This window comes from Alligator mississippiensis, chromosome 4 (genome assembly GCF_030867095.1).
Source record: "Alligator mississippiensis isolate rAllMis1 chromosome 4, rAllMis1, whole genome shotgun sequence".
NCBI lineage: Eukaryota > Metazoa > Chordata > Crocodylia > Alligatoridae > Alligator > Alligator mississippiensis.
Window position 1 is genome coordinate 100,266,353 of NC_081827.1, and position 142,531 is coordinate 100,408,883.

General features: G+C 49.6%; 2 protein-coding genes and 1 long non-coding RNA gene across 5 annotated transcripts in view; 2 read left to right on the top strand and 1 right to left on the bottom strand.

Annotated features, from left to right (window-relative positions):
- The window catches only part of MFNG (MFNG O-fucosylpeptide 3-beta-N-acetylglucosaminyltransferase), a 15,339-nt gene extending 4,015 nt beyond the window's left edge, over window positions 1-11,324 (top strand). Inside the window, exons 2-9 of one of the 3 annotated variants that reach the window (XR_009461720.1) lie at window positions 3,914-3,962; window positions 4,920-5,022; window positions 5,249-5,402; window positions 5,549-5,634; window positions 6,270-6,435; window positions 7,030-7,115; window positions 7,987-8,116; window positions 10,717-11,324. Coding sequence is in view for 2 of the 3 variants with exons in the window: in XM_006270239.4 (XP_006270301.1) it covers window positions 3,914-3,962; window positions 4,920-5,022; window positions 5,249-5,402; window positions 5,549-5,634; window positions 6,270-6,435; window positions 7,030-7,115; window positions 7,987-8,053 (711 nt within the window). In the remaining variant the exon portion in view is untranslated. Of the gene's footprint in view, window positions 1-3,913; window positions 3,963-4,919; window positions 5,023-5,248; window positions 5,403-5,548; window positions 5,635-6,269; window positions 6,436-7,029; window positions 7,116-7,986 lie in introns of all 3 variants that reach the window. The other 2 variants (XM_006270239.4, XM_059726416.1) reach the window with 2 other exon arrangements.
- A 17,926-nt stretch (window positions 11,325-29,250) lies between these two features.
- Window positions 29,251-34,789, bottom strand: LOC109283641 (uncharacterized). The gene is made up of 3 exons (XR_002090891.2): window positions 34,645-34,789; window positions 33,070-33,175; window positions 29,251-29,444 (listed from the first exon to the last, which is right to left on the bottom strand). It is a non-coding gene; the product is annotated as an uncharacterized LOC109283641 (long non-coding RNA).
- A 4,429-nt stretch (window positions 34,790-39,218) lies between these two features.
- Window positions 39,219-108,356, top strand: ELFN2 (extracellular leucine rich repeat and fibronectin type III domain containing 2). Its single transcript, XM_006270240.4, has 3 exons — window positions 39,219-39,447; window positions 58,167-58,313; window positions 98,375-108,356. Exon 3 carries the CDS (start codon window positions 98,905-98,907, stop codon window positions 101,308-101,310), a length of 2,406 nt encoding a protein of 801 aa, XP_006270302.1. The 5' UTR covers window positions 39,219-39,447; window positions 58,167-58,313; window positions 98,375-98,904; the 3' UTR covers window positions 101,311-108,356.
- The last annotated feature ends 34,175 nt before the right edge of the window (window positions 108,357-142,531 follow it).

Here is a 142,531-nt window from a genome sequence, read left to right on the forward strand (position 1 = left end):
ACTGCTTAGAGACCCCAGCTGAGGTCTGGACACTGTCACGGGCTCGGTGCAGACACATTGCGAAAGATTATCATAAAGAGCTTCCTGCCTAAATAGACAGAACAGAAAAAAGGTGGGAAGGGAAATGGAAGCACAGGGAAGGTTGAAGTGACTTGACCAAGGTCATTTACTGGGTCAGTGGCAGAGTCCAGGGCTCTTGCATTCCAGTTCTCTGTAGGATCATGCTGCCTCTCTTGGGGAATTACCTCTGACAAACTTTCAGCTACAGCTGGCTGGGAACTTTTGGGGGAAAAAAAAGTCTTTAGAAAATGCTGATTTGCTGAAACTGGCACTTTTTCTCATGAGAAGGTCGGTTTGGATGAATGTTTTGACTTGAAAGTATCTTGGAAAAACTTTTTTTTTTTTTTTTTGAAATTGTCAGGCTGCTTTGTGCAACATTTTCAAAGCAAAACTGTCTGGTTTGAAGTAAGATTGAATTGAGAAATCTCAGTGAATTATAGTGAAAAAGAAACATGATTGGATCGAAACATTTCAGTTGACCTAAACGAACATTATTTTTCCCAGGCTTTCAGCTTGTGAAAATATGAGAGGTCCAAAATCTCAGCTGTCTTCTTCACAGGTCAGAGAAACTGTTTCCTTCTCCAGGTTTGCTTTCAGCCCCTGCAATGGGTTTACACTTTCAGGGTGGTGTTTCTCCTAGACTGTAAACAAGGGTGAAATGCAATCCTTTAGAGATGGAAGCTAAGTTTGGCCCTGATCTTTTCAGCTTATGCCCTGTTCCTTCAGTGGTGCCTGTCAGGACATTCCTCTAACAGGGGCTGTGCAGGCCAGAAGCTCTTGCTCTGATGCATTACTGCAGCATATATACTCCAGTGGTAGCTGGCTGGTCATACAAGGCTGTTGGAAATAAAGAGGGCTCTAGAGTTTCCTTAGTATCTGTGCCCCAAGAGAAGTCTCTCTTCCTACACACCCTACCATTTCCTTTTCAGATCCTAAGGACACACTCCAGACCCCATTATCCATGTCCCTGACCTGACATCACGTTAACTGAAGTAATAAAACAATTTCTACAAGCTCCAGGTATTGGACAGTAGATGTGAGAACAAGACTTTATGACAAATCCTCCCCCCAGAGCCAGTAACTGTCTGTTGCAGGAGGGGAAGGGGGAGTAGTGGCTAAATTCCAGCTCCACTACTTCTGTACTTGTGGTTTGCCGAAATGGGCCCTAAACCCCTTGAGAAGTCAATAGGTGTTGGGATGGTGCAGCAGTGGGCATAGGGGAGAACCTAGTAGGCTAAGGAATCAAAGGAGGGGAGGGGGCTACTCCTGCCCACTCCTCTGCCTCAGCCGGTAGATGGGACACCACGTTTGTCTCAGGTGAAATGGTCTGTGTTGTTCTCTGCAGGGACAGTGGCCATGGGAGATGTTGCAGTTTGAGGCCCTGTTTATACAGGGCACCATTGCCACCCAGCAGATCTAGGCACCATTAGTATGGGTGACAGAAGCTGTCTCATTGAGAAAGGAACCTCCATACTGCAGCCGGTGACTCACGCAGCTTTCTAGCAGGGTCCTTTCCCTCTTCCTCCTGCCTGGGCTCTGGGTGGGGACAGAGGGAAGTTGCTCAGATGAAGAGGATAGTTTTTACTCCAGTGGCTCCATGCTCCCAAGTGTTGGGGACAGAGAAGAAAAGAAACTGTCAGCTGGCAAGCTGGCTGTGCTGAGCAGCCATCTTCAGCACAGAAGTGGAAAGGAAAGCTAGGGGAGAGCATATAACAGTTTTCTTGCTAATTAGGGGCCTGTATGAATAGGAGGGGGCATAATGTGTTTCTACAAGGCTGTGCAGAATGGGACATTTTTGTGCAGAGAGTTTAAGAGTTGGGAGGGAGATGGATGTGTGGACTATCTACTGCTGCCCTAGGAATAATATATCCTGGCCAATGTTGAATATGCGCCTCAGGGCTGTTTTTCTCATGGCCTCTTTTGGGGGAAGGATCCCCCTTTCCTGTCCTGGCATCTCTTCACTCCTCCAGTGTTCCCAGTCCCCTGCTTTCTCTCTTCGCTTCTGGTCACGTCTTCTTGTTTCAGAGCCTGGTGCTCTCTTGGGTACAGGCTTGGGTGAGAAATGTTTCCTGTCCTGCTTAAACTTGCCAACTATCTCAGCTTTCCCCTCCTCAACATTTGACAAGCTGGAATCTTAAATTTCACAAAAATGAAAATCTGGAAGACAAAACACGGTTTGGGTCAGTAAAAATATGGTGTTTCTGTCAGAACTATTAAAAGCGATCTTTTTCCTATTGTTAACTCAAATGTCTAACTGAGGAGCTGTTTCATGCTGACAAACTGAAGCCTTTTAGCTTTGAAACATGCAGAAATTTAGTTTTTGACAAAGTGCTTGCAAGTTGCGGTCCTGCCCCTGGGAGGAGTTGGTTTTGACAAAGTGGGGAGTTTTTTTTAGTGAAGAAAAGGTTCAGTTGAAACCTCCAGAGCAGGTCTGCTCAAGCTGCTCCTTGCTACCTGCCCTTCACAGAACCCATCAGAATCAGGTGGTCTCTAGAAACCCCTTACCCCAGAGCTGCCCTTGCTAATGACTGCAATCCTGGTTTTTCCTGTTGGTGGATATGGCCCTTTCATTTTCCTTTTCCTCCCTGAGGGGGATGAGGTGGGTGTGGGGAGGGCCTTGACAGCTTTCTAGATCGAGCATGGGATGTGCTGGGGTCTTTCCCTTCTCCTCCCCCTAAGACTTAACTGGGTGCTGTGTTTAACCAGCCTGTGGGCAGCTGGTGGGGAGATTGTTTAAGACTTGTGTCTCTCTTTTTCAGCCCCTTTGATTCCCTGAAAGCGCATTTTCTGCTTGAGGGAAGTTTTTCTCAGCTGGCTGCAATCCCTGCTCTGCTTGTGGGCCGGGGGGAGATGTCACACAATGGCAGCACAGGGAATTAGGTGGGGGCCAGGGCAGAGGAAGGGGCTGGGAGGCAGCAGGGGTCTATAGAAGCTTAACACACAAACAGATGTTCCTCCCTTAACCCAAGTTTTGTTTGACCACAAAGCTTCTGTTTTCTCTTACAAACACTGAAGCTAAGCTGGCTGGGGACTCTGGAGCTGTGCAAGTTCTCCTTTCACCAGGTGGTGGGACTGGGGTGGGGGTGTGGGGAAGCTCAGATAAAACTGCACATTTCTGAGGTACAGAGGCATGAGTGAGGCCCTTGGCTGCAGTGAGCAAATGTTCGGTAACTCCCAGAAGCAAAAGAGGGTCCTGGAAGTTGCTTCACTTAAGAGCACTTGTACAGACTTGCACCACCTGAGAGTCTGAGCCTAGGACTCCAGAGTCCCTCATTGATCTGGGAGTCTCCCTTGGCTGAATGAAGAGCTGGTTGTGGGGTGAGCTAGCTGACAGAGGAGCATGGAGGGGAACAGTCTTCCCTCAGTCCTCTGACAGAAAGGAGACTGCTCTCCTGACTGAGGCTGGCCACTTTCTCTGCCCAGACTGGGCATTCAAAGGGGTGGATGGAGTGGGCACTCTCTCAGGGGCATGGAGGAGGAGTGAGCTGTGGGCTTGTAATGAGCAGAGCACTAGGCTCAGGGAGAGATTAATTATCTGCAAACCAGCTCCAAAAGAGAAAGAGGAGTTGGGAGCACGAGGGGGAGAAGGGCTGATCAATGCAGGGCAACAGCTTCCCATGCACGGGGGTCCCAGGTGCTTCACGGAGTCCAGGAGGAGGAAGCAGCAGAATTTTAAAGCACAAGCGAGGCTTATTAACAAATGCTTGACTCCCCTTCCACCATGTGTGTGTGTGTGTGTGTGAGATGAAGCCACATGGCTAGCTTGGCTTTCAGCAACAGATTAGGAGGCCAGGAATGGACTGAGCTCCAGGCCTTGGAGTAAACTCTCCTCCACTCTCTCTTATTTCCTTAGACATATGTCTTTACTGATGAAGAGGATGAAGCCCTGCAGAAGAGAATGGGTAATCAACCTTTTCCACATCGTGGTCCCTGCTACCACTAACTGGCTCTGGATCAGGCTCTGAGTTGTGGGCTCTTCCCCTCCCACTCTATATGACAGGGCGTTTCTCTGGATCTTGGGGTGGGGAGAGTGGGAATGAGGTTTCCCATTTGAAAGGAGGGAGAGAGTCTGCCCTAAACACCTGCAAGGAGAATCTGAGGGTCCAGGTGGTCGTAAGGAACAGTCATATAGTGACAGCGGGGCTGGGTCCCTATTTCTTCCATCCTTGCCACTGGTGGAAAGCTTGACCTTGTAGCTAAAGCACTGGATGGGCATTCAGAAAACTGGGTTAAATTCCAGGCTCTGCCACAGACATCCAGTGTGACCTTTGGCGAGTTACTTAACTGTTCTATGCCTCAACTCCCTGTGGGGAGGGGATAGCATTTCCTTGTACTGTAGGGACATTGAGCTAAAGTCATTAGTGTTTGTAAGGGATGAGGTCTTACACTGATGGGAATAAGCCCAGGCCTAGGTAGACTGTTGCTGCCAAGCAAATGAATAGTAACCATCAGTGTCCCCTTCCTCCTGGTGATCTGCTTATGGGACGAAATCCTAGACTCAAAGGAAAAAACCATGGCAAATAGTTTCCCTTTCCAGATTCTCAGGATAGTAGTGGAGTGGGTGGGTGTCCTGTTTGGCAATCAGCGTGTGGGTCACGAAGCAAAGAACTGAGTTAATAGGAAGGCAGAGCACAGAGCCCCAGAGACTGAGAGTGCATAAGTGGGTGGGAGCAGGGTTGCTGTCCTTACCAGGGGGAGCAGTGTATAAATGCAAGAAGGGCAGCACTGAATTAATTCAGAGGCCAGTTTCTGTGCTGGCTCCTCTGAGGGGTTTCTTTTACAGAAGGGCCCAGGCAGGGGGTGATCTGGGTGGGACAGGCATGCATTATCTCAAGCTTTGTCTCCTTTCCCCTCGCCAGGTGACCATGTAGTATTCACCAACTGCTCTGCAGAGCATAGCCACCCAGCACTATCCTGCAAGATGGCTGCAGAGTTTGATGCATTCTTGGCCAGTGGCCTGAGGTGAGTTCAGGAGGGCTGCTTGTCCAGTGCTCAGAGTGGGAGGCTCTGTGGGGGGTTCTTTGGGAAAGGATGAAGTACTAATTCATGGAAGAGCTGAGCAGCCACAGCCCCTACCAAAGTTGATCCATGTGCGGGAGCTCCCCACCTCTGTGTAGAAGGCCCTTGAGATTCAGACTCCAACATCATCCTGACTTAACCTCTTGTCTCCCTTCCTTTTCATGGTCAGCTGGTTTTGCCACCTGGATGATGATAATTACCTCAACCCACATGCCCTGTTGACGCTCCTATCCTCTTACTCTCCAGCATGGGATGTTTACATTGGGAAGCCCAGCCTGAACCGGCCCATCCAGGCTTCTGAAACGCTACCCAACAACCAGACGGTAAATCCCACGCTGCAGCCTTGTAGCTCAGGAGGAAGTGGGTTGTAGCCTGGGTCTGTATGTTTAATGGCCACTGTTTTGATACAGAGACTCACAGGTAGCGGGGTGGTGGCCCCATTTGAAACCTTGCTTGCCTTTCTCTGCAGAAATCTGTATGTTTCTGGTTTGCTACGGGAGGGGCTGGATTCTGCATCAGCCGCAAGCTGGCAACCAAGATGGCACCTTGGGCCAGGTGAGGGGTGGAGCTGTGTTGATGTGAGTTCCCGGGTGGAACATGGGCATGGATATGACTTACCTGAGGGCAGGGAGCTCAGTTTTGCAGCTGAGGCCTAGCCACTCCCCACATGTCAGTCCTGGAAGTGACCCCATCACTGTGCTCAGGAGCTGGTTTTTTTGATGGGCAGCAGCTTCCAGGGTTGTCTGGGTGGAATGGGGGCTGGTTGCCAGAGCTTAATTCCTCAGTGGTGAGGCTGGGTTCTGTGCTGCTGCGATGTAGACATATCCTAAGCATACATGTGGTGGTGTGTACACATGAGTCGTGACACAGTACACGTGTGCCTACCCCATTACAAGGGACAGGGGCAGATACATAAGTGCACTTACTGCTATGTATTGTATCAGTACTTTGAAGCCCCAGGTGGGTCCCTGGGCCCTGTTGTACTCAATACTGTGCACATGCAGAGTTGGGCTGGTGCTGTAGATGGGCAGAGCTGGGCAGTCACCGACCTCCTTGCAGCCAGGGCTGACTGACTCCCTGAGTTACTCCACTGGGGATTCTAGCCTGGGATGTCCTGCCCTCTTGCCCAGCTCCATGGTGGGGGTCCCCCTTGGATGTCTCACTGATCTCTGCAACTGGTTCCCTTCCAGTGGGCATAACTTCGTGAGCACCTCAGAGCTCATCCGCCTGCCTGATGACTGCACTGTGGGCTACATTGTGGAGTGCAAGTTGGGTGGGCATCTGCTCCCCAATGCACTCTTTCACTCCCACCTGGAGAACCTGCAACTGATCTCCAGGCCCCAGCTCCAGGAGCAGGTGAATGGGCACCCAGGGGGGGCGTGAGATGTAGCACAGTGAAGGAGAAGTGGAGGAGGCAAGCAGGGGGTTGGGGGAAGGGAAGCCAGCTGGTTTTGATTCGCATCACCCTGGTGGTAACTGTGACATTGATTGAATCAATTGCACATTATTTCGATGAGGTTTTTCTGACAAATTCTTCCCCAGATGCCTCCCTGCCGTAATGGGTGGAGAATGAAAAGGCAATTAACTAACCAATAAAACTGCTGCCAGTCAAAGCTCATGGTGGCGGTGCTGTCTCTTCAAGCAGCAGCACAGCCAAAAGAAAGGCCTTTTGTCCACCAGTGGGGCTATGCCCATGTCACACAGCCCTGACTCGGGGGAGGGATGGTAAGGCAGGATAGGGAAGGCAGGGGAGGAAATGGAGGGTAGGAGCAGTCCAGAGCCAGCAGGCTGCCTTGGGCATTAGATATGGAAGGAATATGGGAGGGATGTGGCGGGGGGCATGGGCCAGAACTGATGGGAGTGTCTGCTGCCCACTGAAAGCTGTGTCACCAGTGCTGCCTACTTGCTCCCTAACCCTTTCCTTCCCTTCCCCCTGCTCTGTCTCTGCAGGTCACCCTCAGCTATGGTGTCTTTGAGAACAAGCTCAATGTTATTGAGCTGAGTGGCCCCTTCTCCCAGGAGGAAGACCCCTCCAGGTGCGTTCCTGTGTGTTTGCTTCTCTGTGCACACTCCCGCCTCTGTGAAAACAGGCCAGGAAAAGTGCAGGGCAGGATCGAGAGGCATCAGCAGAGCCAAGCAAATTTTTGGGCGTGAATAGTTTGTTTGCTCTCAACATGTAGTTTGGGGTTGCCTGAAAGCATTTGCTGAACTCTGCACAAAAATTGCAAATCTTTTTGGCTGGGAAAAGGTGGTTAAAGGTCCCAATGTTTTGTGTGGACATTTTCAGAACAGAAACCTTTCCATTTCCCATTTCAAAATGATGCTTTGAGACCACACTGACCTCAGTTTAGCCTCCCCTCACCCCCATCCAAAAAGTAGAAGCATTTCATTCCACCCAAAGTAAACCTCTATCCCCTTTTATTTTTTATTTCACTGAGAAAGCTGAAAAATGTTCATTTTGGGTTGATCCAAAACCAACATTTGCTGTCTTCCCCCTCCCCCCTTCACTTAGTGAAACAAAACAACCTGCAGCTCTTTGCGCTGCTCTGGTAGGGAGATCATAGCTTGGAGAGCAGGGGATGGGACAGGGCAGGAGTAAGGAGGTGGAGGTAAAGTAGTACCCCTTGTGCTGCTTGTGGCTTTAGCATAAATGCTGGCTGGAGCTGGTCTGATGCTGCATTGTTTGGGTGTAGACCAAGGAGTTTTGGGTGAGACTTATCTCTGATCATCTTTACACCCTTCTGCACTGTTTAGGAAGTTGGAGATGGATGCCTTGCCCACTAACTGCAGTGCAGTGAGAGCATCTGGTGTGGGATGGGGCACTGGGGAGATGTGCTCCTCCCACGCAGCCCTGCTTTATTCTGCAGCGAGAGCTGTCTCTTTACATTCCTCCTGTGTCTCCTGCAGGTTCCGATCTCTTCACTGCCTTCTCTTCCCTGACACTTCTTGGTGCCAGCAGCCTATTTTCCGGTGATGGCTGACCTCCTGGACTCAAAGAGTCATGATGAGGCCGGCGACCCTCCGTTTGCTCTGTGTGGTAGGGGGCTATTGGTGAATCCTGGCTTTCCCCTCTCCCCTCTTCAGTGCCTGCCCTGAGGCCACATACTGCAGCCAGCCATAGCCTTGTGGGAGTCTGCTCCATAATTGTGGGACAGGGCAAGAGAGGGGAACCCACACCAAGGCTCTTGTATGCAAAAAAAAGGATGGCATGGATGTGATACTCAGCTGCATCCCAATTTCCCCTGGTCTCCAGATCAATTGTGAAGGCTGAGGGATGGGAGCTGGGGGAAGGTGGGGGCCACAGCAGGGTTCTGGCCCCAGCTGCTGGGTATGTATAGGTGAGGACAGGGTGCCCCCTGCTGCCTGGATGGAGCATATATGTGTGTATCCATCCTCTTGAAGCAAAGATCCTGTGATACCAGAATTGGTGTGCTAACAGAGCATAACTTGCCCCACCTCCAGCCCCTACTGTGTAGATTCCCTTCATGTACAGTATCAGATCTTCTTTTTGTAACAAACTGGGAAAGCAGCTTTCCTGTCTCTCTACTGAGCCTACTGGTCAGGATTCCCACAGCCCAGCCCCCCTTGTTGAGCCTGTGGTTAGATAGTTTGGCTAACTCTCAAGCCTGAAATAAAATGAGCTTGTGGTCAAGTCTATGTATTCAATCATCCCCAGAGAAGCTTAGGGTCCGCCCCAGAATCTGCTCTGTGACTGGGACAGAGGGAAAGGCAGGCACAACGCATCTGCTCAGGAGCCTGACGGAGAGGGGGAGTGACATTGGTGGGGGGAGGGTGCAGTGCCTGCATTACTCTAAGGAGCTCTCCCTGTCTCTCCTGGTGTTATTCCTCTCCCTCTTCTCTTCTTAATCTGAGGTCAGGATAATCCTTTCCTTTAATTATCTGTCCTTTGAGATTAAACTCCAACCTCAACCTGGGGGAGGGTGTGAGAGAAGAGACATAAAGAAGGATTTGGAGTGGAATGAAGGGGCAGGGAGCAGGAGGCAGAGAAGGAGCACTAGGGATGTGGCTTTATCATCTTCTTGACCTCCACCCCAGAACCCATTGATTTGCTATGGAGTGAAAAGAGTAAGGCAACTAACTTTTTGCCTTTGTACTTTTTCCCTTCTTCCTCTGTTCTGCTCTCCCACTCAGTGCTGTAGGGAGGAGAGAGAAGAACCAGACCAGTGATTCTCAATCAGCGTGTTGTAGCACCCTCAAGTGCTTTGAGATCCTCTTAAGGGTGCTGCAGGGAGCCATGTAATGCTAGCACGTTTAGGTATGCAAACATGATTCACATGATAAGCCCAAAGGCTGCCTATACATGTGTTTGGAGGTGGTGGGGGGGCGCACTTTAATTAGAGCAGTTTCTGGAGAGCCACTCTAATTAAAATGGCTCACCATCACATGTATAAAGCCCCTCTGTGTTTCAAAATGGCTGTGGGATGATTTAACCAAAGCTCATTGGACAAGCTTTAGTTAAAGCACTGCATGGCCAGTTTGAAACATGGAGGGGCTTAATACATGTGACGCTGAGGCGATGCTAGAGCATTCTAATTAGAACGTGGAGCTGACGTAATTAATCAGTGCTGCAGGGAAGAGAGAGAAGGATTATACCAGTGATTTTCAATCAGCGTGTTGCAGCACCCTGGGGTGCCTTGAGATCCTCTTAAGGGTGCTGTAGGGATCCATGTAATGTTAACACCATTAGGTTTGCAAACATGATTCACAAGATAATCGAGTTTTAATTGAGATACTACTTAACGCACTGGTTGAGACTCACTGCTCTCTCCTCCCTACAGCACTGAGTGGGAGGGCAGAACAGAGAAAAAAGAAGGGAAAAATTAATCAAGTAATCATATTAATCAAGTAGACTCGATTAATCAAGTCTGCTGATTCATGTTCTAATTAGAATAGGGATGAGCACATCTATAGGCAGCCAAAGATTTCAAATAGGAATTCATAGTTTTAAAAACATTGTGACCCATTGTGGTTTTCCCAAGTTCCTTGCAACAGAAGATTTGATCTATTATTTTTCTGTAACCAAAAAAAAAAAGAGCAGAAACTAAGAGCTGGCATTTTCTGTGGGATGTCGTTGGTCTAAAAAGGTTGAGAACTACTGGACTAGACACATGAGGGCACTGACTGACCAAAATGTTTCCCAGCTCTTTGTCCAGGATGCCCAAAATGTCACTGGTCGGGAAATGAGGAGCAGTTATATTTTGTCCTTGTACTTGGTAAATAACTTGAGGGCAAAGAAGCCACTTTCAGTGGGAATGTGCTTTTCAGAAGTCAGAGGGGCACAAGAGAGATCTGTGAGGATTGCATGTGAAAAAGCAAATGCAGTTTCTCCAGAGACCTCCAAATTGGCAGAGGAATCTTTAAAACTAGAGCACACAGCTGTGCCTGCTGCTGACAGCATGGAAGTGACCCATGGAAGGCACAGCTACCTCTTTGCTGTTTCAAAAACCAGGCCGCTCATCGCCATGCAAACAAGGTCCTGTTCTCTTGGAGGATGCTGCACACCTGCAAATTGCTCTTGGGCAGGCTGCCCAAGGGTTAAAAAACCCACCTTTCAAAGGAGCTTTCCACCTTGGTAAAGAGGGTTCAAGAACTGACAGAGTACTTTGATTTTTGTAGAGCAAGAATACAGTGGCCTGGTGTGTCACTTTTCCAATCGAGCTGATTCTTCCAGCCATTATCCACCTTCTGAAGAAGCAGAGAGCTCTCAAGCCCTGCTGTCTGTCACATACAACACAGTCTTTGATCTGGAAACTCCTCTCTGACCAGGAACAAGGACTTGCTGATAAACATTATATGTTCATTGAGAGAGAGGCAATTGTTATCTCGCACAGCTACACGAGCCTAGTAACCGTGGGATTCAAAACACTTGAAAGTGAAGCAACCCGCACTTCTGGAATAAGTGTGTGACAGCACGCTGAGGTTAAGAAGAAGATTGAAGTCTCCAGTCAATGCAATTGAAATGATTTGGTTTTCCAGATAACCAGGACATGAAAAAGATTCTGACCGGAAGTGTCACAGATTCCCAGAAGTTTAGGGCTGGAAGGGACCTTGTGAGATCATCAGGTCCAGCCTCCCTGCTCTGGGCAGGAATGACTGCTGGGGTCAAATAACCCCAGCAAGGTGTCTTCTGAGAGAAGAGAGGTGTTTACAATTCTTTTTTATTAACCATTCAAGATCTTGCTTTTCTTGTGTATTGAGCAATCAGATTAAAAAAGGTAATCCTATTTATCTTTGCTCCTGCCATCCCTTTTTCAATCAAAACAGATCATAGAGTGTGTGGGGGGGAAGCAGCACAACACTTTGTTTCTTGGAAGACAAAGTGCAAAAAATGGAGGCTGGTGTAGGGTCAGATCCATGGGTAAAGTGGTACTGTTCTGTTTATACCAGCTGTGAATCCAGCCTCAACCTTTTCAAACTGGTGGACCATTTCCTAGCTGTACTTGCAAGTGCTGCTGCTGTGGAGAGCGGTTGCTCTTGTGAAAAAAACCTGTGAACTGATTAAAAGGGGGGATGTGGGGTTGAGAAACTGGGGTTGCGTTAAAATTAGAGAAGAGCCTGTTGCAACTGCTACACTACAGTAGTAGAAAGGAAAGATCTTCTCAAAAGCAGACCAAAGGATCTGGGAGTACTCCTATAAGAACAGAAAGACAGCTTAAGGGGCCATTCTCAACTTGAAATCTGATCAGTGTTAAAGACATGAGGTAAAATTAGTTTCAGGAGCTGTGTCTGCCCTTCAGGCCACTTGTCAGATGTGGTGGCTTTGCAATCTCATTTTCTTATTTTATTAAAATGGAGAGCTGCTTGGGGAAAACTGGCAGGGAGAAAACAGCCAACATGAAAGTTTACAAGGGGAATTTTTCCTCACTGCTGTCTATTGAAATAGTTCACACTGTGAAATGGTTCAACAAGCTCCATTAAAATGTTTTTTCCCCTTCCTGGTATTGTGAGAACAGCCCTTGTCACAGAAATGAAACACTGGAGGGTTCATGTGCTTATTTTGATGCACTAAATGGGCCCTGAGTCAAAGGTGTTAATGTGACCCTATCACTGTACAACATTAAACAGTTAACCATGGTTCAGTGTTTCGAGTGCAGAGACGGCGGCCTGCTTATTACCATGGCAACAAGCATCATTAAAATCTTTTAAACCTGGTATTAAAGATACAGAGAAAGAAGGAAAACCCAGTGAAAGCATCTGGAATGTATTCAGCAAGGCTTTTACTGGGACAATATCCCTTACTCAACTTCTTAGCCACAAAGTGTTCTTGTAAGGAAAAACTCCATTTGACCATCTTTCAGATGGTATGAAAACTGATAGTAGGTGTCCTTTTTGGGGAAAGGGAGAAAGAGCAGTTAGTTGAAATCATCTAGACCTGCTGCTGATCTGCTTCCTTGAAGACAAGTGCACAAAAGGGGAGACAGGAATAGCAAAGAGAGCAAATGCTTGTGGCTCTGGTGGTGACTGTTCCTTGTAGTCTCGCTGCTGGAGAAACAGAGGTAGCATGCAGTCTTAAAGTTATCAGCCACTCAAAGCGCTGGCAAACTTCTACCAGACTGTTTAAGGCATTGCTTTTAGGTCCCTCACTGGTGCATGGCTTGTAGCAATGTTGCAAAAGGTGCCATCCCTGGTTGCTCAGACAGAGGCTTGTTAAGTAGAAGCCAAAAGGAGAGAGAGAGAGGAAAGAGAAGTAGGGAGGTGGGGAAGGAAAAGAGCACCAAAGTGGGGATAACAGGAGGAACACAATCTCACTGTCCAGGTGGTGGTCAGGATTCAGTCAAAGCTATAGACATGGTGCTGTCTGCTGGTCCCCTCTCTCCAACCTGGATGCGTTTCAGGTCAGGAAATGAAGTCCCCATGACATCACAGTTGAATCTTGGCTCTCAGGAACTGGAGGGGTCACTGGCCATAATGACTAAGCTCATTCCCTTCAATCTAGTTGCATCCCAGCCCAATTGATCCTTTTCTGTCCTTTAGTTAATCACCTCAGGTTGGTGATAGGAGGAATAGGTCCTCCCTTCATTATTATGTTCACTAATTAGACCTCATTTTGAACATCCCAATTTTGGCCCTTCAGTTTCTAGTTCCATTTTCTTGTTGAACACACCTGTTCTTTGGACTTTATGGGTACATCTACACAAGACGCTTTACTGTGTATTAGACTAAGCTAATGCAGAGTTAAGCATCACTGTCTAGATGTGTAGAGCAATTACTGCACATTAAATTAGTCTAGTGTGCCATTTGATAGTACCAATACAGACAGGTACTAGAAAAATGGTGCTACTGCATGTGTAGATGCTGACTGGGAACAAATTGCTCCCGATCTGCCCAAGCAGCAGAGGGCCATAACTGCTTGGGCAGACCAGTCTCTGCAGGGCAGGGGGTAGCTGTCCCAGCTCTGGGAGTGGGTCCCTTTCAACCATGCAAAGATCAGGCTGGTCCTGGTGGGGAGAAGGGATGGGATGGGACAGGGGAAGCTGTCTCAGCTGGGTGGGCAGCTCCCTCCCAGCTGCATGGATCCTAATCTCCCCATGGCTGAGAGGGAGCTGCCCACCCAGCTGCAACAGGTCCCCCTGCCCCACTGGGGCTTGGGACCAGCCCAATTTCCCCATGGCTGGGAGGAACTGCCCACCGAGCCAGGACAACTCCCTCCACCCTCTGGAATTTAATTGCATGTGTAGCTGTGCCCTCTGTGGATGCCAGAAACAGGCTTTGCTGTTTGGCCTAACCCAGTCTGCTTGTCTATCATCTGCTGACTTTCATAGGAAGTTTTATGCAACAGCTGATTTAGACCTTTGTTCTCTTGGCCAACTCAGAGTACAGGGCTGTGCACAGCAGTCCCTTAACCTGCAACTGCCTGAACAGATTTTGCTTGACTTATGCCCTTGATGTTAGTGGCGCCCTGTGTGGCAGCACTTGCCTGATCAAAACTCAACTGCCAGCTCACAAAAGGTGAAATCTGAGCTCTAGTGACATTGACAGTTTTGCTGTTGATTTCAGGTTTTCATTCACAGAGGGGAAACATTCGGGACAGACTATACATAGAGCTCCATCAAATGCACAGGGAAACAAAGAGGAAGAACTTGAGACATCTTATTACAACCATAAATTAAAGAAACTGCTGAGACTGTGCTGCTGTCTAGGCTGCTATCGCCCCTTTAAGGCTGTTCCTTGACAACATCAATGTTTTGCGTAGAGCAATTAGCTTGAGCTGGAATTCTAGGAAAGCTAGAAACTAATTTCTTCCACTGTTTGAAATTTGTGTTATTAATTATGGGCCTCAAGATAGGGCCGTTTGTCTACTGTTGATGTTTAAATTGCCTTCCAGGATTTCACGAGCCCGACTCAGTTATTCAAACATTTTGGCTGATTGCACCTCAGTGGAGCACACATCATTTTTGGTTGGTGAAACTACAGCTTGCTATTAATGAACTTTGAGAACAAATGAAGTGGAATGTTTTGTACGTGAATTCTTCTAATCTGTTCCTGGAAGAAGAGAACATCCGAGAGCAGCTGGAGGAATACTAGTGAGGTGGATCAGAGGCCAGTGGGGTAGAGACACCAGTGCTGTGAGGCCATTTCCCTAGTATAATCACAAAGTATGCTGGGGTGGAAATGAAGAGGAGCTGGTGTCTGAGGTGTGTGGGGCACAGTGGTTTTTGTAGACATGTGGTTTCATGTCATAGTGCTTAGGAGCACAAAACCTGGACCAAGACCCCAGTGTGCTAGGTATTGTACAAACACAGGACAAAATATGGGGTCTGCTCCGAAGGGGTGATAATTGGAGGCAAGAGACAATAGGTGCATGCAGAGAGACAGAGGAGCATGAGGAAATAGTGAGACAGAACTGACCTGCATCAGGGCCTGTGGTATCTGCACAGCAAATGGTCTGAGAGTGAAAGCAAAACCAAGGAGACTGGGAAGTGCTGGGAAGGAGATCAGGAGATCTGTCTCCTTCCCCTCCCTTAAAATACCAAGCTGGTTTCAGCTGTAAGGGCAACCCAGGAAGATGGGGAGGTAGAGAAAGATACTGCTTGGGAAGAGGGGACAGCCAGGGGCTGGGAGCAAGTTAGGGCCAGATCCTTAGTTGGTGCAAATTAAAGTCACTGCCTCAACTTAATTCATTGCTGATTTGTGCCAGCTGCCATGCTGTTCCCTAGGGAGGAGATAGGGGCACAGGGCTGAGCATAGGATTATGGACACAGAAGCAACTCATGAAGGGCAAAGGGAGAAGGCCCGGTTCCAGACCTTTCTCCCCTCACTGCATTGGCATTTAAGTTGATCCTATGATTGAGAATGGCTTTGATTGTTTGCTGGGCACTGGCAGAATGAGGCCAAGGTTTTCTTCTTGTTCTGGGGAGCTGATCCATCTCCCGCATTGCTATTATTAATGTGCTCCACCTCTGCAATGAGTGTACCCTCACATCAGGGGAGGGAGGGACTGTGCTCAGGAAAACACAGACATCTTTCCTTGTATTGACAACTAGCAGCCACAGTTGGATATTGCTATTGGAGACCTGATAACCACTCTCCAGTCACTGGACTGTTGTGGTTCCAATACCAGTTCATCGCTACAGCAACAAGGGGAAAACCTGAACTCCTGAGATGCCTTCCATTCTCCCTCCCACTCAGTGGGTATGTGGGTGGGGAAGACCTTTGTCCTTGCTGATCTGCTCACCTATGAGAGATTCATTGACGGCCATTATATCTTATGCCCAGAGTCAAAGGACTTTGCATCCTACTGTTCATGGTCCCCTTAGTCCCTATGTTGTCCCAACTGTGCATTCAGATTGGAATTGCTGAGTGAAGGTAAAAGGCTTCATTTCTCATTATCTGTCTCCCACCATCCCCAAGAGCCCCTCAGACACATTCTGGGAGTGGAATCCATGATGGAGAAGTCAAAGATGTTGCACTTCATCTGCAACCTCCAGACACAGCATAGTCTGTTCCACCCCAGTGGCAATACCCTTCCCTGTCCTGTGGGGATCTCAAGACAGGCACATGTATCTGTGAAACCTCATAATGCCCCTGAGGAACAAGATAAGAAGATTAAATAGAGAGTGGACTTGCTTTACACCTACCAAGGAAATGCAGCCACATCTGAGGTGAAGTGCAGCAGCTGAGTAACATATGCACTGACATCCCACACCACGTTTGGATGAAGACATGATTGTATCTACCCCTTATTAGAAATGTGCTTAATGGAATCAGCTTCACATTAGAATCAAAACCCCAAGACCAAATACCAAAAGCCTGGTACAGTGTGCCCTTTTTTTCCCTTGCTTATTAGGATCTTCTTGCTTTATCACTTAAGCCACTTATTAGAATAAAAATCCTCAACCATAATCAATGTGTACAAGCTTTTCCTCCTGCCGGCTGCTAGAATCCAGTCTACTTCAGGTCACACTGCCTGTGTGTGTGCATGTGTTCTCTATGCAGGCAGGTTGAAAGTTAATAGTAATGAATGAGTAAAACACAATGAAGTGCTGAAACTGGACAGAGTTTCTTGATGAAACTCTGTAGGGTGTTTTTCTTTGCTCGCTTTATGGTGCTTGTTAGAATAGCTGCTTATTAGAATCAGAAGTGCTCTGTCTGATGTGATCATAATAAGCAGTGGACTCTGTCCTTTGTCTGAATAAAATTGCACTGGGGCAGACAGTAATTACCCATCCTGGAATTTCACCAGAAAGATTGGTTGAACAGACTCACAAAAATGTTCCTTAATTACCACTCAGCACTCGGGACCTTGTAACGCAGCCCCTACCCCATTACTAAGGAGAAGAGGGCCAGGGAGCAACAGGCTGGCCCCAGGACTCTGTAAAAACTGCCAGGAGTTAAGAAGTTCTGGCAAAAGAAGCAGCAAGCCCCCCACTTTTCTCTCCTCCCCTGCACTGGGGAAAGTTCAGTCAATGCCTGAAATGCAGAGGCTGTGGGAATTAGGCCATGATAGATAGGCCTGGTGGAGAAGTGGCTGGTCCAGTGACTCAAGGGGGGGGGGGGGGGGAGGGCATGACTGTGGGCTTTATAAGGCCAGGACCCTTGCTGAGACTTCAGTGTGGCATTGACTTAGATCAGGGAAGAAGCTCCAGACCATAGTGGCTGAAGGTAGATCAGCAATCCCCCTGCACTGAGGGTAAGTCATTTATATGTTTATCCTTTATCGTTGCATCAGACTGGAGGATTGGGAGTAGTGGAGGGGAGTTTTGGAGGCCACGGGAGAGCACTTGGGGAGGCACTGATGCTGTGTGGAGAAGGGTAAAAAATTGTGAGGTGGCATCCCAGAGGATATGGAGAAAGGGCCTCAAGCCCCAAAATGACTGTGTAGGCAGGCCCAGAGCCCAGGAGGACTCAAGAGCCAGAGGGCTTTCAGCCCAAAGGACTATATAGATGGGGGAATAGAAAAAGGGCCCAAAGTCTGTAGGCCTGAATGAGAGGGCCTGAACTCCACTTGGGTGAGGGCAAAAGCTCAAGGATGACTAGATGATGATCAGCATGGAGCAGGCACCAGAGGTCTAACTCTGGTTTTTGAAGGCAGCCTCCTAAGATACAGAGAAATTTGAACAGTGGAAACATGGCAGGCTAGCAACTAAGGCTAGTTTTAGCAAGCTGGCGTGGGGGTACTGACCTATTTCAGGTTCTAGGAGATGCCACGGACACCCCTGGGAAGTGCTAGGCAGTTACAGTACTTCGTATGACAAGACTTCCAGCCACAAGAACCTCCCACCTCCAAGCTGGAATGTACTGGGCTCATCTTAATCATCAACACCACCTCTTCATAGTGCTTGCCTGCATGGGCAACTGGTGCCTCTTGAGTTGGCGGGGGGGCATGTGCACCCTGATACCAGTCAGTGACTGGGGGGGGGGGGGGGTCCCTCAGTGGCCAATATTGCTCACCAAAAAGTGGCTACACTGCTTCCAGAAGTCCCACGGCTACTTCCAGAAGTGACGTGGCCGCTTTTGCTGGCAGCCCCGCTCCCTGACTGGTGCTTGCGGGGCTGGGTGGGCCACCGGTGCTCCCACCTGCCCCCCTGCCCATTGCCTAAACAGGGAGTGTGGCCTGACAGGGGGTGCACCAGTGCTCTCAGGGGGTGCACGTGCACCCCCATGTACCCCCTACATGTCACCACTGCTTGCCTGGTCATGGAAGGCCAAGTAGTGACTTGGTAAGATGCTACCTGCATGAAGAACAGACGTGTTGCCAGCAACAGTTTTAATGTCTCTCCTTTTGAGACTGGGATAAGGCCTAGAGGTCCTACTGTGCTGAGCAAAAGCCAGGTCTAGCCTCAGAGCCCTGTGCCAAGATGGTAATAGTAATGTCCTGCTCTGTATGTGGATAAAGTCCTAGCAGCATAACTGTGCTTTGCACTGGTATAACTTATACTAGCCCTTCTCCCTCAAGTGAAATTAAGATAGGCTGCTGAAAGCCCAGTCTTTTGACATACTTGGGTCTTCACAAAAGGGTTCTATCTGCACAGCTGTATCCACTAGGGATCACTCACCTTCACCCATCTGAATGACTTGGATAGCCTTTGTCTGAGACAGCCACTGGCCCAGGGAGCTTACAGTCTACATGAGTACAACAGGAGGCACAGGGAGGTGAAGACCACCCAGCCCATGGGTGGTAGAGGCAAGAATGAAAGCCAGGAGCCTGGACCACCAGCCTGTATGTGTCAGTCACCTCAGTTTCTCTGAGCCTTCTATGCCACAGACCCTCTTGGAAGAAGGCATGGAAATGTTGCTGCTAGAGTTGGAGAAACATTTGGAAGGGAGGGAGTACTCTGAAAACTGTCTCTTGCCACTTGAATCCTGACAACAGAGACTGGCCTGTCCCACTTCACTGGTGACAAAGGTTTCCTTCTGTGCTGCACTTAATGTTCAACTGCAGCCCCTTGAGCATCTCATATGGGCTTGTTTCAGCAGAGGCCTGGAGAAGGTGCAGGAGGGAGAGAGGAGGTCCCACTACAGTTGGGGGGAGAGGGGGAGCAGCAGCCTCCTTCCATGTCCCCCCCCCCAGGGATAGGTTGAGAGTTATACAGGGTCTGTTTTTAGAAACAGTGGCAGATTCAAGAGCTGGGCTGACTTTCCAAAGGGACACACAAAACAAACAGCCTGCCATCTGCTCTATTGTCCTGGAATAGTGGCTGGGGGAAGCAGGGAGGAGGGAGCGAGAACTAGAGTGATGGAGGGAAAGGGACAGACAGAAGGAGGAAGAGAAGCAAAAGAAATGGGAAAGAGGGAAGGAGTGCAGAGATGAAAACAAGAAGGAAAGAGAGAAAGCAAATGATTAAGAGGAAGATAGGAGTGAGGGTGAGAGAAAGGAGAATGGGAAAAGAGGGGCTGGGAGGAATGGGAGAAGGGATGGCCTAGAGGTGCATGTGGGGGTAACTTAGGGGATGGCAGGGAGGCCAGAGCCTGTTTGGTGTTACACAGAACCCCCTCTGAGGGGCAGTGCACAGACCAAGAGGCAGTAATTTCTCCCTCTTGGCCAGGCTGGTATCTGGCCCATTTAGCACTCCTTCTCTCCAAGTGTTGTCCCCTACCACAGCAGCTTTGGTCCCAGTTCCAAGCTGGCAGGAGATCCAGATTGCAAAAGAAACAAACAGGACTTAGTGGCCTGTGTAGCCATTCCCCCTCCACCCCCGCTCTCATCCTCGCCTGCATTGGCTTTTATTGAGTGCCGTAAGGCAGGGATTGAACTCCAGGCTTGGCAGCAGTGTAAATAACAGCAACATTGGCCTCTCCAGCCTGGGAGGGAGGAGGGCTGGTTTTAATAAAAGGTAAATAACAGCCAGTATTCTCTGACCCTTAATCCAATTTCCTAGAGCTGGAAAATAATGTTCCGGCCCAGACATGTGCCCCTGGCCCACTGGAGAGGAACAGCAGTGGCTGAAATAAGAGCCCAGGCATCAACCAGCTGCTCTGTACAGACAGAGCTCCAGAGACCATAGATGAGAAGGGCCCAGTTGGACAGTTAGTGTGGCCTGACCAGCCTGTGCACATGGTCCTTCACAGCATGTGCTTCCCCACCTCCAGGGTTAGCTGTCCCCAGCCCAGGGGCTGCCAATGCATCCCTATGGACAATGAGTGCTTCCTTGCACATTTCATATCCCTGTATAGTGTACCCTGGTCCATCCCACAGAGAAATGTTCCCTAGCCAAAGCCTTACATCCAGCCCCTTCTGAACATTGAGGTGTTTTAGGTAGAAGGTGGAGGTCTTGGGACCATCCCAAATAATGTGTGCGCTTCAGGTAGGTAACTAATGGTGGAGACTGCTATCTAGGCCAAAGCAGTCGAGGACCCTATCAGATCTTCATGGTTAGCTTCCTTACTCCACTTAACCCGTCGTGTGGTGAGATACTTTTCCAGCATCCCCAGTGATGTGGCGAACACACTGTGGCTGTCTGCAAGGCTACTGCCCACCCTCTATTCTTATATTGTATGTGGTTATGGCAGGAGTCACCAAGTCCAATGGTACATACAGTCTCGCTGTCCAGTTTCCCCATCTTCAGTTTGGGAAGACATGCTTGTGTTGCTGTTAATAGCAGCCACACAGGCTCTGGTTGGGGAGAGCTGTGAGTGGCAGGGGAGTTTGCCCTCTGCCTTGCTCTCTGATTTGAGTTGGATCTTGAGGCAGTTCCCAAAAGCAAAGCTCCCCTGCTGAGTAGATCCTTGAACAAAGGGGTTGGCTCTCCTCTTTGCTCCAGTACTGGTATAGGTCTGTACAGGAAGGGAGTTACACCTGCTATATACCAGACTCCATGTCACTGATTTAATCTCCTCTGAGAAGCTGAGCTGCAAGCCCCTGAAATCTGATATAGTTCAAGAGAGATGTGTGATAATGCCAGAATTGGGCCCTGGAGTCAAAAGAAGAGGTGATACCATTTGTGTCAAGATGCCAGTGGTATCTTTGGGGGACCCAGTACTACCAGATTGATCATACTTAGCCCTTCCAAAAGTAGTTCCCATTCACACCTTCCCCTCCCACCTCCCCAAGCCAGGATGACTCATCCTCACTCACCTGTGGCTTGATTGCTTGTCCTGTCCTTGTCTCCTATTGGTCAATGCTGCCCATCCAAGCTCAATTAAAGTCAGTGTGGGTTCACCTCCCTGTGCTACAACCATACCTTCACCAGCAGCATAGATGTAGCCCATGGATCCATGTCCCTGAGAGCCTGAGCCCTGCTGTGTGTATGGTCCCCTCAGTGAGGAACTGATTCCACCCTGCAGAGAGTCCATGTCCATTCAGTTATGACATTCCCTTCCTCACAGGGCTGTGAGCACACAGGCTCCCCCTTCCTTCAAGTGGGAGAGGAGCTCGGTGCTGAAGGGGGTCTCACTCTTCATCTAGTCTTTGTCAGACTTGCAGCCTTGAACCCAGGACCTTAGTCTGACCAGCATAACAGCATACCACCAACCTATCACCCTGCTGCTGGTCCCAAAAGCTGAAAGGGGCCTGCCTAAAGCCTCCCATAGTGTCTGAGATGCCATTCTTCCTGATCTAAGAGGTTGCACCTCTGGTAAATCTCTGCTTCTGACCTCCTGATTCCTGACTTGGCTCACTTGTAAACTTTGTTCACCTCCTGACCTCCTGGTTTTCTGACCCAGCTTGTCCCTGGACTCTGTTTGCTGTCTCTAACTCTGGTTCCTACCAGAATACAGCAACCTGTATATGGCCCCCAGGCCTGGCTGCCCATACTCTGGTATTGATAGCCCTGAGGTTTTGTGCCACACATATGGAGCCATTATTTGTCAGCCCAGACCCAGCTCTGACCCCAGATGGACCCAACTCCAGCACTAAAAAGGGAGAGGAAATCATTTTTCTATTGCATCCATTTAGTCCGTGTTTCCCTCTACTAATCCCACTTAAATCCTCCCTGCCCTTCTACCTGCTATCCCATCCTAGGAATCCCACATTTTTCTCAGTGCAGTTAGCAGAATCCTTCCAGATTTAGACCAGGAGCTACGAGATGCATCCTAGGGGACACCCCTGCTTCATGGGCCCTTTGCCTCTGCCTAAGGCCATGTGCCAGCTTCAGAGGTCTTCAGATGTGAACAGAGGGGAGCATGGATGGATGTGGAAGGGCTCAGAGGAGAAAGAGGGATGTGTGCGCTGACAGGCTGTGGGAGCCCACCCAGATTTTACCTCCCTGCGTGTGTAGTGAGGCCAGGTAGGCTTCAGCACCACGGACAGGGCAGTGACAGTCTCACCCAACTGCCCCACAGGTCCCCTTTCACCAGGAGGAACTGGGCTGATCTGGAGGCCCCTTCACTGCATAACTGGGGTCTGGCTCCTAAACAGCAGAGGCTTTCATTGCACAGCCTGTTTTGCTCCAGCTTACACACATAGAGGCCGAATTTATGGCTCTAAATATGCAGCTGCTCTGAAGCGGTGGCTTAGATGCAGGTTATTTTTTGCAGATAAATCCTCTTTTCTATCAGAGTGGACATCAGGCAATCCCCCCAGCTCCCTCCCCTGTCCTCTCCCTCTGCCTTTCCCCTTCTCTCTCTGCCTCTGCATTTTTCTGTTTCTCTCTTCCCTTTCTCAGCATCTCAGTTTCTTTCTCTCCACGTTTTTCTCCCCATTCTGTTTTCCTGCAGCCACCTCCCTGCATACATACTTTTCCCTTCTCTCCTTATCCTTCTTAGAATCTCAGTGTTTCTTCCCTTCTTTTTTCCAGTTAATTGTGAAGAGATACAAGGGAAATAAATACATTCTTTCTCCTCCCCCACACTCCCCTCCTTCTCCAAACCCTTCTCAGCTGGTCGTTTTCACGGAGCTGCAAGTTAATCAGAGAGCTGTCTCTTTTGCCCTGGAGTCCTGTACATATGGATCAGCCACAGAATACTTGGGGGGAGGGGGAGAGCAGAGGGGTCATCTGCCAGGGCACTATTGCAGCTGATGAAGCCTCGAATACTTTGCAGAAGTCTTAACCATTTCAAATCAAGGCCCTTCCATCACAGCTGGTGTTCCTGCATTTTAGGGTATCACCCAAGATCTGTACAAAAAAAAAGGAATCAAAGAGGAATTAGGACCACAGGCACCTGTGTGCTTTTGCTGTGGGTGCAAGAGGTTGTTAGGTAGTAGATAGATACATAGAAAGTTTTGTTTAGCTGTTGTCTGGCTTTTGCAGGGGCTCTAAAAAAAATCCACAATCCTCACTTCTCTGCCTTACAGTACATGCTCATGCAAAACAATGGACATCATTCTGGGGTAGGACCTCATATGGACACTCAGATGACAGGAAGAGTAAGAAAGATCCCAGAGTCCATCACAGCCAAGAAGGGCCCAAAATCCCCATTGAATTCTCCTCTCATGAGGGTTTTGGATCTACAGACCATCCCAGAAAGACACAGAAATCTAGTCCGGTTTTCTACCTGCTGCCACTTCGTGCCACAGTCCATTCCAGAAAGGCAGAGGAATCCAGCTCAGGCCTTCCCTCTGTAGCTACGCAAACTCAGATGGGCACCAGAGTGGGCTCTGATTATTTACTCGGCAGGATACCAGTAACTCTTATTGACTTCAGTGGTAGTAACTGATCTCCTGCAGGGCAAGAATTGGGCCTGAGGATTTATGTGCTGGCTTGGAGGAATAGCTAATTTGGAATAATCAGATCATTTTGCCTGTATTTCCTCATGTTTGCAAGATTCCAGGGGCAGTTTCAAAACCCCTGCCATCTCCTGGTTTTTTGTTAGTTGCACCTTCTAAGATATTTAGTACTATAACAGGTGGGTGCTGAGATCAAAACCAGAGTCAAGCCATGCCTCCCTTTTCACAAGAGGGTGTTCTTTATCATATTCCCTTTATCTCTGTAGCTTAGGGGTGCTTAACCTCTGGCCTGTGGGCTGGATTTAGGCCACACACACACACCTATGCATGCACCCACAGACTGACCCTGAGTACTGCCCAGATGCTGGATTTGGGCTGTAGACTGACCCCATGCCACTCAAATGGCCTGCAGGCCAGGAAGTTGAGCACCACTGCTGTAGCTCATTTAAGACCAGATATTCTGTTCCCTTTAACAATGGACTTCTTGGAGATGTGACTCCTGTCATATAGATGACCGCACCTGTTTCAGCTCCTTTGTGCTTTGTTCTGCAGCAGGACCAGGAAGGAGGGGTGAGTAGATAGGTATAGAAAAACAGCAGAACCTGATTTTCAATATTTGTATCTCAGCAAGCCAGAACACAGCATGAAGAATTGCTCAGAAACCACTTGAGAAACAGACTGGTTTCCTCTCGAGATGGATTTCCCCACTCATAAGGCAGCTCTCATGATGTTTTTACCAAACAAATTTCCTAAACTGAGGTAGCACTAAATACCTTCAGTTAGTACAATCAGAGCTGAGCCCAGCTTGGTGCTGGCTGAACACTTTCTTAGGGCCTGGGTATTCAGGTGGGGTATGTGTTGGGGCTGCCTCTAATTAAAATACGGAAAAAAATCCAATTTATTTACCGCCCCTGATGTCACATAAATGGGGCAATGGGGATAGCCAAGGCAGCTTCACTTGTATTCCTAGGTCCCCATTCAACAGGGCACTTCAGTGTGTGTGCTTGTGTGTATCCTTAGCCCGGGAAGGAGTTTCACAGAAGTCAATTAAACTGTTTCTTAAGCACATACTCAAGTCCTGGGCTACAGCAGAGATCTAGCCAGTTTGTAGTTACTTCTGATTTCTGGTTCTCTCCTGCTGGCAAGATAGTTGGCTTGCAGGGAAATGCTTTTCTTAACAAAGCAATTTTATTTTCCCAGAACGTATGGGGTTTTTCCTCTCTACACAGGAACATTCTTGCAAACATTGCCATTGATGTTTTGTTTAGGTTTTTACAAAGCTTGAATTGTTGCTGTAAACTGACCAGCTGGTGGCAATGGACCTTCACATCCTGGAAGATGCTGAGTTTCTTTGGTCACATCTGAAACGCAAGGAAACCAGGAAGCTCAGCACCTGGCAAGATCCATTTCTGAAGTCCACACCTCTCTGAGTCCTGAGAACACCCTTTGTGATGATTTGGGAAGCAGATGGATTCTCCTGCCCCAGGTCCAACTTCCCCATAGTGGGCTTTTCATTCATAGTAATGCCATTATGTAATGGCATCTTTGACCACAGGGATCTCAAGGAAGGCAACAACCTTCCCAACCCCTTGTCAGTTAAGAAAATGAGGCACAGGCTCAGGATCAGCTCTTTAGCTGGTATAAAAGAGTTTGATCCACAATGGCTTCATTTTACATGGGCTGAGGATCTGGCCTGAAGCAACACAGGAATGTAGTGGCAGAGCTAGGGTTAGTCCTGAGGAGTCCTGCCTCCACCCAGTCCAATGCTCTGATTGTCCAGCCTTTGACTGTCTATTCTCCCTCACTGAGGCACCATCTCTTTGCTCTCCACGGAGCTAGGAAAATCAAGCAAGAGTAACAGTAGGGTAATAGGGGGAAAGATGCTTATGCTGGCTTGATAACAGGCCCTCTCTGGGAGAATTAAAGGGGGTATGTTGTCTCTGTAGCCACTGAGACTTCAACAAGGAAAGGCTCATACTCTGAGGCAAGGTCCTTCTCTGCCCTCTGCCACAACTCAGCCTGAAACCTGAATTATACTTAGCCTCTGGGGAAAGGTCTTACCCACTTTGGCAGGCCTGGCCACCTCTCCACCTTTATTTGATGTCAGAGTGGAAGGGGCAGGGAAGAGGAGGGATGGACCCATCACCCCCAAATGCTGAGAATGTATCCCTGAGGGGCCCCGATGTGTCTCTGCAGCAACAGGAAGAGAGACAGCCATGTGTGCACACATACAAGCACACCCAGACAGAGGCAGGCACAGATTTATCACCATTTACATGCTGCACTTCTCCAAGGATTTCCCATCACACTTGCTCACTGGCTCCGTGGTGGCCACTGAGACAGTGCTGGCTAGCATTAGTGCTGCCAATGGACTGATTTGCAAACCTGATCAAGCTGGGATGGCTAAGGCAGTGGTGGGAGGAGGAGAATTTGAGAGTAGACTATCTGCAGGAGAGTTACTAAGTCTATGTGTGTGCATGTGTGTGTGTAGGAGAGAGGATGCAGGGTTTTGGGGATTATGAGGAGCTGGCAGGCCAGACAGAGTTCCAGCAGGGGGCACTCCAACACTGCTGCTCACCCCCTGGACTGAGCCTTGTGTCTAAGAGCAGGCACTGTTTCCAGAAGCCAGTTTCCCCTTCCCTGTGTCTTAGCCTGCTTGTACAGTTTGGAGTGTATGTGTGTGTGTGTTTGTTCGTGAAGAGGTGGCAAATAGAGATCTTTTCAGGCAGAGGAAGAGGGCAAAGCTACTTGCATTTCTACAAGCTGCAGCAGCAGAAAACACCAATATCATGAGAGATGTGTATAGGAGAAAGATTCCCACACCCCTTGCCCATTCATATAACCAGTCAGTTCCACTTTCCTGTTGTGACAAGTCAACTACTGCACTCACAGGCTCACAGACACCTGCTCAGAGGATGGATGGACTACAAGAGGAGTCTCTGAATAAGACTTCCATGTCTAGATTGACCAGATCAACCTTGATTCCAGTTTGAAGAAGCAACTGGCATGCGGGGAGTGGGTAGAGATGGTGTAATGGGTAACACTAGTACACAGAGCACATTACCTTTGCTGTTAACACATTAAACTTAACTTAGGGCTGAGCATTGCTATACTTGTAGGACTAAAACCTCACAGCTTCCCTTTGAGAAAAGTGATGGGTGCAGAGAACTTGCTTCATCCCTTACTGAAGTGGAATGCATCACTAGTTTAGTAGCTCTCTGCAACACTGCACAGCCAGTTAGGACAGGAAATGAAGAAAGCTGGTGCTGCTGGCCAGTGCAAGGGGATTTAAGAATTCTTTAATACCTTTATCCCTAGTACCTCAAAACACTTTGCCACCACTGACGAAATAATTCTCTCTCACAGCCCCCTGTGTGGAAGGGCACTTGATTGTTAGTTTCATCTTACAGATGTTGAAAACTTGAGCAGTTGAATGAGTTGCTGAAGGTTATGCCAAGCCAGGCCAGAGCAGAGCATGACAAAGGATTTATATGGGGAGCTGTTAGATGGTGATGGCCAGTTCTGTCTAATTAGCACCTTCTAAAACTCTGGCCAAGACTAAGCCAGTCATATGTTAGTACATGCAGTGCTGGTTGTTTTAAAGCCTAATTTGACCACATGCTTAGTCTTGACTAGGATTTTACAAAGCATTAGTTAGAGAGAGTTAGTGAGTGCAACCTAACAATGATCTTCTACATCCTCATCTAGGCAGTTACGACCAGGAGTAGGCCTGACTTCAGTTTCATACATCTTCCATTAGATTGTCCGTCAACAGCAGAAGACACTGTAGCACCCCTGGCTTTAACAGTTTCACCAATACCAGTGGCAAGCACGATCTCAGCTTTCCTTAGCAGCCTCCTGTGTGAGTTTTGGTTTAATCCTTGTGATGGCAAAGAGAGAGTCATGTCACAGGATGGAGGTTTTATGGAAAGGCTCTCGGTTGGGAGCCAGGAGAGATGGATTGATTTTCCCGGTACTTTCTACACCCTGGCTTCCTGTCTGTAAAATGGGGGTGATAATGTTCCCTGTGTCTGTCTAGTCTCTTCAGGGGATAGACGCATAAGCGATTTACCACAGGGCAAAATGCACATAATCTTCTCTGTGGTAATTGTGTTCATTCCAACCTTCAATAAACAGAAACTAAACCAAGATAGCTTAGCACCCAATAAAAAGGGGCTCAGTTATTGGGGTTTAGCTTCCCTTTATTGTGGAGTAAGAGTGTGTACACACACAATTACTGAAGAATGACTGAATCACAGTAAAACTTCATGTTCTTTTATCCCATGGCAAATTGCTTGTATGTCCAAATCTCTGCCTGGAAGACTTTGTAATCTTAAGAGTTGTCTTTCCTCTGTTTGCACAATGGAGCCCAGTCTCAGCAGGGCATCCAGGTACAACTGTTATGTGGATATTAGTCAAATAAGCTGGGGGTAAGGTTGGTTTCCTTACAGGTTTTAGCAGACAGGTGGTCACTATCATGATCATCAACCAAAGGGGCAATGAACATCAACCTCAGCAGAGGTCAAGTATTCAGCCAGTCACAGAGAGTCTTCCCCTCTCAGGAGATGAAGCTGAAATCGATTTCAGGCTCTCTTCCACTTGGAGCCTACACCCAGAAGGCTTAGAAATCCAGTCCCCAATCTTCCTTCTTTTCTTGGGAGAGGAAGGAAGTTTCATCTTCCAATATGCTCCTCAGGCAGGAATGCGATCACCATTTTATGGGTTTAACTCTGACGTCATGGGTTTGAGTTACCCCAAGCTTATAGTTATACAGTTGTGGGCAGAATCTGGCCAGAGATGTTTGGGGCACCCTCTAGAGGTGGTTCTAATCACAATCCTTTTTGGTACAGGAAACTACCTTTAGGACTACATTACCCAGAATCCTTAACTAGAAGTCTGACAGCCTTTTTTTTTTAGTGGGGTGTGGAGGTACAAAATATGGTGTAATTCCAAACCTTTGCATCTGTCTTTTCTTACCTCATATGGGTTCTGCCTGAGAACTGCTGGAGTTCTGCAGCAATCTGGCCTGTGACCACATAGTAACTCCTTGGCTAATTGGTAAAATTCTTGAAGACTCGGTGAGCACAGCAATGCAAGTTTGGATTCCCTGCTTCTCACACATGCTGCTTCCAGAACCAGTCCTAATGGTCATGGAGCTCTAGTTCCATTTATCTTTCTCTTCTATGGACTACACTCAAGATCCAGTCCAACTGAACCCCAAATCCCCAGTTTGGAAAAAAATGGCAAGACAGAAACACCAGGCATAATGAACAGCATTTAAAATGATATTTTTTTCTTCCTTTGGAGTTTGGCTAATTTATAATCTATAAAAGTCCCTGCATAATTGTGTCTTGATTAAAATGGTATAATTAGGCGCTCTGGATCTCTCTCCCCTTTCCCTAAGATTATTTCTGTCTAATTGCTTTAATCTGTGTTTTCACGTACCCACTAGAAAATCAAAGCGTGCTCCCGGGAGGACACATGTGAGAGTGAATAAAGCTGGCAACTCATTAAGTGCAGCAGAGAGAGGAAACTGCATCTAAATCACAAATACGTTAACGAGGTGAAATAAAAAAATGTAAAAGAATAAATAAAAGAGAGCAGGGTTTTAAAAAATCCATAGATTTTAATATTAATTAAAACATGCTGAATAGCAAATCGGTCCTTGTTAAAGTCAGCTGCTTGTATCATGGATGAGTGGGAAAGTAAGGGCAAGGAGATGTTAATCTTTTTATCCAGTCCATCTCTGTGAGCCAGGTGTCCTGGGCATACACCTGGTTCTTACAAGCTGCTCACATGCCTGGTGAAGAAAAGGTGAAGAAGTTATTTGGGTGGGGATTTCAGAGCAGGTGGAGGGGATTGAAGAAGGGCCTATATCCCTTCTCATTTGAGGCAATGGTAAATTCTCCTTGATCTCAAAGGCAGGTGTCAGAGCCTGAGAGAAAGCAATACTTAGGTATCCTCTGTAGACACCTACTCAGTAGAGAGGTGCAAGGAGATATTGTAACAAAACCAAAACCCCCAAAGCCCAGGAGATGAAGTTTGGAAATCAGAGGAAAAGTAGTACCGTTTTAAAGTATCTGGCCATATTTACTTGAGCAGTTCTGTTAACTTAAGCTCTAGAAACTTGACAGCAGAAGTGAGCAAATAATTTGTTTAAGCATAATTTATCCAACCCATTTAACCTCTTTTTTATGTTTGCAGATCACAGTTGATATGCGCTTTGCTATTTGTCTAAGACATTCAAATAGATCGATTTTTTTCCCCTCACTGGGTTCATTGCAGATATCCCACATTCAAATTGCATTGCTTAGCTATGGTTGGTCAGAAGACTCACATGGCTATGTTTCTATTCTTGGATTCAAAGAGAGAGGCAAGAAGCATTTTTTTGGAAGAAGTACCTGTGCATGGGCAGATCTAGAATTTTGAAAAGGTTGTTGCAGATGGCAAGGTGCATCACCACATATAAAACAATACATCTTTTTCTCCAGTTCAAAATAAACTAGAAGCTTTACTAATACACTAGGGGCCTAGGGCTGTATTACTCAGTTGAAGAATGAAGCAAAAACAAATATAATGTCATTGGAATGAGTTGAAAACAGTTTACAGGTCTGTGAAATAGGAACGTCATGACCAGGAACAACAAACAGACAGGAGAACTGCAGAATAAAAGATAACTGGATTGGTGGAACATTAAGACCATTAAAAAGAAAAAAGGGTCATAAACACTTATGGAATGAAATATTTAGGAGGGATCAGGTATATTAGAATGAACCATATGGTATATTATAATGAGTGCTGCCTGACTAGAAGTGCTGCTGCCACTTCCAGGCAGTTGGTTTTCAACTTTGGGTGGAGCAGGAATCAAGGTCAGGTGTAAATGCATCAGAGCGCCTCTCCTGGATCTGCCCCTGTACTGGTGTGACTGAGAATAGGTGTCTGTGATGGTCACACTTGTTGCAATGTGCAGGTCTGTGTCTTCCAGCATTTTTGCTAGTGAAAGGCTATTGCTGAAATGTTTATTAAAAGGGAGTGTAAGAGGAGCATGATTAAGGCCAAAAGGGTCCACAGAATTGGCTGGCACATTGCAGAATGCTGTTGGCATTCTCCTTTCTTTGCCTTCACCTGACTGCGCTTTGAATCAGATACACATAGGGGTTGCTCCATAAGATGGTGAGCAGATCAAGGAAAACACATTAGCTTTGGTGGGGCTGTTCCTGTGCTTAAAGTTAAGCAGGTGAGTAAGTGCTATGCTGGGTCACAGTCAGAGAAATCTACAGCATTGCAATCAATGTTAAAACTCCCATTCACTTTAGCAAAGTGAGGATCACATCCCGTGTACTCAGAAACTTTCAGAATCAAGCACTGGGTAAAAGCAGCTGTCATCCCATTGCAGCAGCTGAAGGGATAATACTGGAGAAATGACCTGCAGGACATGACTTCAAGAGGGCCAAATTGGTATCACTGAAGCCCAACCCTCATTAAATGGAACCCACCACCAGGTTACCCATAATCTTATAATACATGGATTTTAGGCAATTGAGTGTGTTTATGACATGTGGGTTAGCTAAGGGTGTTCCATAGGTGAGAACTGTATAGAGAGCAGACATAAAATATTCATGTTATTTGCTTTAATAATTTATGGCTGTCATCTACCTCCTTGGATATTTTTGTATAAATCTAATAATAACGATGTATTATTATGCACACCAGGTATTATTAACTTTCCCCACATATCAGGAGACTGTCTCTCTGTGTTTTCATCTGCCTTGAAACTGTGATATAGGCAATTTTCTTTCTAAGGTCAATATTTTTTTTTAAACTAGAATCACCTGGTTAACATTTGATCTCTCTCTCCCTGAGAACCAGTCAGCCAGTTAGGTAGGAAAGGAGCAGGAGTGGTAAACCAGGGTTTTGATCCAGTCACATTTGAAATTGATAGGAGTTTTGCCAAGGATTTCCATAGCAAAAGGAAATTTGTCCTGGGCAAAGGCAATGTCCCCTGGACTACCCAGACTCTGGTTATTTTCTCTGTAATCTGGTCGCAGGGGGAGTCCTGGCCAGTATGTGAAGTGCCCCTGTACATGAGGACAGGAGAAGGTGGGGGGAGCTCTGTAGCAGGCATTTCCAGGAGTGCTGCTAATACTCAGCACACAGATAAAGCTTTACAAATATTAACTAATTAATGCATTGCCACCAAGAAGTGATGTTATCCACATGATTTGCCAGATGGGGCAGCCAGTACTCGGTCCAGGGTTACAAACTGAAACTGTTTCAGATCCAGCACATCCCAGTCAGTACAATTCCTCATACCCCAGACCCAGTTGCTAAGCTGCATCTCTCCTCTGGCAGTGATCTGTGGCCTGTCTCCCCCAAGCCCACTCAACACACCTCATGGGTGGGTTGGAATCTACTCTCAGCATCCAGTGCTCGTGTCCTCTCATCATCAGCTCCTAAAGGCCTTTGTATGGGTGGGCAATGGGCAAACAGAGGCATGAGTCAGTGCAGGGAGTTGCCCAACATCACACCATGAGTTGATGGTATTGCCATTCTCTCAGGGGACTTGCCTGCCAGGGTGCTCTCTTTATCAGGCAGGCTACTTCTTGCATGAAAGCAAGGAAGAGGGAAGGAGACTGAGACAGAAAGGGGACAGAGAGTCAGATAGACAAGCAGAGGGCCTAGAACGGAGAGATCTCTCCATCTGCCTCATCACTCCTCCCCCATTCCACGGGGCTTTTTTTTTTATGTTCATTGTGTCTCATTCCTGACGTGAAAGATTAAAACAGAAGAGATTAAAAGATTACACAAAGTGGATGAGGTGGAATTTGCTGTCTCTCTGCCTCCCTCTTGCTGGGATAGAGCTCTGGAAAGCCCCCCTCTGGCTCCCTACCTTTCCTCCTGCCCACCTCCCTCTCATCTCCCATTGATCTTTGTAGATCAAAAGAACTTTTGATTTGGAGGTGTGCATGTCTGTCTGTCTGTCTTCAAGGCTTCTTTCTGATCCTTGTCCAGTCATCCTCTACAGCTGGGGGCTTGAAATATGGGGTGTAGGTCAGGCAGGAGTGGGGTGGCATGAGAAGCTGTGAGCCTGGGATCAGTGAAGGCATGGTGATGATGTCTTAGCTGGCCCCCTGGGACTCCCAACTCCTGCTCACTGTCCTCATTCTGCCCTCTAAGACCAGAAATCTGTGCCCTCCAAGGGGGTCTGGGCCATGGCAAGGAGAATCTGAGACAACCTATCCCAATTCCTGTGAATCTTCAGTATAAAACCAGCTTGGGGTCCCCTGGAGGAGCAGAGTGGGAGAGCGCAAGCACTGAGGCTAATCTTCTTTTCCACACCAACAAAGAGAGGAATAGCCAGGTTCTTCTCAGGGAGCGGGGAATGGGCAGAAAGCAGGAGCTGAGTCTGCCCTGCTCTCTCTCACCTGTAGAGCAGATGGATGGTCCCTCCAGGGCAGGAGCTCATCCTGCAGGGTGTTGCATCCCCAGAATTTATATTCCACCCTGAAAAAGGTTTTTTAGGCTGTGGTTCTAGAACAAAGCAGAGATCAGTCTCAGCTCTTACACAGAGGCTGAGGATGGAGCACAACCCTATTTTTGGTTGGACAATAACCCACCCCAGACTCCCGTGATGTACATTTCATTGTGGGACCCTCTTCCTGCTCAGATCTATGCAAGCGCTGTGGAACCATGGAGGGTGCTGACGGTTCCATCATGGCTGTCCTAGCTGATTGTTGCAAGGTTGGAAGCATCAAGGTGTTTTTCCAGTTTTGAAAACATGATGCCTTCCTGCTTCTTTGTAGAGTGACTTATGACTCTTTTCTTGAGAGAACAGGGGTTCACCATGGCACCTTCTGCAGACTGACCAGTACCCCTCAAATCATGAAAGAGACTAGCTTAGACTGGGCCATGCTGCCTGGTGGTTGATGTCAGGGGAAGAGACTCCAACTCAGCTCACTGGCAAGACCCTGATGGCCTATGCAATCCTGTAGAAGTGCCAAGTAGATGACTTCCTCTTGTGGGCTCAGATCAAGTGTAGTCCTATGCTTACATAGCTAGGAGAACAACGTGGCCGTGGAGGTGGTCTTCCCAGTTGCTCCCAGGGAAGACCGCCCTCCTGGCATGGGGATAGTACCTGCTAAGGTGATATATAGTAAACCTCCCACTTAGCTGCTGGAGTGGGAAGGTCTTGGCTTTATGTCCACTTTATGGAAATGGGAGACTCCTCCCTAGCTTGCTCACTGGGGCCATATGGCTGGGGGCAAGCGAAACTTGGGGGCATCTGAAATCCAGGCCTCTGGGCTTGGGCCTGCACGTAGGATGCCCGCTAAAGGATTTGGGAACATCTGAAGCCCCAGATGGGGGTAGAGGATGTTTGCCAGTAGTAGGGCCACTTATGGTTCTGGACTAACTCATGGATTTGGAATTTGTTTTGGCTAATTTGGCTTGGAATATGGAAAATTAAAAAAAAAAAGTGCCAAATAGATGACTTTCAGGCTGTCAGTGCCGGCCAGCATAGTAAGTGGGACAGACCTCTGTGTACAGAGCTGTGAGGGCAGGACTTGGTGCTGCTGCCACGTCAAATGGCTCTGAGGGGAGCGATTAGGACAGACTGCGGTGCTGGTGCTATTCCAAATGAAGCCCATCTCTTTGTACAGGGTGGGTAGTTCAAAAGCTAATTGCTATAATGAGCAGTTAGGGCAAAAATGGGTACTGGTATAATTGAAAATGGACACAGGGTCCATTCAGTGCAGAATGAGACAATAACGTTAGTCATGCATACTGCTTGGCACTTAGTGCTTTCCACCCCCCGAAACACCGTGCATACCATTAACCATGTAAAATGGGCCCAACTACTCCATACAGGGCAGTTCCCGGTCCCCATGCTGTGGAAAGCAGACCCCTTTCTTCCATCCCCCCGCTTCTTTCCTTCCTTTTGGAGTCCCAGAGCTAACCTGTGAGGGTAAGAACACATGGAAAGAAAGGAACCCTCCACTCACTTTGTGTTTCTCTCTGTCTCTTCAGCTGCCTGTGAGGAAGGTTTAAGGAAAATAATGTAATAAAAGCCAAGGCCCAGAGAAAGCTGATTCATCCCCTGCCCAGGGCCAGCGGCCGGCTCGGAGTGGAGCTGTAAAATCAATCTGTCACTGCTCACTGCATTATAGATCAGCGGAGAGATTCTGGCTGCAGCAAGAGGCTGAGCCTGGCCTCTTCGTGGGCCCCTCCTTCCCGAGTCAAATCCAGAGATGAGATTGCAGCCCTGAGGAGGGATAGGCACAGACAGACAGACAGAGGGAGAGAGCTCAGCTGTGGCTTCTCTTTCTCAGTCACATTGCTTGCTGTGCTCCAAAGGCAGATTCCCCTGTGCACAGGACTGCATTCCCTGCACCTCTTCTCCCTTATAGGATTACCTGGACCAGGAGGAGGGGCAAAAAGGGTGCTTGACTCACTCCTTTCATGTCCCTTTGGGAATGACTGTCCTACACCTCAAAACAGCCTTATGTGGGGTCCAGCCATGAAAGAGGAATAGGAAGAGGCCTTATACCACAACATGCCTCCCAGATTTGGAGCTCTCCATAAGGCTGATGTAGCTGCTGGCATATGTTACAACTTCTGTCGATGTCAGTACAACTATTCCTATTTTCCCTTGTGCTGCCTCCTCCCTGGGTCATGTCATGAGGTTGTATTGGTGAGCAGCATAGGGTCGTGGATCAATTATGTTAACACTGCACTGAACGTATTCCTTTGCACTGTTTCACCCCCCATCTCCAGAGCTACATTATGAGGCCCAAAATCTACCCCTTGTCTTCTTGCTCATCTTCTCTGAGGCAGGCAGTTGCAAAATAGAGGGCTCAGGCCTGCCTAGAAGGGGAGAGCTCCACTGGGGAGAAAAAAAGATCTTGGTCATTGTGCTGGAAGGCATGCCTCTACAGCTGAAGATGGGGAAAATACTCTTAACTTCTGTAGTAGACCGGTTGGGGATTTTCTGACTAAGCAGCTTTCTGTCAGAAAATGATTAGCTGAAACCAAAACTTTTCTCAGAAATGTAGAGACCAGTTTCACCAAGGATGGAATTTGTGGAAAAATGAGAGAGCCGTCTTTCCCCTCCATAGAGCCACATAGTTGGAGGTATTGGCCTGGGATGTGAAAGACCTGGGTTCAAGCCCTGTTTTGTCTGAGTCAGATCTGGGTTTGGGTTTTAGTCTCCCACACCCCAGGTGAGTGCCCCTGAGCCCCTGGCTCTTGGTGAGGGGTGGAGGAGGCGGGGGGTGGATGTCTCAGTTTCTCCTGTTGGACCATGTTTTAAACAACATGTAAAACCTTCCTTTGGCTGCAAATGTATTCTTTGGCTAGAATAGCCAACAGCCTATTAGTCAGGGTACTCAAAGGGGAACAGAGGTCCAAACCCTGAGTCAGGCACAATTGAAGGCTGAATCTTAGTCTCCCACATGAGTAGTCAAATCACTGACTGTTGGCTATTCTAGGGGGCTCTCTCTTTCTCTCTCTCTTTTTTTCACTTTGAAAGATCTTGAGCTTGTCCCAGGTGAAACAGAAAATGTTTTGAAATCTCAACAACTTCTTCTGCAGGACAGAAAAACATTTCCCACCCAGTTGTATTCTTTTGTCTACTCAGCCATGGCAAATGGTAGAAAACTCATTGGCTGGGACATTTACAAATGACCTGAGCAAAGTCAGGGAGAATATACTGAGAGAGAACAGAGAATATATTGCAGGCAACAGTTCCATATTGACCCAAGCAATGGCCCAAGAAGGGACTGATTATGTCTAGTCTGCTCCTAATGTCTCTGGTTCTAAAATGTGTGTGTGTTGTGGGCCAGTTTCCTGCAGCTGGTGTACTTGAACTGTTTAGGGGAGGCTATAGAGCAGTTCCCCAAAGTAGTTGTGTATCTGATACGAATCTATGAGGCTAATATACATGCATGTCCTTGGAAAATGGGTTGTTTTTTTTCCTAGAAAGGATGTTGTTTTTTGTCCTGGAGATATAATAATTTTCCTGTTGTTTTTGTACAGGGGTGTATGTGTGTGTGTATGTGTGTGTGTGTGTGTGTGTAAGAGAGTGAGAGGAGCTACTTTCTCTGCCACTTTGTGACTTGTTTGTAAGGGAGATGGCTCACTTCTTTATGCCTGTTTCTCTTCATTGTGTGACTAGCTTTATAGCTAGTGTGTTTGGCCTCTGCATATATAGTAGTTGTGGAACATGTGGCAGTTTTCCTGCAAATATTGTGTGCAGATGACAGGGATGTAGGCAGTCATGCCCCTGCCTATTTTGTATTTGTATGCTGATAGTTTATTTCCTTTTTGGTCCAAATGTGGTTAAAGAACATGGTAGTTTCTCTATAGGTCTTTTGTATGCTTATGAATGCATGTGTATTTGACAGGCAGGGGTGATCTTTGGATCTATACAGCACCTGGGTTCCTGGTCCACTGACTGGGATACCAACAATACTACTACAATACAAATGATCAAATCTTTTATAACATAGCATCGCATTATTAATAAATAATACAGCTGTTCCATACACGTGCCTCTTGTATGTTTGAGAAACAGGGCAGTTGCTCTACAGCTGCTGCACTTTTGTGTGATTGAAGTTAGTAGTTTGCCTCCAGCTGTTGCATGTATTTGTGTGCATGTATCCATGAAACAGAGAAAGAGAGAGAGAGAGAGAGAGAGAGAAGGATGGGTTATTTCCCAGAAGCTGTTGCATGTGTGTTTATATTTGGGAATAGGTGATGGTTTCACTCCAGCTGTTGTTTGTGTGGGTGTGGGTATTGGGAGGAGGAGATGTGGATAGTTCCTTTCCAGTTGTATGTGAGGCATTTGGGCCCTCTTCATTCAGTTGTTGCAGCTGATACACGTGTTTGTGTGAAGGACATGAGAAATTGGCTTGAGAACAAATATGGATAACACAGGCCCTGAGAAAGGCCCTAGAAATGAGGTGGTCTCTAACCATCAGAGCAGTGGGGTACTGGAACAGCCTCCCGCCAGGGACAGTGGGAGGCAAACAGCCCAATCGATGATAAGATGGAGGTTGACCAATTTGTGAACAGATTTATATGAGGCGGTTGCTTGCAATATCAGGAGACTGGATTTGATGACCCAGAAGGTCCTTTCCAGCCCTCTGCTCATAAGTTTCTTTGTAGCTGTTACACATCTGTGTGTCTGAGTGAGTCTGTGGCGAGTGTGAACTGACACATCTTCCCTTTGGTTGTTGCAAATGTCAGTGTATGGATATGTGTCTGTGTATAGGGAAGAGACTGAAGGCAGGGATTGTTTCCATACCATAGTTATGTGTGTATGCCTCGGTGAATGAGGTGGGTAGGTTCCCTGTAGCTCTTGTATAAGTGTGTGTACAGGGTTGAGGGAGTTACCCAGCACTATGGCATGTGTATGTGAGTACAGGGGGAATGTGTTAATTATCCAGCAGCTGTTGCAAGTGTGTATGTGTGCACAGGGGTTTAGGTTGTAGCCGTGTTGGTAAGAGCACACACCAACTGCTGAAACTTCCTTAGCCTGATGAAGGGTTTTTGAACCCGAAAGCTTGCTTAATAACTATTCTCCAACTATTTGGGTTGGTCTAATAAAAGATATCAAATTCACCCAAGGAACCTTGTCTGCCTATGTGTGCACATGCACTTGGGGGGAGGGCTGTAGCTACCAAGCAGCTGTTGCATGACTGTGTGTGTGGGGAAATGTGCACAGCTACCCATCAGTTATTGCCTGGGCCTATGTGAGGGGATGTGGACAGCCCCCAGCAGCTGATGCATGCATAGGTACCAACTTTTATTTTTGCAGGGGGGGAGGAGGTGCTAAGATGGTGGACACATGGAAAGTTTTACACATTTCAGGCGACAACCCTCTTCCTGAGGGGGGCCAGGGCCCTTGGGCCTCCATATACTCAGCACCTCTGCATGCATGGTTGTGCAAAGGGAGAAGGGGGGTGCTTTTCCTCCCTCCAGCTGTTGCATGCATGTGGGGATGTGAGGCAGGGAGAGACTGCCTCCTCCCCAGCAGCTGCTGCATGTGTGTGAGAGAGAGGAGGAGAAAGGACTGTGAGTTTCTTCCCTACTGCTGTTGCATGTGCATGTGTGTTTGTCTCTTGTGTAAGTATATTTGCAGAGGGGTGAGGTAGTTACCCAGCAGCTGTTGCATGTGTGCATGCAGACACAGATGAGTATCTGTGCCTATGTGAGGGGGGAAAGGACTCGGTGGGTTTCTCCCTTTCAGCTGGTGTGTGTGCCTGCGTGAGAGAGAGACAGGGGAGGAAAGATTGCCAACTGTTGCGTGTGTGTGTGTGTGTGTGTGTGTGTGTGTGTGTGTGTGTGTAAGGAAGAAGGACTGAGTTTCTCCCCCGCAGCTGTTGCGTGTGTGTGTGTGTGGGGGGGTGAGACTGAGTTTCTTCCTCGCAGCTGTGGTGCGCGTGTCTGTCTGCTAGGGTGGGGGAGGAAGGGCTGTGTCTTCCCCCGCAGCTGTGGCGCGTGTGTGCGGGTGCGGGGCTCTCGCCCGCGGCGGCTGCGTGGGGGTTGGAGGCGGCCTGCGGCGGGGGCGGCCGATGCCCGGTGCCCGCGCCCGGCCGGGCCCCCAGTCAGTCACCGCGCGCCCAGACCTGCCGCCCCGCCCCGGCCCCGCCTGTCTCGCGTGTGCGTGGCGCGGAGGCGCCGGGGGGCGGTCACACACACACACACACACACACACACGCACGCACGCACGCGCGCAGAGGCGGCGGCTGCTGCGAGCTCCAGCCCCGGCATCGGCAAGCGCCCGCGATCCGCGCCCGCCTCAGGTACGTGCGCCCGCGCCGCCCGCCCCGGCTCGCTCCTGGCTCCCGGTGGGGCTGGGGGAAGGGCAGGGGTGTGTGTGTGTGTTGTGTTGTGTGTTGTGTGCGCTGGGTGTGTTGTGTGCGCGCGCGCACTGGGGGGTGTGTGTGGGTGCTTTGTGTGTCTGTGTGTTGGGGGCTGGGGGGCTGTGTGTTGGGGTGTGTGTTGGGGGTATGCGTGTATGTTGGAGGGTGTTGGGGGGGTGTGGGTTGCGGTGTGTGCATGTCGTGTGTCTATATGTGCTAGGTGTGTGTTGTGTGTGTGCGTGCTTTGTGTGTCTGTGTTGGGGCTGCATGTGTGTCTATGGTGTGTGTGTGGGGGGGTGTTTGTGTGCCCCCCCCCCCCCGGGATTTCTGAAGCGTTCAGGTGAAGGGGGGAAGCAAGGAGAGCTCTGCCTGGAGGCGGTGTGTGTGGCGTGTGTCCCTGCCTGGGGTTTCTGAATAGACACTAAAGCTGCTGTGAGCAGCTGGGGTCAGCTGGATTTCTCCGCTCCAGCCCCTGCGAGGAGGGGAGGCTGGCATTTCTCCTTGTCCCTCAGGGGGTGGTAGGGAGAGGGTCTCAGCCCTAGCATTTTTTCCTCCCCCCCCCTCCCCCCCTTTTCAGGGGGCTTTGGAAACTTTGATGGAGGGGGGGCTCTTTGCAGAAGCAAGTGTGTGTGTGCATGTGTACAATGTGGTAGGTCTGTGTTTCGGAGGTAGAGAGAAGTGAACCTTCTCTCTCTTTCTCTTTCTGGCTTCTCAGGTCTCAGCTGAGAGGCTTGCTGAATGCAGAAGAGTCCCTCGCTGCATGTGTGTCTGGCTCTGCTCATTTACACTGGGGGCCAGCACGGGTATTTGTGTATGCGTGTGTGTTGCTAGCAGGGTATCCGCGTGCCCAATTGTTCAGCCCAGGGAAAGGATGCCCACATTTTTATGCATGAGCATCATCCTGCTTTGGGGCATGGGATGGGGGGAGGAGAAGCTGAATGAAAGAATGAGAGCCAGAGGAGGGAGAAGAGATGCATCCCATTCTCATCCCAGGACAGACGGAGGAAAGCGGCTGCTGCTACTGTTACAGAGCTCGGATCTGGCTGGAGAGCAGCATAAATCTGCTAATGCTGCAGCAACCAACATGCCTGGGAGCTGCTGTGCGTATGCCTCTGTGTGTATGCTTGTGTGACTGGCTGTGCATCTGTGGGCATGGGTGTGAGCATCTGTGTAGGCATGTGTCTGCATGCATATATGCCTGCTGCCTGCACATGCAAATATAGGTGTGCTTCTGCATGTGCATACATGTGTATGTGCAGTTGTACATGCCCATGTAGAATCACACATGAGTTCCTGCAGGTGTGTGTACATGTGTGGAGGATTTGGAAGCTTTTGATGCTTTGGTATTTAACCCAACAGACAGGGTTTGAGATGGAGTAGGGGGATGCTGAGATGAGCTCTGGGGCAGGCTGGTGTGGTATGCATGTGTGCCATGCTTCTGGATGAGGGAGGAAGGAGAAGAGGTGTCCATGCTTTGGGGCTTGGACACCTCTTCCTGCAAGAGCTCGCCTGCATTGCATTCTGCCAGCCCTTTGTCACGCATTACAAGGTGGTGGGAAGCAGGAGTGGGTGGTAGGCAGAGTTGGGGAGGCGGGATAGAGGGGGATGGTTTGCCTGGGCATTCAGTGGCACTTATGTGCTCACTCTAGAGTGGTCTCTGGTGACCAACCCCCCTCTGGGTGGGTCTGGGGGAAGTGCATCACTATTACAATATGCAAGGAAGGCTTCATTTGTATGGAGCATGCATTATTAATATTTTAAAATGCAACCCCCTCTCTCTCCATCTCCTCCCTGTTTGCATACTATAAAGGCCTTGAAACTGCAGAGGAGTGGAGGGGGCTGCAATGCTGGAGGTGGGATAAGGTGGAACCCCCTCATCAAATAGATTTCCATGTCCCTACCCCCCTGTTACATGGTTTGCTTTAAGGAAAGCCATCCTGCAAGCAAGCAAATATGCCCCAAAGCTGAGGTGCCACAGGAAGGCTTGTGTCTGTGGCTCTTAGCCCATGGCAGTTTGTGGGTGTTTGGGAAGCCGTTTCTCAGTGCTAGGCTGTCTGATGGACTGTTTGTGAGTGGGTTATTGGAATCCAGCTCCTGTTACACGGCATGGATGCAGGTTGAGATTTAAATCAGAATGCTGTTAATTTCACAAACCTAAAATGGCAAGATGGGTATGAAAATGAAGGATGGAAGTGGTGGGTGGGGGAAGTGGCTTAAATTCCTGTTTCCCATTTGACATTTGTCCCACGAATGAATGCAGTCTTGGATATGCCTCGTCAGAAGCTGTGTTAGAGCCAGTTCATCCAAGGCAAGATCTTAGCTGCTTCACTGTAAGCAGTTAAAGCTCAAAAGATCTTAATGACCACATCAGAGCCATTTCAGCTGCAAAAAAATCATAGGAGCTTCACCAAGGCCTGTTTAGATCCTCAAAAGCTCCAGTAGATCTAAGTGGTCACAGCAGAGCTGGTTTAACTCAGTAGACCTCGCTGCGCTGTACTCAAGAAAAGAGCTTAGCTCCTTGTGGACCACATTCATAGATATGAAATCAGGGCGGGAAAAGTGCTTGCCTATGGAAAGGTGCAGGTGATCTTTTTCCAGGGAAAGGGCTCCTTTGAATCTGGTTTGTCTGGTCTTGCTGTCCCTTTCAAAAGATCATAGAATGTCTGGCACCTTCAGGAAACAGCAGGAAGATCTGTAACACCCTGGGACATCCTTCCCTTTCTGCCTCTGTGGGAAGGTCTTCTAGGTTAGTTCCGGCACTGGCCACCACCGTGTTAAGATTCACTGAATGGCTCTCAACCTGGTTTTGTTTTGCATCTCCATGTGAGGCCTTCCCATGAAGTGATGTTATATGGTGATGTTGAGTCTGCCTGTAAAGATGGGGGGAGAATGAACAGGGAGAAACTCTAATGCCAGGCTGAATGATGGGGTATCAAGGAACAAAATGTTCAAGGCAGTCCATTTATATAGAGGCTGTTCATGCCTTAGGCTGGCTGAAAGGCAAGAGTTCAGGGAGTGGAATGGATGTTGGTGACTCTGTTACCCCTGTCCTTCCTCCTATCTCTGGAGAGATGATCTGGTGGGGTGACTTTCCTGCATCCAGGAACCAGAATTAAGGCTGCAACAAATGGCAAAAAGAGGCAGATATACTACACTGGCACTGGTGTCATAGGAACAGCTTCAGCAGTGGGATAGCATGTTTGGCAGCTTCAGCTGAGGAATGATCTTGTGGTTACAGTCCTAGACTAAGCTTCAGAAGACCTGGCTGTAAGTCCCAGCTCTATCATGTGTTCCTGTGTGACGTCAGCCAAATTACCTAGTTTATCTGTCCCGTGGTTCATTGCTTATAAAATGGAGTCGATAATAATAGTTCTCTGGCCCATCAGGGTGTTGTGAGGTGTCCAGCTACTGCTGTGATGACAACTACATAACTGGCTGGTAGACAGAAGCCATTAAAATAATTTTCCAGTGCAGAGGAGCCTGACCTTATTTGCTTAACACTTACAAGTCAAGAGGAAAATCTGGTTACAACTGTGACTGGTTGATGTTCAGAGGGGAATGGCTGCTGTGGGATACCTTTGATCTAGGCCATGAAAGGGAGGGACCAGCTAATTAGCAACCAGGTCAAGGTTAATGACCACATCTTACACTCGGACTGTTCTCACAAGTAGCCATTAACAGTTGCTAACAGCCTTGGGTTGAGAACCTGTTGCTGCTTAATGGCCCTTTAAAGTACAGTACCAGATACCAGGGTATCAGGGTGAGGGTATGAAAACCCTAGACAGACAGGTACATTTCTCTCTGTCTCTGGTCTTGTTTGGTTTTGCTGAAATCTCATGAATCTTAAGCTTTCTGAGAGCTTTGGTGAAACAGCAGCATTGTGAATCTGATAGCAAAGTACAAGCGTGCTAAGTGTGCACAGAAGGATTTTGAAATCATGGTCCTCTTAGGAGAGTTCTCGGCCCCAGTGTAACCTATACAGATTATGTTTGTAAGGCACTCAGTGAGCTTTGGATTCAAATTTCTCTGTAAATGCCAATGGTGGTTGTTGATGTCATAATGCTTGTGCTGGGAGGGCAGAGTGAACCGTTATGGGACATGTGTCTATTGACTTGTTTTGTGCTGTGGAAAAGTGGGTTCCTGGTAAGTAGGGGTTGTCTTGCAGGTGAGGCACAGGGCTGGGAGTAAGAATACTTGGGTTCTCTTCCTAACTGTGCCACTGCTTTCCTGAGTGACCTTGGGCAAGTCACTTTCCCCTCTCAGTGCCTCAGGGTCCTTAGCTATAAAATAGGCCCACTGCTCACCTCCCTCATTAGTTACAGTGTTTATAAAGTGCCTGTTGAGAAGCTCTTTGAGATTGTTGGGTAGAAGGTGCTGTTGAAATGTTCCCACACTACTGATTGGGAAGTGCAAGTGGAAAGATCAGCTCCTTCAGCAAGTTGTATGCTGGATCTGTGGAGCAATGTGTCAGAGCTGCTTGAGTATTTCTGGGCTCCCTCTACTGGATGGGTGGAATGAGCTACTGTCTTTAAAGGACACGTGTTTGTGTGTAAGAGAGAGAGTGAGTGTCTGTGTGTGTACAGGCCTCATGTCTCCCTATTGGACTTCATCAGATTTGCCTGTGTGTATATCATCTCCTTTTCCTGTCTGAGGCAATGGAGCTGCTTCGTTAGCTCTATGGATAGAGGGCCTGTGCTTCACGAGATAAAGTTGTTGAATTGCATTCCCTGGTGCCTCATGGATGTAATGAGCTAGCCCTCCTGGCATCCGTATATAACTACGCCAAGAGACATTGAGCCCTGCAGTGTGCCACTAATAGTGCCTCTCTATACTGCTCTGGTGAGACCAGCCAAGAAAAAGCATCCAAGTCTGGGTGCCGTGCTAGCAGAGGGATGTTGACAAATTGGAGGGAATTCAGAGAAGAGCAACAAAAATGATTAAGAGCCTAGAGGGACTGATTTATGAGGAAAGATTAAAAGAGCTAAATATGTATAGCTTGGCTAACTGATGACATGATAACAGTCTACAAGTATTTGAGAGATGTAAACATGAAGGAGGGAGAGGATTTGTTTAAGGTGGCACAAGACACTGGAAGTTGGCATTATGGAATGAAGCAAAGCAAAGCAGGAAATTCAGTTTGCTTTTGGGAAATGCCAGGCACTTCCTGGGGCTGGGATTCTCTCAGATGACGGAGTAGTCTCCCAAAGGCAGTCTGACTACAGGATTGCTTGGAGCAATTAGTGATACTGTGGTAAACAGTACCTTAGGGTATGGTATTGCCTTGGCTGTGGGTAAGGGAGGATGTGACCTAAGAGGCCTTTTTCTTCTCTAATTTCTAGGATTGTCTGGGTTGCTTTGTGATATAGCTGACTGCATTGTATTGCTTTCCTGTTTCTCTGCTGGGGAAAACTATAGAGACAGTAAATCCAAGAGAGCTCAGAGGAGAGATGCCTTGTTACTCCTTGATGCCTTGGCTATGCCATCCCCAGCCCAGCCCACTCCTCCCAGGTGCTCTAGACAAAACCAGCTGTTGGATAAAGTGGGGAGGGAGAGGCTGTGCTAGATGGGCATGCTGTCCAGACCACTTGCTAGAGCGACCCAGGCTGCAGCAATCGCTTCAGAGGGCTCAGCCTCCCCAGTCACAGACAATCCAGCACTGGGGTAGTGGGGTCAGGGTGATCTTCCCCTCCAGGCACAGGCACAACCAGGAGAGCAGGGGTCAAATGAAAACAAAATTAGCTGAGAGATTCGCATTGAGTGGCCAGGGATTCAGGGATGTGGAAGGAGCTGAAGAAGCATGAGCTCTGTCATGGACAATGTAGTGATGGGACTCTGTGGGAGTGGGGATTTGAGGCGGGGGGTTAAGCCTAAATCGTGGATAGACAGACACTGGAACAGCAGTCTGAGGGCTGGGCTGGGAGGTGCAGTGTTAGGGGAATTAGCCCCCAGTCACAGAAGGTCTCACACAGGAATTGGGAAGGCTGTCTCTGATCAAGATTACTGTTCAGCTAAGTTTCAGGCCCCAGACAGCAGGAAGGGACCTCCCTCGTGGTTTAAACTCCAGCTGGGTGGGTTGGGGGAAATCTGTGTTGTTTATCTTGCCCATTCTTGCTGTTCTAGTTGGACACTCTCCCTGTGATGGGACTGGAGATCTTCCTCACATTAAGGATGTCAAATGGTTTTGCATCATCTACCCCTGCTAGTATTTGATTCTGCTCCTGTGTTAATCTCTCTGTGAAAACCAACTTGTTCTTTGCCCTTGCAGTAGCATTGTCCTTGTTTTATCTTAAATCTGCTATTTCTGGTCTTCTCATTGCTTAATAGCACAGCCCAGCATTATCTAACACACTCTAGATGCTGGATCTGAGGCTGCCCAAGCCAAGTTCAATAATAAACCATGGCCAAGCATTATAGGTGCAAAGGTTTGTTTCTGGATGAGGTCTGAAATAATATGATGGAGATGCAGCTGGTGTGAGAGCCACTGTCCACTGGGACTGTGTGGAAGGACAAGGAGGAAGCTGGTATCATCTGAGGAGGAAGAGCAGTGAGGGACTCTGAGGTCATTTTAGAGAGAACCTAAGTCCATGAGGCAGGATGAAGCAGGACCATAGAGGGCTTTAGAAATTAACTTTTGAGCCATGTGCCAGGATGCACAGACTGTCTGGGAGCAACAGGGCTGTGCTTCCCGGTATGTGTGAGAAGGCAGGCTGGGGTGTTTTACACACACAGGGTCCTAATGTGCTGGAACCTGGGAAGGTCAGAGAGATGAGAGTTGAGAGCCCAACCCAGAGAGGTTGAAGGTTTCAAGTCAGTGATTTGCATGTGGGCAAGTCTGCAGAGGGGATGATGTGCAGATCTGGAGACACAGGAGCAGTGGGAAGTGGGAGTGCAAGGCTGAGGGTGGCACCAGTGTTACAAACTGTGGAGGGCAGCAGGAGACAGGAGTCAAGACAGGCAGCAGGAGTTGCATTTCAGGACAGTCCTCTTGCCTGAGAGCAGCATGTCTGTTTCTGAGGCAGAGAGCAGAAGGAGACTGACAGGAAGCCACATTGGCTTGATTCACAGGCAGAGAGATGGCGGGCAGGCAGGGTGCAATACAGGTGTGTGAACCAACAGCTGTCTCACCTTACTTAGAAGTGGTAGCCAAGGTTAAGGGCAAAGAGAAAGGTAAAGGCTTCCCTGACCTAGGGGATTTAAGCACCAAACCACCATGGAAGTTAAGACATGTGAGGCTAAATCCCTTTGGCTAAAATGTCAACCAGGATGACTAAAAGGGAAAAAGTGAAAAAGGTGAGAGGGCTGAGCATGTCATCTGTTGACACTTCAGGGGAAGGGCCTTCAAAAAGAGAGGAGTCCCATTTGGGACAGACAGCCTGAAGTGAGAGAGTGTAAGCAGAGCCCTTGACTGGAGGAAACTGGGCCTTTACAGTGGGGGCGGGGGACATGGAGTGGAATGGCCCAGGGTGGTTAAGGGGTTGGGAGAAAGAAACAGAAGGAGCCTAACAAAGGAAATCAGTTCTAAAGAGGGGCCTGGGGGAGGGTTTTCTGAAGCAAGCCTGGGGTGACATCTGGATTAAGGGCTGATGAGATAACTGGTAGTAGCTGTCCTCTCCAGCACTTTGCTGTGAAAAGAAGGATTGCAGATGGGCTATGGGGAATGCTGGGGCTAGGAGCATGCTGAGGTCCAGGGAGGGCTGTATAGAAAACTGGAGAAGGGATCAGTAGGCAGGGTCTGCTGGTGGTGGTGGAAGGTATGAAGCAAGAATGAGGAGAGGAGGCCTACTGAGAAGAAAGGAAATGGGGTCAAGGGAGAAGGAAGTGGATGGTGCTAGGGTGGGTTGATAGTGGGGTGGTGGGCTGCCAGGGTGTGCTGGTGCCCAGGGAAGGAAGCTGTGGTAAACAGCATGGGGTGGCACTGAGGACAGAACTGAGCATGGCTGTAGCACCATTGATATCATGATATTTCAGAATCATGCCCATGGGACCTTGGGTCTTTTATTCCCATAATCCTTTCCCATCGCTTCTCAGCCTTCATTCTTTCTGACTGCTTTCTTCCTCTCACCAGTGTTTGGGGCCCCAGTCTGGAGTATGGTATCCAGAATCATAAACTATTGAAGTCAGATCACAATTGGATATGAGATTCCCATCTCCCCTCCCAACAGCATCTCCCAGAGTCCTTGGCCCACCACAGGCAATCTGGTGTCTTAGTGTCTCCTCTGTGTTCCAGTCTCCAAGACCTTCTGGCTGGGCAGGTCGAGTTAATTCTGTAGGAGTTTCTCCTTCCCCAGATCATCTTCGTTGCAATTGGGGTAAAAGACAACTTTCCTTGTAGACTGAAGTGAGGGGAGTGGTGTGGAGACAGTTTTCTGCAACATATACTTCTAAAGAGGGTGAAGGGCATGAGTGGGAAGTTTGAGATCCCTGGAGTCTTCCAAGCCCAGATCAGAAGGGGATTTAAAAAGGAAGCCAAATTAAGTCACATGGCCACCTGTTTTCTGCCTTGTTGAGCAGTCGCATTTAGAGCTTGTAAGGGCTTGCTCCTCTCCGCCTCTAGAAAGCTGGTGAAACAGGACTAGGAGAACGCCAGTGAGTGTTGCATCTCAAAGTCCTGTACCTGGTACCATTGTCAGCCACTCACCTCTTCTAACTCTCTTCTGCCTTTTTCCATGATGCTTTTTCTTTTCTTTTCCATCTGTGCTCTCCTTTCTGTCTCCTCCCACAGTACTCTCCCCTCACTTAAGTGCCAGCTTGACCATGTGTCTCTGTTTGTTTTTTCTTAATCCATATTATGGAGCAGTGACAGACCCCACTGCAATTTTTTAAATCAAAGCCTTTATCTTGAATTGCACAAGGTCAGAAACCATCTTAAGGAAACAGCGGCTTTTCTAGATCTGCCTCAAAGCAACTTAAAAATGGCTCAACAGGATTAGAGAGAAAAGAGATTGTAAAAAAGGATATGGTTTGGCTGACGGCTGGCTTGAGGGGCAAATTCTGTACACTGCCAAGAAGGGAAGACAGGTCCGTTTCAGGTCTTGGCTACCTCTTGGAGCTGGCAAAGGGCTGGGAACTGCTGGGGGGAGGGAGGAGGGGCAGGCCTGGTGCTAAATGAAATACTAGGCATTACCATACAAGACAACCAACCTTAACTTAACGTGACATTACCAGCTTCATCTCAGGAAGGCACTTGGGGCAAGCTGGTGCTCCAGGGCTTGCTCTAAAGTCCGGGGAAGCCAGTGAGAATCTTTTCAATGACTTCAGTGAACATTAGATCAGGCTCAAGATGTTCTGCTGTGATTTGGCTACTGGCAGGCAGGGAGCCAGGGGCCTTGCCTGCAGGGAAGTGAGACTCCCCCTCTCCTGGTGCATTGTGCTGCCCACAGTTGAGATCCAAAGCCACTAACTGGGCACTGTGGCAATGCCAGTCTGTCTTCTCTGTGTGTCTGGGCACTTCTAGAAAGCATCTTCCAGTGTTTCGAAGAACAGCCAAGCTCCACCAGTGCTGCTGGTGCTGTGAGGCAGTGTTTAGAGTTGCCAGAGACCCAGTTTCATTTTCCTGGTCAGCATAGGCATTTGTTAACTCTTTATTTTTGCCCTCCTTTGCATGAAAATCTCACACGTGTATGAGTATGAGACATGGAGATCACTGTCCAGGGTGGATGTAGCATGAGCAGGTACTGGGTGACCAGAGGCCTCACTTGGCTGGAGCATCTCAGGCCCCACCTGCTTCATCACCTGAGCTCACCTTCACCACTCTTCCTGCCCATCCCAGACCTGACCTGCAGTGTCCTCTTGGCTGGTGCTGCTCCGTGTGTCTCTGGTCTATTCTGCCTGGTGGGTCTGTGACCTGCCCATTGGTTGACTAGGTTCAGACCCCTTGGATTCTGTCTCCATGGACTCCATGCAGCCACCTGCTGCCCCATCAGACCTGCCTGCGTGATGCTCTCCTATGCACTGCAGAAGTGCACAATCTGAACACCACAACCTATTCACGTGGCAGGTAATGCTATACATGCATCATATCCTTCTGGCCCTTCCCAAAGATCCCCTCTGCTCACCATCTCTCCCTCCTCCTAGTTCCTTCTCCTCTCTCCCTGTCAGCCTGTCATGCCTCTGAACACTTCTCCCTTGCCCTCTGGGCTCCTTCCTCCCCAAGCCTCCTCCAGCCAGCCAGAGCTGGTTGATACTCCACTCTTTTTTTCCCCAGTGTTACGGGTTCCCTGATGTTCCTTGTCACAATGGAGGCAGATTCCTTTCCAGATCAGTTCTGCTTCATCGGCCATCAATCCAGGATTCGCCACCATGCCTGAAAGGTTCAGACCTCGTGAGGAGAATGAAGCCCCTGTCCCGCGATGTGCTATTTTGCTCAAATTTTCCTTGGCTGCCTCCTAGCCTAGAGCAGCACCCCTTCCTCTGAGCATGTGCCTCCCACGGGGGAATCACATGCTGCCTCTGAGAAGGAGATTTACACATGTGAGGGGTGGGAGGATGGTCTTTATTCTTAACATTTTGTATTATCTCCATTAATAATACCACCTCTGCCTCACATACTAATTAAGACTCAAGACTGTTAATTTAATGGGGAATTCAGGCAGAGACCATACAAGATCGGCTGGATTAAGTTAACCTTATGGACTATTAATGTATCTCCTGGAGGGGCACTTCTTTGTAATGAGAATCCAGCTTGAATGGCAATTGGAGCCTTTGTTTCTCTCATGTTCTGCTTGAGAGAGGCTGAGAAATCCAGTAACAGAGGCCACTGCCAGTCAGGAAGATTGTAGCATATTGGTGGGGCAGCGGTGGGGGCCAGGTCTGGAACTGCAGGGGGGTGTTTCAGCTTAGGAGTGATAGGCCCTGGAATAGCGGTGGGGGCTCAGTTGGTTGGGAGTGAATAGATTGGGTAGGAGCGTGTCAGGCTGGAATAGCAAGGGATGTTGAAAGGCAGGGAGATTGCAGTTGATTTGTATGTGGGTGTCCTGGATTGGGACAGTGGAGAGGAGGTGCAGGGCTGTAGTGAAGGGCATTGTTTGGGTGGTGTGGACAGTCCAGAGTTGGACTAGCAGGTGGTGCTGAAGGCCAGAGTGTACACATTGAGCTGTGTGTTAAGTATGAATAGATATATGTGGCCTGGTTGGACTGTCCCACATGAAGAGGTCACCTATGTACATGAATGGCAAGCTGAAAGAGGCTCTTTTCAGTGCTTCTGGGGAGAAGTGTTATGGTAAACTGAAGCTGGATTTCTAGAGTCCTGGGGACAGCCTCTGACTACAGTCCAGCCCCAGGAGCTGCAGGTGAACCTGAACTGGATTTTCCCAGCATGCTTTTTTGCGCAGGGTAGATGACACTACTAAGGCAGGGGAGCTTCCAGTGTGAACTTTCTCATCTCCATGGAGTTAGTTGACCAATGCTGCAAGCAAGCAAACTTTCCTCCAGCTGAGGAGGAAAGGGCCAGGACTCCATATCACAGTATCAGTGAAGACTGTTTTAGGGAGTGGAGGGACCTGATACAAAATTCCAGGGCATGAAGTTCAGCTTGGAAACTGGAGGAAGATTTGGGGCTTTCTTTTCAGTGTATGAGGATGTGCAGAAGCCTTGGAGTTTTTTCTACAGGATCTGATCAAAAGGCTTAGGATTGTCTTAAGACCCAGAAACTTCTGAATCCAGGGACAGAGGTTTGGGGTTTAGGGCATGGGCCACCAGCAAGGGTGAAATCTTGTGACTTGGGGTGGTTCAGGGATCTTTTCAGGGGATTTGAGTAGAGGTTGAAGGGGATTTGTGTAGGCTGAGGCTTGGTTCAAGGCATTTGCTTTGTGTTTCAGAGGCTTAGTTCACAGAGTCTGGATGAAGACTCAGGGAAGGGCAACATTAGAGGAGGTGAGAAAATAATTGGGTCCCAAGATTTAGGGTCCAGTATACTGGTGTATTTTGAGTCAGGCCTGGGAGAAAAGCATGGGGTGCAGTTCAGGGTTTGGAAGAAGGTTTGGACTGTTTGATGCTGGAGTTTGAAAAAGGGAGAGCAGGGAAAAGGCACAGGTTTGATTAGGACTGTTTGGGTATAGGCTCAGTACCCATACGGTTCCTGCACTCAGTTCTGGGGGTAAGACAAAGGGTTATGCTTAGGATCACATACATTGAGTGAAGATTCAGGGTAGGTCACTTGGTCTAGGGTTTCTGGATATAAGTTCAGGCTAGTTCCTGAGATCATTGGGGTTGGGTGAAGGAGCAGAATAATAATGTGGTTCATGGAAGCTGGTTCAGGGGGATGCAGGGAGGGTTTGGTGCCAAGCTCACATTACTGAGGTGAAGCTTTTGGTCCTTCATCCGGACCAGTTCCTGACTTGTCCCTCATCATATGGATTCATGTGCATTTTGGGCAACAGCAGTGGAGAACCTGGGCAGCCCATGGACATCTTTGTCTTTTTCCAACAACTGCTGCCTTCCTATCATTGATCCTCCTCAGTCTGAGTAACAGAGGAAGGCAAACTCTGTGTGTTGGGTTAGTGTTGGCTGTCTGCAGTGTCTGCGCTGTGTTTTCTGGTTCATGGGGAGGAGGACAGAGGGTTCAAGCCATGTGCCTGGGAGTTGTGGGGATGGAAGGTCTGCTCAGTTTGTTACATGAGGTAGGGGTATAACTTCTAGGGCTGTGTCCATTGCTACCACTGAACAAGGGATTAGTGGCAGGGTGAGGAAGGAAAAGTGGGAGCTGGGAGGAGAAGCATTATAGAAGCCAGACTGGCTGCTGTCCCTTAGGGAGGGATGCTCTCTTTAGTGATGGCCCCAGCAAACACACCATAAAGGCGCGCACAGCCATTGCTGACAGATACCCAGCAATGGCTCGCACACAGATGCCATACCCACAGTTTACTTGTGCATATCACAGAATGCACATTCACACAGAAATCACATTCACACAGAAGTCATGCACAGCTCCCCACAGTGCCGCATGTACAAGCGTGCTCCTTACAGAGAGATCATTCACACTGGTGCACAGGTTGCATGAGGCTCCCACAACATCATGTACGTGAATGCTGTGCACACAGAACTCATTCATGTGCCTGCCTCACAAACCTGCTGTACGCAAAATCTCTCACAACTCTACACACATGTGGCCAATGTTGTTAGCACATGTGTACATGTCTGTCATGCATGCATGCTTCTGTTAGATCCCGTGTGAACATGCATGTACACAAGGTAACACAGATTGCTTGCACCTCTAAATAGGTTGTGTACAGGCACCCTTTTTTGGGATACAAGCACCCTCTCTCCCTCTGTTAACCAACAGTAGTGCTGTTGCTGTACTCATGAAGCACAAGAGCAGATGGTGAAAAGGTCAGGTTTAGGGTAACAGCTTCTAGCTCCTCTGGTAGATTTTAGGACTTGGCTTAGAGCTGAAGACTCACCCTGTGAGAGACTTCACACCCCCTCTTCCCCACTTTGTTCCTGTAAGCAGCAGTGAGCACAGAACCCTCTTTAAAGTGCCCTTCAGGGAACACTTTACCCAGAGGAGCTGTTAGCATTGTCCCAGCTGTAGCAGGGTTCAGCAGCCTCTCTGAGTGGTGGTAGCACATGTTGGCTTCATTCCGGCACCTGGGGCAAATCATTTGCTGATCCAACCTGCTTGCTCCCCTTTCCCCTTCCAGCCTGCATTATTAATCACATGTAATGCAAAAGAGATGTTAGTGGGGAGCATGAGAGAGAGGCACATGGGTTCAGTGTAAGGGGGGTGCCAAATTCCCTTGGCGGAGCTTCTTTTGAAAGGCCTGAATTGGCCACAGTTTCACAGAGAGGAGAGTTTTGTTTCAGAAGGCTAGTAGAAAGCAAAGGGGAATGGTTTGGGGTAGCTGAGGTGGGGAATGGGGGCTCCCCCAGTCCCCCTCTGTCCCCTGTTGTACCAAGTGAGTGAGGTCAGAACCTATGTGTGTGTGGTGCATGTGGAGGAGGGTGGCAGTTTGAGAGGAGTGTATGGGCTAAGTAATTTTATGGAGGATGGCACTTGAATATGCGTCTCAGTGACTGTAGGGGAGAGTGCATATATTTGTCAGTGGGGAGGAGGGAATGGGGGTGTGAGGAGGAGCAAGTGTGTGGTACAGGGGAGTGTGTGCATAGGTGTGTGTGTGTATAAGAATATGAGTGGTCATGGGTGCATGGTACAGAGGTATGTGTGCATCTAGGTTCATGAGGGAGTATAGTGCAGGAGTGTTTGTTTTATGGGTGAAGGAGTGAAGAGTTGTGTTTGGCACACAATTGTGTGCAGGTATGTGAAGACTTGAATGTGTAGAAGTGTGAGTTGTCTTTGGTGCAGGGGGGTTGGAGAAGTGTCAAGAAATGGAGTATGGTGTGGGGGTGTGCATGAATTTGTGAGTGCAAGTATAAGGAGTGGTGGGAGTGTGGCACAAGGGAATGTATCTATGTAGAAGTGAGAGGAAGGGCACAATTGTGTGTATTTCTGTGCAAGGTTGTGGGAGTGTCATGCAGGGTTATGTGTGTGCGTGTGTGCTGTGGATGCCAGAGTAGAAGGAATTGTGTTTGTACAGGGGTAAGCCTCTAGAAGTGTGAGGAGCTGTGGGAGTGTAGTGCAAGACATTTGTGTGTAAAAGGTGAGGAGTGATTGGAGAATGGGGGTTGTGTAGGAGGGTGAGGAGTTGTGCTTGGCATAGGGGTGTGTGTGTGGGGGAAATAAGCAGTTTTATGGAAGAGTGTGTGCATGCATATGTATGTCAAGGAGTGCATATGTTGATTGCGTCTCTTTGTGCTTATTAGAGCATGCACACATGGTCACATTACCACGGGAACAAATCTTTCAGGCCTTACTCCGCTTTCATTGAGCCTGGGGGTCAGGGATCTCTCTCATTGATGTGAGTGGGGAGTCTGCTTCTGGAGGGGGATGTTGAGACAGGTCTAGTGGTGTCTAGCCTTGCAAAAGCCTGTAAGTGTGGCTAGGATTAGACACATCCCTGTAATCACACATACATCTCTGTGCTCAACACCAGTGAACATCCATATACATCATGCATGTGCTTTCTAACCCACACCTGCAACCCTATACTGACACATCAACATACACATCTGCACACCATGCATGTGCCTTCTTATACACCAACACACACAAATGTAGACCATACATGTGCATTTCTTCCCCACACCAAAAATGTGTGCACTTGTACACTCTCACCCCAGTGCACACATCTATATGGTATGCTTGTGTTGCCCCACACTCAACCTTTATACACATACCCCTACACCAACACACCCACATACACATGCATGCTCCCCCTCCCCCCGTACCTACATCTACACTGATAACATAACACACAAGTCCATGTACTGTGCACATGCTTATTTCTTTCTAAACCAGTACAGGATACATGCACATTCAAACCCATGCACTACCTTCCTCATGTACACCTGACAAGTGCATTCCCACGTGAACACACTTACACAGGTAATCTCCCCCTTAAACACCCAGCAGCCCTATTAAAAATTAATTTTAACACCAAGCCCCACTCACCCACTGCAATAAACTCTGATCCCCATGCAGTGGCTTTATCATGGTTGTTAAGCAACCCTTACAGAACATTTTCAGCGCTGTCCCTGATAACCGGCTTGCCTTTGTCCTTCTATCACGCCCTCCTACTCATGTTTCTGTCCCCCTCTCCCTCCTGTGACCTGGCCAAAGCTGTCCCCAGCCTCCCCCAGGCCCCGCCTTCCATTAGAGTTTATGTATTACTTCACTGTGTTTAGAATTTGCAATCACGTCCCCTGATGCTGCTATCAGCCAATTTCACAGCACTCTGGGCTGGTGGGACCTCACACTCTTCTTTGCATGCAAATTATACGCATCCAATGCCAAAAGAAAGGAGGAAGAAGGAAGGAGTGAGGAGTGTGAATGTAAGCAGGATGCTTCTGTTCTTGATGCTCAGCCACTGAGCTGTAGCATGTGTTAGTGGATCGGAGAGTGACGGTGCTGGGAGGCTCTGGAACTGGGCAGACCTAGAGAAAATGGATATAGAGAAAGGCTCGGAGAGGGGCAGGATTGAATAAGTACGTGTGTGTGTGTGTGTGTGTGTGTGTGTGTGTGTACACATGCAGGTGTACAGAGCAATGCAGTGATTTTCAGGTTAAGTTCCTGTATAATGGCTATTTATAGAATATCATTTTTGTGCATGCAATGTTGTATGTCCACATGTTGTGTGTACAGTGCATTTTGTCTTGGTGGTGGTGATGAGAAATATTTGTATGGTGGTGTGTCACTATTTTGTTTACATTTGGTGTCTGTTTGGGCTTGTGTGTGCATGATGGTATATGCCTGGGTGATGTTGTATATCTATTGTGATGTGTAAGCATGTAGTTTGTACTAGGTGTATATTTGCCCTTGCATGATGGTGTATTGGCTGGCGATGTGTTCACGGGCAAATCTGTGTGTGGTGTGCTTGACACTAAGTTTGTATGTTTTGGGTAACTATATTTATGATATGTGTACCTCAGTGATGGAATTTGCTTGATGCGTGTCTATATCTGTGGGGGAGGGGGGCATTCGGTAGACATTTATCTGCTTATTGATGTGTGCTTATATTTGTGTGTTTGTATGTTAATACATATGTTTGTGTGTAGTGTATTTGCTTGGATACTAGGTGTGCATTTGTGTTTGTTAAAAGGTGTGTGTTTTGATGGTATACTTGGGCTTGTGAGCTTATTTGAGTTATTTGTGAGTATATCTGGGTTTGTACAGCTCATTTGTTCACATTTTGGTGTGTATTTGTGCTCTGGTCAACATTTGGGAAGTGATGTACATTTGTGTATTTGTGGATTTCGGTGCTGGTGTGTGTGTGTAGATTACATGAACATGTGTGGTGTTTCCAAAAGACAGCATGTATTTGTATATGTTTCATAGATTTCATAGACATTAGGGCTGGAAGGGACCTCGGAAGATCATCGAGTCCAGCCCCCTGCCCAAAGGGCAGGAAGTCAGCTGGGGTCATAGGATCCCAGCAAGATAAGCATCCAGTTTCATCTTGAAGGTGTTCAATGAAGGCGCTTGAACCACCTCCGGTGGCAGGCTGTTCCAGACCTTGGGGGCTCAGACAGTAAAGAAATTCTTCCTTATGTCCAGCCTGAAACGGTCTTGAAGTAGTTTGTGACCATTTGACCTCGTCATCCCTTGGGGCGCTCTGGTGAACAAACGTTCCCCCAGATACTGGTGGTCACCCCTGATAAACTTGTAGGTGGCCATCAGATCACCCCTGAGCCTGCGCTTTTTCAGGCTAAAGAGCCCCAGGGCTCTCAGCCTGTCATCATAGGGTCTGCTTCCCTGACCTCTGATCATGCGCGTGGCTCTTCTCTGGACTCTCTCAAGCTTCTCCACATCCTTTTTGAATTGTGGAGCCCAAAACTGGACACAGTACTCCAGCTGCAGCCTCACTAAGGCCGAGTACAGGGGGAGAATGACGTCCCAGGATTTGCTTGAGAAGCATCTATGGATGCAAGCCAGCGTTTTGGTCGCTTTACTAGCCGCCGCATCGCATTGCAGGCTCATGTTCATCTTGTGGTCAATGATGACCCCCAAGTCTCTTTCTTGCATAGTGCTAGCCAACATAGCACTGCCGAACCTATAAGGATGCTGCAGGTTTTTTTTCCCCAAGGTGGAGAACCTTGCATTTATCGGCGTTGAACACCATCAGATTCTCGTCTGCCCACTTGCTGAGCCTATCCAGGTCAGCCTGGATCATCCGCCTGTCTTCTGGTGTGGATGCTTTGCCCCAAAGTTTGGTGTCATTGGCGAACTTGGCCAGTCCGCTTCTGACTCCAGTGTCCACATCATTAATGAAGATGTTGAACAGTATGGGTATATGTGTACATGTTTGTATGTTTTTTGGGGTGGAGTGTGCATGCTGTGCATGTATGTGAAAGAATATGAACACTTCACCCTCTGGGTGGAGGTTTGAGGTTGCATGGAGTGTGTCTAAGGTTATGAGGGTGTATATATGTGTCTGCATGAAGAGGCTGCTGTGTGGGATTGTGGCTGGGAGTGGGGTGTGTTTCTGTATAGCAAGTTGGTGTGTGGCAGTTTGTGTCTGGGGAGTATGCGTACAATAGGTTGGCAGGCAAGGCTGCCTGTGGGATTTGTGTGCTAGAGGATGTGCACAGGGTGGTGTGGCATTGTGCTTGTGTGCATGCACACACTGGCATGTGTGTCAGAGGGGTATATTTATATGCTGTCCAGCCTGTCTTAGTCAGTCAGCAAAACACTCCCTCTTCCCACCCTGCTAGGGACTGGCTCATTCTGTCCTTGGTGGAACAGCCCAGGCCCTTTGTATGGAGGCCCTGCTTCCCTTGGTGCTTCAAGGTGCTTTACATCAGACCGACCGTCTGTCTGCCCCACTGTTTTTGTCTATTTGTCTCTTCCCATGAGCACTAACATGCCCCTGCTAACTTGTGCCATGCACTGCCTGTGGTCTCAGCAGCTGTGCATCTCACACACACACACACACACACACACACACACACACACACACACACACACACACACACACACACACACACACACACACACACACACACTGGATAGTCATCTGTGGTATATTCAGTTGCCATTGGAAACCTAAGAAAGAAGTGAATATATCCTCCAAGTCTTAGGCTCTGTTTTTTTTTCCCTTCCCATGCAGGAGGCAAAGACTTTCGCAATGAAACCCTTGCAGCTTCAATTCAATTCATGCAGGAACTGGAGTGCCATGTCCCAGGCCACTCCTTAGTGTGATGATTTGGCTTGACTGGAGAGGAGGGACACAGTGTTACCTGCCCCCGCTTCCCAGGTAAGGAAACTGCCATCTTTCTCCGGCCCTGGCTCCCATTGTGTTGCGTCTTCCCCTTGGGCACAAGGGAGGAGAGGGCAGGGTTTTCTACTCCAATCTTTGCTTGAACCTATGCCTACCCAGATACCCCACTGGAGGAGGCTGTTTCCACCCCACAAGCCCTGCATGCTGTCAAGGGGAGGGGCTGTTTGCAAACTCATGGGAGGAATATGTGCAGGTTTGTTCAGTGTGATCAGGAGCTCTCTCTCTCCCCTCCACTCCTGACACCTTCATTTCTCTTCTCATCGCTTATTTTCTCCTGGCATCTGAGTTCCCATTTCTCTGTACAGGGGTGCTGAGGTTTTACCACAGATAAGCCAAGAGCCAGCCAGAGGATCTGCCGTGCTCAGTTGCTCTGCACCATTACATAACACTTGGGGGGAACCAGGCTGCTGGAGATACAGTCTGCCGTAGCATAGTAAGGGGCATCATTCAAGAGGGAGGCTGTTGCACTGCTGCAGTTCCTCCTAGACTTGCTTGTTCTCTGCTTCTCTGCACCCCAGGCCAGCTCTGTTAGAAGTACTGGCCTCCATTTTCTGGGTGAGCTGCTAATGCCTGGGGAGGTGCGTAGCCTGGGCATGTTCAGTTTCTGAGCCTCCTGGCACCACTGTCTTGAGAAGGCTGTTGCCTGGTCTGCTGTAGCCCCTGTGCCCAGCATGGTGATAAAGGGACAGTGGGTAGCCGGAGGTGCTGTGATCTGTAATCTGGGCATGCTGTTGTCACCACCGTGCCCCAGCACAGCGTGAGAAGGAGCCACATGCTGCTAGCCTGAATTAGCAGAGCCTTTCCCCATGAGGTTATGGTGTACGTTGTTGCTGGGAGTCATGCCCTGTTTAAATGTGCTTCAGCTTCAGCACAGGCTGCTGGGAACACAGTTCCTTATGGACCATCCTGCTGGGATCTGGGAGCAGTCAGGCTGGTTGCAGCTTTGCAAAGGAAGCTGCTGTCCTTAGGGAGGCAATGGAGTAAGAAGGCGGTACTGGATTGCTCGCTGTCTTTCCAGGATACACATATGTTTTAGACTACAACAGACTGTGGGAGAAGGAGCTGTGGCTGGAGTGCTGCTCTCTGACTCAGGGCAGGGAGCACTTGCTGCCTGCGATGCAGTTTCTGTTGTAGTGGCAGGGAAGCTGTGGCTAAGGCTGGGTTACTGCAGTCTGGGGCAGTAGGCTATGCTTTAGTTGCTGTACCCAAAAGCCAGGGGTGGGGCCTTGCTGATTTACATTACGCTTATGTATGGACACAGGAAAACTTGGTGACAAGAGGCAATGTGAATTGAACAAACACAGTAGCATAGACAGGGCCTCACTTTGCATCCTAAGACCAGAAGTACGGGGTGGTGTTTTCAAGACCTTGTAAGCTGGGGAGGCAGGAGCCTGGAATTTATTCTTTCGAGGAATGTGGGGAAGACTGAGGGAGGCATGAGCTGCTGAAACCATTTGGAGGTCTAGTGGGTCAGGCACTTCTGCGTTCTAATCCCAGCTCTGCTACTGCCTCAAGGGAATTCCCTTACCTGTAACCATCTGTGCCTCAGTTTCCCTACCTGTACAATGGGGGTGGCAATGAGCTGCTTTCATGGAGGCTGTGAGGCTCAGTTAATGTCTGCAGTGCACTTTCTGCTGCAAGTATGAATGCTGTTGAGGAAGGGGAGAGACAGGCCTGCACCCCCAGGGAGCTGAACAGGTTGGCACCGTGCTGGCTGGGGGCGGGCTGTAGCAGGGTCGTGGAGGAGAATCACTATGGAATGGCTGCTATGTTCCAGGGCCGAGGCAGCGAGTCTCTCAAGCCTCTGTTTGTTTGTATAGAGAAAGAGGAGTTTGTGGCCTTGCTCTGTGGAAACAGAGTGAGGATTCATGGGTGATGGGCAGGCTGCTTGGCTGAGTCTGATTATGCAGCCATGCTGTCCATGTGCCGGAGGAGCAAAGTGGAGCCTGGTACAGGGCATGCCTGGAGCTGGGCCAGGCCTCACCCACACACATGGCTGAACATGGGGCTGAGAGATGCTCAGGATAGGTCTTCCAACAGGCTGTGCACAAATGGGGAGGGAGGGACAGAGTGGGTGCGAGAGGTGCAACATCCAATGGCAGGGAGAACATGGCCTGATGGACAAGCAGCAGAGGTGTGTGGAGAGGAGAGAGAAAAAGGAATAAAGACACAAAGAAGGAAAAGGAGTGTAGCAGAGAGGAGCTTAGCAGGGAAGTGAAGAGAAATATGGCAGAGAGAAAGGGGTCAAAAAAGGGAGGCAGGTACATTGCAAAGAGGCAAGGATAACAGTCTCTCTAAGGGAGGGAAGGATGGAGTGAGAGCAGCAGAGAAAGAATGAGACAGAGAAAGATTCTCAAGAGCCATGGCTCCACAGTGGGGTGAGACCATGGAGCCACAGTGATGGAAGACCAGGGAGGGTCACTTGCCTGTTTTCCACAATGTTGTACACATGTTATGCTTGGAATGCAGGACCCTGAATAGGTGACTGTTCCAGTTTTGCCCAACGACCCTTATATCTGACCCATGAGCACACCTGACCAGGGGAGTGCAGCACGCATCCTCCAGGAACACAACCAGACTGTGGTTCTCAGCAGTTGGCTGAGCCTTCTTCCAAGTGTCTCCCCAGATCAGGGAGTCCATTTGTGTGCTCTGTTCCCAGGCAGGTGGCTCTACATCTTGTGGATGGAGTAAGGAGGTCAGGACCATTGCTGCCAAACACTTCCATAGTGCGCTTTGCCTTGTCTGCTCATTGCCTCCAAGGTAGTGTCTCAGAGGGTGAGGCTGACAAGGGAACTAGGACTTTGGGACATAGTTGGACATGGAGACTGATTGTGGGGTACTGCACCCCTGGGCCAGGTGGGACCTCACATGCTGGATCTAATCTGTTTGTGTGCCGGATCTAGTCCATGTGTTGTAGGTTGCCAACCCCTATTGTAACATGCTAGATAGGATGCATGTTCATGCTTCTCTTTACTGGTGGACTCAGAACTGCCGACCTGTGTGTCACAGACCAGCTGCTAATATATAATTATTAGCAGCCAAGGGAGATTCTCCTGTAGCTCAGGTGAGCCAAGGGAGATTCTCCTGTAGCTCAGGTGAGCAAAGCCTGTGGTTTCTGGGTCTGAGAAGCTGAGCGCTGTCCTGGTGCACATGAATTACCACAGTCCACAGTGCAATGACTGCTGTGAAGTCTGAGGTGATCACAGATTTGCGAAGAGGAACCAGACTGCTCCCAGGAAATACAGTGGGCCATGTTAACACACATCATTCAAGTCAATGGGAGATGATTGCTGATGGCAATTGATTACATACCTGAAGCACAGCTTCTGGATGCCTCATTCCCTTAGGTACCAAATAGTAGTCATAAAACATTGTGGCTTTCTACTTGGTCATCCCTGTTGAGCAGTGGATGGGGGAAGCCCAGGTCCGAGTGAACATGAAGGGAGTTGTTCATGTGTGTCAAGGAGGTGTAACATATTGAGACTTGGGCAGATGGTCTGGTACTTCTGAGAGCTGAATTGCTGGTGCTGCAGAGTGTGAATGTACCTGTCTGCAAACTGTTCTGCAGGTGAATGCGTGCTCATAGGTGAGCTTCTTATGCTTGTATTGTATATTTTACATATTATATATGTGATCCACATGGCCATGTTTGTTTTGCATGTGTTAGGCTTCATGCAGGGGAGGATGTGCCTCAGACGTGCAAAGCCATGTGTTTTTGTGGCTTGGCTCCAGGAAGTGCTTTACACATGTGTGTTTTGGACATGTGTGTTGCCTGATCTGAACAGGTATGCCCTCCAAAACTGGTTGAAGCAATTTGACCTCAATGTGCAATGTTATCTTTGAAAGAAGGGTTTGGATAAGGTTGCTTGTTTTAGCTCCCCGGTGTTTCTCATCCCTTTCATGTCTCATGGCTGATTTAGAGCTGAAATGCAGTCTCAGGAGCTAACAGCTGTGCATTGTTCACTTCACTTATTCTTGCTGGCTTGGCTTGCCTCCCAGGGTCAGGTGGGTCCTGGCATTCAGGTCAGTTTCTCTTCAGTGAACCTTGGACCATGGATAAATCAATGGCTCCCCTGCCTTGAAAGCTCCAGTGAGGGAGCAAGGGTCAGGCTGGAGCTTGCTAGGCAGCAACAGAGCCAAGCAAAGGCCGGGAACTAAGCTGGCCTGGGAGAGTTTTGGTGAAACAGGTTATCTGGGGAAGTCCATAGTGATCAACTCTGTATGCTTCCTGCGTCTAAAGTAATTCAGTGTCTCAGTCCCGGGGATGTTGTTGAACATCTAAATCAGTTGTTCTCAACCTCATTAGACTTAAGCCCCCCCTTGGAAAATGCCAGCTCTGAACTTTCAGTCATTTTTTTGACTACAGAAAAGTAACAGAGCAATTGTTCTGTTGCAAAGAAAGACCACAGCAAGTAAGTCTGTTTTTAACATGATGGATCCCAGGTTTATCCTGTGAATCATATTTACCCAACTAAGAGTGCTAAAACTGTGTGTCACCCTTGAAAAGATCTCAAATGTGGCACCTTGGTTGAGAATCATTGATCAAAATGACTGCTTTTGCATCAGTTTTCACTACTGAGGATATTGTGTATGTTCCTATTCTGGACCTATCTTTTCTTGGTAACAAAGATGAAGTACTGTTAGAGATTGAGGTTCCAGGAGGAGGAGGCCTGGAGCCAACCAATAATTAAAAACAAGCAAACAAACAAACAAGTTGCCAGGCCCTGGTGGTTGATTCCAAGAGTGGTGAAAGGAGCCTGCTAACCAAAACAGACGTGTAATTGGGCAGTTTTGGGCTCTAGGTGGCAATGATGCATGGGATAGTGGCTGCCTGGCAATGGCTGGGAGAGCAGTGGCAGCAGCTGCTATTTTTGTGCTCCCCGTAACTCAGTGTCCAGGGCTGGCGTCCTGGCCGCTTCACCCTTCATTACGCTACTGAACCAAAATATGCAATCTTTCATAAAAAGCATCTCCTGTTCTAAAGGCTAGAGTGGACCAGATGCTGGACCTCTATATAAAAAGAAAAGACTCTTGTGATGATCTGTAGATCTCTAAGCCTTACTTCAGTACCTGGCAAAAGGGCTAAAATGAGAATTAAAAAGAAAAGTCAACGACCTCTTGAAGATTGTGGATCTGACACAGCCTAATCAGCCCAGGTGCTGGCAAGGAAAATCAGTTCTCCCTAATCACAGAGTGTTCTTTGAACATATCCCAGTGAATTACTGGATAAAGGAAAACCAGTTGATAGAATTTAACTAGGTCTACAAAAGGTCTTTGGAAAGATCCCACAAAAGAGGCCAAGTGAGGAAGCTAAGTGTGTCTGTGAGAGGCAAATGGTGATGTAGATCAAAAGACAGACTGAGAGACGGAAAGCAAACAGGAGTAAAAATGGTAAAGTGTCTTCATGGCCACAGGTTAACATGGCCTCAGGGTTCTGTTCTACATACCAGGTCATTTAATACATTCATTAATGACCTGGAAAATGGGGTGAACAGTGAAGCAGCAACAGCTGCAGCTGATAGTGTTATTAGATTAGCTGGGACTGAAGAGGGCTGAGAGGAACTTCTAAGAAAGTAGTTCTCAACCTTTTCAGACTGCAGGCACCCCTGGATAGATTCAAAGCAGCCCTTGAAAAAATGCCAGCTCTTACTTTTCACTTTTTTTTCCTACAGAAAAATAATAGATCCATTTTCTAGTGCAAAGAGCTCAGAAATATCTCAGCTATGGATTTCTCTTTGAAATCTCAGGGTTTAGCTAGTGAATCATGTTTATAAATTTGGGAGTGCTAACACTGTGTGACATCCTGTGGCACCCTTGAAAGGATCTCGGGGCACTGCAGGGTGTTGTGGCACCCTGGTTGAGAATCAGTGTTCTAAGAGCTCAAAATATGTCAGGTGAATGGACAGCATGGTGGCAAATGAAATTTGGTATTCATAAATGCAAAGTAACAGATGATCTCTATTACATGGACACTTCCTAGTGCCCTAAATTACCTGTATCAGTGAAAGAAGGGGCCCTGGTTGTCACTGAAGATAGCTCAATATAAACCTCAGCTCCATGTGCAGCTGCAGTCAAAAACAATCAAACAAGCTCTTAGGATGCATCAGGAATGGGATGGAGCATAATATGGAAAATATTGCAACACCTTCGTATAGATTGTGGGCGTGGTCTCCTTTGGAACAACAGGTACAGAGGTGGTCACCTTATGTCAAGGGAAATACCAGTATAGCAGAGTCAGGAGGGTTTGGCAAATGGCAGAGAGAGTGATCGAGGGCCAGGAAAATAGATGGAAAGACAGGGGTTGTTTGGTTGTTTGCCCTAGGAAGGAGCTGAGTGAGAAGGGCAGGATAGAAGGTTGTGAAATGGCTAGTATTTGGACATCAGGGCTGTCCAAATGCTAAGTGGCCAGGGGCTGCTTGCCATGTGGGATGCACCAGTGAGAACCATGTCAGCTCCTCTTCCCATCTCTCCCCACTGCACCATACTATGTGGATGCACCAGCCACCATTCCCAGCCCCTTGACTGTGGGCTCCCCTGTTGCAGCATGCTACACAGGCACTTCAGGCCACTGAATCCCACAGCCTCATCGCATGGTAAGTGAAGCGGGGCTGGAGGGGGAGGGATGTACAAAGTGGAAGCTGGAGGAGAGGGGGGGGAAGCTGGAGTCTCTGGCTGCAGCTGAAATGATCAAGGGAGCATTAGTCAAGTGGGGGATGGAGGCCACAAACGAATCCCTTGCAAGCCCTACATAGCTCGCAGGCCAGGAGTTGGACAGACCAGGTTTGGAGGAGGGAGGCTGGGATTCTCTGTCCTCCGTGTCATGATACAACGGTGGTGGAGGGGCAAAGATGATTGGTGCCACCGCTGGTGCTTGGCCAGCTGCACGGCAGTCACTGCTGCCCCGTGTACTGCTGCTATGCAGCTCCCAGACCTGCCCTGTTAAACTTCTGCAGTGCGAGAGTGAGGGGATGTGCAGTAACACAAAAAGGCAGCAAATGTGGAGCTGCAGGCAGGGGATTCCTCCTCCCCCTCACCCAAATTACGTGTCATGAGGCAGCAGAACTCAGTGTTGCAGGAAACCATTGAGGCCAATAATCTAGTTACAGGTTCATGGAAGGAGTGTGCATTTCTGTGGAAAGCATTGTCCTCACTTATGACATCACCCATTTTAGACATCACCTGGCAGGAATCATAGAATCATAGAAGTAGGGTTGGAAGGGACCTTGCAGATCTTCAGGTCCGACCCCCTGCCTGGGCAGGAAGAAAACTGGGCTCAAGTGACCCCAGCCATGTAGGCATCAAGCCACTTCTTAAAGACCCCCAGGGTAGGAGCCAGCACCACTTCCCTTGGAAGTTGGTTCCAGATCCTAGCCGCCCTAACTGTGAAGTAGTTCTTATGGATGTCTAATCTAAACCTACTCTCCAGCAACTTGTAGCCGTTATTCCTTGTTATCCCAGGGGGCACTAGGGGAAGCAAGGTCTCCCCCAAACCCTTCTGGTCCCCCCTAGTGAGTTTATAGATGGTCACAAGGTTCCCCCTCAGCCTTCTTTTGTGAAGGCTGAACAGGTTCAGGTCCCGTAACCTCTCATTGTAGGGTCTGCCCTGCTGTCCCTGGATCATGCGGGTGGCCCTCCTCTGGACCCCTCTCAATGTTGTCCACATCCCTCTTGAAGTGGGGTGCCCAGAACTGGACACAGTATTCCAGCTGTGGCCTGACCAGAGTCGCGTAGAGGGGGAGGATCACCTCCTTGGCCCTACTTGTGATGCACCTGTGGATGCACGATAGGGTCCAGTTAGCCCTGCCGACCGTGACCTCGCATTGTCGGCCCATGTTCATCTTGGAGTCAGTAATGACTCCAAGATCCCTTTCTGCCTCTGTGCTCTCAAGAAGGGAGTTTCCCATCTTATAAGTGTGCTGCTGGTTACTACTGCCCAAGTGCAGCACCCTGCACTTGTCTGTATTGAAACTCATCCTGTTTTTGTTAGCCCACCCCTGTAACCTATCCAGGTCTTTTTGCAGTCTCTCCCTCCCTGCTAACGTACCCACCTCTCCCCATATTTTGGTATCATCAGCAAATTTGAACAGGTTGCTTTTCACCCCGTCGTCCAAATCGCTGATAAAGAAATTGAACAGTGCGGGCCCAAGGACCGAGCCCTGGGGAACTCCGCTGCTCACTTCCCCCCAGGTCGAATATGACCCGTCCACCACCACCCTCTGAGTACGACCCTTCAGCCAATTCGCAATCCATCTGGCCGTGTAGGCGTCAATGCCACAGTCACCTAGTTTTTTAATGAGGATGGGGTGGTCGACAGTGTCAAAGGCCTTGCTGAAGTCCAGAAAGACTACATCCACGGCGACACCTGCAACCTGAGAACCAACACTTTATGCTCTGGGGCAGTGGTTTCCAAACTGTGGTATATGTGCCACTGGTGGTCCAAGTGGACATGGTCTGTGATTGGGGCCTGGTCTACAGGTCATACCAGCCCACCTGTGCCTTTGTTGTGTTTTCAGTTAAAATTTGATGCTAAGGGGAGTTTGTTCATCTGTGAGACATTTTATGACACCAAAGAATTTGGGGACTCTACTGCTCCGGGGCATGTTGGTTTGTAGGTATTAGAGACAAGGAAGAGACCATGATATGGAAGAGTAGGTCACCCCACCTCTGCCTGCAGCAGGTTCTTTTGTCTACCTTAGAAGCAACTGGTGCTGGATGTCATTAGGGGAAGGAGACTGGACTAGAAGGACTTCAGGGCTGAGGAAGTAATGTCCATGTTCCCTGATTTTCATAATAATGGCTATTGTATCATTGGGGCAGTTCTGTTTGCCTGTTGGCTTTATGCCATTGCTACGTGGTCTGGTGTAAAAGTCATAGAGTAGAATGGTTGAAAAAACTGATGTTCTGATCCTCAGCTGGTGTAAACTGGCTTTACTCCATGGAAGTTAATGAGAGTTGGCTGATTTATGCCAGCTGAACATCTGGTCTCGGGACTCTGAGCTCTGTTTAAATAATTATTCACAAATTGGTTTTTTTTAACTATTTTTTTTCAGTGCTTGAGACTGCAAACCTGAATGGAAAGCCTCACAGATGCAGGCTTTCCTGTCAAATTTCTAGGGCCTTCTTCCTATCCCAGCCCCGAATGCTGGGTGAACTGCCCAACTCATGGTGCCACAGGGGTTATCACTTCCTAGGCCCAGACAAGACCCAGCAACAGAAATTTTGTTGGGGGAAACCAAAGGAAGCTGAGGGGAATATTGTGGAACCTCTAGAGGGTGGTTGGTTTTGTTACGAGAGGCAGAAGGGTCATAGGGTGGTTGTCTGGTCTGACCTGTTTCATCCAGCCTTTGTTTGGAGAGAGATCTCTGTCCCCAAGCTGTTCATTTGCTCAGGATCAGAGGTTTTTGATTAAGCAACATGTGGGGGGAGAACTCACTCAATAAACAAATGGGGCTCAGGGCATGGAGGCTCATTACTCAGAGTTTGGTCTCTGTATTTTTATGCACATGCATGCCCCTTGGGTTACTCGTATACACTTCTCCCCTGTGAACCCACAGTCACACCTCTCACACTGAGAGCTGTCCCTATCCTAAGGGAAAGGAATTCCCACTCTGACCCCTCTTTGCCTTTTTCTGGGGTTCCTCCTGTGGATTGTTTATCCTGACCTCTCTTGCTTTGGGGTTCCCTGATTAATCACTCAGGATTGTTTGCATTGCACAGGATGGGGGTTTGGATCACAGTGCAGAGAACCAGGAGTCAACATCACAAATTCTCCTCTGGTTAAAGGCTCCACTGCCATTGGAGGGTACTTGGCAGCGCTTAGAAATGTGTATCCTGGCACCCCAAACTGCAAGGGCTGGCAGGGGACCTCATTATCTCTGCTACAGTTCACTGTCAAGGAACCCCAGGGGCTGAGAGCCTCTGGCATTGCCTCCATCATGTTATAGCCCCAGGGTCTGCAAGGCCTGAGAACCAATTGCTATACTACAGCAGGGGCTGAGAGACTGACTCTGTCTCCTCTGCTGTGGTACAAAAACCTTGAGCCTTTAGGGCAGGAGGTGCGAGTGCACAACCTCTGCTGCCCAACAGGACCTAGAAACCTCTGTCACCCACTCTTAGCTCCCTCTCTCCTTTCATCTTGCCAATGGTATTGAGGGACTTCCTGCACTGAGGTATGGTCAGCTGATTCCCGCTGTACTACAGGCCCCAGGTACCTGCAGCATTTAAAGGAGACTGCAACACCTTTGGCTCATTACAGCAGTTGGGAACCTTGGGCGCTATGATGTAATTGCACACCCTTCACTCTGGGAAATTGGCACAGAACCTCTGGCACTGTGATATAACTGCATTGTTTCCACTATGTTACAGCAGCTGGGAATCTCGAGCTGCAGCCTATCATGGCAGTACATCTGCTTTCATCTATTATGGCATCCAGGCACCCTTAGTACTGGGCCACGGCTACTGTAACAGAGCGTGAAACCCAGGTCTGGCATCCACTGGGATGCCTTGTATGTCAGTGGCCAGAGCTTGCTGTCGGAAATGGGGATAACCTGGTTGCCCCAGTATGATTGCCCTGGTATGATCCTGGCATTTAGAAAGTGCAAATTAATTTCTCAAATGCCCCATAGAAGTGGAGTTTGTCATGTTACAAACCTTCCTTGTAGATTCTGGGGAAAATCCTAAAAGCTTTTGGTAATAGAGGTTTTAGTGAGTTTAATGCCAATGGAATTAAAACTCTCCAGGCACTCGCCGCGAATGGATTTACATCAGGGAGATTAGAAAAGGAAAAACACTGGTGTCCAGGAAACTCAGGGGAGCAGCTGTCAGCTGGTTTCTATGGAAAGTTCCTCAGCATACAGGCACTCTGACATTGAAACAGGGTGCGTTTCTTCTGCCCCTCTCTCTCTCTTCCTCTCACACACTCATGCACATGCATTTGCACAGGTGTGCCACACCCTCAGCTGGACGCTAATTTGGTCTGGCTCATGCTTGTTTGCATTCTTACACACCTGGTCACACTCAAAGGCCCTCCCAGATACACATGCTCACACATGCATGTATTACCTGCCATGCTGATATAGTTTTGACATCTACACATACAGTCACTTGTTAAGAAGGTTGCATTTACATACTTATACCGACACAAACTCATGCAACGCATACAGGTGCCCTATGATAAGCCCTGGCACTCATACGGCCGTGTCCACATGTGCTTTCACCCCTAATGTTGGCATGCACTACACAGGGCAGATGCATACACAGGTGTGTACTAATACACCTTCACATATGTGAACATCCATCACTGCTGCTATGTACCCACTTCGGAGCATGATGGCAGGGAGGTGCAACTGTGTTGTGTGATGCAGTGTGGCCTGAAGAAGGAAAGCAAGACTAGTATGAGGAAGGTGCGAGACAAAGAAACTTAGGGGTCCACTGCAAAGTTCTTGGCCCATGCTGCATCCTGCATAGTCTAGGGCTGTTCTCTCTAGGGATGATTGCTTTTTGCTGTCATCTGTCTCTGGAGTCCTCGGTGCCGGTTGATGTGCCTTGCTGTGTACAGAGATACAGGTTAATGCACCAAGGCTTTTCCTTAAGTGGGATGTCCTCAAGCGGAGGAACAGCTTAAATCCTGCTCAAAGATCTTTATCTCTGCTGCAGGATGGGAGATCTGGCCTGGAGATCAGGGTGGATTTGCTAGTGCAGGCAGCTCCCTTCACCCAGGACAGCCAGGGAAAGAGAAAGAAATGTCATGCCAGGCAGAGTTTGGGGAGCAGGGTACAGTGCTGCTGTCTTCTCCCACTAGGTGCCCCTGCAACAACGGGGTGTTTGTCAGATGTGCTGCAGCTCCTGGTTTGGAGGTGACGGGCTCTTCCTCTCCTGAGGCCATTCCTGTATTAGTGTGGTGTGTTCCATGAAGAAAATGTGGAGGTGCCCCATTGCCCAGCATTGGTCCCTTGTATCAGTGTGCTGTTTTGCATGGGTTTCCAGTGTCTCCTTTTAGACACTTGTGGGAGTGCCTTGACTCTTGTCGTGACAGCCCTTGGCATATATCTAGCTAGCCCTTTACTTGTTCAAACACCTTGCAAACATGCACCACTTCTCACACATGTACTCGCTGTGGGGGCAGGGCACAGAGCGAGGAAGTGACTCACCATGTCACCAGGTGAGCTGGTGGCACAGAGGGGATTAAAACCTAGGAGTCCTGATGCTGAGTCCCACACCTGCCCCTTCAGAGTGTGCCATCTCCTATTGATTCTGAGGGTGTTACTACACTGGGAATGGGGAGGATGCTTTTGGATGGGACAGTCGACTATGGGAAGGTGTTGGGATGCTGAGATTCTCTGGGAGGGGGGCATTTCCAGTCTATGGATGGATGTATTGAGGAGACTGGAAAGAGAGAGCAAGTGAAATGGAGAAGAGGCGGAGTGAGGGGGGAGGGATACAACAAGAATGACCGATTCCAGGGGACTGCATCCCAAAGGCACTTACTGTGGCTGTGGCCAAGGTTGGGGTGTAGGTGAAATGCTGTGTGAGAGAGAGAGAGAGCAAGGCTTGTGCTGCTGTGGTGCAGTGGCAGGGATTGAGGGGGTGTTGAGGTGGGCAGTCTTTTTTTTCTCAGCCCGCCATGGCTTCAGTACCAGCTCAGACTCATCAGCCGGGAGATTCAGCTCGAAGGAAATATGATGTTTTTTAATAAAGCACGAGAATTGAATTTGGAAGCATTAAAATGGAAATTGGGGACAGCAGCAGCAGCAGCAAGCAAGGAGCCGCGTCCAGGAAAGCAGCAGCTGGCAGAGGCCAGATCTGTCTTATGGTGTAAATCAAATGGGCTCCCAGACTGCTTCACCCCCTTACTACCAGAGAGAATCTGGCCTGGCGTCTGCTACCTTTGGCTTGTGCTGGTCAAGCCTGCCAGTGAATGGCCACAGTGTCAATGCATCTGCATTGGAGCTGTAGTTGCCAAAGGTAGATGCCAGGCTTTCTGAGGATGTAGCACAGGAAGCTGAAACACACCACTCACTGAAACCCCTCCAGGAATCCTTCACAGAATATTAGGGAAACACTTGCCTGCCTTTCCTGGCTCCCGAGGGGTTAGCCAACCCTCCTCTCTTTCAATCCTCTGCACCCCTCACTTCTCTCCATCCCACCCATTAATCTGCAGGCCAGGGAGAAGAATTGTTCCTGCTGGAGGCTGCACCATCCTTCCAGCAGGATGCAGATCTCAAGTGGGGAGCTGGTGGAGGACATTCCCACTGGGGTATCTTGAGTCTGGGAAGTTGGGGGTGGGTCTCGGGTGATGTGCATAAGGCAATATGATGCTGAGAGGGGGAAGGCAATGCCAGGTTCCCTCGGATTATATGGATCCATGTATGTGTCTCTGCTGTTATGCATTCATACGGCAGTTTGATCCTTTATTAGAGCTCTAGGCTGCAGCTTCCTGACTCTTCTTCCCCAACCCCTCCCACACCAGCATGGGGTGCAACCAGACATGCTGTTACACATCTTAGCAAGTATTAAAACAGATAGTGTTTTGGGTGCAGAAATACAGTAGTCAGAATGAAGAAGGGAAAAAGGACACCAGACTGTCACAAAGTGTCACAGTCTCCCTGGTGGTACAGCTCAAGGTTAGGAGCATATCCGCTTTCCTTCCCTCCGGGCACACAGGTTGCACATGGTAGTACACACACAGGTGGAGTCAATGTGCAATACTGTTCAAAGCCTTCCTAGCCCTCAAGTTGTCCAGTGGTTGCATTGGCTGCAGGAAGTGGTAGCATTCAGGGGAAGCTCTGAACTGTTGTGTTAATGCTGCAGCTGGAGGAGGAGGTGGGAGCTACAGTTTGGAGGCTAAGGCTATCAAGATGGGCAGCTGCTCAGATAGCTCCTTCTGTTGCTTTTGATTCATAGATGTTAGGGTCGGAAGGGACCTCAATGATCATCGAGTCCGACCTCCTGCATAGGCAGGAAAGAGTGCTGGGTCTAGATGACCCCAGCTAGATGCTCATCTAACCTCCTCTTGAAGACCCCCAGGGTAGGGGAGAGCACCACCTCCCTTGGGAGCCTGTTCCAGACCTTGGCCACTCAAACTGTGAAGAAGTTCTTCCTAATGTCCAATCTAAATCTGCTCTCTGCTAGCTTGTGGCCATTGTTTCTTGAAACCCCCGGGGGCGCCTTGGTGAATAAATACTCACCAATTCCCTTCTGTGCCCCCGTGATGAACTTAAAGGCAGCCACCAGGTCGCCTCTCAACTTTCTCTTGCGGAGGCTGAAAAGGTCCAGTTTCTCTAGTCTCTCCTCGTAGGGCTTGGTCTGCAGGCCCTTGACCATACGAGTTGCCCTTCTCTGTACCCTCTCCAGGTTATCCGCATCCTTCTTGAAGTGTGGTGCCCAGAATTGCACGCAGTACTCTAACTGCGGTCTGACCAGCACCCGACAGAGGGAAAGTATCACCTCCTTGGATCTATTCGTCACGCATCTGCTGATGCATGATAAAGTGCCATTGGCTTTTCTGATGGGTTTGTCACACTGCCGACTCATGTTCATCTTGGAGTCCACTAGGACTCCAAGATCCCTTTCCACTTCCGTGCCACCCAGCAGGTCATTCCCTAGGCTGTAGGTGTGCTGGACATTTTTCCTCCCTAGGTGCAGCACTTTGCATTTCTCCTTGTTGAACTGCATTCTGTTGTTTTCTGCCCATTTGTCCAACCTGTCCAGGTCTGCTTGCAGCTGTTCCCTGCCCTCCGACGTGTCCACTTCTCCCCATAGCTGTGTGTCATCTGCAAACTTGGACAGAGTACATTTCACTCCCTCGTCCAAGTCGCTGATGAAGACATTGAAGAGTATCGGTCCCAGGACTGAGCCCTGCGGGACCCCACTGCCCACACCTTTCCAGGTCGAAACCAACCCATCCGCCATGACTCTCTGGGTGCGACCCTCTAGCCAATTTGCCACCCACCGGACTGTGTAGTCATCCAAGTCACAGCCTCTTAACTTGTTCACCAGTATGGGGTGGGATACCGTATCGAAGGCCTTCATGAAGTCTAAGTACACGACATCCACCCCTCCTCCTGTGTCCAGGTGTTTCGTAACCTGGTCATGAAAAGAGACTAGATTAGTCAGGCACGATCTGCCTGCTACGAACCCATGCTGGTTTCCCCTCAGCATAATTTGTCCTGCCGGGCTCTTGCAAATGTGAGCCTTGATAATTTTTACAAAGATTTTGCCAAGGATGGAGGTGAGACTGACTGGCCTATAGTTGCCTGGGTCCTCCTTCCTCCCCTTCTTGAAGATGGGGACCACACTGGCCCTTTTCCAGTCCTCCGGGACTTTGCCCGTGCGTCATGAGTGTTCAAATATTCCCGCCAGTGGCTCTGCAATGATGTCAGCCAGTGCCTTCAGCACCCTCGGATGGAGCTCATCCGGGCCTGCCAACTTAAAGGCATCCAGTTCTTCCAAGTGACTCTGCACCATCTCAGGGTTTACGCATGGTAGTGTGGCGCCTTGCAACCCCAGTGAGAGACTTGTCGTGCCCCTTGCTTTGGTTCTGTTCCTTCCTTCTCCAGTCATGCTTGAGGTACCATGTGGCCATTCACTCCTCCTTCAGGCTATGTCCCTCTCCCTTGTCACAGAATCATAGAAAATAGGGTTGGCAGGGCCCTTGAAAAGCATCTAGGCCACTCCCAATCCCCATGTAAGATCAGCTATCCCTTACCAGGCCCTGACAGATGTTTCTCTCACCTGCACTCAGAGGCCTCCAGTGATGAAAAGTCCACAGGCTCTCTAGGTAATCTAAGCTAGTGCTTAGTTCTCCCAACAGTTAGTAAGTCTTTGTTAATGTCTAAACTTTGTCTTTTCTTTTCAAGGGAAAAAAATAAATTCTTATATTCTGTCCTCTATGTCCTCCTCCTCCTCACCTCTCTGGTAGTTTAGTTGTTCATCAGGCCTGTATCCAAAGTTGCTCTGCACATCTTGCAGCAGATCATCCCTGAGTCTCTTCTTGTCACCATACCTGTGTGGAGATCTCAGCAAAAGAGTCTGGGTAGCTGCTTCAGCCCCACAGAGTGGGGAGATCTGGCTAAGCCAATGCAGGAGCCTATTATCATGTGTCCATAGAAAGAAAGAAAAGAATGTCCCCTTTTATGCTGACATCATGGCAAGGCCACAAGTCAATACTCCTACCATGTTATCATGTCTTTGGTTTAGCTGTGCTGCTAGCTAGGATGTGAGGTTGCAGACACCTGGGCGAGATGTAAATATTTTTTAAAAGTTGGAAGGGTCCTGATTATGAAGCAAATAAGGTAGGACAGTCAGACCAGGGGACCTGGTATATTAGTTGTTTGACTGGTTGTACCAGACTAGGGAAGCCTTGGAGGTTGTTGAGCTGCTGGAGATCCCTGACTAGCAGAGAAAGCAGCTCTCCTAGGCTTGAGTTGGGATTCCGTCTGTCTCTGCAAAGGAGTTGCCGCATTGCCTGCTGACTGAACAGCAATTTGAGGAGTGTAGAGGTCTTGTAAGCTCCAGGGGAGACTGTCAGAAGTTTGGCCTGCCCAGGAATTTCACCAGAGTTTCTCCTGCTTAACAAAATTCTCAAACATCATGAGCTAGTAGAAGTGCATGGGGGAAATTCTGGCCAACACTGACAAGATGCTGTACTTGGATGCAGGGTTTTGCTAGCAGGAGGTCTGTTCCCCACCATGTCCCTTTTCTATCCTGCCAGGACTGTTGACTGTAACCAGGAGGCCAAGTCTGGCCAACCTCAAGGGACTTGTTCATTTAATACAGCCACTGGGATTTATAATCCCAGGCGGTCTGGGACAATGCTGTCATGCTAGTAATGGCATAATTCTGTAATAGGTGCCCGGCATGACAGAGTTACAAAGAGCATAGTGGATGCTGAAATATGCACTTTTGCTTGCTAAGCCTGTAATCCCAGCTTGGATTCTCTTTTTTATTTAATAATCAGTTCAAACTTAGTAAGAATGATTCACTAGTTGCCCATTTAAATTCCCCCCTCCTGTGCTTGGGAGCCATCTTGTATCGCACTTGCACGGAGAGGGGTGTGGAGGAGAGGAAGCCGGGGAAATGGTATGGCTTCCATCATCAGCCGAAGTAGCTGCCGTAATATCCTCCATCACTATCATTTTATTCAGCAGAACCCAGAAGTCCCACCTGCTAATGGTGGTGGCTGCTACTTATCATCTTATGTCTCTGGCTTCTACTTATGTGGCATTTCCTCTTTAAGCATCACTTGGTCTCATCCCCAAATGGTTCCTTGGAATATGGTCCCAGCATAGCCCCAGCCCAGGGAGCCTGTTTTGTACCCAGTTCCAATGCCATGGCATTTTCCTTCACCTCTCTTTTGCCAGGGTATCCTAAGGTGCTGTCCCCACCCCCTCTGCCTCCAGTCTTAGAATCAGACTTGCTTAAAAACCTTTTGTGCAGGATTATATGTTTTGTACCAAGGCAATGGTGAGGACACAGTTGAATGGCCCCCAGCAGGGTCAGGAAACCAGGGAGTGGTGGTGGCAGGTCTTTGCTTTGCAGGTGTTTAATGCTCTCCCTTGCACTGGACAGCCATCCACTTGCCTCCAAGCAGATTTTACAGATCTTTCTCACCAGAAATCTTGCCCCTTTCTGAGCCCATGCTAGAGGTTCATTAGAATCCTTGTGTAGCTCTTCTGGCCAGCTGGCAGTTCAGAACAGGCTACATGGAGCAAGGAGTTAAATGCTGACTGGGTTTATACAAACAGAGGGAGTGTCTGGTGCATAGGAGCTAGGTGGGAGATCAGTGGGCAGAAGGACTAGAAGTACAGGCTTATGGAACTGTGGGGTAGCATCAGTGAGCAGTCATGACCCCTGGCTGTTAGCTGGCCTGTGGACCAGATCTGGCCATCAGAACCACTGGATCCAACCTGTGGAACTGGAGACTTCAGTGGCATGTTGGTGGTGAGGTTTTGTCCATGCTATGACTGGGTGGTGAGGACCTGTGCCCATAATGCAGCTGGGGGAGGAGGGGTGGGAAAAGCAGCAGTGGTGGGGGCTAGGTTGGACCCGTGCTAAACTGCTCTGACTCATGGTTTTGAAATGTTCCTGATTGCTGCTCTAACCTGTACTTTCCAATGTGGAAAGAGGTTGTTTGGGCTAAAAGCTGGGCAGGAGCCCCCAGGTAAGTGTATGAGGTAGACATACCTGACCAGGAATCTGCAGGATGACTATGGGCTAACCCAGCCCCACTGGAGGTCCTGAGCAGCCCACCAACAGCTGTTGGAGCCAGTGAGAGCCGTTTGTGAGCAGCCTGCAGAATAAGCAGGGTCTCAGTTTGCCAGTCCCTCTCTGTGGCATGTTCAGTAGCAGCACATTACCCAGCACTGTTGGTTTAGTTCTTGTGGCTCCTCACTTCTCCCTCAACCTCTCTGCTTGTCATTCATCCTCTGTGAGTCTCTTCTCACTTTGTTCTTTCTCCTTCACTGGCAGCATCTCTTCTTCCTCCCTCTGCATCTCTTCTCCTCTCTTTCTTCTCCTCTTCTCTTTCTTTTCTTTGCTCTTTCTCTTTGTCCAGACCCAATCCCCAATCCATTGAAGACATTCGGAAGATGTCCTTTTCTTTTTCTTCTCTCTCATGATCTCTCCTGCTCATTCTTTCTCATCATCTCTTCTTCTGTCCCTGCCTCTCTCTGTCTGTTCTTCTCCCTCTCTCCTTTTCTCCCTCCTTATTAAAGCTTAGCTACTTACCCCTGCAGCTGTTTCAAGAGTACTTCCTGGGGCAGGAGGGCTGTACTAGTGGTTCAGACACCAGGCTGTGGAGAACAAGGCCTGGGTTCTGCCACAGCCCCACTGTGTGGCCTTGAGTGAGTCACTTACTCCACCATGTGTCTCAAGGATGGTTTCACCTGGACAGACTAGTATTGACTTCCTTATCTCCTAATGCTGTCCACTAGAGAGGGTGTAATGTTCTGGGGACGTGTAGTTCCCTTGCCAGCTGGGCTAGGGTGCCCAGAAGCTGGGCTTGCTTTGCTTTGTGTGGTGGTAGCACTTGGATGAGTGAGTGCTCAGCACCTGTGGAAAGGCCTGCAAGCTCTCTGAGGTTGCTTGCATTGGTATGTGGCAGTTGCATGGCTCTTTTTATGCCATTGTCTCATTTAACACCTTCCAGCCCTCTAGTCAGTGAGAAGAACTAGTATAGGTGACTTTAGCCACCAGCAGTCATGTAGTCCCAGCAGCAGCACAGTGGAGTACAAGGTGGGCCAGGGGACCCAGAACCTGAAGGTGTTAGGCCCCGGCTCCCTAGAACATGAGAGTCAAGTAGCTGTTTCCCAGCCAAGCCCAGAGGGGCTGCACTGAGATCCCGTACAAGGACCAGCTCATGCACTCAGCATATGTGAAGCTGAATGGTGGTTCCCTTCTCATTTCCTTGAATGCTTCCTCTTTCCTCTCTGTCACTATCCATCCCAGCTTCCATCTCCTCTCCTCTGTCTTGCTATGGCTCTCCTCACTCCTGTCTTTCTGTCTAGGTTCCTCTTCAGTCCCTCCTCAGAGAGGAGCAGGGACTTGTCTCTTGTAACTCATCCCCTGGCATTGCACTCCTGGGACCATACCCTGCTTCATTCATTGGGCTCTTGGGGGCTGCACAGTGCCCCCAGATGCCTGCAACTCGCTTGATTTCATGTTAGGGTTGCCGTGGGAAACAGGGAATGGGGGAGGGAGAAGAAGCCTTTCCAGCAGCCAAGGCAATAGAAGCCAAAACTCCTCCATTGAGTGGAGAACACCCCCTCTTGTGTCCCTCTGCCTAACCCCCCCTTTTAGAGACCGCTCTGCAGAATGCCGCCTTTGAAGCCCTCTAATTAGTGTCCCGTGTGTCCTGAACAGAGCCCTTCATTACCACTGACGAGAGCTAGGGAGGCACAAATTAGCATGTGTTTCAGGTTGGGATCAGTGCCAGAACTACGCTCCAGTCCCCTCCCTCTGAACCCATCCTGCTCTTCCTCCTTCCTCCTGTGCCAGGGCAATCCTGCCAACAAAGAGACACCCCCTCCCCCCCCCCCCCCCCCCCCACCTGAATCCTAGTCTCCTGGCTTGAGGGAGGAAAAGAGAGAGGGAAAGGAAACTCAAAGCAGCAGCAAGCAAGGCTTCCTGGTCCTGATGACCTCTGCGCTTGTTCTTTGGAGTGATGAGAATTGCCCCTTTACCTCTTTCCCTACACTCCCAACCCACAACATATGTGCAGGCAGGTCGGTGGTCATTATCTCATGAAGCTTGTGCCTGTGCTCAGAGGGTGCTAATTAGTGAGAAGAGGGCTAATTAGATTAGAAATTAAGTGTTCCACTTGCCTTTCCCTTTTTTCTTCTAATTGGGCAGATGGTAACTTCAGAGTCATGAGATGAACACCAACTAAAGGGCAAATTCGGCGCCTAAAACCCCTGGATATAGGGTAGACACCCCCCCCCCCCCCCCCCCGTGAAACACCTTTACCCACTGGTGGGCTGAATAAGATATTCCTTCCTCCTACAGGCACTGCACCTCTGGGGCCCTCATGCTCTGCTGGCTTCAGGGAATTTAGTCTCCACCTCTAGGCAGGCCTCATTTACTTTCCCATCACACACTTCCCTCAATATGGGACCCTTGCTCCAGGTCCCTGAATGGTCCCTCTCTGACTAGAAGCCCCAGTTGCACTAAGTCCCATAGGTGCCAGCAGTGCAAAGAGGCCTCAAGGTAGATGGAAATTGCCTTGCTTCTGGCTGGAGCAGAGCAGCCTGGCCTCTGCACCGAACACAGAGAGGTGGATTAGGTGATGGGCAGCCCATCTCCCTGCATGAGGTCTTCCTGTGCTAGGAGGGCTCTGACTCATCTAGAGCAGCCCAATCTGGAGATGGTTCAGTTCTCTTCTCCCACTCACTCCCCTGTGGCTGGCAGAGGCTAGGGTGGGAACCCTAGGGGCTAGTACTCTTCATGGTTGTGTGGTACACCTTTGTCTATCATTCCCCAGCATGCTGTAGGTTAGAGACAAGGGGGGCACTAGCAGGTGAGGAAAGGAAGCAGCACTTGGTACTGTTCGGCAGTGCTTTCCCTGAGTGGCTGTGTCCATGGCAATGGAGTGGGGAATAGATGTTATCTTGGGGGGGGGAGGATGTCTCACAGCTCTGGCACGATTGTGGTGGAGAGAGGCAAAGCAATTTCCAGCAGTGATCTGGGAGCTGGCTCCCAGCTGGGGCAGAGTTTGTTTTCACTCACAGATGTTGAGTGCTCTGGGAAGCTGCCTATCACTAGTCCAAGCCAACACACTGCTTGCAGGTGCTGAAAGATTTAAAGGGAGTGCTGTGAGACCATCTTTCTGGGCTGGTGTGTGAGTGAACTAGTTCATGGCTCAGGAGAGCCAATAGCTTGTGTGTGAGCCATTGGCACCTGCTAGGGAGAGGAAATCCCTGTGCTGCCTATGTATATGGGGGAGGGCAGTTGTTGTGCTTCAGAGCCTTAAGCGTGAGTCCTGGGACAACCCCTGTGCCTGTGAATAAAATGAGTGATGATGTCCTGGATGGGTTAATGGCTAGAAGAAGAAATCTCAGGGGACAGAGATGTGGTGGTGCATGGCCATAGTGGGGTGCACTTCCAATCAGTGCTCCTGAGTGCGCGCACTCTGCTTGTGCAGACGTATGTGTAGCCTGCATGTGCGTTCCTCGCGGTGGCAGCATGCGAGTCTGTGTTTGCATGGGTGTCTGTGTTTGTGTTGCTGGGGGGTGTTCATCTGCCTGTGACTCCAGCCCCACTCCCTTTGTCATCTCCCTGCTCTTTGCCACTCTGCACTGCTCCCCTCCAAACAAACAACCAAACAAATAAACAAGTGAGAACCCAAACCCCCTATTACTGCCCCATTGCAGATGAAGTCTTGTTTGGAATTCATTGTTCGTGTTGCCAAGGCAACAGAAAGCCAGAGAGTAAATCAAAATATGCTCTCTGGCACTTAACACCCCCATGCTGGAATGTAATAATGGCAGTGGAGAAATCTGGTTCACTTCCGCCCCTCCCCCCCATAACTCCAAGTCAGCAGAGACCCCCGGAAACCATAATGTGCATGCTACAACCTCCAGCTGATTGAAAGCAGATAATTAGGTTAGGGGAAAACATCTCTGGTGCTGCAGCAAGGAAAAGCATCACCCCTATTCTATGCCTTAGCTGCACAAGGAAGGGCCGCGGCTCTCAGGAGGGGGCTTTAGGCCTAGCAAACCCAACTCAGTAGTTAACAGAAGTAAAACCATGATCCGAGCTCACCTGGCTTCTAACGAGGTTTGGCTGAGCTGTGTCATGGGGGTGCTGGGCAGTTAAAATCAGGCTTAGGACTGGTGTTCTTGCCTACCAGGACTCAGTTTGGAGTTGGTAGGGATGCAGCTTTTGAGACATGCAAGGAAAGTCGGGCCATCCATATGAAAGGGCCGAGACTCCCTTTTGGCTGAGCACATTTGCATGCTGGGATAATTGCCAATCTCCAGTTGACGCCTAAGGGTCCCTCTAAGTCTGTTAACTCGTTGGGAGTAATACACAACTGCCTGGTAAGAACTCCAGGGGCAGCCCTGTAGGGTGGGAAGAACCTGAATTGGATTCCTGTGGCCCTGGGAATGGACTTCTGGGGTAGTCCCTGAATGGTGGGGAAGAATCAGCACTGGAATTACTGCGCTGGCTCTTCATTATAGCTGAATTTGGGTGGCTTTCTGGGGCCTGTAGCACCCTGGGGCCAGCCTCACTCCCCAGTCCCCCTTTTTGATATTCTGTTGTACTCCAAACACCTGTCTCTTTCCCCAGCGATGGCCGGCAGTCACTTCGTGAAGAACCTCAGTGTGTTCTTTGGATGGATTCCCCAGGGAATGGGATGCTGAGCCTCCCCCATGACTGCTAATGTATAAATACAGTGTCTCAGCATGGCAGTGTGATAGTAGTAGCTGGGGCTGTTAACCCTTTGTCTGCTAGAGACCAGCCCCAGTGAAAACCTGTCTTCCCTGGGTGATAATGGTTGTGAAACAGAAAGATGATTGGTATGATTTTTCCTGACTCTGGGCACACCTGGTTATCAGTGTGGCTGAGTGGATCCCAGGTTACTTCACACCCTGGGGGTGGGGAGGAGACAGGAGTGGTCTGTTAAAAAGGCAAAGAGACCATTTGATAATTTAGTGCTGGAACACAGCAGCTGTGTAAAAATATACATATATCACAAGCCTTAATTAACACAAGCAAAGGGGGGAAAAAAAGGCGACTTTTTAAAGGTTTCACAGAGACTATAAACCAGCGGCAAGGGGAAAAAAAAGTAATGCATGCAAATTAATGGCATAAATTTAGGGTTACTTAACTTCACAAATGTTAACAAGCTCATAAAAAAATAAGTTATTCTTTCCGAGCTTCCTGTCGTTGTTTATTTAGCTCTTTTCTTCTTTTCTATTTGTTGAAAAGATTATGCTTCCACTGTGTCTTCCTAAAATAATCCTGATTACTTCTCTTCCTTTTGGCTTCTCCCTCATCCATCCATCTGTCTGTCTGTCTGTCTTTCTCTCTTTTTCTCTCTCCTTCATGCCTTTCATCATAATATTTATAGATAGATACTGTAGTGTCTAATTACTAACTGTTTCTATCCCTTTCTTTTTCCCTTTCTCTCTTTCTCTCTGTTGCTGGGCCCCATTCTCTCTGTAACGCTTACTGGACCTCTAGCCTGGTGATGCTATATGCAAGAGCATATTAAGTGGTCACCAGCTGAACAGGCACACTTGTTTATCAAACACTCCAAGTGTTGTCTGTTGCTCTAGAGCAGTGGATCCCAACCTTTTTTTGCTGCAACCCAAAATTGGCTACCAACTGGACATCCTGACCTGGTGCCATGGCGGCTGCTGGGAGTGGAGTGCGGTGGCGGTGGCCTGAGGGTGGGGGCAGGGGAGCCACCATTGCCACCTTTGTGCATGGTGGCCCTGCCCTGCCCGCCCGCTGCTCCCAGGCCACACGCATGAGTATGCGTGTGTGTGTGGGCCCTATGTGACCCTACTGAGGATCCCCCATGACCCTGATTTGGGTCTCGCCCTGAGGTTGGGAACCAATGCTCTAGAGCACTCGGAGATAAATATGGATTAATAAATAAATAAATACACGGAAGCCATGGACTAACATCCGTGCTGTGATCTCAGTCCCTCATTCTATGTCTAAGCCTCTAACCCCAAGAAACCATGGTTAATAAAGGAGGGACCAGGATGTTGTGAGCCCTTACCCTATTTTTTAGGTGTCTGCCTCCTGCATGTTTACCACTCAGGTGACGATTCAAATTGAGGGCTTAAAAAGAACTCCAAAGAATCCTGCCAAGCCCATCTAACTGGAAGGGGGCACTCACTCTTGTTTTAATTCTTCCAAAGCCAGTGGGAGAATGCCAACCTGCATTGGCCATCGATAGTGGGTAAATATCACTCCCTCTGCCTCAGTGCCAGCACCTTAGGAGAGGAAAGAGAATCTCATTTGTACTTGTAAAGTTCAGCCAAGTTGCTTATGGAATTGGGGGTAGATAACAAGCAAGGAGACATCATCTTTAATGGGGATCCATCATTTGGCTACATCTACAACCATATTATTGCCCACCCCAGTGGTAATCACAGCAAATAGCTCCTGAACACCATGGCTGAGGTGCTTCAGCACCACGGACAGCAGTGCCACACCAGAATTTTCCTCTCCAATAGCCTAGCCAGTATTTTTAGAAGACCATAAGAAATAAGGGAAGTCAGTGTTTTATTGAGTGAAGGGACCAGGGGAAAAAGAAGGTGAAATTAAAGGCTGGAGCTTCTGGGCAGCAATAAAAAGGAAACTGTAAACTTTTAAGAGCGAGAAAAAGATATTGTTTGTGGGTGGATAACTAAACGGCAAGAAAAAACAGAGACAGAGAGAATCTGTTGTGTTTGGAGGATGTGGGAAGACTCAGCACAGATGTTTAGAGAGAATCAATTGGGCCCCTGAATGATGTTCTGCCTTTGTTCAAAGTTAGGCATGTGCTTAAGTGCTATGCTGAACTGAGGCCTAAGTGGATTAAAAGAGATCAGGAATAATGAATTACTTTTCCAGAGTCCCCGCTCAATGCCCAGATTGACATAAGGGGTGGTCCCACTGAGTTAAGTCATAACTCTTTCCAGGGAGAGAATGACTAAGGGTGACTCAAAACTTTAGAAGCTGGCCTTTAGAAAGCAAGGGGAGTGGTAAGGAATGAATGGGAAATAGGGTATATGATGGTGAATAAAGAGCATGGTAGAGGATGAGGACAGCAGGCAGGAAGTGCAATAAGGAACATACACATGTGCTGAATGGTGAACAAGGCCTTTCATGAGGGCTGTATGGAGAGGAAGAATCATATAGTTATGCCTCTGAACTATAACTCAGAGGCTCTAGGCTGATTCCTTGGTCATCCATAGACACCATGCAAGTTATTTCATCTCTCTGTGCTGCTGTAAAATGTAGATAATGATCCTTCTCTTGTCTTGCTTGTCTGCTCAGATTGCAAGTTCTTTGCAGTAGGGACTGGTTCTTTCTATGAGTTTGTAAACTGCCTGGCACAATGAGGCCATGATCATATTTGAGACTTCTGGTCACTACTATTTATACAGTAAGGAATACATAAAATTAGATAAAAAGGAATACAGAGTTGAGGAAGCTCAGAGCAGTGATGTAAGCCAGTGCTACATTTGGGAGCTGCTTTTATCCAAATCCCTTGAATTTTTGGCAGCCTGGATAAATTGTTTTGAGATTGACCCATATCTCTAAAAAGGAATGTATTAATATATAAACCACTATTACTATTATTATTGTCTTATTTTATTCTTGATTTATTTTACATGGATCATCTATACTTGAATGGCTGTTGAAGGAAATATAGTGCAATGAGTTAGACAGATATTATTGCGGATAGAGGAAATGAATAAACATGTGTTTCAAAGAATGAAGAGAATTCTAAATGTCAGCAAAGGGGAGGTGTGAGTCATTGGTTGGGAAATACTATTATTGGGTAAGTAAGTAGGACTATATAAGCACGAAGATGGGGGTATTGCTAAAGAGGAGGAAGATTAACAAATAAAGGGAGCATTTGGCTAAGTAACACTGAATGAATGAGGAGATATGCAGTATATGGCATTATGTACAAGAATGGGTCTGAAAGTTGGGGAAGAATACAGGAAATGGGTGACAAAAAATGAAAAAAGAAGTACTGTGTTTACTTGAACATAAGACAACCCTCCCCCAATATTTAGATTCTATATATGGAAAATGTATACATTTGTTATAATTTTCCAAACATGGTATCTAATTTTTAGAGGTTTGCCTTGAATTTTGTCCCCCCCTTATACTGCTATATCAGGGGAAATAAATCTGGGTGGGGGGGGGGGGTGTCAGGTAGCCTTCTTGCTCTGTGAGAGACAAATTTGAAAACACTGATCTGAAAAAACCCATACCCATAGTAATTTGTATATAAGGAAATTATTATACGTACCCATAGATTTAATTAATCCAGAATTTCATAGATTTCATAGACATTTGGGCTGGAAGGGACCCTGGAGGATCATCAAGTCTAGCCCCCTGCCCCAGGGGCAGGAAGTCAGCAGGGATCATAGAATCCCAGCAAGACAAGCATCCAAGGCATTCAAAGTGGGTGCTCGAACCGCTCCGTGGCTCTCAGCCTCTCATCATAAGGTCTGTTTTCCTGACCTCTGATCATGTGCGTGGCTCTCCTCTGCACCCTCTCAAGCTTCTCCACATCCTTTTTGAATTGTCGAGCCCAAAACTGGACACAGTACTCCAGCTGCGGCCTCACCAAGGCCGAGTACAACGGGAGAATGACATTCTGGGATTTGCTCGAGAAGCATCTGTGGATGCAAGCCAGCATTTTGCTCGCTTTACTAGCTGCAGCATCACATTGAAGGCTCATGTTCATCTTGTGGTCAGTCACACACATGGAATTGATGCAGTTTACCTCTTCTGAAACTGCTGCAAGTTTTAGGACGGGTACTCCATAAACACACTTTTATGCACATTTTTGTACCTAATTATAGAGAGTACAAACCTTTTTTAAAATTTTGTTTCCAAGGACAGATCAGTTCCGAATTAAGTTTCGGATTGCAACTGGGTGAGCTAAATTGTTCAAGTTGGTGTGGTGCTGCCGCCAGCACATGCCCTACTTCTCAGACTTTACCAGATACTCCCAAATCCATGGGAGGCATCCTACCTGCAAGCCCCAAGCCTGGAGGCCTTGGCGTTCAGATGCCCCCTAGTCTTGTTTGCCCCTAGCCAAAATGCTGAAGGAGCAAGCTAGAGGGAAAGCCTGAGAGTAATCACCCATCACCATAAATTCTGTAGCTGAGATCCTTGCATTTGGAGGCATTTGTCGACTCTTGCAAGGGTCAGGCTGTCTGCAGTGCAAGGAGATACCATGAGGTCATTTTCAGCCCAGGTGATTTTACTTACTTGGCAGGGGAGATACCCTTCTTCCTGGCCTTGAATGGCTTGGTGTAGTTGAGGGTGGAGACCTGTCCATTACATACAGGCAGCGTCCCCTCTGTGAGAGTCTGCTGTAGCCTTCCAGTGGGAGGATCTTGGCTACACAATTTATGGTGATGGGGGATTGCTCCCAGGTTTTCCCTCTAGCTTGCTTCTATGGCCCATTGGCTAGGGACAAGAGAGACTAGGGAGCATTTGAACTCCCAGTTTTCTGGGCTTAGGGCTTGCATGTAGGATGCCTGTCATGGATTTGGGAGTATCTGAAGCCCCAGACTGAAGAGTTGGGAGGTACGATACTTGTCAGTGATAGCACCACACAGATTTGAATGATTAAGCTCTGCTCAGTTGATAGAATTCAGAACTGATTTGATGAATTTGGCCTGAGACTCGAAATTAAAAAAAAAAAAAAAAAATTGTGGTAGGTTCCCATCAGTATGTTTGCCCCATATGGGCCGTATGTGTTATAGTCATGCTCAGTGTTGGCTACATTTAATCAACTTCATAGTTGGCTTCCCTTACTGAGCATGTGCTGCTTTTGGCAGCTTTTTAATGATAGACAGTGTACTTAGTGAGATGTCTCTTGTATACTAATGTAAGACAAGGGGCTTTTCCCCACCGTGCTGATTGGCGAAAGACCCCCACATCTTATACTTGAGTAAATATGGTAATATAGTGTAGCGAGTATATTCTTTATGTAAAATATATATATAGGAGAAAAATATATAGAGTGAGGTGGATCATTATCTCAAAATTAGTAAATATAACTGATAGCTTGTTGAAAGGCTACTTAAATTTGATATCATGATGGAGAGAATGTGTGAAAATAATTTCTTCTTAGAAGAGGTTATCTAAAAGAATGAGTTGGAGCTGTGTTGATTAGAGGAGAGGAGTGGATGAATGATCTGGGGCTGTGTGAGCTGGTCAGGAGTGTAAGATATGCATATTGAGGCAGTGTTGAATAAAGGTTGAGTGGAATGGAGTGGAGTGGAGGAACGAGTTGAGGCTGTATTGACTAAGTGTGTAGTGGTGTGAGTGATACAATCCTGTATTGAGTGAAGGTAGAAAGGAATGAATATGTGACTTGGGGCTGTGTTGAGTAGGGATGCAATTGAGTGAACAAGCCAAGATGGGGTTGTGTTGAGTAGAGATGGAGTGGAGTGACAGAGTGGGACCTGTGCAGGAATGGAGTGGAGTGAGTTGGGGCTGTGTGGAGTAGAGGTGAAACAAAGTGAGTGAGTTGTGGTGGTGCCAAGTTGGACAGAGAGGTGTTGCTTAGTTCATGAAGCTCATTTTTGATAGGTTGTCAAACTCATTTGGCCTCCTGGACTGGATCCAGATGATGGATGGGTCTCCTTATGGACAGGAGCTGGATCCACCTCTGGTAGGAGGGTGAGTGGACGTGGGGTGAGTGGGGGTTAACATAGCTGATGTTGGTTCTGCTGCTGCAACATGACTCCAACAGGGCTCCATACCCTGGAATTCAGCAGACCCTATCCACACTCACCCCACCCTTGAATTCATGGCTTTTCTGGCAGCCCGGAAGGCCATATGTTTGAAGTTGCTGCCATAAATTAAGGAGCAGCATAGTGAGGGATTTTGTGTGGGTATAGAGGGGATCAGGTATAGAGTGAGGGGATCTTAGGGCTGGTCAGACATTTTCCATTGAACCTCCTGATTTTTTTAATCTTAAAACATTTTGTTCAAATCACCTCCATTTCAGTGAGCTGGTCCTGAACCCAGGGCAGGTCCTGGTAGAACCCTTCCTGGATTTTGGTGAGACTGCCCCAGAACTCAGACCTGTAGATTCACTACCCCACAGCAGATTTCCCCAAGTAAGGATCCTGCCTGCTAAGATCAACACTACAGTGTCAGTTTCAGCGAGCAGCTACAGGGTTGGTAAGCTTCTAGCTCAAGGGCAATTTAACCAACTTTTGGTTTCAATCCAAGTCGGGATGAACCTAAATTTCAAACAAAATAAATGAAATTTCCTGCAAAGTGGAAGCTGTGCTTTTTGGCCAGCTCCAGTTGATTTAGTTGATAGAAAGATAGATGTAGGTGGATAATGGTTGAGGTGGGTGTTAAGTGGCAGAGCTACTGAGCGAGTGAGAGGAAGGTATAGAATGTGTTGGTGCTAGTACCCATTCAGCAAGGGGTAGTGTGAGTCAGGGGCAACTGCTGAGTCAGTGGGTGGGAGGTGCAACTGGAATGGGGTAAGCACAGGTCAATCAGTGAAGCAAACACTTTCACATCTCTTGGTGACAGCAGGATTCAGCTGCTCAAGTCATTCTTTCCAGATCTATATACTGAGCAAGGGCAATTCCATAAGATGCTTTTCCCAAGTATGCAGGCTTTCTTGTGTGCCCATCACCGTGGGACCAGGCCACCGCTGGTGCATGTGTTTCAGCCATGTTTACATTCCTGTGCATAACGAACGTCTCCTGTGGAAGGAAGATAGTAAAAGAAAAAAGGAAGAATGAAAAAAGCTGACAAAGGCAAAGTGGCCACGAAGCCTGTCTAACCCCAAAGAAATAAGAGTAATGAGAAAAAAGGGTGAGAGAAGGAAGAAAAAAAAATAACGAGGCAAAGAGAGAGAGAGAGAGAGAGAGAGATGAAAAGAAATTACCATACGCCAGGATCCTGTTATTCAACCTAATTTTCAAAGGACTGCAGCTGTCGCGCTGAGATAATCTGTTAATTATAACAGTCATTGTGTTTTGGCAATGGAAGAAAAAAAACGCAGGCTCTAAAGCAAGGCGAGGTTGTGGTGGGGAGAGAGGGAGGCAGTGCTGTGTCAAAACGCATGTCAGGTGTGAGCTCACTCAGTGTGGGTGGGTAGGGGACTCCTCTGAAGTTGCGCCTTGCTGCTGCTGCCCAGGTGTTGAGGATGGAAGGGGAAGAGAGATTACAGCCTTTCCTTCAGGAGTAGCCTAAGTCAGGGCTGTCCAACTTCTACACCCCTAGGGGCCACATAGTCTGGGAGCTGTACCAGTGGGGGCTGCATGCTGTGTGCGCCTCACCAGGCACAGATTCTCCCCAGCACACAGTACAACCTCTCTCCTCCCCCACTGCGCACACACACACCCCCAGTCCTGTCCCCTGGCACAACCCTGAACTCACCCTCAGCTCCCTGCACTGCCCCACCACATGGGGCAAATTCAGGAGGCAGCAGCTAGAGGAGTGAATGTGGGGAGACCTTGACACTACAGCTCCTATTGTAGCTGGAGAGATGGGGGGAGCAGTGAGAGTGGTGAGAGCCTAAGGGCTGGCTGTATATCTTGTGGCCTATGGGTTACCAGTTGGACAGCCCTGGCCTAGGTTAAAAGAAATGGTGGCTGTTCCCTGTAAATTGAGCCCAGCAATCTTGGGATCATCAGGGGATTCCTTGATGTTGATTTGAGCCAGCTGTCAGCTCAAGACATCATAGAGTCATAGAGAATTAGGGCTGGAAGGGACCTCCAGAGGTCATCTAGTTCAGCCCCCTGCCTGAGGCAGGATCATCCCTCTCCAAACCATCCCATATGAATCATAATCTAAACTCTACATAAGACTGCTATCAACCCTGACACAACATAGACCTAACACCCTAACCTGCCACAGGTAAAGCAGGAAAACCATGGCAGCTAATGTCCTGCTTCTACAAAATGTCGTCAATATATGCTTAAGAGGTCCCGGGTAGAGGGCCACACTCCCTGCTACAGAGGAAAGCAAAAAAACCCACAGTCTGTACCAGTCTGACCATAGGTTAAAATTCCTTCCTGACCCCAAATATGGTTATCAGCCTGACCATGAGCAGAGGGGCAAGACCCTTTAACCAGGAACCTCTGGCTTTGGTCCCAGCAAGAGCACTGGCACAGCCCAGTCACAGGGATGCAGCCATCACCCAATGCCTGTGGGAAGACTTAAAAACAACTTGGCACATGTAACAGAAAAGAGGGGGTGGGGATAACCAACAAAACCCAGAAGCATGGGAAATACCCAGAGTAGAACATAGGCATACCTATGCCTAGTCATCTCTGGCCACTGGCTGTCCAGCCTCTTCCTGAACACAACTTATCTAGGCAGTCTGTTCCACTGTCTCATTGTTCTAACAATGAAGAAGTTTTTCCTTCAACTTTGCTGCAGCTTCCAGCCACTGGTCCATGTCCTCCTCTCTGTAGCAAGAGGGAAAAGGTGCTTTCTTTCTTCTTTATGGCAGCCCTGCAACTATTTGAAGACTGATATCATGTCCCCTCTTAAACGCCTTTTCTGCAAGCTGAACATGCCTAGCTCTTTCAGGCTCTTCTCATATGACTCGCCTTCCAAGCCCTTGATCATCTTTGTTGCCTGCCCCTGATGCCTCTCTAACTTCTCCATGTCCTTTTAAGAATGTGGAGCCCAGAACTGCACACAGTACTCTAGGAAATGAGGCCTGACCAGTGCCAAGTAGAGTGGCACTATCACCTCCTATCTTGCACCTAATGGTTCTTTTGGTCTGTGCTTTAGGATGGGAAATCATGTTTTCCATCCTAGTCAGTTGGGTTACAAAAGGAAGTAGGGGAGGCCATTTGAGTGAGGAGTCTCACAGCTGAGGTGGGAGGGAGGGACATGTACTAGGTAGTACAAACTTTTGGGGGATCATATCTCCCCATAGCAGCCAACCCTGTAGTTAGTGGGAGTGATGAATGGGTTCTGGAGTTGACGTGCTGCTCTGGAAGGAGTAGCAGGTGAGACTGGTGATGGTGCAGCTGTTCCTTTTAATTGGGAGTAAGTCTTTTGGGGGTTTTCCTCTCCATGAGAGCAACAAAGGGCATACAAACACAAGTGGGGGTATCTAGCAATGGCTTTGCTGCCACTGACTGAATAGAATGAGGAATGAAGGGATGATATCTGTGCTGCTGGGCCTGTGCCCAGCATGGCACATGGGCGGCACTGTGCTGGTAGGGGCTATACCCGGCGTGGCACTAGTTGGCGCTGTGCTACTAGAGTAGAGGTGGGCAAAATGTGGCCCGCGGGCCAAATGTGGCCTGCCAGCCCATTCTATCTGGCCCACGGGGCCCCTAAAAAATTTAGAAAATTAATATTTATCTGCCCCTGGCTGGCTGTCATGTGGCCCTCGATGTCTTGCCAAAACTTAGTATGTGGATCTTCACCCAAAATAATTGCCCGCCTCTGTACTAGAGGGTCTACCCTGACCAGCTTAGGGTTGGGACCTTGCTTAGAGCATGTTTGCTGCCTTAGCCTCTCCCTCATGGCAGGTCAGAGTGCTGTAATGAAGGAACTGCTGAGTCTGCATTCTGGGCCAAGTCAGCATCACACTGGCATTGGCAGTATTTGGGGCATGCTTAATTTCCTGGTACGTAATCCACCAACCTGAAAGGATCTTGGGTTTTCTCAAAGTGCCGTCCCATGTGTCTTGGGTATATGCTGTTTCCTGGTCCTTCTGGCCAGCTCAGGAAGGGTCAGTATATGAAAAGATGACAGCCTTACAAAGACTGAAACAGGAGAGCAGGGATAGCTGCTGCTGGTAAATGGGTGAAGCAGGGAACACCCAGCTTTGGCCCTGACAGGCAGGGGCCTGACCACGCTGTGCTTCAGCTTACCCAGCAACAGCCACAGGACTCCAGCTGTGCACACTTCACAGGCTCTTCCTCCCCCCACAGCGAGCACTCCCACCCGGTTCCCTATACAGGTACACCCTCCAGCCAGCACTCCCACCCCCTTCCTTATAGTGACACCTTCACAGCCAGCGCTTCTACCCCATTCCCTACAGCAACAACTCCACAGTTAGCGTGCCCACCTCACTCCCTACAGTGGCTCCCCTACAGCTAGTGCTCCCTCTCCTTTTCTCCAGCAACACCCCCACAGTCAACACTCCCACCCCCTTCCCTACCCTCAACTCCCTACAGCGGTTCCCTTGCAGCTAGTGCTCCCTCCCTTTCCTCCAGCAACACCCCCCACAGCCAACACTCCCACCCTGTTCCCTGCAGTGATGCCTTCACAGTCAGTGCTCCTGCCACGCTCCCTACAGTGACACCCCCACAGCTAGTATTCCCTCCCCTTCCCTCTAGCAACATCCCCACAGCCTTTCTTCCCCTCCCCCCAACTCCCCGCTTTTCCCTCTGGCAACTCCCTTAAAGCCAGCTATGCTGCCTCCTGCTGCCTGAGCTGGCGGGATGGCACAGAGGAGAGAGCTGCATGCCAAGCGCTCCCTCCCGTTTGGAGGGAGAGTGATGCACACAGCTTTATTGCTGATAACTGTTTTTATGGAACCTGTAATCTCCTGTCTCCCGATCCCTCCTCTCCTCATGCCTGCCTTCCCCCTCCCTGCTGGCAGCTGCCGCGGGCGCTCCGGGTGGAGCCCCGTCAATGCAAATCCCCCTTAATCTTTCATAATGATATTAATATTAAAAGTCACTGTTTCACTGTGCGAAACAAAGGTGGCTCTCGCAGGCCTGCCGGCAGAACGGCTGGCACATGAAAGACCTTTCTTTCTGCGCCGATCACTTGATTCACCCTTCTAAAGCTCCGCACTCAGCGTTGTGCTCCTGAGCCGCTATGGTTATCTCTCTGGAGCATCCCTGCTCTCTTTCATCCCAGCCAACAAATTAGAGGACGCTGCTGTGGCAGGGGGCTTATTTGCGTTGTGCTTCACCTTCACATAGAGTTATCTTTTGCCTGATAAGGTGTGATTTGGCTGGTCTTCCTGTGATTACCATCCAAGGAGGTCTTACTTCAAGCCAAGGGGATGCATGTGGATAAGAGCGAGGCTGAGTTTGACCCCTGAGCTCAGGCCTTTTCTATATAAGCACTGGGAAGCCCTTGTGTCATAGCTTTCTTGCAGCAGTGCCCATCTCTATACTTCCAACTAATTCAGGCACTGGGTTTCCATGCAGCAGTGCCCTCTCAGGGTTAGCCAAGACTTGGATGCTGTGAACTTTCGCAGGGCAGGGCTGTGTGAGTGCATTCAGCCACCATGAACTTCTTCACAGTGGTGCCTTGTCATTGCCACCTGGAATTCAGGCACGGTGAGCTTTCTTACAGCAATGCCGCATCAATGCTAGCTAGAATTCTGGTGCTGCAAGGTTGCTCACATAAATGCCAGCTGATACTTAAGTTGTGGGGCTTTCCTGGTACCAGTGCCCTGCTTATGGCATCTGAGACCACAACACTAGGAGGCTGCCCCTCAAGAGCTCCACTTTAGCATCAACTTGGACTCCTACATTGTGAAATTCCTTATCCAGCATTGCTTTCAACACCAGTGACAAGACTGCTATAGCATGAGCATCCAAACAAGGATATCTTCCCTTTGCCCTTTCAAGACCTCTACAATTTGAGCTGCTGCATAGCCCTGCCACATTGACTGGACTGAAGGTCAAGGGGCTTCCTTCTGGCAGGGCCCATTCTGTTTTTTTCTCCCACAAAACGATGCCCCCCTGAGTGCACAGCCACAGGTTCCAGCTTACTTGCAGTGCCAGCTTTACCCCATGCCATTGGGACAACTCAGCTTCATTGCAACTGTGCCCTCAAAGGAACTCCCCCAGCTCAGTCACCCAGCTGGTACCAGCTGGGCGCCCTGCACTGTGGATGTCCTCATAGCAGTGCCCTGTCTGGGTGAGCTGGGGGTTAGACAGCAGCAGCTCTCTGGCACTCTGTGGTACCCTGGGGAAGAGGCCAGCAGTGATTTCAGTCAGCTGTGTATATGCCAGCACAGCAGTGTGTGTTGACTGTGGGGGTGTTGCCAGAGGAAAGGGGAGGGAGCAGTAGCTGCAGGGGAGCCACTGTAGGGAGTGAGGTGGTCACACTAACTGTGGGGGTGTCACTGTAGGGAACAGGGCAGGAGTGCTGACTGTGAAGGTGTCACTACAGGAACAGGTGAAACAAGTGTGGTGGCCTCAACCAGTGGGTCATGGGCAAGGGATTCTGGAGGCAGCATTGTTTTTTGCCTGCACACGGGTATAGTGCTGACTTACAGTACCTGGAACTCAAATCACAAGCATGGGAAGAGGCTGAACAAATCCTGGTGGCACACACAACTGTTGGGGGATGGAAGTGTCACCCCAGGCCTGGGGAGAGCAGAGAAGTGGCATAAGCTGGAAGCCATGCTGGCCTTTTGTGTACAGAAACTGTTGCGTTTGTGCCCAGTGGCCAGCCCAGGGCAGGCAAGTGTCTAGCACCAAGCAGTCATCTGGACAGAGCTGGCAGGGAGGAAGGGAGAGAAGGAGACTTGGCCTCGTCTCTGAGTTTCCCCATAGGAGCAAGGAATGTCCTTCAGGTTTTTAAATTATAAATTTCTAATGGGGAGGCTCTTAGCGCCATTTAGGTGCTGAGAGATTAAGTGGCTGCTTTCTAAAGCACTAGGCTTATGGGGCTGGGGAGGGGGGAGGATGGAGAACAGGATGCCAGCAACACAGGCCCGAGCTCCTGTGATGCTTGGTAGCAACTTGTTCACCTACCAACTCACCAAGCCTTTGCTTTACACCTTGAAGCACCTTGATGCATTGAACCCTGCTCCCTGATGCCTCCTGAGACTGTCACACTGGTGACTTGATCCCTGAGACAGATTTGATTCACTGGCCCTCTGCTCCCTTCCAGCCCTTTCAGGGCTGTCTTTCACACCTCGTGCTCAGGGGCATTCCCTGAAGAGCATACAATAGGGGAAATGGCTCTGGCATCCTCTCACAGCCCACTGTAGGGGGCAGGCCAGGACATGGCAGAGCGCTACCACCTGCCCTCTGGTTCTTTGTTGCTGTTACATGCCCACGGAGACAGCTGAAAGCTAAGTGTAATTTATAGCAGCCCTGAGGCTGCTCTTGGTTGAGTTAAAGGCCATGGAGACTTAAAACCAGGCCCAGAACATGGAGAATACACAAGTGGTGTAAAGCCAGACACCTTTGCCCTCTCATCCTTGATGCCTGCAGTGAGATAACAGACTCCTGGGAGGGAACCAACCCCCTGCCTCAAATCCCTGCTCTGGAGGGGGGTCCCCTCATTCTCTGTTCCCTCCAAATTAAACTCCCAGAGGCCCCCCACCCTTCTTACCTGTATTTCCCCTGCCTTTCCTCTTTCTCTACCCCAGGCAGGAGAGGCTGTGCTCATTTTCCCCCCACACCTCCCATCCTGCTTCTCCAGCCTTGCCTTGCTGTGTCTTCTGAGGAGTGAAGGAAAGGAGCGTGGCCAAGTGTGGTGTCAGCACCTTCCCGGCCAACAGCGAGGACACTGTGTTGTTTCCTCGCCTTGTTGGACTCATCTCCTGGCTGATTTATCCTCAGGTTCGGTTGCGGCAGCTGGGGGAGGGGATGATACAGGTCCCCCCGCTCTCCCCCCATCCCACACCTTTGTGAGGGCTGGTGCCTCAGCTGGGAGGCAGGAAAAGGATCTTGGGAGGCTCTCCTCCACAATGCAGGGAAAGCTTTGCTCCTGGGACAGTCACCCCAGGGATACAGAGGGGGCTGTGGTGATTCTTGCTCTGGGAATGTGCTGACTGGCTGTTTTGCTGGCCTGGAAACCTCGGTCTGTGAATGAGCCAAAGCACAGACTGGAGGTGCGGGGTGGGGAAGACAGCTCCCTCCCTGCTTGTGCTTCCCTCCCTACCCCACAATCCTTAGCTTGCTGTCCCCACTCATGCATTGTGGGGCTGCACAGGGACTCCATGTGACTGAGGGGAGGACACCGGGATCACACACACTGGCTAGTCTTCCCTGCCCCCACCCCCATTATAGGCAGCTCCATCTCATGGTCCCTTCCCCACACCAGTAGCCCAGCTCCCTTCAGGCCCGATTGGCCAGTCCTGCTGCTGATCAGTCCCTCCAGGTGCTGACCTAAGGGAACTGCCTGCATGGGCAGGTGCCGCCCAGCTGGTGCCACGATGGCACAGCTGGACCTGCGAGTGGGGAACTCTGGGTTGTCCTTGGCACTGCCTCCTACCCTAGAGCAGGGCCTGATGACTCCAGCCCGGTGTTCAGAGTTTGCTCTGCTGTGGTTGACAGCAAGGAATTCAGTAGGACAAAGCCAGGAGCCATGCACCAGGACTCTGTGGGGTCAGGGGAGAGTTTATCATGAGGTTGAGGAGGGGATGGCACAGGGGGTGCCTGGGCAAGGGGGAGCTGCCAAACCAAACGGTAACAAAACATAGGGGCTCCTGCTAGAGAAATCCAGTGTGAATGTTTCCACTTCTCCCCGGGGCTGCATCTAGCCTCCATGCCAAGGGTATAGGGATCCCACGAAGGGTCTGCGGGTAAGAGGGAAGGATGCATTGCTCTGCTAGTGCTACGTTAAGTGAGGTGTTTGCTGCTGCAGTTCCCTGATGCTCACAAAGCTGGTTGGCTGGAAGAGGCAGGGCCAAGGACCAAGGGTACATCAGGGATGGTTGGAAAAACATGTGAAGGGAGAGAAATGGCCTGGTGAGAAGGGGTGGAGGAAGGCAGAAGTGGCACGGCCATGCCCTTATAGGGAGATACCCTGAGGAAGGGGCTGAGAGGGCCAGCTCCAATAGGAGATCTGGGAAAGGACAGGCACAAATCATCTGTGACACATCAAGGGCCAGCAGAGCCGCCTTCTCTGAATAGAGGGGAGCATGCAGAGTCAGGATGTTATTTATCATTAGATTAAGAAGTGAAGCAATAGACCTTGGAAACTGCTGCCTTCTGAATCAGCACCGTCCCCAGCCAGCACAAACCCATGCCTCAGCCAGCAGCCCCAGACCATCACATGATGGGAACAGGTGAAACAAGTCTGGTGGCCTCAGCCAGTAGGTCACGGGCAAAGGGTCATCTCCCCTCTTAGCTGGATCCAGTGCTCCTCTCTGCTCAACCTTGCCATTCACCATCTTGGCTTTCCTTTTGGGATTAGATTATTGAATATTTAAGTGTGTCTCTCCAACACCATCTCTGATCCCTTAATCCAACTGCTTTAGTAATTCCACAAACCCAAATCAGCTCAGATTTCTCCACAGACGTAAGCCTTGTTCCTCAAGGTTTTTCTTCCCCCGCCCCTTCTCTCTTTCTTCATTATTATTTATGTCCTTCAGGTCTCTGCATTAGAAATTGGTTTGACTTTAGCAGCAAAGGTATAGCAATATCTTTAGTGAGCATCTCTGAAAAATGAAAGGAGGGGGCGACAGGATTCGTAATCTGAAGTAACTGAGTAGCCTTTTACTTTAATGTTTTACAGCTGCCCCCAACACACACTTCTCCAGCTGGAGAATGGAACTGGCTCCTTAGCATCAGCAGAGGACACTCTTCCAAAGTCAAGGCTTCCCTGACAGCCTGGTGTGGGAGGGGGCAGTAGGAATGGGGACGTGTCAGCAGGGGGTTTCTCCCCAGGTAGCGGTTCAGGATTCACTGGAAGATAGGTAGCCAGGGGCCAGAGAGCAGAGAATGGAAATGTCCCCTTGGCACCAGCTGGGGTTCCCTCTCAGGAGTGGGGTGTGTTAACTGCCTCCAGGAAGAGTGGGCTTTGGGTGGAGAATGTTCCCTGGCATCATTCGGGGGTGTTGCTCTGTAGGTCAGGAGGCAGCAGTTATACGGTGGAGACCCTGGGCCTAAAAGCATGTGGAGGGTGGAAATGTCTCCTTGGTGCCAGTAGGAGTGCCGTCCCTTTGTCTTGATGCCTTGGCCACTCCAGGCGGCAGATGAACTTTCATTGTCACCTCATGCAAGCTGGATGGACTCTTTCCCCCGCCTGGGGCAGGAGGCTCCCTGGTCTTACAGCATGTGCTTCCATCTGAAAACTCAGGTGCATGCCTGCCCTATCATGGTAGCTAAGTTTTGCCAGAGGACCCTGACCAACACTTTGCTTACCCACTTCAGCATGTGAACACAATCCCTATGCTCTTCTCTGGGCACCTGACACTTGTGGCTGCCTCTTCCCAACTCCAGCCGCCCCACTCCGAGCTGGGTTCCCCCAGTCCACGGTATCGCATCTGCACTGCCCTGGCATGCGCCGCGAGGTGGGAATCATTTTCAGAGCAGGAGTGGTTACACAACCAATGAATTACTTATCTTTCTGCATCAAGTTTTTAAAAAAAGAAAGCCTGAGTGCATTGAGGTGGGGCTCTCCTTTGTTTGTTCTCAGTGTGTGTCTGCCTCCGCACAATTGCCTTCCTTTACACGGGCAGCTGAAAATCCTCAGGTTCATGTTGCCTTGGGTTTTGCCATTATTTTTCTGTTTGGTTTTTGTTTCATTTGTGCTCTGGAGTTTCCAGCTGACTGTACTACACTCCTTCCCCTGACTTTTTCCCAATCTCCCCCTCAACTTCATCCCAACCTGTCTCCCAGGGTCTCCCCCCCCCCCCCCCCTTTTATAATGCTGTTACATATCAGAGCCCAAGTGCCCTCCTGGCTATGGCTGATACAAGATTGAGTTGCAAGGGTTCCCTTTGCAAAGGTTTAGCAATGTAGCAGGCAATGTCACTCCTCCCTCTCCACTCCTTTCCACCCCTTCCTTCCAGCCCACAACACACTGTTCTGCTTCTCCATGTCCCTGCAAAGCTAGGGAACCTAGCTGTCTTTTCTCATATTTCAAAGACCCCCTAATTGAGACTTCGTCTTGTCTCTTGTGTGTTCCTTTTCCAGATTCCAATGACAGATGGATCTCTTGCTCTTTCGTGGGCTCACTCGCTCTCTGTATTGTTTTTTTCGACGTGTTTGATCTGAAGTTCTGAAGCATCTCAGAGGGGACCCAGGAGAGGACGAGGCGCATGGATGGTGTGAGCGGCAGGAGAGGCAGCTCTACCTTGTTCTTCCAAGTCACATTGCGGTGTTGGGGGGAGGAAGGTGTGGAGGAACCATTCCTTCCATCAAGATTTGTTGGTGGTGGCTAAATTTTGTTTTATTTGAAAAGACAGCACAACATCTTTTTCCTTCCCCATTTGGACCTTTTCTGGTAGATTGGGGGAGGCAGGAAGAAGTGGATTTTGCTGTCCGCACTCTGCGCCTTGTGTTGGTGCAGAGGGAAACAAAAATGTGGGTGATAGCACCAGATAGAACTGGGGTGTCTGTGTCCTCCTATCGCTAAGCACCAAGCACTCAGGCCCTCTCCTCCCTTCACTTTATTCTCTGGCATCTTGGTTTCTTCTTGCCTGTAGTGGACGTTGCATCCAACCATGCTGTGCCTGGGATTGTGGGCGTCTGCTTTGCTCTGTGTGTTTGTCCCTGGCATGGTGCATGGTGACTGCTGGCTGATCGAGGGGGACAAGGGTTATGTGTGGCTGGCCATCTGCAGCCAGAACCAGCCCCCTTACGAGACAATCCCCCAGCACATCAACAGCACGGTGCATGACCTGCGTCTGAATGAGAACAAGCTCAAGGTGGTGCTGTACTCCTCCCTCAACCGCTTTGGGAACCTGACTGACCTGAATCTGACCAAGAACGAGATCTCCTACATTGAGGACGGGGCCTTCATGGGTCAGTCCAACCTTCAAGTCCTGCAGCTGGGCTACAACAAGCTCACCAACCTGACGGAGGGCATGTTGCGTGGTATGGCCCGGCTTCAGTTCCTCTTTGTGCAGCACAACCTGATTGAGCTGGTCACTCCCACTGCCTTCTCGGAGTGTCCCAGCCTGATCAGCATTGACCTGTCTTCTAACCGGCTCAGCCGGCTGGAGGGGAACACCTTCACCAGCCTGAGCAACCTTATGGTGTGTGAGCTGGCTGGCAATCCCTTCAACTGTGACTGCAGCCTCTACAGCTTTCTCAACTGGCTGGTGGTCTTCAACAACGTCACAAAGAACTATGACCGACTGCAATGCGAAACCCCGCGGGAGTTTGCTGGCTACCCACTCCTGGTGCCTCGACCCCACCACAACCGCAATGCCATCACCATATTCCAGTCCATGTGCCGGGGCGGCACAATCCCCTCCCTCTCAAGAGTCAACCCCACCCCCTATACGCCTGACTCCCAGAGAGACCTGGATGAGTCCTCAGGGTTCAACCATGGGGACTTCCTGTCAGTGGAACCCCCAGCTTCTTCTACCACTGACTCCTCCTTCAATCCCAGCATCAAGGTCCACCATGTGACCATCACCTCAGCCACCTTGTTGGTGACCATCCCCTCGCCCTACAGCAAGTTGTACGTTCTGACGCAATATAATAACAGCTATGTTGCTGATGTCAGGACCCTGAAATTCAAGAAGGAGTATGTCGTCCTCAAAGATCTGAAGACCCACACAGACTACACTTTCTGTGTGGCCTCCATCCGCAACTCCAAGCGCTACAACCACACCTGTGTGTCCTTTACTACCAGGAGCAAGGGGAGGGAGGATCCCATTCCCAATACCTCTACCACCACTCACTACATCATGACCATCCTGGGCTGCCTCTTTGGGATGGTCATTGTCCTGGGAGTGGTCTACTACTGCCTGAGGAAGCGGAGGATGCAGGAGGAGAAGCAGAAGTCCCTCAATGTGAAGAAGACCATTCTGGAGATGCGTTATGGCTCAGACATTGACACCAGCTCCATTGTCCACCCTTCACAGAAGCTGGGTGAGCCACCAGTCATTCCCATCTCACGGATGTCCTCCATCCCTTCCATGATTGGAGAGAAGATGCCCCCATCCAAGTCAATGGATGCTGGGATGGAAACCCCAAAGGTCACTACCAAAGGCAACTACATTGAGGTGCGAACAGGTGGTGGGGATGGGCTGGAGAGAACTCAGCGAGATGATGACCTGCGGGAACTTGACAATGGCCAGGGTTCAGCAGCTGAGATCTCCACCATTGCCAAGGAAGTGGACAAGGTCAACCAAATCATCAACAACTGCATTGATGCCCTCAAGCTGGACACAGCCTCCTTCCTGGGAGGAGGGGGTGGCGTTGATTCAGACATGGCATTCGAGTGTCAGTCCATCCCCACCAGCTCCTCCGGCGGGCTGGAGCGGCCCAGCTTCCTCTCACCGCCCTACAAGGAGAGCTCCCACCACCCCCTGCAGCGCCAGCTGAGTGCAGATGCTGCAGTGGCCAGGAAAACCTGCAGTGTCTCATCCAGTGGCTCCATCAAGAGCGCCAAGGTCTTCAGCCTGGATGTGCCCGATCACCCGCCGCTGAGCAAGTCAGACTCAAAATACATTGAGAAAGGCAGCCCACTCAACAGCCCCCTGGATCGTCTTCCCCTGGTGTCCCCAGGTGCCATCCACCACTTGGAGGTAAAACCTTCTTACCACTGCAGTGAACATAGGCACTCCTTCCCAGCCCTTTACTATGAGGAGAGTGCAGACACCCTGAGCCAGCGGGTGTCCTTCCTTAAGCCGCTCTCCCGTTCCAAGCGGGACTCCACGTACTCTCAGCTCTCCCCCAGACACTACTTCTCAGGCTACTCCTCCAGCCCTGAGTATTCATCAGAGAGCACTCACAAGATTTGGGAGCGTTTCCGGCCTTACAAGAAGCACCACCGGGAGGAAGTTTACATGGCGGCCGGCCACGCCCTGCGGAAGAAAGTCCAGTTTGCCAAGGATGAGGATCTGCACGACATCCTGGATTACTGGAAAGGCGTCTCCGCTCAGCAGAAGTTGTGACTCTGTCTTTACAAGGAAAAATAAAAAGGACTCCCCAACAACCACAAGAAAGAACCACTTGACTGTGAATCAAAGAACCAACAAATGCTCCCGACAAAAATGAACCGAAAACCATTTCTTAAAAGTTTACAAAAAACAAACAAACTCCACCCCCAACTGAAATGCATTGTTTCTACTGTGTTACGGGGACCATTGTTACTGCTGTAGGTGGTTGGGAGGAGCTGCCTGCTTTGACACTGTGGTAATGTCGCCATGCGTTGGGGTTAGCTGCAGTCCAGGACATGGAGGGGCAAGAGGGATAAGCAGTGAGGAGAGCAGGGAAGGATGCTAACTAGGTGTAGACTAAAACACTAACCATTACTTTTCTGTTCCTATTGCTCCTTTGTTCCAGAATAGTTTTGTTTTAGGGTGGGAATCCTGACTGCTCCCCAAAAGGGGTAATGGCGATTCCTACCCCCATCCCCCAGGCATTCCCATCAAGAGGAAATTGGGGATGTCCCCATCCCTCTCAGGATGGCAGTCCAAGTCACTGGAAGCTAAATTGTTTTTTTTACAGGGGCGATGTTGTGAAGACCTGCCCCAGTCTTGTGGGGTTTGTACAGAAACCAGAGTGTAAGAGGAGGATCTCTCCCCATGTCCTCTGTCCCCCCACACTCTGTCAGGATTTCCTAGGTTGGAGTCAGGCTTTGTGGCTGGTGGCTGCATCAGCCTCTAATCTTCCTTGGGGTACATGGCCCAGGGAACTCCTTTCCCCCTACCTTTGATTCCTGTAGGAAGAGCGGTTACTGGCTCTTGAGCCCTGCAGGGGGGGTCCCCAAGGCCAGCCCCAGCAGTACATTCCAGTAGTCTTCCAGTACGTGGTCGGGAGCATGACCTCTGGCATTGCTAAAGGCAGGGCCAGCAGAGATGGGTGAGAAGACAGGAATTCTCAACCTCTTTGAGATCAGGAGTGTGCCCCTTCCCATTGCACACCCCACGCATACACTCAGCTTACATCTCCCTCCCACTCCCAGGCTCTGCTCCTCCCCTGCCCCCACTTCCCCTCCATCCCCACTGTCCTGCACTCAAGGAAGGGCTTTGACCCCTGGGGGTGTGGGCAGAGGATACTTAGTGGAGGAATCACAACAGCAGGAAACTACTGCAGCAGTGGCTGCTTTTGTGCCCTCCAGGAGCTGCTGCCCTGGTGACTGCCCTCAATTACATTACTGCCTCTGTCACCCTCTCACCCAGCTCTCCCAGAGCAGGGTCCCCCTTCCCTGAGGGGTACAGAAAGAATGGATGTAAACAGACACTCATGTGTCAGTTCCTGATTGCCCCTGTACTCAGTCTGTCCATTGAGAAAGTCCAGGGCTGGAAGAGACCCCCAAGGAGTGGGTCCCACTCCAATGAGGCACAGGCAACTCTCCTAGATAAGAGACAGGCCCCAAAGTTAGAGAAAAGCTGATAGGTGAAAAGCTGGTAGTGGGGGCAGGGTACAGGGACATGTAGGGGGAACATGATTGAGCATGGGACAAGGAGGGGGAACATGATTGAGCATGGGACAAGAGGGTACAGTGCAGGAGGACAGCTCTGTGCAAAGGAGAGGAGGGTGCAGCTCAGGAAATGATGCCATCACCCTGCCCCTCCTGGGCCCCATTACAGAGGTGGTGCAGGTGAGGGGAGGGCCGTTCCTGGCGCCGGCCATCAGAAGAACTGGAGCACCTTCTCACCTGCTAAGTCACAGGGGACCTGGCTATCCCCAGTGAGAAGGATCCCTTGAGAGACCTGCCTCTAGCGCCCTTTTATCTGGGCATTGGACCTGAGCTCCATTCCCTGCCTAGTGTTGTGGGGGGGAAGATGAGAGTGCAGCCTGCTGTCCCCATCCCCTCCCCATCTCAGAACAAACTAACAAAGCACAATCTTGGCTACCACCCACTCCACTTGTTTGCGTGCAGGGGTGCCAGCCCGCTATGTGGGGGCTGTTCAGTGTGGCACTTCATGACCTTCCTTGACAATCCTTTCAGATGGCAGTGACACAGGGAGTGATCTCTGTCCCTTTGCATACTGCCAGGCATAGTCAGGGAGAGGTGGCTATATGACCAACCTCTGTGCCTCTCCCACTGCCCTGGGGCTGGGGGGTGATGTCTCTGAGGAGCTGCTTGGAGCTCTGGGGATGTCCAGAGGCAGCTGGTGCATCTCTGTGGGGAGAAAGGCAGGAGACATAAAGGGAAAGGTCAAGGGCCTGATGGGATATCTCTCTAAAGTAGTCACTGGGCTTCCCACAGCAGCTGCTCGGGAATGGTCTTGGTGTTTTTCAGATGTCTGGGGTCTTAGCTGCCTGAGCTGCTTCATGAAAAACTGGCTTTTGTTCGGCAGCACCTAGGGGCTGCTGTGGTGAATCTGAGGGGTGCGTTCCTGATGCAGTTCCTGGGTGGGGTGGTCCCAGGAGTGTGTTTCCAATGGAAAATCCTAGGGGAAGGCTCCCAGGGTTGTATTTCCTATGGAGATCCTGGGGAAAGGGCCCCAGGAGTGTGTTCTCAGTGGAGACCCTGAGGAAAGGGCCCCAGGGTTGTATTTCCTATGGAGATCTTAGGGGAGAGATCCCAGAGGTGTATTTCCTATGGAGATCCTGGGCACAGGGCGGGGAAGAGGGCCCAGGAATGTGTTTGCAATAGAGATCCTGGGGGAAGTATCCCAGGGGTGTCATTTCTGTGGTGGTCATGGGGAAGGGATGAGGTAGGTACAGTCCTTTGGACTGCCTATGCTAGCTCCTCTAATGTGCTGGTGGGCCCTGCTGCTTGTCAGCATGTTTCCATGGGTGATACTGCCAGGTATTGATCCCAAACATTAGAACAGGACTGAGCCCACCCCTTTTAGCTGGTGCAGCCAGGGGAAGGGGGCATGTTAATGTGGGGTCAAAACAACAGCGGGAGCCCAGCAACCAAGAGAGATTGCAACTTGAGAGGCAGGGCTAGGCTGACATGTAAGAGGGAGAAGGAGGAGCTGGACACTTCAGGGAGCCTGCCATGGAAGCAGCTGGCCCATGCTGGCTTCCAGCATGGCAACCATCTGAGGGCAGCGCAGGTGGAAGCAGGGGCTAAAAGGGAATGGTGTCCTATATATATCTCCAACCCTGCTCCTCCTTCCCCGGAGCTTCCTGCCAGTGCCCACTAGGTCCCAAAGACTGTGCCATGTGGCCAGTAGTTTGAAGCTGTGGGGAGGGGGGATTCTCTTTGTAGTGACTTCAGCTCCCTTTGTCCATCCTTGCTTTGCCCCCCACTCCCCAGAGAGGAAAAGGAAGCAGAGGAAGAAGAAAGGGGAGTGATGGGGTGGGGCATTGCTGGTCCCTTGGAAGAGGAAGCTCCCAAGATGCCTTTGGGAGGGGGAGTGAGGAGCCCATGCCTCGGCATCCCCACAGTCACCCTTGGCCAGCACCTGGGTAAAGTTTGCATAAGATGGACTGTTCCACAGGGTGTAGAGGAGAGATGGGGGAACAGGAGGGGGAATGGCCTGTCTCACCTTCCTCCTCCTCCCTCCCTGCCACGGGCTTGAGGATGGAAGCGACAACACTGAACCAAGTACACACGATTCGTGTCTGAAATGAGCAGATTTACCGTTATATTTGCATGATGATTTTACTGTATTTTTCTGAGCAAACACCTGTTGTGTATGTGCCAGTTTGTCGAGATTTAACCCCCACCTCCCCTGACTCTCCCTGCTCCCTCTTCCCCCAACCCCTGTTGTGATTTGATGCGAGATTCTTGCAAACTTCAGAGGGAGCGGACTCCAAAGAGAACCCAACCCGGGTACCCCAAGAGAACCATTCCCCACCCCTGCTGCTCTTAATCACCCCCCCACAGCCCCCCAGATATGCTGCTGTTGGGGCTGGGTGGGTATGGGTATGTCCAGGTCTATGGGTATGTCAGTGTTATGGACCCACTCCCCGCTCACTTGTGCAGTTGTAACCCTACCTCCTTGGTCCCCATGATGTCAACGTGGCCCACAGGCGTGAGCAAAGTATCCCTGAGAGGGCTCCAAATTTCTCGTCCATAAGCTTGCCCTGAACCCACAAGAGAGGCCTTTCAGTGGAGGGACAGAGCCTGGTTTGGGGCTAGCAGAGGGCCACCACTTTGAGAACACTTAATTTCATAGGGCCTGATCCTGAGTCCACGGAAGTCAATTAGCTAGCTCTCACTGACTTAACAGGCTTTGGATCAAGCACTTTCCATCCCCTTTAGGTAGTTGGCTGTAACCTGGCCAGGGTGCAGCACATGGCAGAATTACTAATGCCTCTGTGCTGGAGAAGTGTGCTAAGGAGATCAGCCTGGATCTCCAGCTCTGTTTTTCCAAGACCTCTCACTGTCAGGCTATGAAACCCCTCAGGACAAACAATTGCCTTTGGGCAGACTCAAAACCTACAGCTTAGGGCTGCATTCTTGCTTTGTTACTGTGCTGGCATGAGTCCTGGGTTCATTGCAGAGGACAGGAATCTAGTTCACTTAACTAGAAAGGAGGAGGAGAATCAGAGATGAATTCTTGTGTCCCCTGGAATGGGATCTAGGGGCAACTCTCTGGGGAGGAGTTAAAGACACATAAATGAATCCCTGTGTCACCTACAGTGGACTCTGGGGCAACTGCTTGGAAGGAGGGGAGTCACCTGAACTGGAACAGACTCTGAGTACAGAGCACCGAAAAGAGTCATAAGTGAATATCCATTCCTTGAGATGCAGACCGTAGGTTCAGCCCCTGCACTTGCTGCAGTATTGCCCCTTCTTTGTTCTCCGCTATGCTGCATCCTATGTTGGCTAATTCCTCCTGAGGCAGGTGTGAAATATTCATGAATGACAAATGAAAATTTATGTCAAGAAATTCTGGCTGAGGCAATGTCCGTGTGTTTGCAATGTTAATCGGCCCACAGGCCCACTGAAGACTCTCGGAGGCAGCTTGCATGGGGAAGGGGTAATGGAGAGCATGGGTGGGGGTGGAGAGCTGAAGGAGAAAAGAGGATGGTGTCACAAAGAGGTGTGAGGGGGTGGAAGGAGACAGAAGAGTGGGAAACAGAGAAGTAACAAGCGATGAGGGTGATGTGGGGGAAGTGAGGAGTGGAGGTCTCAGGAAGGCAAGGATGGATTAATGGAAAGGAGAAGAAATGTAGAGGTTGGGGACAGAGAGGAAGGAGAAAGTGGTCAGAGGAGGGATGGGATGGAAAGAATGAAGAGAGGAGGAGAGGGTGGCCTTATGAAGAAAGAGGAGAAAAGTGATCTAATGGGGAGGAGCAGGTAGGGTGTCTGAGAGGTGGGGAGGTGATGTAGAGAAGGGTAGGGTGACAGGAGCCAATGCAAGGAGGCTGGGTGGGGCTCACAGTTGCCCATGACCCATTTCTGCAGGTACAACCCCATCATCCAGGCAGCGGCACCCATCATCCAGGCAGCAGCAGCAGCATGGTACTTAGAGCAGTGGGCCAAGTAGAACAATCAACTGTGCTCATTGTTGGAAGGACCAACCATGGTTAGAAGTGTATGCAGCAGGGACCAAAGGCTGGAAACCATGCCCTCCAGTCCTTCCCCTCCCGGGAAGTCACTGTCTGTGAAAGTCTCCCTGAGGAAGATCCTCATGGAGCAGCTGACTCCCAGCTGGAACCTGCCCATTGTGGCCCCTACTGCCTCAGCCTGAGACAAGGAGCTACCTTGAATGGCTCATCCTGGGGAATTCACCGCGTGTGCCTGTAACCAGTGGGAGTGTCCACCCAGAGCCTAGCACACCAGGCCCTGCATAGATCTCTAGGGGCCCTTCTAGGTACAGGGGTAATTGCATCCCAGGAACCACAGCAAATAAGTAACTAGCAGTGGTGGTGGTGGCTGGGATATTATTCACCCGTCTTGTCTGTGGGATACGTTGTGTGCTGTGGGGTAGAGTTAGGGGTCATCTGTGGGGCTGGAGGAGCCTGTTCTGTCCTCCCCTCCCTCATTCTTCCCTAATGCAGGTGGCTTCTGGAGTTTTACCTACGGAGGGGAAAACAGTGTGCATGCTACATTTGAGTCTCTTGTGGCATTAGGCGGTGTGTACCTCCTGCCCAACTCCTCTGCCGTGCACTGTGAGGGGATGTCTGTATCTCTGCCCTCTGCTGCCTCTGCCCCACACTAGGGTGTGGGTATGGGGGGCTGCCTGTTCCTTTCCCCCTGCCCCACACTGGGAGGGGCTGTCTCTGTATCTCTTCCTTATGCCTGCTCTGCCACACACTGTGAGGGGCTGTCTGTGCACCTTTCCCCCCAGCGCCCAACACTTTGAGGATCTAGTTCTGCACCTCTCCCCTTGGGCTCCTTTGCTCCACACTGGGAGGGCCTGCCCCTGTTTCTTTCCCCATGGGTCCCTTAATCCTACACAGGGTCTATGAATATAGATATTAATTGCACCCTGCCCGGTTAATGTAACCCTCTGTCCTCTTTGGGGAGTGGGCAACCTCTATACCACTTCCCCAGGCCCTGTTTCCTGCTCCGTTCTCTAGAGAGAATGACTTTCCCTTTGCCCTGCACTCCTATGTGCCCCACTCCATTTGTCTGCCTTGTTGTAGCGTCTCTTCATCAGGCCTTTGTCTCCCTCCCATTGTCAGGCCTTGCTCTGAGATGACCCCTACTCTTCCTCTGCCTAGGGGAGCAGAGGAAGCTTTCTGGGAGACTTTGGGCTCAGCATCGGCTGGGTCCAATAGCTCTGCCCACAAGCACAGCACCAGGGAGTAGCGAGATAGCTGAGAGCCAGGGGTCTCCTTCATCCCTTGAATGTAACACAGGCACAGAGGCAACTGCCCGGATTGGGTCCTCACCGGCCGCTCGGTGTCCCTCCTTCCGTAAGACCCCTGTGACCCTTGGTTGTGTATGGACAGATTTTATTTTGATTCTGTTTTTATTTTAGATTTTATTTTTTCCTGTTTTAAACTGAATGGCACGAAATCGTTTTTCCTCAACTTGGAGATTCCTGTATGGAGAAGATCAATTTCTATATTTGCAATAAATTTCTTATTTAAAACAAAAAAATGACAAAAAACAAAACAAATGAAACAAAACGAGAAAGGCCGTGTCTGAGTCTGTCTGTCCCTTGTCTCACTCTCTGTCCTGTCAGAAAGAGCTCAGTGGGTGAAATGGGTTTGGGGAAGGAAGGGCTTCCATCCTGGAATGGGGAAAGTAACTATAGTAGGCCATGGTGGGGAGGAGGGCATGAGCCTAGGGTGAGGGAAGAGCAAGATGAATGGCTGGATTCTCAGATGTGCTGGGTGCCCAGCAGCTCCTATGGAGAACCGTGTTTCCTTGCATTTAGCTAACCCCCACCCCTACTCTCTTTCTCCACTCACTCCACACCCATTCCACCCTCTGCCCTGGTTCCCTGCACGCCTTGTCCCTGCCTCTCCCCCCCCCCCCCCCCCCCTCCCCTCTATCTCCCTCTCTCTGGTTTTACCTTTAGGGCCTGTTCTGCTCAGTTTCCATTTTCAATTTCTCCAAGATCTATACGTTCCCCAAGGCTTTTCATTCTGTTTTTCTGCATCCGGCTTTGATCACACACATCTAACGGCAGTTTTTTAAGTTGTCTCTGCTTCCCATCTTATCAGCAGAGGCCAAGGACTGAGTCCTCAGATGTGCTGAGTTTACCGTCTGTGCTCCTATGGAAGTAAGTGTATGTGTGTGTGTGCAAAAGTAGCTCTAAGCAACTTTCAGCTTGTATGAGTGTGTGTGCAAAAGTAGCTCTGAACAACTTTCAGCTTTTGGGTGCATGTGTGTATGTGTAAAGGTGGCTGTAAGCACCTTTCAGCTTGTGTGTGTGTGTATGAAGGTGGCTCTAAGCAACTTTCAGTTCCGCAAGTCCTGGGACAGCTCATGGGGAGGCTTGATGTTGTGCCTGGCATCATTTATAGCAGCTTTTGGTATGCTCTCAGTTACACTTCCTGCAGGCAGTCACTGCATTGACAGTGTCATATGCTCTTTTCTACAGATCTGCTCCCTTCTTTCCCTTGCACACCTTCACCAAGGAGGGAGGAAGGGGTGCTGGGGATAGTATAGACCCAGCTACACCTGCTGCGCACCACTCCAGGATCCCTGTGTGTTAGGAAGACTCCCTGGCTGCCTCCAAAGGGCACTTCTTTGGCTACTTTGTTGAGAATTCAGCCACTAAGATGTCAATTCATTCCATACTAATAAGGATGCAAAGGACAGGCTAGGGAATGACTGAACAGAGGAGAGACCGGTAGTGGGGGGCAAGGGGGAGAACATGATATGAAAGAGCAGAACAGCCAGTTGTCACTGAGGCCCTGCAAACAACATAGAAAGAAGTTTTAAACTCTAGGGCAAGATGCCAAGATTGTGCCTTATTCTGATGCAAGAAATGGGGATTGTGGGACAGGTAACCTAGAAGCCAGAGTGGGTTTCATGAAGCATTAATAGCCCCATCAGAACCATGCTCCCCAGGTTATTAATCTTGCTATTAAATTTGGTGTAGTCTCTGCTGTCCACAGTGTCCTTTATGCCATAAGGATAATATGTAGCTAGATGGTGGAAGCCCCACAGGGAGCTGGAGGTATTTGCAACTAGGTGAAGAATGATTGCAGCCTTTGGCACCTAGGGAGATAGTGAGGGCAGTTTGAGATTGTGGAGGTAAGGATATTTACCGAGCACTCTGTTCAAATGAGTGGTAGGGAAATAATTAACAGTTCTTGACGTTTTGTCATGAAGTCCTGCTATCGAGGTGAATTGAGTGGTCTCACAGCTCAACGAGCTAGTGCTTAAGGCTGTCTGTAGACTCAGGAACACAGCCCTGCATAGATCAGAGTGCAATGGCTGAAGACTACAAGTGAGGAGTGTGCTAATACAGAACAGTGGGATGTGTGGGCATTTCACATGTGTACAGTTGTGCTTTCTCCTGGAAGCATCACATCCGGAGGGAGTGATTATTTCTCTGAGAAGGCTGAAGCCTGAGAGATAAGACCTACTCCTTGTAAGACCACACTCTTCTTGATTGGGCTTCCAAGGAATGGCCATTATCTGTCCCACTTCAGCAGCAGTGTGGCAGCTTCTGCCCCCAGCCAGCTATTCAGAGGCCTACAAGGAAAGGTAGGGCAATGTTTTTTGATTCCTCAGAAGCAAGCATCTCCACCACAAACAACCCCAAGCACAATTTGCACAAAGTTGCCAGGATCACTGAGGAAACAAACCAAGGATGCAAATCATCATGTAGACTGAACTCCCAGCTGTAGGCCAAGATGTTGGTGGGTCAGAGGGGAACTTGTCTGTGCTGTTGACTATCCCTACTATTTGGCTCTGGGGATTGAGGACTGCAGTATAGTCTATAGAGCAGGAATCTTATCATCACAACCAAACATGCTTTTAATTAAAACTTAAGTGATGGGAGGTGAAATTTCTTGTCCTGACCTAGAGAACAGAGCTGTGGTCTGAGAAAAACTATGCATACAGTCCTCAGTTTGCTAGAGCTTGGGCATGTGAATGCAGAACAAGTGTACAACAATATCCAGCTTCAGCTGAGGAAGGAGGATCACTCCTGGCAATGAACTACCTGTACAGCTAACTTCTGGCCTAGTAAGCTAGCAGTGTAAATATGGAGAGAAAGAAAAGAGAAAAATCCTTTAGTACCAAGAGTACCTAGAGACTAGAAGGCTTGGGAATCAGAGGACTATGGGGGTGGAGGAACTGAAGAGCTTATGGAGAGATGATGAAAGAGCTAGTTTTGTGATCAAGCACTCAAGTAGGACTCAGCAAATTGGGGTTCATAGATTTCATAGAAATTTGGGCTGGAAGGGACCCTGGAGGATCATTGAGTCCAGCCCCCTGCCCCAGGGGCAGGAAGTCAGCAGGGATCATAGGATCCCAGCAAGATAAGCATCCAAATGTGTCTTGAAGGCGTTCAAAGTGAGTGCTTGAACCGCCTCCGGCAGCAATCTATTCTAAACCTTGGGGGCTTGGACAGTAAAGATCTTTCTTAGGTTCAGCCTGAATCGGTCATGGCAGAGTTTGTGACCGTTTGACCTTGTCGTTCCTTGGGGTGCTCTGGTGAACAGACGTTCCCCCAGATCCTGATGAGCACCCCTGATAAACTTATAGGTGGCCACCAGATAACCCCTGAGCCTGTGCTTTTACAGGCTGAAGAGTCTCATGGCTCTCAACCTCTCATCATAAGGCCTGTTTTCCTGAACTCTGATCATGCACGTGGCTCTCCTCTGCACCCTCTCAAGCTTCTCCACATCCTTTTTGAATTGTGGAGCCCAACACTGGACGCAGTACTCCAGCTGCAGCCTCACCAAGGCCGAGTACAACAGGAGAATGACGTCCTGGGATTTGTTTGAGAAGCATCTATGGATGCAAGCCAGCATTTTGCTCGCTTTACTAGCTGCAGCATCACACTAAAGGCTCATGTTCATCTTGTGGTCAATCATGACCCCCAAGTCCCTTTCATCTGTAGTGCTAACCAGCGTAGCACTACCGAGCCTATAAGGATGCTGCAGGTTTTTCCTCCCAAGGTGGAGAACCTTGCATTTTTTGGTGTTGAACACCATCAGGTTCTTGTCTGCCCATTTCCTGAGCCTGTCAAGATCTGCCTGGATCACCCTCCTGTCCTCCTCAGGTGTGGATGCTTTACCCCAGAGTTTGGTGTCATCGGCAGACTTGACCAGTTCGCTTCTGACTCCAAAGTCCACATAATTGATGAAGATGTTAAATAGTATAGGCCCTAGGACAGAGCCTTGAGGGACCCCACTGGTCACAGCACACCAAGATGTTTGGTTCCCGTCGACCACCACCCTCTGGGTCCTACTGCAAAGCCAGTTCCCCAGCCAGTGGATCATGGCGGACCCGAGGCCGCAATTGGCCAGTTTAGCCAAGAGGTGATCATAGGATACCAGATCGAAGACTTTTTAAAGTCAAGATATACAACATTGATCTCTTCCCCCTTGTCCAGGTGATAAGTCACCTGGTCATAAAAGGAAATGAGATTGGTCAAGCAAGACCTACCCACAACAAACCCATGCTGGGTATCCCTCAGTATATTGCCTTCAGCTAGTCTGTTAAGGATCTTTTCCAAGACCTTCCTCAGGATAGAGGTCAGGCTGATGGGCCTATAGTTTGCCAGATTTACTTTCCTCCCTTTCTTGAAGATAGGCACCACATTGGCCCTCTTCCAATCATCAGGCACTTCACCAGAGCACCAATAGCTCTCAAAGATCTGTGCCAGGAGCTGAGCTATGATGCTCGCCAGCTCCCTGAGTACCCTTGGGTGTAACCTATCCGGGCCGGCTGACTTGAAGGTATCCAGCCTGTCAAGGTGTTCCTTCATGAGGTCAGCTTCGATGGAGGGCAAGGAATCTCCCTCATCTGGGCCTCCCTGACCCATAGTGGGCAGGGCCGTCCCATGGGACTAGAGAAAAACTGATGCAAAGTACCCATTAAGCAAGTTCGCTTTTTCCTGGGCATTGGTTGTCAGTTGCCCCATCTGGTTTAGCAGGGGTCCAATGTTGCCCTTACTTTACCTCCAGCTCCCCACATATCTAAAAAAGAACTTTTTATTGTCCTTGATATTTGTAGCTAGCTGGAGTTCCACCGCAGCCTTGGCTTTCCTGGTTTGCTCTCTCCAGGTCTGGACCAGAGCAGAGTATTCATCCTTGGTGGTGGTTCCAGTCCTCCATCCTTTGTAGGTCTTCCTTTTAAGATGCAGGAGGTCTGCCAGTTCCCTGGAGAGCCAAGGGGGCTGCTGTGCCCTTCTGCTGCCTTTCCTCCGAGATGGGATGGACTTTGCTTGCATGTCCAGGATTGCACCCTTAAGGAGGGTTTGGTTCCCAGCCATTTGTCTCTCTTGTGAGACAATAGAATTGCATTGAGGCATCAGCTTGTTGAACATCTGTGAGTGTGGCTTTAGCACCCAATTCCCAGTGACAGAGAATCCCTTGGGGCACCTCAGGAATGTTTATGATCAGATCACATCAGGGAGGCATCACAGCAGTGAAGCAGAAGGCAGGAAGCAGAAGGCAAAGTGGTAGATCTGGCAAGGAGCACAGGCAGGGAGCAGAAAAAAGAGCAGCAGATCGGGCAGGAAGCACAGAGTAGGGAGCAGAAAACAGCCACAGATTGGGCAGAAGAAGGGTATCAAAGTGGCACTCAGAGGGTGCAGGGATAATTTGTGGCATGCCTGTCAAAAAGGTTGGCTCTCCCTAGATTAGAGTAATGCTAGAGGGTGTTGGGGATAAAGTAGCTGAGCCAATGCAGGTTTGCTTCTGTTACAGTAAGTGCCATGCTGGGAGTGTAACAGAGCCTGGTCAACATGGCTTTAGAAAATGAATCCAAAGCATCATTATTTTTTAAGTAACTAAACCAAAGGAACCCTTACAAAAAAACAAAAAAAGCCTAGCTTTCAAACACGTCTCTCTATATACATAGTTGGAAAGGGCAGCATTAAGAATTCATTGCAGATCCTGCACCCAATTTTCCAGCCGATTGCCTTGTCCCACTCATCTCTTTCCAGCTCCAGAAGGGAGAGGAGATGGAGTTGCTGCCCTGGGCGCAAGGGTCAGACAGGGTCTGAATAATGACACAGGAAGAGAGCTAAGGACATCTTGCATGGCTGGGAAGGAATCACAGGAGGAGGGTTGGGAAACAAGGGAGAGAGAATGGGCATGACAGAGCTGGTTTGGGGCCTTCTGCTAGCCTGGGCAGAATGGCAAAGACCCTCCCCACCACCCCACACAAGCAGTTCCTGAGCACTCTCCTCCCCCTACAATTTTGCTGCTCCAGGGTCTTGGCTGATTAGAGACAGCCCTGGTGGGGGGAGGGAGGGATGGAGCAGGAGTGCATGCCTCAGCCCACATGCTGCCCATGGAGACCCACCCAGATGCTCAGCTTCTGTAAGTAGGTGGGGCTCCCTAATGAACTCCAGGGAGCCACACCAGGGAATAGGAGAGCAGGGTGGTATTTCCAATGGAGAGGTTAACTGTAGGAATGCTTTGACAGCATCAGGGTTGGACTCCAAGGCTGGACCCAGGGGACAAGAAGACTGGCATGGCTGATTCCATGCCCTGCGTTGATGGCCGCCACAGGCCAGTCCTGCGGCTGGAAAAGCAGTATAGAAGTTGATAGTACTGCATTTTGTATTTCTCTAGCACCTAGCCAAGGAGCAAAAAGCCCTTTACAAACACTGGGGCCAAATCCAGTATTAGCAAGTGCAACTCCATTAATGGCAGTGGAGCTGCTCCAGCTCATGTCAGATATGCACAAGGTACATTACCTGCTACAGGCCTTGTGGTGCCCTGTGAGGCAGGGAAATATTGTTACCCTCTATTTTATAAACAGGCAAAGTGAGACACAAAGACAGGCAGACATATCTGCCCCCCAGACATATTTGCTGCATGCCCTGTTCATCCTCCAGTCCTCAGATGAAGGAGAAGCCTCCTGTCCAATTTCCCCCAGCAGGTTCAGTAGCAGAGACCTGGAGTGTGCTGCTCTAACTGCCACCACAACCAGAGCAAATGTTCCCCTCTCACCCACTCCCTTAGGACATTTAGTCAGGTTCCCATATGGTGCACATCACCATAGCATTTGGGCACCGTCCACTCAAGCAATGTGTCTAGCACCTGTCGGGTGAGGTTTCTTCTACTGTGCTCATGTCCTCTTAGGAAGGTCCCTCTTTGTCTCCTCTCCAAAGAGGTGGTGTTGGCATGGCAAGGAGAATAGGTTGCAGCCTTTCACGACCATCCTACCTGGAGAGGAACTGAGCTGCTGACTTAGTTTACCCCAGCTTCACTCTCTCTCATTGCTATTTCACAATCGTCCACTTGTCCTTCTGCGTCTCCCGCCTCTCCCGCTCTCTCAAATGGCAGCCAGGGAGATAATTGCTATTTTTGACACCGTCTGTTGAGCACTGAGAGGCAGGAGCCGACAGGATGAAGCTATGATTTAGGTAATTAGGCTTAATTACAGGCTTCCAGGGCTGTGTTGCCACACTGGCTCAGTGAGAAGACTGCCCCCCTTTTAGGGCCACTGCAGGGGGAGCAGGGGGGATGGCAGAAGGGGAGCTGATGGCACTAAGGTGGCAGTCTCTGTATGAGTGCAGGGGGAGTGGAGATGGGGCACACACTTGATAGCAGTGACAGGGCATTGTGTGGTTGCCAGGCTGGACCTGGCCTGTAACATCAGGATGGTGAGACTGATTCCCCTGCCTCCAGCACCATGGACTGGAGCCTCTGCTGCCCACAGTGACTGGTCTGGTGCCCTGGCTGTAATGTAGGTCTACCTTGCCATGTCCCTCACACTGTCTCTTTTCCCGACATGAGTTCAGGCACCCTGGGCCTGCAGTTCAAGCCAGGGATGGGGTGATTCAGCGAGGGGCCATTCTCAGGGACATCACCAGTGAATAGATGCTCTGGCAACATGCAGCTTCTGACAGTTACAGGGTCCGGGATCCAGGGAGCTCATCAGCCATCAGGCTGCAGGGCAGTCATGGAAATCCTCCTGAGGCAGTGGATGCTGGCATCACCCAGAGGGTGGTTAACCCTCAAGATCCTCAAGCAGGAGGTCTGAATGGTGCTAAGCTCCCCAAGGAACAGGGCAAGATGCCATCTTGCTCGTGGTCTCTCTGCGCCTCTCTGTGAAAGCAGAGAGAGATAGAGCTTGTATACAAGAGCCTGCCAGGAGAGTGTGGTGATATGTGTAATACAAACTAGTACACCCCACCCATCACATGCACCTGGCAGTGGGCACCTCCTCTCCTCCTGCCTGGCTGAGCACAGACACACCTGCTGTCTGCCCTGCTCATCCTCAAGCATCACCAGATGAAGCATGGGACTCCTCTCCCAGCCCAGGCCTGCCAGACAGTAGCAGAGGCCCTGGGGAGATGGGCCAGACTGGGCAGACTCTTGCAAAATATTAATGTCTGCTTGGTGAAGGGGGAGGGTGGGGTGAGGAGAGGGTGGAGGGGGCACTGCTTCTCCTTCCCGCTTGCCTGTGATCACAGAAGGCTGAGATAGGTGGCTTTCACCTTGGAGCGGTGCCTGTGGGCATATCCCTCTCACCTCTTCATCCCTCTCTGCCACTGTGAGGAGCTGAGCTGGGCACAGAAGAGCTGACAGAAAGTGCTTAAACAAGGGGAAATAGAGCCTGACTCGTCAGCCACCTTGGGACCTGATGAAACATTCAAATGACCTCCAAAGGCTCCGACTGCTGTGAGTGGCAGTGAGCCTGCTGTGCTTACACAGCCCTGCTCTTTGCCAGAGAGACACTGCATCTGGCCACAGGCCCCAGCATTTATCTTGGGATTTTAAAGGGATCCTTTGACTCCCTGAACCCACTGTCCCAGTACTGTGATTGAAGCTGAGTCTGCCTGAAGCACCTAGCCTGATATTGTCTGGACTGTGATGGGGTCAGGAGTCAAGGCAACAGGCAAGCCAGTTCGGCCCCAGCTGGCTCTGGTTACCTGGGCGGGCCTGTCTGCCAGCAACCTAACTACTTCCAGTTGGCCTCAGTTAGCTACATGGGCCTGGCTGCCTGTGCCTGCCTTGTCTGTTCCTGACTTTGCCCATTTCTGATCCCCTGGGTTGTGACTCTCTTGGTTCATGTTCCAGTCATCCATGTCCTGGCCATACCCCTGCCAGATGGAGGCCTACCTAGCTGTTTCTTTCACAATCTGTCTCTTCTCCCTGAACAAATCCTATCACTAAAGAGCTCAAGATGGTCAGAAAGGGTTGTCCTGCCCAAAGTAGCCATTCTGTCCAACCTACACAACACTGGACAGCAAAACGGTCTGGCAAAGATTTTGTTTAATCCGTTGGATTCATTAAGTCTCAGGGTAGAAGGGCAGAGGGTATAACAGTCTCTCTATGGAAGTTCATGGTATGCCCACTCCTGGAAGTTTGCATTCCAGCTTGGCCCCAAAGAGCTACCGGTGTATTTGAAGGAGTTTGGAGAAGAGCAATCAAAATGATCAGGGAGCTGCGGTGACTGACATCTGAGGAAAAACTAACATGAATAGCTCAGCCAAGAAACACTGAAAGGGCAAGATATGGCAACAGGCTACAATTGCAAAAGCTCAAGTCTTGATGAGCACTGGAGTGCCTTAGATTGGGAAAACCTGGCAGGGTTTGAATTAAAAGTCTAGGGATGGCAGGAAGAAATGGAACATCAAAGCTGAGAGGCAAGGGCATTTTCCTGAAGGCAGCAAAGAAGGAATATGCTTGTGGAATTGATTCTTAAGAAAAGGGCAGGCACATTGTATTTAAAGCATGACTGGGAAATACACAAATACATAGGCACTGGAACAGGCAGAGGAAATTCAAACTACCTCTTACTGGAGGCTGGGAAATTGACTGAATCTAGTCAGGTCTCTTCTAATAGATGTTAGATTCATAATTGTACTGAGGTGCCTAACCCCTGTAGAGGAGCGAGGCCCAGGTGGATTCTGGAATACAGCAGGATGGATCATTTGCCTTTCCCAGCCACAGCTATTCTAGGCCTCTGGGAACCATCCTGCAATTAGCCATGAAAATTGCCCAGACTACTTCAAGCAAAGAAAAGCACCTTGGGATACAGCCCTGCACAGTAAGGCATTGCAATCAATGTAGCCCAGCCCTGTGCGTATGCTGGGCTTCCAACACACTGTAGTTTGTACTGTATGTGCACATGCACAATAGGCTTAGTTACACCAGTGTAACCATATTGATGTAAACCTTGAAGTGAAATTGCTGCATGCAGACAAGCCCTCTCAGTCCTGTAATCCCATCCATCAATGGCTGTTCTGTAAGCCTTCACCTTTCCCGCCTATGTTGGGAGTCCTTCTTCCCTGCCGTCTGTCAGCCTTCTGCCAGGTTTTGTTGGCTGCCAAAGAGGTCAGGTTCAGTTACCTCGGGTGTACCTGAGTAACTGAAGAAAACCTGAGATCAGCTCAAGTCTCCCCTTGAAACCTGGGAAACAAAATACTTGATGTTTGATAATGAGTCATACTTGCCCACTTGTATGTATTGAATCTAAGGATTTAAAACAAAAAAAACCCCTTACTGGGGCAAAGGGAAGCACAGAATAAATCTGGGGAAACCAGCAATTAATAACTCAACAATGCAATGTAGGTTAAAACACCTGCCCCCAGGGCATCTTGGCAATAATCTTATGACTCCTCCCTCCTCACAGCTTGGAGTGAATAATGAAGCACTTTATTAGCTACTTCCCTCCTCCTCTCCATCCCACTCAATCTGTAGGCCTAAGTTGTTAGAGTGTGTAGCAACAGAAGTTATAGTACAGTGATGCTTCCTAACAGGAGATGGAGGGAGTTGGACACTGGGACATGGTCCCTTCGTTAGCCCGCAGCTAGCTAGTTCAGTAAAGACAAAGGCTCTGCAGAGGTTGCCTACTGCTCCACAACAAAGTTCATTTTGTTTTTCTCATTCACATCTGCCTGTGTTTACTGAACCCAGTCATCACTACAGAGTCCAAACTCTGGATCCTTCTCTTGTCCATGAGGGGCATGAGCCTTGCCACTAACACCAACCTTAGTGATGCAAACTCTGGGAGAGGCTGGACCAGGAAGCCTTCAGCAAGGCTGCTGCTCCCTGTGGCTTCAGCCCAAGCCTCTCAGCTCTGCTTGTCTCTCAAAGCTACTTCTATGCTGCCTCTGCTCCACTTGCTGCCGCTGCACTGCTTCTGCGTTGCCTGTCACTTCCATGCCATCTCAGCCTCCAGAAAGGCATCAGGAGCATACAAAACCTGTAACTGAGCCCTTGCTGCCATAGAAACGTGCCTAGCAAGAGTTGTCTTTGTCTCTAGTTTTGCCTGGTCTCTGTTATCCAGTCTCTCCAGATGAAACTCAGGGTGACACTTCACACCATGTGCATTGCATACAATTGTCCCTTCCTTTCATTATCCCCCCAAATTCACGTCCCCTCCCTGTATTTTAGCCCTAAACTCCCACGCTTCCCCAAACCTGAAATGCAAAAGAGGCCTGGACCACATGGTCCTTTGGGCTTGATCACCCATAGAGGCCCTTCCTGTGGGACCTCTCCCTGTCCAGTGTCCTTAAGCTTGCTCTTCTTCCTGTTCACCAGCAGTTGTCAACAGACAGCTCCCTACTTCAGGACACCAGTCCCACAGAGGACTTCCAAATAGGTATATCAAGTGCTTTTTAAGCTGAAAACCATTACCAACTGGCTACAGATGAGCCATGGATAAACTCAGATAGGAAATTAGGAGATTTCCAACTATGAGAGAAATGAAGTTTTGGGATGGTTTTCCAAGCAAAGGAGTGAAGGCAAAGAACCTGGATCATGTCACAACTGAACCTGATAAGTTAATAGGAGGGATGGTAGGATAGGACAGGGAGTTTGGTTCATCAGTCAGCACTATTAACATACCAGGTCAACCAAAAGGTATCCAGATTGCATGTCAGCTTGGAAAAGGTGTCATCAATCTTCAGCTGGACCGTGCCAGTGCATGGAACAATCCCAGCACATCACATCCTTCTGTTTCTGCTACACCGCTTTGGTGGGATTTCCAAATGGCCTGCTTAGCCTGACCTAGTAAAAAACCTGGCCGAGCAGGAAAGAGGCCATGTATGGACACTGTTTCCTGCTCCTAGAATAAAGAGGAGGCTAGGGAAAAAATGCTGTCTCAAACCACTGAAAAGCTACCACAAATAGCAAAGACAAGAACCAGACAGGGGCAGATGAGATAAAATGAAAGAGAATACCAGAGGCAGAACAGAAGGGGCACCGTGCCAACACCTCAGGGGTGGCACAGCTCACAAAGGAAACAGGAGCTTTGATGCCTTGCAAGACCTTCCGCTGCATGTTGCCTGGGCACTACCGGAAAGGAAGCTTATATAGCATCCTCCAGGTTGGGAGCACAGTCACCCAGGGATTAATGCAGTTTCCAAGACATATCAAGGACAGCATAGCGGGTGAAGGAGAAATTCTGCACCAACACCTGGACATTGGAGTACCTTCCTCATGGTTGCAAAAGGAACCTCTAGCAGATCCTGCCAAGGACATCAATTTGCTTGGCTATATATACATGCCATCCACAGCTGGAGGGACAAATCAACAAGGGGAGAACAGATTTCCCCTGGAGTGGTCCCTGTGAAAGCTCACTGCAGCTACAGAGCCACCAGCTGAGGGAGCGCTGCCTGAAGTCCAGACAGAACCTTCTCCAAAAGCCTGACTGGACTCATATGAGCTGGGAGACCTGGAACAAGCTTCCTGTGGTCTGATCCGGGCAGCATCAGTCAGCAGCTTGGTCAACGGAGAAGCAGAAAATGTACTCCTAGAGAGCCTGAGAAGAGAAAAGCAGGTTAAAGGCCAATAGCTCTCCCAAGAAACATAGACTGGGAAACTCCTAGTGGGGCTAGGCACATCATAGAAGTCTCCAGGCATTGGAAAGGACACTGAGAGAAGGAAATCCAGAGCCTCCCATCCCCTATACATATATAGGGCACCAGTGCCAGAAACAAAGGAGTCACAGCCCATCTGTCTTGTATGGTAGAGAAGATCAAAAGAGAGAGACTTCCAGGCCGGGAGAGCAGAGCAGCCACTGAACAACCTGGAGATGAGAAGCTATCACCATATACACCAGTTCGAGGGACCCCTGGCCTCCCCTCATGTAAAGGCAAAGCCAGAAAAACAAGACACAACCTAGGAGAACCAAAAAATATGTGCAATGTGCCTTTGAATCTGCTCCATGGGGAAATGACCAGACACACCAGTCAGTGCCACAACACTGGGGCCAGGAGGCAGGTAGCAACTTTAGCCCTTAAGAAAATCCAGAGAGAAGCTGGCCCTGGTTCTGCTGGCAGCTGTGCATTTTCTCCCCAGTGCCCTCCCAGGTCTTCATCATATGTGGTTTGGATCCCAAGCCCCCTTTAATCTCAGAAGTGCCTTGTCACAGAAGCTGGGGCAGTGGTAGGGGGATGGCTGATTTGCCAAGAGCCAGTGTTCTTGGTCCAATGGCTTCAGGCAGAAGATGAACATTCCTTTACTTGCAACCAGGCATGAAGTACCTTCCTGTCACCCTGATAGAAAAGGAGATGTTAACAGCATCATAGGCTGACAAACAGGGAAAGCACCTGGCACCAGAAGGTCAGCTCCTTGAGGGGTGGGAGGAGCGTCCAAGACTCAGAGCACAATGTCCCAGACAGGGGGCACCACTGAGGTGTGCCGCTGTGTACGGGGATGGTGGTGCCTAAGAAACCTATTCATCTTTGAACCAATCCAAGCATTATAACTCAAAAGAAATACATCAGCATTAGTCTAGTCCCAAAGGCATAAACATTAGAAATAGATGGATTTGAAATGGGTGAGCCATGGCTCCCTCCTGGTTCACTAAGAAAAATCTCATGTCCAGGTGAAAAACTGCCTAGCAATAATATCATCAGAGAGTAAAAAATAGGTTACCAGAAATGCAGCAGGAAGTAAGACAGTACATTTAATCAGAATGCACTGAGGGGTCCAGCTTGGCTTTCCGCTGATTTGCTAAGGCCGTGGATAATATCTTGAAATTGGAACAGAGGGAAACAGGTGCCCCTTCTGCAAGTCACACACATGGCTGTTCTCGGGTGACTACTGGCCTGTGATAGCTGAGGGGCAGCTCCCACTCCCAGCACCACCAGGGGAAAGTCAGGATTAATGAGATCCCAGGTATAAGCATAAAATCCCAGGGCAGCCCATCAGTTGCTTTCCTCATGGACTGGTGTTGGGCTACTGCACAGGAGCACCCAGGTAGTAAGGCACCTCACTAGCCAGGCAGGGCAGCCTCTGGTGCAGCTCCTTCATTTCTGGCACCTGGCAGACTTCAGGCAGGTACAAAATAGTGCAGAAGGGAACATCTGCTTTGTGAGTCCCTGTACAATCAGGCATCAATCAGATAAGCACCTGGCAGCCAGAGACATTTACTCTTCTGGTCTCCCCCACCCCCAGTCTCTCTTTCCAATCCCAAAGAAATACTTGTGGGAGAATCAGTGTCAGTCAGCTGGTGAAACAAGCTTGAGACACACCTCCTTCCAGCAAGTGCCGTAGTCAGCGGTTGATGGACCCACCCCAAATTCCCACCTTTGTGGATGCTGTGAAGATCCAGGGTGCCTATTCAAGGACTCTTAGAACACAGTCCACAGACCAACTGGGCTCCTCTGTTGGTGGAACAGTTGAATCTAAACTTTCCCAACATCCTGTCTTTGTTTCTGGGGCTCATCTGAGAGCTTCTGCTGCTGTCAGCACTCCCAGGACACAGCAAATGGCTGGATGAAATTCAGGTCTTGTAACAATTTGGCATTAGAGTGCTGATGGGAAGCACAGGTAATAAAGAGGGAGAGATGCTCTGACAGAGACATGGTTGTGATCAGACAAGTGAGCGGGATGCACAAATATATTTATGCTGGACATTGTGGCATAAAAGCCACCCAATCTAGCCCCTGAAATGTGGTTGGAGATGGCCTTCAGCCAGAGGTGCTGGCTAGCAGCAGTGGGAGAGACCTGTCCAGGTCCTGCTAACTCTCCGCCCTGAAGGAGACAGAGCAGCTCCCTGTCTGATGGACAGCAGCCTGCTTCTTGTCCACAGCTGAGTAAATGGTACTGCTAAAATCCAGCTTCACAATCCTGAGGATAATACTGTCTCTCTAGGTCACAGACAAGAAGGGCCAAGGCAAGAAAACAATGAGGTCCCACCCCAGAGCCCTGGGGCATAGATAGACAATAAATAAATAACTGTAACCCACATCATGAGTATGTGTGTTTCCATTTGGCAGTGCCAATCCTGCACAGTCTCCTTCGCAGAGAAGGGCTCTGCTTTGGCCCCAAGAGGAGCAATCTGTTACCTCAGCACTGGCATTAGAGCTAGGGTTTAGGAAAGCTGACCCTTCCCTGTTGCTATGGGGGCTAGAAGGAGAGAGCCAGACATCAGAGAGGAGTAATGGGAAGGGAGGGCACTTAGAGATACACCAGCCATGAGGAACTGGAGCATCACCGTGCCCAGCAGCTTCTTGAGGTGGTCATACTCCTGGTGACTTTATAAGGCATCCCTCCAAAGCAGCATTTCTCAACCCATGGGTCACAACCCAAAAGTGGGTCACAAGAATATATGAAAGGTTTGAGAACAAACTTTAAAAGTGGATCAGCAAACTTTAAAAATGGATTCTCCTTTAAAGGAGAAAAACATGGGAAACTGTGGCCTGCAAAGGGCTGCTCCCCTCACCCCCTGCTCTACACCCCTCCCCTCCCCTACCACCTACCCCTTGCCCCACACACTGCGGGGCTGGGACCTGGGGGCAGGGGCAGCGGGTCAGGAGCAAAGGGCACTGGGTCAGGACTGGCCATCGATTTTTACAAATGCATGCTGGTACAAAAAACGTTGAGAATCACTGCTTCAAAAGACAGACCAGCAGGCAAATCAATGCAAGGGGAGGCTGGGCAGAACAGACCTCAGTCCAAACTTTTCTCCTCCTTTTAGTAGTATTGAATGTCACTGATTTGCTGATCTCCTCTTCTTGTCCAGCTGCATAGATGGACAAGGGCTCAGAGAAATCATCGTCATCTTCTTTATCCAAAACCCTCAAAAGAACATTGGACTCTCACTTCAACACCTAATTGCCTGGAAGTGAAACAGGTTCAGAGCTGAGAGACCCTCATTGTATACATACTCACAGGAGTGAAGCCTGGGCTATGACTCCATGTCATGGAGGACCAGCCAGATGTCTCACCACAGCCCTGAGAAGCAGCTGTTGCCCAGCACTCTGACATCCCGGGCCAGAGGGGCTGGCAGCTGGGGAGCTTTTAAAGTCTGAGACTTTTTAACAACTATCTTAGGTGGGCCCACTTTACCAGCCCCCTTCTCACCTCCAGCTCCAGCTCCCCAGGCCCCTGACCTCATTTCTGTCCAGGTACAGGCAGTGGAGTCACAATGGGAAGACTTCCCTGGAGGATGGAAAGCAGAGCTCTAGTTGGCTCCATGTTGCCCCAACACCCTCACATTTACCTGGGCCCTCATATTCTTACCAGGGCTCTCAGAGTGAACGGCGCCCAGCCAAGGTCTCCTCAGCTCAGCTGGCTTGCCACACGAGAAACAAGGCACAGTCTCAGCAGTGACAAGACGTTGCATGCATTGTCCCATCCACACGGTGCTGCAGAAACACATTGTGTGTTGTTAGCTGCTGTAGAAACCTGACATGAGAATAGCATCACACACTGCAATCCCAGCAAGATCAGCCTAATGGCAGGATCCACCTTCTTGCAGTGGGAGAAACCCAGAAATCATGGCAAGTAAAAATGGTGGGGGGCCCTGGAAAGAAAGACTTAGTGGCTGGAATAAACAAGGAGAAAGCTGGATCAAAGGACTCCATGGTCCACAGCCCCTCCTGAACCAAGCAGTTCTGAAGCTCTTCCTGAACCAGGAGAATCACTCTGGATTTGATGGTTGGGGTGGCAGATTTATGATAGTCCTGCCAATGACATCACCTACACTCAGGAACACGTCCTCCCCTGAGCTAGCATTCACAGAGCCTTATGTCTGCAGGCAGAGTGCTGGCCCCTTCTGCAAGGGACCCCCGAGGTGAAAGTCTCTCCAAACCTTACAGGAGGGGAAACAGTACAATCGTGTCCCTTTGAAACAGACTAGCTTGCACGTAACAGAGCAAAATGTACAGAAACCAACAGACAGTTGCTGCCTGCAGCACATACCAGAGCTCTGCTCTCCAAAACTCCCACCATCCTGAGAGACAGAGAGAGAGAGAGAGAGAGAGAGAGAATCAGTGTTCATTTGACAGAAAGACAGACAGACACTGTGCTTGTGAGAGACAGGCATGCAAGCAGACGTGTGTGTGTGTGTGTGTGTGTGTGTGTGTGTGTGAAAGATGGAGAGAGCCCCTGTGTGTGTGAGAAATACAGTACAAACTCATTATAAAAAACTCCCATGGGACCAGGAGAAAAGTTCATTAAAAAAGGATGTTCGCTATAATAGGCTGAGTCAATTTGCTACATCAAAATAATGAAAAAAAAAATCAATTCCTTCTCTTGGGGTTGTTAAAAGCGGGGGGGGGGGGGGTATTATAAACAGAGTTCATTAGAAGTAGGTTGCCTTGTACTTTGTGCTGGGGTCCATGGGTACTTGTCATAGAGAAATGTGCGAGAGAGATTTTGCATGTATGTGTGTCTGTGTGAGACAGACACTGTGTGTGTATATATGTGTGTATGAGAAATGCTTTGTGTGCGTGCATGTGTGTGTGTGGACAGAGAATGTGTGTGCATGTGAAAGATTGTGCGCACATGTGAGACATATGCACGTGAGAGAGAGAGAGAGAGAGAGAGAGAGTGTATGTGTGTGACAAATGTACATGTATATCACAGATAGACTATATATTTGTGTGTGTGAGACAGTGAGAGATAGCACAGAAGGCAGACAGAAAGGCAAGTGGAGTGTTGTAAGCCCATTGCAGTATTTCCTGTACCTTGGCCTGTAAAGCTACTTTGAGGGTTGGGGGTGGTAGCAAATGACTGGGTTTCATGCTGCAGTGGGGTGTCCCAAGGGACAGGTGCTTGCCCTTTGTGATTTGAGTCATTCGTAGCTGCAGCAGCTGGGCAGCAGCCGCAGCCCCATCTTCATACAGATGGCCTCCTATCATGGTGTTCACCTTCTGTTCATAGCCCAAGCTGCATCAGAGAAGTGGGGCACTGACAGCCAGGACTGTGGAGAGAGAGGGGCAGGTTAACCAAGTCCCTCTGAAAGGACAAAAAGGTCAGTCAAATGTCCTCTATGGAGAGGAGCTGCCTTCCTAATTACATTGCCAGTCCAGCTGCCTGCTTGTATGGTCTACAATGCCCTCAATGACAACTTTGCCCCAGCCTGCAAGGTACCATCTCCATAGCCAGGTGACAAATGCAGCAGGCAGGGATCTGGCACTTGGTGAAATCAGCCCAGAAAAGGCCTGGCATGCCAGTGTCAGAGAGAGGGGATATCCTGTCCCTTCCCACTGTGTGCCTAACTATATCCAATCGCACCTCCCATAACTATTGCCTCTCCAGGTAGGACAGAGAATGGGAAAGGATCAATATGGGATTGTTGTCTCTCAAGCTGTGTTTGTAAGGAAGCCAGAAGCTGCAGACCACAGGTACAGCAACTTATTGTCACACATGGGAGGTGGGGGCTATAGGTTTAGCATTTCAGCTCCAAAAGCAGAAGCTGGTACCACTTGAGCTAAATGAGCTCTCCCCTAGCTAGCAGTAGTAGTTGGCTCCTTATCTCCTTTCTGGGCTAGTTACCACCAAGAGTCATCCATCATGCAATGACAGCAGAGTTGGGGGGAGCGTAGTCCTTGGAGACTTGGAACAGGGGCCAGGGAAATGTCTCCTAGTACTAACTGGGGATGGATTCGCTGGCTCATGGTGTGCTGACAGCCCCAGAGGAAAGGAGCCCTCAGGGGACAGAGTGGAGATAAGTGACAGAAGTGTGCCAAGGCCAGAGTGGGCCCACAATTTTTAGGAGCCCCCTGCAAGATATAGTTTTGGGGCCCCCTGGTCCATTGAAAAAACAAAATTGTGGTTACACTCTTCTCTTCCTTTTCCTGCTTGCTCACTGTATAAACTAACTGAATTAAAATAGTCAGGGCTGGGCTGTGTGCACGTGGGCTGGACTGAGGGGGGCACAGGGTGGGGATAGCATGTGCTGGGGATGTCTGGGTTCCCTCCCCGGGCTGAGGCCAGGGTGGGAGTGGAGCTGGAAACTCCTCCCCCGCTTGGCCAGGAAGGGGCTCCCTGCCTGCATCAAGCCCTTTAAACATGGTGCAGGCGGCGGGAAGCAAGCGGGGCATGGCCCCTTGGCTGCAGGGCCCCCTGAAGCCACAGGTTTCACAGGATAGGAGGGGCCGGCCCTGGCCATGACTCATGGAGAAGCATGTTAGTGGTGTGTTGTGGGCTGGCATCACCTTCCCAGCCCTGTGCTCCTGCAACCTGTTTGACTCAAAGACAGAAGTTCCTGAGGACTCAGAGAGAACAGAGATAAAGCCACTGATGGACAGAGGTCACATTCAAGGCACTGAACCATCCCCTTCTACCTCTGCCAGTGCTGACAGCTCACGAAGGGTTAGGGATTTGAGACTGGTGCTCAGAGGCTCATTAGTCTTGGTCAGGGCTTTGAGATGGATTCTCTCCAAGCCATGGAGGCCTGAGAAAAACAAAATGTGAAGGGAAAACAAAGCCTGCTGCACTCATACAGCCAACATGCTGTGAGACGCAGCCTCAGCACAACTTTCAGTGATCCTGAGTGACAGCATCACTCCAACCCCAAAAATGTGAGTGACACCATCAACATGGGGACAGCACCAGGAGAACAGCATCTGGGTGAGCCCTTCAGGACCCTGGATGATGTAATCATTGCAAACCCTTAGAGACACAGTAACATCACCTGTGCACGCCCTTAGTGACCCAGGATGACATCATCACTGCAAACCTATAGGAACAGAGAGGGACATCATCACTGGAGCTTTCAAGCAGGAAGAAAAACATCAGTGCCAGTCTTTGAAAACATAGGAATACCATCAGCACAAGCCTTTAATAAACATAGAGTGATCTCCTCAATGTGTGCTTAGAGATGAGTGGCATCATCGATTTGCACAGAAACATATTGTGACCTAAGACCCAGAGAACCAAGATCAGCATGCTGCTTTCAAGTCCTGGTGTAAGCATCGCTTTGCAATACTTTGGTATAAATCACCAAAGTTATCATGATATCACATGCGTGAACAAAGGAAATGCTCAGGTATGATAGCATTAAAGAGACAAGGCAAGATGACTGAGGTGATCAGAGCCAGCTATGGGATTCAGATAGAGGCTCACTAATTTTTGTAATGGGGGATATGTGGGTCTGAATGCTGGAGCTGACTTGGAAATTTGTGAAGTACTATTATCTAGTGCAGCAGTTCTCAACCTTTTTTGCACCAAGACCCATTTGTAAACATCAATGGCCAGTCCCAATGCAGTGCCCCTCAGAACTAACCTTCTTCCCCCCACCTCCAGGCCCCAGCCCCTCTGTGTGTGGGGCATGGGATGGATGTGTGTGGTAGGGGGGGACCCAAGCAGCCCCTTGCAGGCTGCAAGTCTGCCAGCCTGCAACGGAAAAGCCACCATTTCCCACATTTTTCTCTTTTAAAGGAGTATCTGTTTTTAAAGTTTGTTCATGACCCTTCCATACATTCTTGCGATCCACTTTTGGGTCACAACCCACAAGTTGAGAAACACTGATCTAGTGGTGTCCTAGTTGTGCCAACAAACACACTAGGTGTTGTCCTCCCCCCGAAGAAGGTGCTGTCTACCTATAATGGACTTGCAGTAGAAAGACCGGGTCTACTGAAATCAGTTGGAAGACATTTCAGTGGGTTCTGGGTCAGGCCCTAAGAACCAAACAGTCCCTGAAATATCATTCTGGGAGCACATGCACATGCAATAAAGTGACCAACTTCCAGGGAAGAACATCCGTGACAGTCCCAGCTGCCTTGCAGATGACTATTAGCAGCCATGAAATTGCATGGTTCGTTGAACATCAGCCTTGACCAGGACACTGCCTGGCTTTGATCTAGGATCCATTGTTCAAGTTGAGGACAAAAGTCCCATGTTGAAGTCCTCTGAAATTTGGGATTGTCTGGAAAAATCTGGGTGGCTGGTCAAATTATTGCTGGGTTTATTTGATTCCAGCAGTCTTTCCTGCCCAGAGTGTATGGGGGGAGCTGGACCCGATGGTCTCATCCCTTCAGCCCTAAATTTCTGTGAATCTGTAATTACATAATAGTCAGAGTCCACCTCTGTTCAGGGAATGGAAAAGCCCCTCATCCTTTTGGCTCCAGGGAAACAGAGAAACAGCATTTAGCATACCACTGCCGCCCCCCCCCCCCCCCCCCCCCCCCCAGCCACCTCAGGAGTTAGGCTTTGGGATAATCCAACCAGAGATCCTGCTAAAATCTCCAGGGAGGTAGATGTGCACTGATTGCATTCCACATTGGGTAAGAGGACAGCAAAAAGCCACTGATGGCCAGCACTGGTGGTGAGTATTGGCGGTTGCTGTCACAGGGACAGTAGTTAAAGTCCACTTCTGGTAGCCTGGATTCACCTGCATATAGCTAGAAGACATTTGGCTGCCGCCTCTATTTTCTTCCCTAAGAAAGCAGATGCTCTTTCTGTTCAGCTCCGAGCCTGCAGCCATGCCTGAAATGTCTCCACCTGACTCCCACTCTCTTCCCTCCCAGGCCAGGATGACGCCCCAGTCACATTTCCATTTTTGTGTCCTCTGTCATTATTACCCGTCCATCCCCATCAGCTACTGGGAAGAAGAAGATGACAGGCACAAGAGCCCTCCCTGTAAATGGAAAGCTAGCCCCATCCCTCTTGTCAGAAGGCTCCTCTAAACCTTTGTAATGAGATTCTCCTTGGGGCCCCTGTCAGCTCTGCCTTTGTTCACTGGCTCCTCTGACAGATGGATGTCAGTTTGGAAAGGGTTCTTTGATGTCCTCCACCTTAATGAAACTGATCCATTGGCAGGCTCTCTCTCCTCAACCCTGAGGGCGTTCATGGTCTAGCTCCATAAGGTCACTCCATGCTCAGCAAAACTGGCTTCTAATTAGGGGTCTCATCCTGCTTCCACCAAAGCCAACATGGCAAACAACTCATTGACTTCAAGGGAGCAGCACTGGATGGTCAGAGCGGGACAGCAAGGCTTGTGGTGAGATTCTTGTCATTCTTTTAGATGTCTGTCCATCTCCTCCACTTTCTTCCCCCTGTATAGCCTGAGGGGGCGGGTGAGCAATCCAGGTACCTACTCACTTCCCTTTCCTAATACATACTCATGCACATATACACAGAGGTGACACCAAGGGGAGAGAGGGATGGAGGCTTCAGAGAAGACCGGGACTCAAGGCCGCAGGCTTGCTAATATTTTATCTCACTTGAGACTAGCTAAGTGAAAGAAAGAGATGAAAGGATGGGATAGATAGCGTGAGGAGGAGGAGGAGGAGGAGTTTGGAAGCAAGAGCAGTGAGTAATAAGCATGTCTCGGGGTCTTACTTAAACTTCAGCTAAGTATTAATCAATTCCCTGATACTGAGAGAACTGGTTGGTCCCTCCTCTTCTCTGCCGGTGGCACAAACTTTATGTTTTTGAGGACTAAAATATTTGGTGTAATGAAAGCATGCAGCCTCGATTTAGGGAGGGGGCAGGGAGCAATTATTTTGCCTCCACTTACAGAGTTTTGGTGCCTGCTGCAGCTCACCAAAACTCCCTAAGTGGCTCTGCCTCACCCTCAGCCAGGTGGATGGGATGGGGCCACAGGCAGGCAGGGAGCAGCAGTTGGGATTGGGACAGGTTGGGATGGGAATCGTGAGGCGATGGCAGCGCAGGGCTGGGGCCCAGGGCAGAGCCACGATCCACTGTGGAACTGGTGCCCGTCGCACAGATGTGCAGGGAGTGGATCGTGGCTCTGTCCTGGGTCCCAGCCCCATGTTGCCAATGCTCTGCAATCCATATCTCAGCCCTGGCCTGGCTCTGCACACCTGTCCTGCTCCTAGATGCCACTCTGTGCCTGCCCATGGCCCCATCCCATCTACCTAACCAAGTGTGCCCTGCCTGCATGGGTCCCAGGCCAGTCTGCATGGAGACCCCATCTGCCTGCTCCATCTGGTGGCCCTGGCAGTGGGTACAGGGTGGACAGGCTGGGGTGCAGTGGAGCCCAGTTTGGTGGTAGCAGCAGAGACTGGCAGCAAAGGAGCCGCTGCTGCAGGGGCTGCTAGGAAGCGAGTCTGGCCGCCTTGCCTCCCAATCCTGCTGCATGTCTGAGGGTAGTGGGACCAGCCTTATGCCCCATGGCCCAGGCTGCCCCCCATGCCTGAGCCAGGCAGGGATGAGGGATCAGTCATGGGCTGTCCAAAATCCTTTGGTGTGCCAGATCCAACCCATTATCTGTATTTTGCCCACTTCTGGTTTAGGGCATTGGGGGATGATATAATGGTCCTTTCTGGTCTTCAGTTCTTTGAACCTATGAAACTGTTACTCATTTTTGACCTGAGTGGTTAGCTTAAGTTCAGGGTAGTGTGTGTGTGTGTGTGTGTGGGGGGGGGGGGGGGGTGGCATCTTTCCATGAGGAGGAGAAACAGGAGATGGAATCAGCAATGTTTTTGATGAAACACTTCATACAAGGAATGTATAAAATCCTATTCCTTTGAACAGAGCAGGTGTCAGAGATCTGCCTGGGGGACAGTTGCCCTCCCCTTTACAGCCCACATTCCACCAAAAAAGCTCTTTCTCCTTTTTTTTCAGCACTGCATTCACAGTGTTTAGTTTGTGGCCAGATTTCTATTCTCTCTGTATCTGTTTCTGTAATATTTCTGTTGCTGTTCTCTCTCCCACACACATGCACCTCTACTCCCACATGCCCCTTGGTTTTGGGCAATGGCACGTGCCTGTATTTTAGTTGGAGACTGCTGTTGTGTCATAAAAGAGCTTAATTGTTTTCTGCAGCTATCTTGAAAGAAGGGGGGTTGCTACACCCAACTGCATCAGTGACATTTTGACCCAGGCATCGTAGTACTTAGAAGAAATCTAGTCAACCACTCAGCTCTTTTGGTTGAGCAAAAGGTTAATTCAAACTCCGCACAGTAATTAATAATGAAAACCTTTACTACTCACCATCACATACACTGTTCCCTGTAATGGACTGCACCCTTGTTCTGTCAATTTAATTGTGTGTTATGTCAGTTTGCATATGTCAATGTGCTGGTGCATAGTGTATGTGTGTGTGCTATGATAGGATATATTGTGTATGTCTGAGGTTTGGGCTTTTGGGTGTTTGTGCATTGGTCTATTTGCCCTCTCAGTTTTGCCAGTGTGCGTGTGTTAGCATATTGTGTATTGCATTGGTATACATTTGTATAGCACCTGTGTGTTATGTGTAGTTTGTATGGTGTGCTGCCTCCCAGCAGGCACTTTCTCTATATGTTTGCACTATGCGTGTTTACAGTGCACCAGCTACATTAGAGTGGGGTGTTGCACTACACTGCTTTGGTGAGCGTGTGTTCTGGTTTGTGTGCTTGCATTGTAGCTGTGCACTACATCTTGCTGTGCCTGTGGGTTCTGTGTGCATCTGGCTCAGACTCCTTGACTGTGTTCATCCTCCTGCTGTACTGGAGGATTGTCCCTGACTAAACCATCTCAGCCAAGCATCTGTCCAACCTCCTGAAAACTTCCAGGGATGGAGAGACCACATCTTCTCTAGGCAACCTGCCCCAATGCTTGATGATCACCCTCAGAGTCAGGGAGTTCCTTCTCAGTCTCCAACCTAAGTTTCCCCTGCTGCAACTGAGGTTATTGGTCCTAGTCCTGTCCCCTACGGTAATGAGGGAAAGCCCATCTCCATCCTTTGTATAATTGCCCTCATGAGGCCCCATCCAGCCCTACTCTCCTATGATTTCCATGTGGGTTTGCTCTGGGAGCCCTACTGTACGCATGTTTTTGCACAGTGCCCATTTGTGTTGGGCAGGGGTGCTATACGGTATCAGCATGGATGGAGGGTGCACTGTGCTTTCACAATGCAGGGCATCTGAGTGTGTGATTCCCATGAATAAGAGAATGTGTTGGGTGTGTTATGTTAGTTTCTGGGAGTGGAGCCTTGCTGGGATGTTCTTGCAGTTGCCACGGTTACACAGTAACTGAGTGACATCGTGGAGCTGACTCTGTTGGGCTCTCACTAATGATGAGTAGGAGGAGAGGCAGGCCTCGGCTCCCCAAACTTTTCCTGACTTCTCCTCTACTCCAAAATGGGTCCTTTTCCCATGAAATTTCCAAATACCCCCCCTAAAGGAAGAGGAGGGCAGCCAGAATGGAGAAAGGGATAAATGGGGAGAAGGAAGGGAAGAGAAGGGGTGGGGGAAGCGGGGTCTGCCTGTGTCTCTCTTCTATCCCTGGGGGAGGGTGTTGCTTGGCTCCTCAGTGCCATGACACTTATTATAGCCTCACTACCTGCCTGCTCCCTGCAACTCCCTTTAGTAGGGCTGGGATTATCCACACCCCCACGTGCTACTGCCTCCACATCACTGACAAACGAGCCAGCACAGCCTCATCTACCCACAATCACTGGCCGGCCGGTGTTTCTTTGTCCCCTCTATCAACCTCCCCAGTATCCCACTGCCCCTCCTCTTCCATCCCTGCCTCTTATAGTGATAGAAGTTGCAATTTAAAGGTGCTCTCTAACTAAGAAGAGTACAGAGGGTGGGAATTGGAAAATGGTTCCTGAGTCCGGTTAATTAAACATACAAAGGGTCTGTAGATGTTGCCTACTGCTCCTCAATTGAAGTCTGTTGTATAGGTCTTCTCATTCAGCATATGACTGTATTTATTGCACCCCATGATCACTACAGCTTTCACTCTCCCTTTCCTTCTCTGGCCCTTTCTCTGTTTGCCTCACTTCCTCAGGCCTTAATACCAGTTTGCTCAGTCCTTGGACTGACAGCAGGGGTGAAGTGCCCCAAGGGGCATAGCAACTTTAAGGTGAGTGCTACCCTTTGTTCCTAGCATTCTCAAAGAGAGTCAATCCTGAGCATGCTCTGCCTACCTGATCTCATTCACCCTCACCAAACCCAGAAATATGCTAGTGAAGCTTCCTGGAGGTGCCCCTTCAAGCCACTCTCAGGCCATGCCAGAGGCCCAGGTCTTGAGAGCAGTGGAAAGGAGCACTCTGGAGCATCTTCACCAGCTTACCTTTGAGCTTAGTGTGTGCGAGTGGGAGTGATGGGTGGGGCATGTTGGCACCTGTCCTGGTCTGGATGTGCTGGGAATGTGGAGTAGACATACCCCCCATCACCTTTGTGGTCCCATACTATGGGCGAGCAAGTGGCCTAGCTGGACCTGGGTGTAAACTAGGGCAGCCACAAGGCATGCTCTAGCCATACCCCTCCCACCACAGAACACTATGTACTCACTTTATATCAGCCCTCTGATGCCAAGGTGAGAGGCTTTATATTGATCTGTCCTGAGGGCATTCTCCGTGTGCCTCCCTGCCAGCTGCCGAAGCAGAGTCCAGTTGGCTGGTTATGAAGGCCAACCATGTTATAACAGAGCCTAGAGGCACACCTGCTACAGGACTGCCAACCACAACGCGCAAAGCTCATGAGCCAGGCGCCCAACATCACATATGGTTAATCATGAGCTTGGAAAGAAGCAATGCTACCTTGGGGCTCTGCTTGCTTGTCTTGTAGTGCCTGAGCCTTAACAGCCCACTCAGATTGTGTTGTCACGAGTACTAGAGACCTACTCTTATTTTGTATGGAGAGCTGGCGTTCTCACCTCACCATCTGACTCCAGGAGCTGGGGCTGTCAAGGAGAGCAACAGCTATCATGAGACTCATGACAGACTCACCGAGATCAGCTGCATGCCGGGAGCACATGGCGCAAATGGGATGCAGGACAAGGCAAATGAAGTTCTGAGCTTGTCTGGGCAGAAGCATCATTGTATTGTAGAGCAGGGAGCTTGTGCCCACCCCTCCCCAGCCACCCCTCCTCCCGAGGGCTCTGCTTGGATGGGCATCTTATTAACTGAAATAGAGAGAAACTGGAGGGAGTTCAGGGAAGAGCAACAGAAATCAGGCCTGGAAGGGGGGGTGATTGATGAGGGAAGATTAAGAGCTAAATCTGTTTAGCTCAGCTAAGTGATGACTAAGAGGACATGTGATAACCATCGACACACCAGAGAGATGAGAACGACAAGGAGGGAGGGCTTGTATCTAGGGCAGTGCTGGGGGCTGTAACCAGAGGGGGAAATTAAAGACAGGTCTGGAGAGGTGAGAGGGCAGTAACAGTCACCTGGCAGGGTTAGCCTGAGAAACAGGGCTCTCCACGGAAGCAGCGGAGGCTCCAGGATATGGGGCATTCGTAGCCAGGTGGGACAAAACTCTGAACACCACATTGCAGAGACCAGTCCTTCACAGGGCTGGCAGGGGGCTAGGGGAAGGGATCCCTGATGCCAGAAGCAGTTTATTATGTTATGACCTCTCCCCTTTCTGCCACCTTTAGGTGCATTCCCTTTCTCACCATTTTTCTGCTGTTCTCCTTGTTTCACTCTCCGCATCTCAGTCTGTTTTTAGTTTTAGTCCAGTCTTTCTCCCTGTAGCCCTTCTATGCTGTCTCTTTCCCACTCTTTCTCTTTTCTGCTTTCCCTCCTGCCTTTGCTGTGTCTCAAGCCCCTCTCCTCCCCTTCCCCTGCCCTGTCTCTCTCTTAGCAGGTGGAGCTGCATTTCTGTGATTAAAGATTCATTTTCTGTTCATTGTGTGGGTGACAAACTCTGACTCCGATAATCACTTGTGAAAAATCAAGGGAGAAACAAACAGCTCCAAAGTCACAGAAACCTGCTGTGATCTGCTGGGGAGCAGCAGCAGGCAGGTCTGGGAATGTGTTCAGGAGGAAAGTGACTGGGTTCAATTCTCAGGGCTCGGAGTGGAGATGCCGACATGATGGGCAGGCTAGCCAATATCTCTGCCCAGGGGCATTGCTTTTATCAAAGTGAGCAAATTGAGGTTCTAGTCTTTACTGCCTGCCTCCTGGAGACCCTCACCACTGGAGAGGCATGGAGGGGTTGATTGTGAGGGATCACAGTAGGCACTGCAGAGTCAGCAATTCTGTGCTTTCAGACCAAAAGGAAGATCCTACTGCATTAGACTAGGGTTCGACTTCTAGGAGCTCAAGAATAGACCCTATTGCCTTGGGGGGACTGCAGTTTGATTCCCAGGGGAGGTATAGAGAATAGATAATGGCTTCATTAGGGATCTCCCCAGATTTCTCTCTTCCAGTCCTTCTGCAAGCCAGTTCTTCCATTCCCCATACCTTTTCTCCAATTATGCCCAGAGAAAGCTGCCATGCATGTTACATTGCCTCTCTCTGTTGTACACGGCACATGATCCCCCTGGACCTCCTGCAGACTGAGGGCTTGTGGGTGTGGAATCATTATCACACTCAGGATGAGATAGGAAAGCAAAGACCCACCACAGGGATCCCTCCCTGTCTCACCTTACAGAGATTACAGGGTGGCAATGTCATCATGGTGACACCTAGACTGCCTGACTCATGCTGACATTGCCTCATTTCCATGTCACCCTTTTCTTGGGTGTCAGTGGCAGCAAATAGGAGCACAGTTCAGTCAGACGTCTAGGGTATTCTCTCTACACCCACACCACCTGGACCTGTGGGCAAGTAAAATATTTATGCATGGAGCACCTAGGCTGTCTCACTTCTCCTACTGGGAAGGAAAAGCACTGTCATGAGACCCATTCCTTTAATGCCATAAAGGCCTCTGTCTTTCCAGCTGAGGACTATGGGAATGAGCAACTGGTGAAGGCAGACCAGGAAGGACAAGGACATGTGGACTTCATGCCCCCACAGGGTACCATGCAGGCTTTCCTAACACTTTGCTCCAGTTCGACTGGGTCCAAGTAAAACTGGGGGAGGTGGAGACTCAGGGCAGGAAGGGAAGAGGGTGTGAGGCTAAAAGCAGAGATTAGGGAAGGGAATCTAGCTAGATACCCCCAAAACCCTGGGGGTGGGGTTATATGATTAGGGTGGAGCTCAGAGGCCTAGAGGATACAGAGGATGGAAGACCTGGAGGAGTGCAGATGGAGAGCAGAAGGGTTTGGGCATGGGTAGATAGAGAAGGCTAGAAGAGACCAAGGGAACCAGAAGAGAAAGTGGCATGGCTCAAGGTCAGGAGACAAACGCACTGGAGAGGTTGAGCCTCCAGGCCATTTCTGAGAGAGTAGCTAGGGACCTCGAGGAGCGAGCAGCAAAGGAAGACAAGAGAGGAAGACAGCCAGAGACACGTCTCCCCAGCCACACAAGTTGCTCCAGGCCCACTGACTGCAGCTACCCACAAGGCACCGCCTGGCTCTTTAAACAGCAACATACTCCACATGTCAGGAGCAATGATCGGGTTAGGCCTCTCCATCTCCCCTGGGACCTGGCAGGGAAGGAGTAATTATATCATTAAGGAATAAATATGTGCATTAGTGGCTGGGGCTCCAGGGGCTATTACTGTGTTTGATGGGTCCCTGGGGGCCTGTTTAGAAATGCCAGCACAACCTAACAGACACAGTGGGAGGCAAGAGAGGCAGCAGCTGGAGCAAGGAGGTGGGAGGCCTAGCTGGATTACTATGTCTACCAGAGTTGGACAGACGGTGACCAGAGGGAAAGAGGGGGGAATCGAAAGGGAGGGAGCGAGTCCAGTAGAGGGATGTGTATCCCTGTGGTTCACGGACTAATAAGGAGAATGAGGGAGGCGCTGAGTTGCCCCACACCCCCTACCACCTTGATGTAATCTGTGGGCAACATCCCATCCCCTGACAGCTCTGCTTTAGTCAGTCAGACTCTGCTAATTGAATGGGGCAAAGCTATCTGAGGGGCCTCGGGAAGGGACCAGACAGCCTGCCCCAGCTGTCATGTTCTCTGTTACTTCAACAACCTCCTTGTTTCGTTTCCCGATGCCACATCGATCTAGCTCAGAGAGAATTTCCATTTATATTGCAGAGCCCTGGCCCGTGCTGCGGGCCCCACTGGCTGCATCCCTCCCTCTAGCTCTCATTGGCTCTCTGCCTCTCCACAGTGCTCTGCTTATCTCAGCTACCTCATTGCCTCAATCTCCCTTTGCCTCTCTGCTGCCCTGTCTCTCTCTCCCTCTCACTCACTCCCTCTCTCTGCCTCTCTCTCCATTGCTGTTTGCCTCCCTCTCTCTCAGTCCCTCCATCACTCCCTGCCTGCCACACTGTCTCTCTGCCTCTCTCCCTGTGCTCCCAATTAGCGCTGCTCCTGTAGGTGTGCTCTCACCAGGTTCATCAGCGCAGCTGGTGCTTTGGGTGCCCTGGGAGTGAATGATCCAGGTTTTACTTTGGATGGGAGCTTGCCACCCATCCAACACACCTAGGTGTCGGCCTCTTGAATGCTGTGCCTTGGGCTCACCCAGATCCTGACTTCCCTAGGCTCTCTAGGATTGCTGTCAGCAATGGCGACCCTGCCACCTCCTGACTCAGGAGCATGTCTCCTTGCCCTGCTCTTTAAAGGGGCCCACAAGTTGGCCTCATTGAGCCATGAGCTGAACTATGAGCACAGCACTCCCTTGATGGGGACAGATGCATGGGGAACATCTCCCCATAAGGACATGAGGTGTGTACGGCCACTCACCCTGAAGCCACTTCTGCTGGATTGGACAGGCTACTGAGCCCACAGAAACAGAGTGGCACATCCTAGAGACTCAGAAGGAATCTTTCACCTAGCTATGCCCTCCCATTGCCGAGGCCCAGTGTCCAGTGAGAGCAACTGCTGGGGCTCCTCAACGGGAAGATGTAGGGGAGACGTCAGAGGGGGAGCTTTACTGCTGTCCTCCACTCAGTGTCAGGGAATGCCCCTAGCTTGTGGGGCTTGCTTCCAGCTTTGCATTCAGCTCCATCTGCCCGCTCCTCAGCCACAACAGTTACAAAGACAAGTGACGAGGAGGACGCGGCCTCTCAAAGTCACCGTTTCTCCTCCTGTCCCCGACTCTGCTTTGCCCCCCCTTCTTCCTTTGCACGCTCTCTTCTCTCTCTCTAGAGAGCAAACTCAGCACAGCGGTCCAGCTCATCAGAACAGCTGGTGTTTAGAAACGCCATGGCCAATATTATCTTGTCACTGGGTCCCACTGCAAGGGGGATGACATGGCTCCCAGCAATGAGGCCGTGAAGGTGCCCTCACCAGTGTCATCTCATTCCCTCAGCCTTTCTTTGCACCCTGCTGTATCTAGCATACCTATCTGCTCTAGTTAGCTTACCCCCCCCCCCCACGTATTGTGCCTAGCCCAGCTATCTATAGACCCAAGTCTCTCTGGGAGTCCTACATATCCTTGTCCCCGCCTACAATCTCCAGCCTCATTAGAAAGCTCAGCCGGGCTCCCTTGGAATGCCAAAGGACGCATGGTAATTCCTCTGCTTCCTAATCTCTCCCCCACACTGTGTGTGGGCTTCCCCTATTGCTGGTCCCCAATATGTCCCGTCATTCACCAGCAGAGGACACAAGGGTTGGGCGTAACACTGCAACAGCACGGCCTTTGGTCTTATTGCCTCGTGGGCTGGCACTATAGGGTTAGCTGAGGGTTCACCAAGGAAGGTCAGCTGGGAGTATTAGCTTAAGGTGGGAGCTGAACATTAAGGGGTGTTGGCTCCCTGGGCCCAGAGCCTCCTGTCTCCTGTGTCCCAACCTGTGCTAGAATTTGGGGTCTGGGTGTCTCTGAAAATGTAGCTGGCAGGTGCCACAGGAAGCGCAGGTCTGTGACCCCATATGCCTGGAGGAGACAAGGAGGGAAGTGTGATTAATGATCTTGATCATTAATCAGCTCTGCACCTGTGAGAACAATGAAGTGAGGGCGGCAGGGGACTTTGCAAGGGAACATCAACAGGAAAGATGCAGCAGGCGCTCACGGTAGAAAATATACCACGCAGCAAGAGAGACCCGGAAAGTGGGGTGGGGAGTGGGGAGGGTGTTGCTGCAGGTGAGGATTGAGGGGCAGGAGCCTGGCAATACAGGGCTGGGAGGGAAAAGTGTTTTGGTGGGACAGGCATGAAGTGCCCTGCCAAGAGATGCAGGGGGAGGGGGCAGGTGGAATAGCAGGAGACATGGCAGCTCCATGATTGCAAAATTCTCCTTGGCTAGACACAGGAAGAGGCTGCAGACCAGAGCATCTGAGCCCAGAGCAGAAGGAAGTGGGAAGCACAAGAGAAAAGGGCATCACATTATGCGAGAACCTGGATGGAGTTTGCTTTAAGACAAGCAGCAAAGAAGCCACAAAGTCTCCTAGGCTTCATTAATCTCACAGACTCCTGTCTCGTGCAGCTGAGCTAAATGCACCTGGAGGGTGGAGGCAGGGGAGTTTCCCAAGCATCAGAAGCTGAGAGTTGCCTATCTGGATCTAGTCTAGTCCCTGCCTGATGTTGACAGCCCCAAGGCCAAACCCCTGTCCTGGATGGACTCGCAGACTCTCCATGCTGCCCTAGAGTGGGGCACTGGCCCTGTCCTGGATGGACTCCTGTCCTCATCTCTTTTACAGAGAAAGGGGAGCTTTTCTTTTCCCTTATTCCACAAAACAGCTACAGCAGAGAACTGTCACATTCAGCGCACGGTCCCCTCCAGCCTGGCTCAATTAATCTTTCTCCCACAGTGACAGGCCACCGACGGCTCCACAGAGGGATAGGAGGAGCAGAAACTTCTCCCCGCTGCTCATCTGTTCCTCTTCCAAGTTGCAAGCCTTCTCTGCAGGGATCGGTTTGAAGGCCAGGCTCTGTGCTCTCTGGCCTCCCTGAAGAACGGCTCTAAATATCTCAGGTAGTAACCCGGACAGCACTTACTTGCTAATTAAAGAGACAAGGCTCCATTAGCGGAGAACAGGAGCGGAATACGAACGAGGAGGGGCTGTGCCATCGGCAAGAACCAACAGAGTCCCCCATCGGTGCTTTTGTCTGCCCCCCTCTCTGTACACCATTAATCAGTTTAAACTGATAAAATGCAGCGGTTTTAAGTGACTCCGGCACTAAAACTCTGACAGGCATGAGATTTATGAGGTGATGGGTGGGAAGGCTGCTCTCTCAGCCAAGTCATGCTTCCTGCTTTTTTTTTCTTTTTCGTCTGTGGGAAGCTATGGAGTAGAAATCTGGTGCCCCACCTCCTTCCCGAGCGAGGAAGCAAGGAATGAGAAAGGACCAGCAGCTATGGGATTCATTCACGGATTTTACTGAAGGGAAAGACAGAATGAAAGGCAGAGACAGCTCTAAGAGAGCTTGTATGAAGGGAAATGGGGCCAGACCCTGAGGACGGAGCATCTACACTTTTAAAAAAAGACTTGCATTCCTTTCTCCTTTCCCCCTCTTTCCTCCATTCCCCTCCCATCACTGACATTGGGCCCCTTCTCCTTCTCATGGCTAGCACTGACAATGGATTTTTTGCCAGTATAGCCAGGGGAACCCCCCACCGATAAGTTAAAGTGTTTGATGACAATGGGCGATCCTCACGAACAAGTAAGAGTGTCTTCCAAGGATCTTAATAGTGAGCCCACAGGTGGCTCCATAGCTCAATTCTAGATCCACATGTCTTGTCACAGTGTGGACGGGTGTTTCCACGAGGGATGGACACTGTTACACAGCAACACAAAGTGTTTTATATATGCAGCCAGGCCCACAGCCCTGGGAGTTTACACTTGGCATAGCGAAGTGAAAGGCATGGGGAGAGGGACTCTTGGCTCTCCTGATCATGGGGCTACTCTAAGGCAAAATGACACTGGGTGTAATGCAGAAGTCTCAGAATGGCTCTGATTTATGCTGGTGGCAGCAGTCTTTCAGGAATCAGCTGGAGATAGCTGCATTTTGGGCCCATCCCTTCCCTTCTCCCAATACACCATGCCTTACATCTACAAAAGATAAACTGATTGAAGCCATCTTCATTAGTCCTGTGGGTCCTCTCAGCAGAACTGGGTCCCAGAGGGTGTCAGCCATATTTCTTCCCAACTGGTAATAACACCAGGCCAGCTTCACCAGTGCTAGCAGCAATGTGAGGAACCAGAGTGGAGGCAGCGCTCAGGCTGCCTCTGAGTTGGGTGCTTTACCTGGCAAGTAGGAACCGGGTGGTGTTAGTTGTAGGAGAACTCATCTGTAGATACAGCCTGGTTTAGTCTATAGTGTGCAATTTTGCCATCATGCCCGTATCAGCTAAGGGGCTGGCACTGCTGTTCTGGGAGATGGTGTAGCTATGGCAGTTGAACCCCTTCTATTGCCATATACCACATTTCCACTAAGGGTCTTTGTCACCAGATAGCTATTTCAATGGCAGCCCCGTCACCTAGAAAAGCCCTCTCTCCCACTGCCTGTTGTGGAGTAGAGAGGCTTGACTGTCCCTGCACTGTCCCAGAAAATTCTTGATGGATGGTCCCTGGAGAGAGAGAGAGAGAGAGAGAGAGAGAGAGAAAGAAAGGAGAATAATGTAGAAGAAACTGGAGGAATCAAAGGAGGAAGCAGGGGAGAGGCAGAGTGAGAGATGGCTGGCAAATGAGGGCAGAAGGGGAGTATGTATCAATAGTGTTATGACTGGGGAACATTTGGCTCTAATGCCTTGACTTTCCTGATGTTCTTCTGCTTAATTCACTCTGTGCTTGTCCCCTTGGATCTTGCTTCTGTCGGAGCCAGAGCCGTCCCTATTAGCCTGATGCTAGG

Coding starts and splice junctions, on each gene's coding strand:
- ELFN2 (XM_006270240.4), top strand. CDS start 98,905: ATGCTGTGCCTGGGATTGTGGGCGTCTGCTTTGCTCTGTGTGTTTGTC.